This window comes from Podarcis erhardii, assembly GCF_964252035.2.
Source record: "Podarcis erhardii genome assembly, chromosome: 15".
NCBI lineage: Eukaryota > Metazoa > Chordata > Lepidosauria > Squamata > Lacertidae > Podarcis > Podarcis erhardii.
In genome coordinates, this window is record NC_138505.1 from 25,693,421 (window position 1) to 25,837,599 (window position 144,179).

General features: G+C 46.6%; 1 protein-coding gene and 1 long non-coding RNA gene across 2 annotated transcripts in view; one reads left to right on the forward strand and one right to left on the reverse strand.

The window, feature by feature from the left end:
• Positions 1–1,311: 1,311 nt before the first annotated feature.
• Positions 1,312–112,666, reverse strand: RTN4R (reticulon 4 receptor). Its single transcript, XM_081841949.1, has 2 exons — positions 111,973–112,666; positions 1,312–2,852 (listed from the first exon to the last, which is right to left on the reverse strand). Exons 1-2 carry the CDS (start codon positions 111,992–111,994, stop codon positions 1,420–1,422), a joined length of 1,455 nt encoding a protein of 484 aa, XP_081698075.1. The 5' UTR covers positions 111,995–112,666; the 3' UTR covers positions 1,312–1,419.
• A 25,124-nt stretch (positions 112,667–137,790) lies between these two features.
• LOC309330509 overlaps positions 137,791–144,179 on the forward strand; it is a 13,133-nt gene continuing 6,744 nt past the window's right edge. The window contains exons 1-2 of the long non-coding RNA XR_014151458.1: positions 137,791–138,588; positions 139,923–140,019. This is a non-coding gene — a long non-coding RNA (uncharacterized lncRNA). The remainder of the gene's footprint in view (positions 138,589–139,922; positions 140,020–144,179) is intronic.

Below are 144,179 nucleotides of genomic sequence, written 5' to 3' on the forward strand. Positions count from 1 at the left end.
TGAACACAAAAGCTCTCTCCTGTGGCTTCCAGAAACGGGCATTCAGAAGCGTCGCTGCCTCCAGTATATTCAGACTCCAAAGGTGATTAGCTCTTCTGCGAAAGCTGCAAATCCTAGCGCGTCAACTCTGCATATTTTGACACAAGAAAATCCCCCAGACCTGCCAAAAGACGTGACTCAGCTACACAACACATGCGTATATAAATATTCAGCAGATAGCACACTGAACACACACCTCTTCCCAATTTCCCCTTTTTTCCCAACAACTCCTGTCAATCCTCAAGGTTTCATTCTTATTTTCTGCTCTCCTCGCTTGGCTTGGGGCCTGGTTTATACATCCTTTTTCTATTCTGGGCTATCTGAAATATGTATGATGCTAGGAGAGACTGCGGGGAGCTTGTGAGAGGAGGGGAACCATACCATTAATGCAATGGGTTTCGTGCGATGAAATCCTTTGTTGCTGCCAATTAGAGATTGCATAATGGCAAGCTCCATGCCTTATTCATCACCTCCCTTCCAGCTGACAGCCCGCCTCAGGTGGTGACTGCAAGTGCTAAAATCCAAAAAAGGGAGAGCCCAGGATTGACATATGTGAGACATTTGTCTGTTTGCACATCTCTCTGTGTGCAGAGGACACCGTAAAGGGGGCAAAAAAAGAAAAGAAAACCTTTATTTCATATCTTTTTTGTCATTGTTGAACTTGTACACAAGTAAAATAAAATGCATATCTTTTATATATATATATATATATATATATAATTTATATATATAATGCAGTCTCGAGGGGATGAAAAGGGATGCATTCTTTAACAAATGCCCCTGTAAACATGGCGGAATAATGAAGGTGGAAAGATGGTTAAATTGCAGGAATCGGAAACGCAGGAGCGGCAATGAAATCATTGCGTCACCTCTTCAAATGGTAGGGGGGTATCGGTACTTGCAACATCATTCAAGGACTGTTTCAAATTACAAGTAACACTTTGGAAAACATTTTGAAAATGGCGTATTTGCATCTTTTATTTTTTTTCTTTTATTTTTCTTTTTTTCCATAGGTAAATCTTTCTCTCTCTTTTTTTTTCCTTTTTAACCATCAGCTGTGGCTATAGACTCTCGTGGGCAAGTGCAGTTCCAAGGACGAAATAATAATAATAATAATTAAAAATTAAAACACATAAATTTCAGGAGGAACAAATAAATTATGTACAACGTTTTGTTTTTTATAAAGGCATCCAGTTAACTCGTAGTGTAACCAAGTTTTGTTTTTGTATTTCCCCCCCTCTGGGCTTAACTTTCTTCTTGTTTGTGGAAGTGATTTTTTTTTTAAATGGTTTTATTTTTTTTAAGCAAAAGTCCTGGGATTAAAGTATCACTCCTCGAGGAAAGGGGTGGGAGGGCAACAAGAGACATGTTGCTGTCGTTTCAACAGGACCAGAATAGACTCCACATCAACAGAGAGATCGATAGGCTGGGGATTAGCCGTGAGGTGGTACTTTGCGTGGGCTGAGCCATGCGACACTGTGACCTGGATTTGTTCTTTTTCGAACACCCCTGTCTCTTTTTGGTTGGGACTGTCGAAGGTTCGATGGGGCCTAGGAACTCAGGTTTCAAATTGGTCAGTGGAGGGTCCACTGCACTGGGGAAGGTCCCAAAGGGGGAGTCGTTGATCTGTTTGTTGCTGCTGTTTTTTGAAGGGTCCGTCTCCGCCTGGGGCTTAGTTTTGGCGATGTTTTCCTTATCCTTGAGGGGGTTGTTGGAGGAGGCCCGGCTGCTGTGGGAAGACGGGCCTGCCTTGGCTTTGGCTTCATAAATAAAAGATTTATCCATCTCCGGCTGGCAGCATTTCCGCCCACCATCGTGGGGGCTTAGAGGAGGGTCGGCCGTTGGCAATTTGCCAGTCCTGGTCTTAGTGCTAAAGACGCTCGTTCTGATCTGGTTGAAAGAGTCGACGCATCCCTCCAGGTCGGCGCTCTGCAGCCGTTTGAGGTCCCTCCCTGCCAGGTGAGCGGGCAGGTGGCACTCGAGTTCCGAAGAAGACCCTTTGAACTGCTTGAACCAATCCCAGAGCGACCGGGCTTGGCAGTCGCAAACCCATTGGTTGCCGTTCAAGCGGAGATACTGGAGGGAGACCAAGGGAGCCATCGTCTCTCCCGTCAGCACCGTCAGGTTGTTATTAAAAAGGTACAAGGTCATCACTTTGCCCAGGTCGTGGAAAGCCCTGCGGTGGATCACACTGACCCGGTTCTGGTGCAAGAGGAGCCGGTCCAGGTTGATCAACCCCCGGAACACATTTTCCGACAAACTTTTTATTCGGTTCCCATGCAAAAACAGATAGGTGAGGTTAGCAAGATCCAGAAAGGTGTCGTCCAGGAGGTTCTGCAGGCTGTTGTCCTGAAGGTAGAGATACTGCAGAGAGAATAGCCCCCGGAAGAGCCCCGTGGAGAGCTCCAGGAGGCCACAACGGTCAAGGTGCAAGGTATGGAGGTGGACAAGGCCTTGGAAGGTGGAAGGGTTGATGGACCTCAGGTTGGTGTTGTCGCTGAGGTCCAGCTCCTCCAACTTGTCGAGCCCGTAGAAAGCCCCGGGTTCGATCAGGCTGATGTTGTTGGAATGGATCCAGAGGATGGACATGTTCCGGCAGGAGGTGAAGCTGGTGGAGCGGATCACGGTGATCTTGTTGCTGTGGAGGAAGATACGCTGAGTCTGGATGGGGATTTCGGTGGGGATGGCTCCAAGTCCTTGCTGTTGGCAGCTGATGGTGATCTTGGGTTCACTGTAGCATACGCAAGCCCCTGGACAGGATTCCGCTTCCGACGGGAAGTTCAAGCACAGCACCAAAATTAGCAGTTTGCTTCCTGGAGGGACAGCCATAGGGGAGGAGGGGGGGAAAGAAGAAGAGAGAATGATATGCAAATTAGATCATTAGCACCTTCTTTTCCAGCATCCCCTACATTAGCTCAAAATGCACCTTTGGAAAATTCATTAACTGCACAACCTTGGCGAACGTGCATGACCTTGATGAAAACATAGGCATTGCTTTTGTTCCACCAGCCTGAGAATCAGCTCAAGGAATGGAAGGAATAAGGCTTAGCAGAGGAGCTCATTGTACCCTGTCCCTTGCCCCCCAGTCCTAGCCTGATTTGGGTCAAAAGTAGATTTGGGGCAGCGGGGAGAAAGAACGATGAGAAAGAAAAGCAGTTCAGGTAGGCCGCATCCACACCATAGCAGTATCATACCGCTTTAAACAGTCATGGCTTCCAACAAGGAATCTTGGCAACTGTAGTTTGTTATGGGTGCTGAGAGAAATTAGGAGATCTCCATTTCCCCCCCACCAAGAAGTATAGTTCTCAGAGCTATTTAACCATCAATCTTTCTTCCCCGGGAACTCTGGAAACCGTAGTTTGGTAAGGTGAGATATAAGTTAACTAAAAGCAGCTTTTAAAAAAAAAAAAAAATATTTATTAAGATTTTGGAAATTACAAAAAGAAAAAAGAAAGGTGAAACATAGAAAAACAGAAACAGAAACAAAAACACTACATAAAGCATTAAATTAACAAAACAAAACAAAAACAGTTAAAAACACTTCCAATCTTTTCAAACTTAACTTTCATACCCTTTTTTCATTGACTTCCTCAACGCCTCCCTTTTCGTATTCCACTTCAATTAACTATTTCAGCAAGTCCTTTCCATCTTCATCTATTTTCTGTCTTATAATTAATTTTAACATATTGTAACCTAGTTTTTTTCCCCTTTTAATACATTAACCATCTATCTATACCTAGTTCCTTCTAACATTTCTGCCAAAGCCATATAACTTCATTCCACCCTTTTTCTAAAGCTCCTTAATTTTACAGTATTTCTGTAAGTAATCTTTAAATTTTTTCCAATCTTCCTCCACCGACTCTTCTCCCTGGTCTCGGATTCTGCCAGTCATTTCCGCCAGTTCCATATAGTCCATCAACTTCATCTGCCATTCTTCCCGGGTGGGTAAATCTTGTGTCTTCCAGTACCTCGCGATGAGTATTCTTGCTGCTGCCAACACGTTTAAAAATAGATTATAACACTAAGAAGTGGACACTCCTGGGAAACATCCCATGACACAACAAAAAGGTCTTCAATTGTTCCTGGAAAGTGCAGATAGTGGCCACCTGTTGTATCTCAACAGCAATGTTATTCTGTGAAATAGGGGCAGTCACACTGAAGGCCCTGCTTCTCTGAGTTACTGCAGAGGGGACTTCTGAGATCTTTGGAACTGACAGGAGGAACTCTCCCACAGACAGCAGTGATCTACTGGGTGCATAAGAGATAAGGTGGCATCTCAACATTAGATTAGTTTACCTGCGAGGTCACCTTACCTCTCACATGCCCACTCAGCCACTTCACACCAATACAGGATTCACATGGAAGAACTTGGTCTTTTAGTGTGGCAGTGTCCACACTCTGGAACTCCCTGCCTATTGATATCAGTCACCTTCGTTGTATTCTTTTCAGCACCTGCTAAAACCATTTTTGTTTAGACTAGCCTACCCAGAGAACTAGAATATCTCAAATGCTGATGTGTGTTTTAATCTTTTCTTTTTGTTTACAGCTGGGTTAATAATAATAATAATAATAATAATAATAATAATAATAATAATAATGTTTCAAATTGTTGTTAACTGTTTTATTGTTTTATTCTATTCACTTTGAGGTTTGTTTGTTTGTTTACAATCAAGCAGGGCATAAATTTTATGAAATAGATAGATCCCATTATATGTATTTTACTGGCAAATGCATTGAAAAGTGCGGGTTTACATATAATTATTTTTAAGTGCATATTTTATTTTATGTAGAACTGGCACTGTTGCAGGTGCCATGCTGTATCTATTCTGCATCTATAAGAAATTGATATTTTAGTGTGGCGTCATCCACACTTTGAAACACCCTGAGTCTTCACTGTACTCTTTTCAGCCCACGTTAAAAATGTTTTTGTTCAAACAAGCCTACTCAGATTCTAGAACGCTGGAGTGTTTTTAGTTTATTATTGCTTTTATTTTTATTTTATTTTTATTTAAAAAATGCTTCAGTTGTTTTTACTAATAACTTCATTGCTTCATTCTTTTTGTAAACTGCTTCAGTAAACTGCTGCAATCAGGTGGGATATGAATATTGCGAAACAAACAGACACATTGAATGCAAAAGGTGCTTGCAAAATGTGTACCAAAAGCCTATGGCAGGACGTAATGCAGGGTGCAACAAACTACTGACTGACAGTGAAATTGTAGGTGGGGCAAGGGCACAGCTCAACTCGTGCTCTCCTTTTTGGCAGACAGCTCTGCAGCAGGTGTCACTTTCACCTTGGCTTGGTGTGACCCATATCTCCAGATGCCTGTCCAATTTGTCCAGCACTCACTCTCTCTCTCTCTCTCTCTCTCTCTCTCTCTCTCTCTCTCTCTCGTTGCCTCAGCTGACCCAGCTCTCTCAACTCGGTGACTGAGCTGTGACTTTGCATTAAAGCATAATGAGGCATCAGAATGCATGAGCATCCTTCACAAAGGAGGATGACTCTTTTCCCGAAGACACACAAGCCAAGAAAGGGGTCCTGAGGCTTGGACTTCCCTAGATGATGGGATGGGTTGCTGGACAATTCCTCCAAATGGAGGGAGTGCAGGTCAAATCTGACAGGGATTCCTGGTGCCTCTTCAAAATGTGGATGGACCAGATTGGCAGAGATAATTCATAATGATGTGGGGTTTTTTTAATATATATATATTATTAAAGATTTCTTGGTTTATTTTCAAGCTACGTTTTTCTACAAATCAGTTTCATTTGCTGTGAGATATTAATGTTACATTAGGAAGAAAAGGGGGAAGGAGGTGGAGGGGGAATGGTGAGTGGGGTGGGGTGGGAATGCTTCTATTCTACTTAGTGTATGTGTGGGGTTTTGTGTCAGCGTCACTTGTGTGGGTTCTCTTTACTATTCACTTGTATTCCTTTAGCAGTGAAAGAGGTTGGGGTTGGTTTAGGGTGTGGTTGTTTGTTTGTGTTTGGCTGTAGTGAACTTTGTTTTCATGTGGGAGTGGTGTGTGTGTGTGTGTGTGTGTGTGTGTGTGTTTGGATCAGGTTAGCCAGATTGATTCGAATGCTGTCAGCGGGTTCTTGTTATTGTCTTGTTGGGCTGTATATGTGATAAAGAGGAACTATACCTGGGTGAAGGCGTCTTCTTCTATTTGTCCCCGTGTCAGTTTCAGTTTGTTGGTTAGTTTTTCTAATAAGGCTGTTTCCCAAACTATTTGATACCATTGGTCCATGCTAACTCCTTACAGGTCTCTCCAGTGTCTGGCTATGATGCTTCTGGCTGCTGAGAGTAGGTGGGCTATGAGCTCTTCGTGTTGTAAGTGGGCATTATTGTCTTGGAAGATGGTTAGTAGGGCCGGTTCTGGGGTAACTTCTAAAACTTGCTCAGTTATTTTGCATATTTCTTGTATGATTGATGTCCAGAAGAGTTGGAGTTGGATTTTAAGACATTCCCACCACATGTGGAGGTATGTGCCTGTGGAGGTGCATCCTCTCCAGCATTTTGGTGAAGTTCCTGGGCATATTAGTGTTAGTTTCCATGGTGTTAGGATGAGGGCAAATCTTTGTCTAAAATGGTTTGTTTTAATTATGCATTAGGTACTGTGTACTACAAGGGAGCTGTGGGTTAAACCACAGAGCCTAGGACTTGCTGATCAGAAGGTCGGCGGTTTGAATCCCTGCAGCAGGGTGAGCTCCCATTGCTCTGTCCCAGCTCCTGCCAACCTAGCAGTTCAAAAGCACGCCAAAGTGCAAGTAGATAAAGTAGATAAGTAGATAAGTAGATAAGTAGGTACCGCTCCGGTGGGAAGGTAAATAGCATTTCCGTGTGTTGCTCTAGTTCGCCAGAAGCGGCTTAGTCATGCTTGCCACCTGACCTGGAAGCTGTACGCCGGCTCCCTCAGCCAATAAAGTGAGATGAGCGCCGCAACCCCAGAGTCAGCCATGACTGGACCTAATGGTCAGGGGTCCCTTTACCTTTACTGTGTACTACAGTTTAGGGGAAGAGTTGAAGATTAGGAGAAGAACCATAGTTCAGTGATGGAGTGTCTACTTTGTCCCTGGTTCAATCCCCAGTAGCATGACCAGGTAGGGCTGGGAGTATCCCTGGCCTGAAACGTTGGAGAGCTGCTGCCCACCAGTGTAGACCAAGGATGCTGCTTGCCTCCAGCTCCGATCATCCCCAGCCAACAAGAGCAATTGCTATAGAAGATGAGAGCTGAGATCCACTTCTGAAGGGCCACAGGTTCTCTGCCCCTGGTGAAGGCAGTGCTGAGCTGGATCAACTCATTTTCCCCGGCACTACCTGTTGATTCCCCTGAGGTGTCCCTTTGCAGAGTAGGACAGACATCATTATCACCACCATCATTATGGACTTCTTGCATGAAAGAGAAAATGAACTTGTAATAGCTGGATTTGAAGTTTGAAGAAAAATACTGTTTTATAGAAGATAGAATGGCTGGATCTCTGCTGGACAGTGAGCCGGAAGTCATTTTATTCTTCTTTATCTTCCTCTAATCTCTCCCCCCCCCCCTGCGAAAAGCAATGACAAACCTAGACAGCATCTTAAAAAGCAGAGACATCACCTTGCCAACAAAGATCCATATAGTTAAAGCTATGGTTTTCCCAGTAGTGATGTATGGAAGTGAGAGCTGGACCATAAAGAAGGCTGATCGTCGAAGAATTGATGCTTTTGAATTATGGTGCTGGTGGAGACTCTTGAGAGTCCCATGGGCTGCAAGAAGATCAAACCTCTCCATTCTGAAGGAAATCAGCCCTGAGTGCTCACTGGAAGGACAGATCGTGAAGCTGAGGCTCCAATACTTTGGCCACCTCATGAGAAGAGAAGACTCCCTGGAAAAGACCCTGATGTTGGGAAAGATGGAGGGCACAAGGAGAAGGGGACGCCAGAGGACGAGATGGTTGGACAGTGTTCTCAAAGCTACCAGCATGAGTTTGACTAAACTGCGGGAGTCAGTGGAAGACAGGAGTGCCTGGCGTGCTCTGGTCCAGGGGGTCACAAAGAGTCAGACATGACTAAACGACTAAACAACAACAACAAAAATCTTCCACCCCCCTCACACAAACACACTCTTTCTCCTCTTCTCTTTATTTTCTTTCTCCTCTCCTCTCCGCCCCTCTCCTCTCCCTTTCTTTAGGTTTCCCTTTTTCTTGTCTTTACTCCTTCCTGCCTTTGTTCTAGACTAAGTAGCTGTTAGCATATTGTAAAAAGTCACTTTGCAAGGGACATGCATTTTTGTATATCTCTGAATAAGGATCAATCAATAAATTTCCAAAACAAAAAAGACGTCGCCAGTCATCATGATCATTGGCATTCTCATCATCCTCTGCTGCTTTGGTTCCTAGGTGATGATTTCCTCCTTGGTCCATCTTCGGGGATGGTTAAGTGGCTGCCAGGGCAAGCAGGCAGCAGAGCCTATAGCTTACATAGCCCCACAAACCCCATCCACAGGCCAGCTGGGCTGCAAGCATATTGTCTACCCATATATAGCAGGGCTGGGGAACAATTCTCAGCCTCAGGCCCACATCCCCTCCTGGGCCACCATCCAAGGGCAAGAAGCCATAGCCTCCAACATTCTTCTGATGAAAATTGGGACAGTGCAGCACCAAAAGACACAATGTTATCAATAATAATTTATTATTTATCCCCCACCCATCGGGCTGGGTTTCCCCAACCACTCTGGGCGGCTCCCAACAGAATATTAAAAACACAATCAAACATCAAACATTAAAAACTTCCCTAAATAGGGCTGCCTTCAGATGTCTTCTAAAAGTCTGATAGTTATTTATTTCTTTGACATCTGATGGGAGGGCGTTCCACAGGGCGGGTGCCACTACTGAGAAGGCCCTCTGCCTGATTCCCTGTAACCTCACTTCTCGCAGTGAGGGAACCGCCAGAAGGCCCTTGGAGTTGGACATCAGTTTCTGGGCTGAACAATGCGGGCTGAACAAGGCTCCTTCAGGTATACTGGGCCGAGGCCATTTAGGGCTTTCAAGGTCAGCACTAACACTTTGAATTGTGCTCGAAAATGTACTGGGAGCCAATGAGAGCACAGTACCACCAGAAGCACCAATGATGCCTACAAGCACCAACTCATCTTCCTATCTCATACCAATGCTTATGCACCCTGCATCAGAAGAAAGGAATAAAATTACGTAATGGTTTCATCCTATGTTGCCCATGTACCTGAGTAGGAGAGATGGTGACTAGCCCAAAGTCACCAGAGTCCACTTCAAGGCTCAACAAGGACTGTGCTTTCGTAATCTGTTCCTGACCCACCAAGCCCACTCCTCCATGTTGGATCTCAACCCCACTCACGCCAACTGTTGCGAGATGGAGTGTGCCAGAGAAATACTCTTGCATGCTATGGAGAGCAGGGCAGAAACCGGGCTATAAATCTCAATCAATAACTTATTATTGCTTGCTAGGTCGATACTATAGATATGGCTTGAATGTTTTATTGGGGGAATGAGAATGGTGCCAGGGGGGTGATAACCATGAAGAAGGGAGATTCTCTCTTTGGGGTAATCAAAAGCTGGAAACCTAAACCGGAACTGCAATCTTGTCATCATAACTCACTCGGTGCACTTAATAAAACTGCCAGAATCCGAAGCATCTATATGCTTCCATACACTTCCATATCAGATATCAGGGGAGAGCTGGCACCTGCCTGGAATGCATGCCTAATCTGTCCCAGATATTATTAGCTTCTGCACAGCCCCCATGAGGCTCTGGGTTAGGGATTTGCCTGGTGACATCTGCTGGCTGGCTCACCATCTTTTTTTGACACATCACCGCCCATCGAATGGGATAAAATAACACAAGGCGCATCAAGTCCCTGCTGGGAGTGTATCACACTGGGAGGCATCCCTGGGGAAATTAAAGCATTGCAGGCACCGCTCTCTGCCCAGCACTATTTCTTACTGGGTGAGAGAGGCAGCAGAAGGATATATATATATATATATATATATATATATATATATATATGGTGCAAAGGGGAGAACATTCTGGAGCTAGATGGCTGCTGATCATGTATCAAGTGGGTGAGGTGCAGTAGGGATTGGGAGGTGTTCCACACTTCCTCATGCTTCTGCGTTGTGAGGGCAGCAAGTCAGGGGCATAGCGTGGTGAGGGCCATAGCCCCGGGCACCGGTCCAGGGCTGGACTGAGGAGGAATGGTGGGGACTACCCCAACCTTCTCTTAAACCTTCCCAAGAACAGGAGGACAGTATAGATTTAGAACAGTGGTTTGCAGAAGGTCACAGTTCAGAGTCTGCAGAGGGCAGAAGCTGGGAAATATTGGAAGAGGAACAGCAGGAACAAGAAGCACCAGGGGAGAGGCAGCTGACAGACTCAGTGTCCTTAGAAAGCATTCCTGACCCACCCCCCTTCCCCAGGACCAGGCGTGCATTGAGAGTAGTAGAACAGAAAGCTCAGAGGCAGAAAGCACAGATCAGCCAACGCAGGGGTGACGTAGAATAGGAAAGACGGAGGGAATGAAACTTTACCCAGAGCAATGCCATTATCCTAGGTAGACTGCATTCCTTCATCTCTCTCTGTGCATAGTGAATAAATTCCTTGGTGAGAACTGCTTTTTGGTTTGTCTGCTTCTTGGCTGCCACCATGGAAGGGATCGGATTCCCTGAACTCTGACAGCATCATGCCCCCAGTCCCCTCACTGAATGGCCACCCAGACAGTGTTGGAGGGATGCGCCTGCCCAGGGCTGCATCGGCCAGCCTGGCTCCCCCCTGCATGGGTGGGCAGGCAATGCAGCAGGGCCCTGAGAACCTTCCACGCCCCCCACCCACACAGCAGTGGGGGTTGAGTGCGGCAGGTTTTGTTTACCCTCCACACCCCAGCCCCTGGTCCTGCCTGGTGTTTGAATACTTATGCCCCGGGTACCAGCAAAGGATGCAACACTACTGCACCAAGCTCCACCTGACACTGCCCATCTGTGGGGCTTCAGCTTGGCCAATTCTATCCATTCTATCTCAAACATGAAAATAAGATGGTCAAGGAAATGGAGAAACTCCCTTATGGAGGTTGCAGTATTTGCCCCTGCGGAGGTTGCAGCAATTGGGACTTTCTAGTTTAGAGAAAAGGCAGGTGAGAGGTGGCATGGTTGAAGTTTATGACCTTTAAAGCCCTTCATGGCCCAGAACCCTCGTACCTACGGGACTGCCTCTCCCGGTATGCCCCACAGAGAGCCTCAAGGTCCATAAATAGCAACACCCTAGTGGTCCCGGGCCCTAAGGAAGTGAGATTAGCTTCAACCAGAGCCAGGGCCTTTTCAACACTGGCCCCGGCCTGGTGGAACGCTCTGTCTCATGAGACCAGGGCCCTGCAGGATCTGATTTCTTTCCACAGGGCCTGTAAGACAGAGTTGTTCCGCCTGGCTTTGGCTTGGAGCCAATTTGATTCTCTCCCCATTTCTTTTTTTCCTTTCTTCTCCTGTGATGAGGCTGCATTTTAATGTTTCAATATTTTAATGTTGCATTTTAATCTTGTTTTTAAGTTGTATTCATTCAACTTGTTTTTTTTATTGCTTGTTAGCCGCCCTGAGGAGGGGAGGGTGGGGTATAAATAAAAATTATTATTATTATTATTATTATTATTATTATTATTATTATTATTTATGCATGGCATGGAGAAAGAAGAAAGAGAGAATTTTTCCACCTTCTTTCATGACACTAGGGGCATCCAATGAAGATTTACATAGATTCAGGCCAGAAAGTCCTTCTACATGCAGTACAGAGTTAAACTGTGGAACTCTGTCCCACAGGGTGCAATGATGGCCACCAAGTTGGATGGTTTTAAATGAGGATTTGACAAATTATTGAGGCCATTGATGGCTGTTGACCACAATGACTATAATCTGTGTCCATGGTTGGAGGCAGTGACGCTGCTGAATACCAGTTGCTGGAAGCCCTGGGAATGGTGTGAGTGTGTGTGTGCGCTCTTGTGCTCAGGTTCTGTCTGTGGGCTTCCCATTTCATAGAATCATAGAATAGTAGAGTTGGAAGAGACCCTGAGTGTCATCTGCTCCAAAGCCCTGCAATGCAGGAATTTGTCCAACATGGGGTTCAAACCCACGACCCTGAGATTAACAGTCTCACGCGCTACCAACTGAGCTATCCCTAAGGGACAAAACATTACGCCAACAAAGCTGGGGTATCTGTGCTTGAGTCCTGCTTGCTGGCTTTGGAGCTTCTGTTTCGCCACTCTGAGAACAGGATACTGGACTAGCAAGAATATTATTGGCCCAAAAATGGAAGCAAGAAGAATTACCGACGATTGAAGAATGGAGGATGAAGTTAATGGACTATGCAGAATTAGATAAACTAACAGGAAGAATTCGAAACCGGTGGGACCAGAAATTCACGGAAGACTGGAGTAAATTTACGGACTATTTGAAAAGTATTTGTGAAGATCAGACGATGTTTGTAGGCTTACAAGAAGTTCTGTGAGGAGTATTATTGGAAGTATTGCAAAAATAGATAGGGGAATTTGTTAAGAGACTTAAAGGCAATACAAAGTTAAGAAATGTATAAGAAGTAGATGCAACGGTGGATTATCAGAGGTGCTGATAGAAGTAAATAAAAAAAGATTGTATAAGTGATAAGTTTCGTGGTACATTTTATAATTGATATGTTAAAATGAATAAATTTATTTTTTTTTTTAAAAAAAGAGAGAGAACAGGATACTGGACTAGATGGACCATTGGCCTGAACCAGGAGTCTCTTCTTACTTTAGTTTGTTTTTACCAACTTTGCCCACGCACAACTCCAGAAAAAAATGTTTGCAGCGCCCTGCCCACTTCACCTCCTCCAAAAAGGCTCGTGAAATTGTCAAAAGGACTCAGCCCTGGCTACACAGACACGAATCCTAAAGAACCCAATCACAAGCCCTTTCAACATCTAACACACACCACCTTCATGCTGCTGAAACTCGACGTTCATTTTCCCCATGGCCTCCGAGGCAAAGTGGAGAGCAGCGGGCCGCAAGTGTTTCAAAGTAAACCGGATCGCCTTTTATCCCTCCCCGCAGAGACAAAGGCAAGAGAAGGCTGTTTGACTCAGCAAAAGTCTTTGAGCTGCCTATGAGCCCCTTTACGTCCAAGGCAGGAGAGAATTCTAATGATTATTGATCCGGCTCTGAAGGGAGGCTGCATTATCATATCCCCGAATCAATAGATTTGAGAGGCAAGCAGTTGTTGGGGGGGGGGGGAGCGAGGAGAAGGCCAGGCCTTGGCAAGCGGAAGAAAATTGCATTTTGCTTGGGCCTCTGAAAAGAAAAGAAGAAGAAGAAAAAAACGGAGCATCTATTAGTGGTCTCCAGAGTCTTTTCCTTCTAATTGCCGTGTCTGACAATGTGATCGCGCTGGGACCAGCGGAAAGGCAGATAATGGACCCGCTCTAATTGCTTCCCTGTTCTCTGAGTCATCCAACACTTTGGAGATGGCAAAAGGGTCGTGCCGACGTTTTTGACTGGAGGAGGAAACTAGCTTTTAAGAAGGCCACGGGAGAGGCAAACACCCGATTCAAAGCCCATCTCGGCAAGAGAACGGATGTTATCAGGATGGTCAAGTGCTTGTTTTTCTACAGAGGTGCTTTTGACCTGAGAGACACCCTGAACGTTTTGATCGTGGTTCTGCTGAGAGATGGCCCTTGTGTGAGGGGGGAAAGGGCTTTTAAAGATAAAGAGGAATGAGGAAGAGGGCAAAGGGGAGCTGATGGCTAGTCTATAGGAATGGAGAGGGGCGTCTGGCAGAGAATACTGAGCTATGTGGGTTAAACCACAGAGCCTAGGACTTGCCGATCAGAAGGTTGGCGGTTCGAATCCCCGCGACGGGGTGAGCTCCCGTTGCTCGGTCCCTGCTCCTGCCAACCTAGCAGTTTGAAAGCACATCAAAGTGCAAGTAGATAAATAGGTACCGCTCTGGCAGGAAGGTAAACGGCGTTTCCGTGCGCTGCTCTGGTTTGCCAGAAGCGGCTTAGTCATGCTGGCCACATGACTTGGAAGCTGTACGCTGGCTCCCTTGGCCAATAAAGCGAGATGAGCGCCGCAACCCCAGAGGCAGCCACAACTGGACCTAATGGTCAGGGGTCCCTTTACCTTTTTAAGGCCAGTAAGGCAGTGTCGAGTCAAAGTAATAGGGCTTTTTTTCAGCCGGAACGCACCAGAAATCAGTTCTGGCAGCATTCAGGTTGGCTCCATTGCCAGTACAGTCGTCCTTTGGAAGTCAAATGGAATCCGTTCTGGAAGTCCATTCGACTTCCAAAACATTCAGGAACCAAGGCGCGGCTTCCGATTGGCTGCATGAAACTCCTGCAGCCAAAGACGTTCAGGTTCCAAAGAACTTTCACAAACTGGAACACTCACTTCTGGGTTTGCAGCATTCAGGAGCTGAAATGTTTGACTCACAAGGCTTTTGACTTCCGAGGTATGACTGTACAGTGGTACCTCGGGTTACAGATGCTTCAGATTACAGACGCTTCAGGTTACAGACTCCGCTGACCCAGAAATAGTACCTTGGGTTAAGAACTTTGCTTCAGGATGAGAACAGAAATTGCACAGTGGCGGTGTGGTGGCAGCGGGAGGCCCCATTAGCTAAAGCTAAAGGTTAAGAACAGTTTCAGGTTAAGAATGGATCTCCAGAATGAATTAAGTTCTTAACCTGAGGTACCGCTGTATAAGAGAACAAGGGAGGCATTCATGTTGAGTTCCAGCACCTCTTTTTCTAGAAAAATGGCACCAGTAACTCTTACCTGACTTGCATTCAGAGTCATAGATTAGATCCAGTGAGTTAATAAGAACAAAGGAAGATCCTGCTGGAAGACAGTGGACCATCTGTTCCAGCATCCTGTTCTCACATTGGCCAACCAGAAGCCCCAATGGGAAGCCAGCATGCAGGACTCGGCACAAAAACACTCTCCCCTCCTTTGGCTTCCAGCAACTGGTATTCAGAAACATAGTCTCTGACTGTGGCGGCGGAGCATAGTCATCGTGGCTAATAGCCATCAATGGCCTTCTCTCCCCTCCAGGAATTTGTCTAATCCTCTTTTGAAGGCATCTGAGTTAGTGGCCCTCACTGCCTCTTGTGGGAGTGAGTTCCAGAGTTTAACTAGACACTGCATGAAGAAGTCCTTTCTTTGGTCTGTCCTGAATCTTCCGTGTGAACTTCAACTGGCTGAAGCAGTTGGCAAGGCTGCCATGGAATGATGCAGGAGGGAAGGCAAACTCAACCAAACTTATTGGACTAACAAGGAGGACGGGGGGGGGGGGAATTGAGATTAATTACATTTTTTGCATATGGATGTTGGAGAAACTGCCAAAATCTTGTCATGCCTGAAGCCTATAATCAAACTGGGGAAAAGGAGACGTCAAAAGAGAACACACTGACTGCCAAATTCATGGGGAAATGGCCACAGCTCAGTGACAGAACATCTGCTTTGCATGCAGAAGGTCTCAGGTCCAGTCTCCAGATAGGGCTGAGAATGGTAGTGAATGAATAAATGAACAAACGAACAAATGAACAAATGAGCAGGGCTGTGAGGATTGACTAGGGCACCTTAAAGGCTTCCATTTTTTGTGGAAGAATAAGCTTTAGTGAACTACAATCCATCAGATGCACAAAACATCGCCATCCTGAGCTACGCATGGTTGGAGCAGGAACAGAGGAAAATGCCTTTGTTGTTGTTGTTTAGTCGTTTAGTCGTGTCCGACTCCTTGTGACCCCCTGGACCAGAGCATGCCAGGCACTTCTGTCTTCCACTGCCTCCTGCAGTTTGGTCAGACTCATGTTGGTAGCTTCGAGAACACTGTCCAGCCATCTCATCCTCTGTCATCACCTTCTCCTTGTGCCCTCCATCTTCCCCAACATCAGGGTCTTTTCCAGGGAGTCTTTTCTTCTCATGAGGTGGCCAAAGTATTAGAGTCTCAGCTTCAGGATCTGTCCTTCCAATGAGCACTCAGGGCTGATTTCCTTAAGGATGGAGAGGTTTGATCTTCTTGCAGTCCATGGGACTCTCAAGAGTCTCCTCCAGCACCATAGTTCAAAAGCATCAATTCTTCAGCGATCAGCCTTCTTTATGGTCCAGCTTTCACTTCCATACATCACTACTGGGAAAACCATAGCTTTTACTATATGGACCTTTGTTGAAGATGCCTTATACTGAGTTAAACCCATGGTCCATCCAGCTCAGTATTGTCCACACGGACTGGCAGCGACTCTTCAATGCTTCAGGCATGGAGTCTCTCCCAGCCCTGCCTGGAGATGCCATTTTGGGACCTTCTGCATGCAAGACAGATGCTCTACTACCAGCTATGGTCCTTCACCGTTGGTCCACCTAGCTCAATATTGTTTACACTGTCAGTCGTTCTCCAAGGATTCAGGCAGGGGTCATAGCTGGAGGGTCTGTGAATTGAATAGAGGACCCTCTGAGCACAAAGCTCTAATCCTTGCACAGTGGCCTCCTCCTTCCCCTAAAAATAATGTAAGGTTCTAGTCTTCATTGTTCTGAGTCCTGTGAACTGCCCTGAGACGTACAGGTATACGGAGGTATATAAATTTAATAATAATAATAATAATAATAATAATAATAATAATAATGGACTAAAAAAAGATAGGAACAGGGGAATCTGCCCTGTGCTGAGTCAGCCAAACAGCCCACCTGCACTGACTGGCAGCAGCTCTCCAGGGGTTTGGGTGGAAATACTTTCCAAGCCCTATCTGCAGATGCCCAGGGCCGGATTTAGGTTTGATGAGGCCCTAAGCTACTGAAGGTAATGGGGCCCTTTATATGTCCAGCTGTCCTTTGTCAACAACCAATTGTCACTGTTTTTGTGTGTTGAATATACGCTATATGGTAATTTATGGACCTAATAGGTATCTAAAGCCATTTGCACATAACAAAATATGTATTTTATCAAAGTAATTGTTGAACTGAAATACATTCCATGCAGAATGTAAGCACCCCATATATAGAAATGAGGAAACCCGTGATATTTTAGGGAGCAGATGAGCAGGCGGGGCCTATTACTTACATCATAGGAGCCTACCCAACACAAAACACTCTTGCTGTATGTAGGTTTTATTTTATTTGTTTTATGGTCTTGTATTTTGGAAATGTACATCCAGGTTTTTTTCTTTTAAATTTTTTTGGGGGCCCCAAAAGAGTGGGCCCCAAGTAATAGCTTGTTTAGCTTATATGTAAATCTAGTACTGCAGATGCCAAAGATTGAACCCAAGGCCTTGTTCATGCAGGGGAGATGCTCTGTCACTGAGCTTTGTCCCTGCTTTGGGAACTGTGAGATCAGAAAGAAAAGAAAGAAACTGTGAGAAAAGAAAGAATCTGTGAGATCAGAAAGAGAAGAAAGGCAGAAAGGTATACAAACAACACACACATATTCTGCACGAGAAACCAAGGTTTGGCAGTCTGACTATATCACCACCAGTTATAATTCATTTACTTTACTCGTGCTATATAATGGTGCTGTATAAACCACCCCTAAGCATCTCCATTAACCCTTTGCCTTGCTAAGCAGGCATGGGACATGCACACACCGCAGGTTTAATCTGGGCTGCTCTTGCAACGCAGAGGAAAGTTATTTGACTGGATCATTGCCTTAATGAGGCTGAAGCAAGAGTTTGCTTAGCCTGATTGTTTAAATCTTTAACAAACCACCCAAATAGGATTATGGGCTTTGTTAATAACCCAGATCCATCATCCTCAAACATTCTGTTAGCAAAACAATAGAAACCAATGGAATGGATCTAGGCTGAAGTTTGAGCAAATATTTTTCCAAGTTGTTAAAGTGAAACGGGGGAGGGAAAAGGGAACAGAAAAACATAATTTTATAGGTGTAAGAGAACCTGGTTGAAAGAGAACAGAATGGACATCATGTGGTTCTGGGCAATTGGAGATTTCATCAAGGATTTAGCAACAGTTCTATTATCAATTTATTGCCTTTGCATCCCATGTTTTTCTCCAAGGTTGCATGCGTGGTCCTCTCCCTCTCCCAATTTAATCCCCACAACAACCCTGTGAGGTAGGTTAGGCTGAGAGGCAGTAACTGGCTCCAAAGTTCACCCCGTGAGCTTCATGGCCACATGAGGAATAGAACCTTGGTCTCCCAGGTCCTAGTCTGAGCGACTAACCATGACATCACGCTCTCTCTCAGGATCCTATGTAAGAAAGGCAGTGTGGCGTAGTGGTAAGAGTTCTGGACTAGGACCTGGGAGACACCAGGATTCAAATCTTCATGTGACACCAGGATTCAAATCTTCATGTGGTTGTGAAGCTCGCTGAGTGACCTTGGGTCAGTCACTCTCAGCCCAACCTACCTCACAGGGTTCTTGTGAGGACAAAAATGGGAGAAGGAGAACAATGCATGTCTCCTTGAGCTCCTTGGAAGAAAAGGTGTGATAGAAATTTTAAAAAGGCAATACATAAATAATAAAACTAACCACTACTCAGAGCAAATCCGCTAGAATTAATGGAACTAACTGCATCCATTTCATTTGTTTCAATGGGTGTACCCTACCAACGTTGCCTACAGCACTACGGGACACGGGTGGCACAGTGGTCTAAACTGAGCCTCTTGGGCTTGCTGGTTGGAAAGCCATAGTTCAAATCCACGCTACAGGTTGAGTTCCCATTGCTCTGTCCCAGTTCCTGGCAACCTAGCAGTTCAAAAGCACACCAGTGCAAATAGATAAATGGGTACCGCTCCAGCAGGAAGGTAAACAGCGTTTCCATGCAATCTGGTTTCCATCATGGAGACCTGTTGTGTCAGAAGCGGTTTAGTCATGCATGACCACATGACCCGGAAAGTTGTCTGTGGACAAATGCTGGCTCCCTTGGCCTGAAAGTGAGGTGAGCACCACAACCCCATAGTCGCCTTTGACTGGACTTAACTGTCCATGAGTCCTTTACCTTTACCTTTTACAGCAGTACATCTTCCTTTGAGAGTGCCCAGTGCCTGATTAACCATGAAATTAATGTGTGGGTTGGGGGATAAAGCAGGCCAGACAACCCCTTTTCCATTAATAACCCCCTGAGACCAACTTAATCAAATCCCAGTGTTTGCATGGAATCTGATTTCGTTCAATTTGATTTAGATAAATTACACCATTCTCGATTTGAATTCATGAAAGATGGCGAATTACTGGAGATGGTGGGTTGACAGCGATGAACATGCACCGCAGTGCAAATTTGTGTGTAATCAGAGATTAAATTATGCACAACCACCCCTGAGCTTTAACTCTGCTTGCTAACAGGGACCTCTTTCTGAAGGAAGGAATAATCTGAAGAAATAATGTCTCTGTCCCAAGAAGTAGGCAAAGTGCTACACCAGTGAAAACAGGCTGACCTTATCAGGCATTTACCCTGATCCACAGGAAAAAACACCAACAACTGGGAAGCAATGGCCTCCAAGCACTCCAGTTAGAGAACAGCCTTTACCAAAGGTGTCATGGGCTTTGAAGATGCTCAAACTCAGGACGTAAGGAAGAAACGAGCTAAGAAGAAGGCACACTTGGCTAATCTACACCATGATCAACTCCCACCCAGAAACCAATGTCCCCACTGTGGAAGGATGTGTGGATCCAGAACTGGCCTCCACAGTCACTTACAGACTTACTGTTAAAACCGTGTTTATGGAAGACACTCTTACTCAGCTACAAGTGATCGCCAAAGAAGAAGACACAGGAAGGGATGACTTGAGAAGAGGAACTCATGGAGAAGACTATTTAGGGCTACTGGCCATGATCACCATGTTCTGCCTCCATGGTCAGAGGCAGCAATGCTTCTGAATACCAACTGCTAGAAGCAACAGGACGTCCTGCTTAAGGGCTTCCCCAAAGAGGCATCTGATTGGCTCCTCTGAGGATGCTCATCCAGCGTCAGGGACACGCCCAGCAGAGAGGAAGATGAATTGGCTGCACCTGAGTCTCCACCTCCAGAGGAGGAGGAATTGGCTGTACCTGAGTCTCCAAGAAGCAGGAGGCAGAGCAAGCGATTAGAGGAGAGTCGGGCCAGCAGGAGGCGGGGGGAGGATGTAGCGTGTATCTGGCTTGGGAGGGGTCAGAAGCCAGTCGTCAACTGACCCTGATGGAGAAGGATGAGTTGTGGAAGCCTGGACTGCTGTAAGCCTGTTATTGTGAAATAAACCTCAGCTACTTAAACTGCCAGTGTTTCGTGTCTTGTGTGGGAGAAGCGCTAAACCTGACATCCAGCAAGGCTCTTCTTATGCTCAATATGGTATTTAAAGCATTTATGCTTTGAAATGCTGTGCCTTCCTGGAGCATTTGATTGGATGTGGTGCCGTGGTTGACACTGCTAGTTTTGCCCATTAAACCCAGCACCTCTTTGGAGAGCTGAATTTGTATGCCTAGCTGACAGCTCTGCTTTACGTGGGTCTATGCAGACTATTAATAAGTGACAGCCCACTGTGTAATTCCTTATCGATTAAAGCCCACATCAGATCCGACTCCCCCACGTCCCCGAGGGTCAATGGAAGCCTAAGCAGCTAGTCCCATCTCATCTAGACTGCTCAGAGCACTAGAACACAATGAAAGGGACCTGCGTACATTTTCAAAAGCGGCGTTTGTCGAGGTGTGAATCTTTTCTCTTTCTCTCTTTGTGCTTTCTGTGCATCTTGGTTTCTGAAGTTCAGTTCACCACATTCTGCGCAATCCTTAGTCCTTGATCTTTGACTGACTGGGTAAGAAGGAGAGCAGAAGGCTGCAAGGCAACCCCTGCTGGGCAAGAAAGATGGCTTGGCCACTGGTCTTTTTAAATACTCAGGTACAAGAGTGATGCAAAAACAAACTGTAGAAATTTACCAGCGTTCAATAAACTGCACTGCGCAACCTTAGCAACTGAATGAGAAAAACTCTTGCCCCATTTTCCTGCACACCCTATGCTCTCACTATGAAAGAGTCTTCTCTGAAGGAGCGTCTCCACCCCCATCGTTCAGCCCAGACACTGAGGTCCTGCTCTGAGGGTCTTCTGGCAGTTACCTGAAAGCAAGAAGTAAAGTTACAGGGAACCAGGCAGAGGGCCTTCTTGGCAGTGGTGCCCTCCCGGTGAAACACCCTCCCATCAGATGTCAAACAGATAAACAACTACAGTGGTACCTTGGTTTTCAAACATAATCTGTTCCAGAAGACCGTTCGAGTTCTGAAACGTTTGAAAACCAAAAACTCAAGGCCTCAGCGGAAGCCGTGTGGCATGTTCGACTTCCGAGACGTGTTCAAAAACCGAAGCATTTACTTCTGGGTTTACTGTGTTCAAAAACCAAAATGTTCATCAACGGAGACGTTAAAAAACTGAGGTACTACTGTATTTGACTTTTGGGAGACACCTAAAGGCAGCCCTGTTCAGGGAAGTTTTAAATAGTTGATGCTTTATTTTGTTTTTAATATTTTGTTGCAAGCTGCCCTGAGTGGCTGGGTCAACCCTGCCAGATGGGCATTATTATTATTATTACTACAGTGGAACCTCAATTTTTGAGTGTCTCAGAGGCCGAACATTTCAGAAGCCGAACGCCAAAAACCCAGAAGTAATCACTTCCATTTTCTACCACACCTCAGAAGTTGAACGGCTTCCACTGCGTGTTTTTCTTTTTTCTCAATGGATTTTGCTGACCACACATTGCTCCTCAGTTTTCGAACGTTTTGGAAGTCAAATGGTCTTCCGGAATGGATTTCGTTTGAAAACCGAGGCTTCACATTATTATTATTATTATACCATCAAGCTGCTTGAAGAGAAAAGGTGGAATATATAATAAAATAATAATAAACACCCACTGTAACATTGAAAGCTGTCCCTTTCCACTGACCTCTCTTTTCATTGGGGGGGGGTGGCTTACGTTGGGTTAGAAAGCAACCTATTTTCTCATGACTCCTGCCCGCCATGTTAACATTACTGCCTAAGTGCAAAGAGAACTCAGAAATGCTTTTAAACTTTTCCAATTTGGGACCAAGGAGTTCAAAGCAACGTCCACCCTTCCTTTGGTAATTCTGCAGAGCCTCCCACAGGCAAGATGATGGAACAGTCATGAACTGTCTGCCATACCTTGACAACAAAGCAAACCCTGAAATTAGCGCATCCATCTAGCGATGGACTGATGGCTTGAATTAACTCTGCATTTAGGACAGACTGATGTTTTCTCCCTCAAAGTTCACAGGAAGTGATAAGAATATTTAGAGGGAATATTTAGAGGGCTCTCTTTTCCCCACTCTGCTCTTGAAATGTTAGATCATGAATCGTGTGGGTCTTCGCTGAATCCCAAACATCTCGTCTTAGCATTTATTAGAGAGTTATGTAATGGTGTCCTGGTTTCCGTATCCTTTGTGATTTCCTGCGCCATACCTAGGGACAAATGAATCAGCCTATTTCCATTCTCTGTCAGTTTTTGCATGCAGTCCATCATAAGTCTGTTCTGCCCTGGGTTTTGTGAATTCATTAAAAGAAACGCATGGGGGAAAATGTACATTTAAACTGTTTTCATTTTCTACACATTTTGGGTGCATTCATCCCCTGAAATGTGCATTTTAATATGCTTCACAGTTACATTATTAGATGTAGTACTAGCAACAGCAATGTTTCAATTTATTTATATACCATTCTTCAGCCCAATGACCCCCCCCCCCTAAAGTGGTGAAAAGCATATCAAAGGAATGAAATATATACCGGAGTACAATAAAATGCCCTAAATCAATTTGCAAGCAAAAGCGTATGAGAGAATAAATTGACACACATAGGAAAGCTTCACAAGCTAGAGGGGTACTTTCACCAAATCTATATCCCACATTCTTAGGGACTAGAAACCTGAACAATGATAAATATCGAAAACAAAAACGCCTATCCCAGTTAGAAGAATGAAGGGTACTCTCACCAGCTCCATTTTAATGATCCAATGCACAATGCATTTTAACATCACACACACACATACGCAATTTCGGGACTCTGAATTGCAAAATTCAAAGGAGTGTGACTCTGGCTGCATTCTGATCCCACTCCACACAAATTTGGAGCTGGGTCTTCAGAGTAGGTGCCTCTGTCCACACTGTCTGCACTTTCCGTGAATACATTTTTTTAAAAATTGCATGGACTTTCCCAGCTGGATAAATGGGTATTCTTTTAAAAATTATCTGTTTTTATTCTCTGTGTTGCTTTTGAATGTTTCCACTGAATTTTGTACAAGCTGGTGCCAAACGTATTGTTCTGCTTTCCTTTGGACCACATCAGTGAGGCTGGGGGTCTTGTCATCTGGGCAGCCCAGGACCTCCATACACACCACCCAGGCTTGTGCCCTGGGGAGGTCACTTTGGTTCTGCTTGTTGTGATATTCCGTTCCACCTTAAGAACAGTCGTGTGGAATTGTTGTATGTCACATGTCTGTTGACACTGCAGCACAGCTTGCTGGGAACTTCGTTTGTGTATAGCTTTTGCTTTTAGCTGTCTTGCTTTGGACACAAAGGAGATCAGACATGTTTCCTTTTGTTCTGCTGTATGCTGAATAAGGGATGCGGGTAGCACTGTGGGTTAAACCACAGAGCCTAGGACTCGCCGATCAGAAGGTTGGCGGTTTGAATCCCCGTGACGGGGTGAGCTCCCATTGCTCGGTCCCTGCTCCTGCCAACCTAGCAGTTCGAAAGCACGTCAAAGTGCAAGTAGATAAACAGGTACCACTCCGGCAGGAAGGTAAACGGCGTTTCCGTGCACTGCTCTGGTTTGCCAGAAGTGGCTTAGTCATGCTGGCCACATGACCCGGAAGCTGTACGCCGGCTCCCTCTGCCAATAAAGAGAGATGAGCACCGCCACCCCAGAGTTGGTCACGACTGGACCTAATGGTCAGGGGTCACTTTACCTTTACCTATGCTGAATGAACTGCTTGTAAATATGCTCACTCAGCCTCTCCAACCACTTCTATTTCGTAGTGTTTACTCTGCTGAGTAGCGTGCCCTAGCTTCCGAAGCTCGGGTCGCAGATGCTGCACCAAGGACTGGAGATCACCCGGCACACCGGCTGGAGCCAGCTGGGAACCAGCCAATTGCCCCCATTTCCTTGGTTGCATGCCAACACTGCTAACCCAGCGGTTTGACTTCACCCCTGGAGGCACACTGCATTGTCTCTCAAAACAGACAGATGCCAACAACTACCTTGAGCCGTGTGTGTGGAAGGCGATTAATAAATAACAAGAATAGGTAAAGGTAAAGGGACCCCTGACCATTAGGTCCAGTCGTGACTGACTCTGGGGTTGCAGCGCTCATCTCACTTTATTGGCCAAGGGAGCCAGCGTACAGCTTCCAGGTCATGTGGCCAGCATGACTAAGCCACTTCTGGCAAACCAGAGCAGCACACGGAAACGCTGTTTACCTTCCTGCCAGAGCGGTACCTATTTATCTACTTGCACTTTGACGTTCTTTCGAACTGCTAGGTTGGCAGGAGCAGGGACCGAGCAACGGGAGCTCACCCCGTCGCAGGGACCACCGACCTTCTGATCGGCAAGCCCTAGGCTCTGTGGTTTAACCCACAGCGCCACCCGCGTCCAACAAGAATAATGTAAGTCATAACAATAAAAGAAGAGTCTGTCTGGATCAGGCCAATGGTCCATCTAGTCCAGCAGCCCGTTCTCACAGTGGCCAATGAGATGCCCCAATGGGAAACCTTAAACAGGACTGGTGCATGAAATCACTCTCCTCTCCTGTGGTTTCCAGCAACTGGTATTCAGAAGTATTACTGCCTCTGATTCTCTCGTCCAGGACTAGTAAATTGCATCAGTCAATTGCCAAACAACTTTGTCTTCCGTCCCAAGCTGCTTATGTAATGATGCTAAGTGTTGAAGGCGCCTGATGCGTCATCCAGCAACATTATTTTTGGCACTGGTTTGCTTTTGTGTGCTCTCCTGCCGATGGCACGGGATCACCAAGCCATCTTCCTTATGCAAGTCATCGCTGATGGGACTCAAGAATCCCACCGAGGAACTAATTACCCAACTTGCCATTCCAGGCACGGACAGAACTGGGAGGGCTGGGGCTGGATGTCTTCCCCACATTCTCCCAGAAGTCTGTTCTCCTGCTGCCATGCAGGGGGATCTGTTTTTAATGAGAGCTAATCAAGAGGCTTCTCCTCACAGAGCCCATCAAAAGCAAACCTGCTTTGCTGGCTGCTGATAAAATCATTAATGGCGCGGCATCATCAAAAGGATGGAATTGGACTCTCTCTGTGTGTGTGTGTGTGAATGTGAAGGATGTTTGTCATGAGCTCTCCTTCTCTAAGAAGTTGGCTGGCAAATACCTGCAGATATTTTGAGGATCCAGCAGTTGCGTGGCGAGTTCCCGCCTCCCACCAGAAGAAATAAAGACACGAGACACAAGAATTAAGGCTAATGGGGGAAAATTGGCCACAACTTTATTGGTTACAGGTGATGAGCGGTATTGGCTTAGGCATTGGTCATAATCAACTATCCGGCTTCAGACCGTCTGTCTGAGAGGCCGGGAAGGGTTAACACCAGCAGGGGGAGCCTTGCTGATGCACATCAACTAGGGGTCACCGCTCAGGGGCGTGCCTTGGGCCCTGGCCTCCATAGGCTTCAGACGTGGCCACACACCCCAGAGCCCTTTACCGGACTACTCTTCGCAACCGGGGGAGGTGATGGCACTCCTCCCCCCCCCCATTCATCTACATAACAATACCCCGACCAATGCCTAACTGCCAAACCATGGAAGTTGTGACGATTTGCTACGAGGTAGGCGAAAAAAACAAATGGCCGGTGCCAATTTGCCAAGTGGAAAAATTCCTACCAGGCCCCTTAACGGTGACCAACTGAAGTCCATAGCAAGGTCAAAGGAGAAACCTAAAGGGAGGGTGGGTGGGAAATTCCCCAACTGATCGGTGGCAAAGAGGAAGCTCCTCTGCCGCACTTGCCTTAAATGCAGCAAGCCACGCCCCCTGAGCCAGCCGATAGATTTCATCAATAATTTGTCAAAGGTTCTGATTATTATTTACTAATTGCATTGAAATCCCACTTTTTCTCCAAGAAGCTCAAGGTTGTGTACATAGTTCTCCCCCTCCTCACTTAATCCCCACAAGAACCCTGTGGGGTAGGTTACGCTGAGAAACATTGACTTGCCCCAAGGTCACACCCAGGGAGCTTCATGGCCGAGTGGGAATTTGAACCCTGGTCTCCCAGCTCTTACTGAAATGCTATATCCAGTGTGCTTTAGTCATTAAATTAAAGAGAATAAGAATATAAGAATTTGGCCACATCAGGCCAGTAGCCTAGCATCCCAACCAGGTGTTTTTATGAGAAGTCAGGAGGCAGAAACCTTTCAATCTGAATCAGAGGTTAGGCCTCAATGTTCAGGAATTTTTATCCTAGGCCTCTCCCTTCTTTCTGTCAGACATCAAATATGAAATCTCGTCAGCTGCCAAGGACTAAATGCCTTTGCGTAATCAGCTCTCAAGGACTGTCAAATATTAAAACACCATTAGATGTCAAACATAAAACACTGTCAAACATTAAAATCAAATATCAGAATGCTGGGTGGATATTTGCCGCTGCTCCAGGCATTCACAAATGACATGGGCAACATATGAAATCAACATTCCTGGAGGGGGGTCTCTAAGGGCATGTGTGGGTCATCTCTGCCATTTCCCAGTGAAATTGACTGCCAGCCAAAGTGGTTGGAACTGGCCCTTGGCACAGGGCTGGATGTATTTGCCATAAGAACATGTAAAAACACAGGAAAAGTCCAGCTGGATCAGGCCAAAGGCTCAACTGGTTTGATAAAGGTAAAGGTAAAGGACCCCTGAATGGTTAAGTCCAGTCAAAGGTGACTATGGGGTTGGGGCGCTAATCTCGCTTTCAGGCCAAGGGAGCCGGTGTTTGTCCACAGACAGCTTTCTAGGTCATGTGGCCAGCATGACTAAACCACTTCTGGCGCAAAAGGACACCATGACGGAAGCCAGAACGCATGGAAAGCCGTTAACCTTCCCGCCGCAGCGGTACCTATTTATCTATTTGCACTGGTGTGCTTTTGAACTGCTAGGTTGGCAGGAGCTGGGACAGAGCAACGGGAGCTCACTCCATTGGGGGATTTGAACTGCCGACCTTCCGATCGGCAAGCCCAAGAGGCTCAGTGGTTTAGACCACAGCGCCACCCGCATCCCACTGCTTCAGTATCCTGGTCTCACAGTGGCTCAGAAGATGCCCCCAAGGGAAGCCTAGAAGCAGATCGCAAGTGGCAGAGAAACTCTCCCATACCTTCCAATGCATAGGAACCAACTCCTAGGGGCTGTGGGGCATTTGCCCCCCCCATAAAATATTTGAGGGGGCTGCCCCCCTCCCAGTGGATGGGCATCGCCATTCAAATGTGATGCATACACCACATTGTGTGATCAATTGTGTAGGGCAGGGCTTACCTGCCCTCACAATATTTTATTTACGGTAAGTTGGCACCCCTGCCCCAACATTTTTGCAATGAAAATCAGGACACTCCATTCTACACCAGGAAGCATTTGATCTCCCACACCACACTGACATCATATGCGCATCCACATCGGTCACCTTGAGCCATTTACAACACCTAACCTACCTCGCAGGATTGTGGTAAAGGAAAAAATGTGTGAGGGAAGGGATCATGTACAACACCTTCAACAGATACATGGCATTAAATAAAATTTTAGCTGCAAGCTGCATTGAGTCAGGGGGAAAAGGCAGGCAATAATCATAATCATAATGGAAACAGAGAGAATGATTAGAAACATACCAGAGAGTCAATCCTATTGAACTCAGTGGGACTTAGTTCTGAGTAAAAAATGCTTAGGATTGCCGTGTAAGGCTGCACAGTCTAGTTACCTGAGAGTAAGCTCCATTGAATACAGTGGGAGAATATGCATGTGTGTAACTAATTCATAAAGAAAACATCAGACCTGCTCACAACAACTGTACGTAATACAGTACCAAACAATAAAAACCCTATAAAGAGGGTTAAAATCAGAACTCAGCTGACTATTGTGGAAAGATGTGTTCTTTATTGCCTGCATAAGCCTGGTGGAATAGAAAAGTTTTCAATGGGCATTTCCGAATGCATTTTGAGACAGAAGGTGCCTATTGGATCCATAATGGCAGAGTATTCACATGCCTGGGTTGATAACACTAAAGACTCAGGGAACGAGCAGCAACTCTCCTGCAGGTGATCTCAGTGATCTAGCTGGGATATAGGGGTTCAGGCAATCCCTGAAGTTCCCTAGCCCTAAGTAGTTCAGAGCTTTGTAAATTAATGCAAGGACCATGATCCCGGCTCAGTTGTAGATGTGTAGTCAGTGCAGCTGTTTTAACAAGGGTGTCGCACGTTTTCAGCCAGATGTCCCCATGAGTAATCTGGCCACTTCCGAACCAGGTCCGAGGGCAACCCCACATAAAGAGTACTTTAGATACTGTGGGGTTGGGGAACCTGCAGCCTCCCAGATGTTGCTGAACTGCAACTTCCATCATCTCTGACCATTGGTCTTTACTGACTAGAGCTGACAGGAGTTGTAGTTTGGCTGCATCTGGAGGGCCACAGAGCTCTGCTCTGACATCTTGCTTCAGGAAGTTCTCATTGGCTGGGTTTCCCTGAATGAACTTCTCCCTTGTCCCTCTGGTTAGATAACCTTGCGCTGCTAATGAATTTGAAGAGGGCACTTGTAGAAGCAGGGACATCAGGCCCATTACGATGAAGAGGATAAAACCTACTCTGCAGCCTGTTATATAACTTAGGCTAGTTCCTGGAAGTTTTCAACTCTTGTTTCCACATGCTCCAGTTGAAATTTGCTATAAAAATGGGGCAAGAAAGAGGACGAGATGATGCAAGAGAATGGAGAAGGATGGCAAAGGACAGGAGATCATTCCCCCCTCTTTTTTAAAAAAATCAAGTTTCAGAGTAGAGCTTTATACAGCTTTCACACATAAGACTTAAGAACAAATGAAGAGACTTGTTGGATCAGGCTAGTGACACGTCTAGTCCTGCCACCTATTCCCACAGTGGCCAACCAGATTGCTTAGGAATAATATAGGGGTTAAAAGATACCTGCTGTAATCACTGGCAAAGAAGGAGGGGAAACCTCCCCAGATCCGTTTGGCGTTCAGTGTTGGTGATATGCTGTTTGATGGCTGATTTGGCCTAATCAAAACCCATTCCTGAAGGACCGTCTCCACCCCCATCATTCAGCCCGGACACTGAGGTCCAGTGCCGAGGGCCTTCTGGCAGTTCCCTCGCTGCGAAAAGCCAAGTTACAGGGAACCAGGCAGAGGGCCTTGTCAGTAGTGGTGCCCGCCCTGTGGAACGCCCTCCCACCAGATGTCAAAGAGAAAAACAACTACCAGACTTTTAGAAGACATCTGAAGGCAGCCCTGTTTAGGGAAGCTTTTAATGTTTAATAGGTTATTGTATTTTAATATTCTGTTGGAAGCCACCCAGAGTGGCTGGGGAAATCCAGTCAGCTCTGCCAATGACTAGGGATGATGGGAGTTGTGGGAGAATGAGTTCTGGAGGGAAGGTTGACTACAGCTGTATTTTGTGATTTAATACGTGCATTGGCCGAAGCAGCCTTTGTTTAGCGCTCAGAAGACAAATATTGAAGAACCAGTGTAGTTGGACTAGGGACCTGGGAGGTAAAGGTAAAGGTAAAGGGACCCCTGACCATTAGGTCCAGTTGTGACCGACTCTGGGGTTGCAGCGCTCATCTTGCTTTATTGGATGAGGAAGCCGGTGTACAGCTTCTGGGTCATGTTTATAATGTTTATAATGTTGCACTGTTTTAGTGTTGTTAGCCGCCCTGAGCCCGGCTTCGGCTGGGGAGGGCGGGATATAAATAAAAATTATTATTATTATTATTATTATTATTATTATTATTATTATTATTATTAGGCCAGAATGACTAAGCCGCATCTGGCGAACCAGAGCAGCACACGGAAACGCCGTTTACCGTCCCGCCGGAGCGGTACCTATTTATCTACTTGCACTTTGACATGCTTTCGAACTGCTAGGTTGGTAGGAGCAGGGACCGAGCAATGGGAGCTCATGCCGTCGCAGAGATTCGAACCGCCGACCTTCTGATTGGCAAGTCCTAGGCTCTGTGGTTTAAGACCAGGGTTCAAATCCCCACTCAGCCATGAAGCTCAATGGGTGTGACCTTCTCAGTCTAACCGACTTCACAGGGTTGTTGTGAGGATAAAATGGGGGGGGGGGCGAGGTCTCTGTACACCTTGAGCTCCTTGGATGAAAGGTAGGATATAAATGTAAAAAAATGAACAAATTACATAAATAAAAAGAACTCACAGGCATCTTTTTTATTTTCTTTCAAAACTGGTGGTTCCCATCTGGAAGGAGAATTATTATTTGTGTTTTAGGGTCTTTTCCCAAAGCTAGGGGGTTGGATGGTGGTTTGGGGTCCAGTAGAGCCCCACATTTTAATGGCTAGAGTGTACCCTCTCTTCCAGTCTTGGTGAGCATACCCAATTTCATGGCCCAACAATATAATTTCGCCCCCTCTATGCTTGCGCACACATCACAATTATTCAGGAAATGCAAAAAGCACAGAGGAGGGTGCTTCTGAAATTAATTACTTTCCAACTCATTTGCTCAAGAGCTACACTGGGAGCCTGTGAAGAATTACAACCTTAATTAGGGAGTAAACGACCCCTAACTCATAACAATGGTCTCCTGGCTTGGGGAGCCATTTGCTAACAATAATGAAATGCATCCAGCTTTATTGCAAAACCCAACAATGGAAGGTGGAGGCTCACAGTACCTTGAAATTAGCTCCGGCATGGGGGTTACGGTGAGCAAAAGAGCTTTTCCCATATCTATCTTGGTTTAAGCCAGTCACTGGACAATACCCATCTGATCTCTGGATGCCCACAATTACAACCAACCTCAGAAGAAACTCGGGCAGCAAAAAATGACCCACTGAAGCTGCCTCTGGTCCATCCAGCTCAGTACTTCCTACACTGACTGACAGCAGCTCTCCAGAGTTTCTGGCAGGAAGTATTTCCCAGCCCTGCCTGGAGATGCTCCTTGGGGACTGGACCTGAGACCTGCATGCAAAACAGATTGTCAGGAACTGGCTGGATGAGGAGGAGAGATGGAAGCCGCCTGGCCAAGAGCCCCCCAGGGAAAGCACAGAGGGAGAGGATTTGGATCCTGGTGGTGGGAAACTGACTACATCCCAGGGGAGGGGAAGAGCTGGGAAGCTCTGGGAGCTTGGAGGGCGATGAAGAGGAGGAAACAGGCAGGTTCCCCAGCACAGGGCAGAGATGGGAATCAGACTTAGCAGCTCTACCACACAGCCACCCTGACAGCTTCTCTGCTGGTAGCCTGCAAGCCCCATTCCCCACTCTAATAATAATAATAATGTGTGTTCTCTGTTCTCCTTAATAAAGTAACTAACAGTAAGTTAGCTGGTGTTCACACTGTCTTTCTCTTATCTGTGTACAACCTGTTCTCCTTGTTGGTTCCCTGACAGAGATGCTCTGCCACTGAGCTACAGCCCTTCTGCAAGGTTTGTGACCAAAGCCAATGAAGCAAGCAGTTGTGACACAGGTGAAGCTTATATAAGCTTACTCAAGGATCTCTTGGGTGGCAATCTGTGTTGGAAGCTACACCACAAAACTATTCAGATGAATCAGTCCCTGCTATGGGGAACTGATGATTTTTAAAACTCGTCCTTGTCCCTTTGGAATGAATAGGGGACCCTTCTAATTCACCATAAGCAGTTAAGAAGAGGGTGCTGGATCAGGCCATCTAGTCCAGCATCCTGTTCTCACAGTGGCCAGCCAGATGCCCGTAGAACCCTGCCATCAGGACACAAGCACAAGACCATTTTCTCCTCCTGCGGTTTCCTGCAACTGGCATATTAAGTATTACTGCCTCTGACTATGTAGGCAAAGCTGGGGAGCCAACTTGAATAAAATATTGGGGGAGCACGTAAGCCCTACCCTGCATAATCACATGACTTGGCGCGCGCGCGCGCGCACACACACACACACACACACAATTTGAATGGGAATTCTCCTTAACTTTTTTTGAGGGTGGGGGCACCACCGTCTAATTGCCAGGCTTCGGGGAATCCCACGGTGGCAGTCAAGAAGCAGAGAAACGATAAAAGTTCTTACCATGCAATTTATTCAATAATTCACAGAAAGCAACGAAGGAATGCAGTCTTCCCTAAATAATGGTGTTGCTTCAAGTAAAGTCCCACCCCCCTATGCCTCCCCTATTCTACGTCACCCCTGCACTGGCTGATCTGTACTTTCTGCCTCTGAGCTCTCTGTTCTACTACTCTCAAGGCTCACCTGGTTCTGGGAAAGGGGGGGGGGTCAGGAATGCTTTCCAAGGACACTGTCAGCTGTCTCTCCCCTGGTGTGTCTTCTTCCTGCTGTTCCTCTCCCAATATTTCCCAGCTTCTCCCCTCTGCAGCCTCTGAACTATGCCCTTCTGCAAACCACTGCTCTAAATTTATACTGTCCTCCTGTTCTTGGGAAGGTTCAGGAGAAAGAGGGGCGGTCCCCACCATTCCTCCTCAGTCCAGATCCTGACACTAATATTTTTTAGGGCAGGGGGCTGAAGGGACCTCAGCCCCTAGGAGATGGCTCCTAAGAGGCAGAGCGAAGACATGGTGGGAGGTAGCATTCTCCTCCAAATTTATCCCATCCTCTTTTAACGCTATCCAAATTCATGGCCATCGTTCTCCTCCAAATTTATCCCATCCTCTTTTAACGCTATCCAAATTTGTAGCCATCGTTTCCTCCTGTGAGAATGGGTCCCATAGTTTTAACTATGAGCTACCACCTGCTGATGTGTCCCTAACAGGCCGATTCCTGGCCATGCTGACCTCTGACGAATGATAGTGCTCTGTGAAAAAAAGTTGGCCCCAGGCGCCTAGCAATAATGCAGCAAGCTGGTTCGAGCATCATGTACAGCAGGGATGCCCAACAGGTCAATCACAATCTACTGGTGAATCCCTGTGAGGTTTTGGTTGATCGTGGTCGATCGCTGGGCCCCTTGGCCCGGCCTGCCTTCCATTGTTGGAGAATGGAAGATGGAGTTTAAAAACCAAGGCCCCCCCCCCCCCAGCGATCCTTTGGCGAGTTGCTGTTTCTCCTTGACTCCAAAATAATGTAAAAATGTTGCACCCCCCCCCCAAAGCTAAGCAACTTATGCCTCCCAAAACGGGGCTTTTCCCCTTCTCCCAAAAAGCACAACAACTTTGACCTGAACCCCAATAAAATGGAGGTAGATGACTGCCAGTTTTTAATTCTGTGAGTAGATCACAATCTCTTGGAAGTTGGCAACCCCTGATGTACAGATATGCACATTTATGCATAGCATCCGCAATCCGAAGAGAGGGAGAACTGCAATTTTTAAACAGAGTGGAAGAGCTGCATTTCTTAAAACTACCACACCACACCGTTTCTGATGGAGAGAAACTACAGGCAAGCTTTTTCATTTCACAGTGGGATAAAAAAACAACAGGTCCCCCTTAGGGCAATTGAGATAGCTCTGAGGGCAGGCTGTGACACAGAGGCACTAATTGGCCTACCCTGCTTTATGGGACAGTCACCTGCCTTGGGTGATACTCACCCCTGCCTTACACTAGAGGAGCCCAGAACATCACCTTCCCAGGCTGCACCTCACTTTCACCCCAGCAGCCTATACAGCCTATTCATTCTTTATTGGGGGGATTAGGAAGGCGTTTGTGGTTTCTTTTATTTTTTTTATTTTGCAGAATTCTCAGCTCCTCTGAGTCTAATTTCCTGCCCTATAAATAATACAGCAGTGATAGCAGCAGGCAGCACTTCAAAGCAGAGGATTCTTTTGGTGCCCCTCACGTGGGGAAGCGGCGATGCCGAAGTTTTCCTCCAATAACGCCTCCATCCCCCCCTTTCTGATGCCACTGGGCTGTTTCTCACCATCATCTGATTAAACGGGCATGTTAGAAGGATGGAAATTGGAGAGGAAAGCATTGCTGAGGCAGGTGAGATTGCACCTTTTGATAACTGCGACTCAGGGGAGCCCAGGGGAATAAGGGCCATTGTCTCTCTCTCCCCCACCCACAATAAACGAAGCATTGCGTATAAAAACACTAGCCTCCAGCAAAATTATTAGATGAGCAAGACAGCATTCCCACGCCCCACAAATATAAAAGTTACTGTCTAGGGATATGTGTGATTCACTGTCTTCACTAGTGTGTTCTTGTATAATAATAATAATAATTTTATCTATATCCCGCCCTCCCCAGCCAAAGCCAGGCTCAGAGTGGCTAACAACAGTAAAATGATACGACATTCTAAAATCATTTCATTATAAAATCAGGTTAATGGCAACCATTGGGCTAGAGTTCAGTGAGGATTGGCAAAGGAGGGGATCAGGCTGTGCCTTGGCCAAAGGCCTGGTGGAACAGCTCTGTCTTGCAGGCCCTGCAGAAAGATGTCAAGTCCCGCAGGGCCCTAGTCTCCTGTGACAGAGTGTTCCACCAGATCGGAGCCACAGCCCAAAAAGACCTGGCTCTGGTTGAGGCCAGCCTAACCTCCCTGTGGCCTGGGACCTCCAAGATGTTTTTGTTTGAAGACCGTAAGGTCCTCCGTGGGATATACCAGGAGAGGCAGTCCCGTAGGTACGAGGGTTCTAGGCCATATAGGGCTTTAAAGGTTAAAACCAGCACCTTAAACCTGATCCTGTACTCCACCGGGAGCCAGTGCCGCTCTTTCCTCTTTCCTCTTTCCTGCAGTTCCTTAAATTTATTTTAAATATTTTCTGCATATACAAATTAACTGAACTTGATCATTTATACATCTACTTTAAATTAGGAAACTGCAGGTTATTGCAATAACCCTGCCAATGTTCTTATTGGTTCACAATTTGTTTGTAAATATTCAATAAACCATTTCCGTTCTTTTATAAAAAGGTTGTTATCTTGATTTCTTATTCTTCCGGTAAGTTTCATCATTTCTGCATATTCCATAAGTTTTTGTATCCATTCTTCTTTCGCTGAGACTTCTTCTTCTTTCCATTTTTGGGCTAGTAACATTCTTGCCACTGTAGTCGCATACGTGAATAAATGTCTGTACAGTTTGGGTAGTTCTGTCCATATAAGTCCCAAAAGGAACCACATTACTGCCCAGGCTTGTGCCCTGGGAAGGTCACTTTGGTCCTGCTAACCCAGCAGTTAGCAGGGCTCTCTATTGTATACATAAGGAATATTTAACTACAAATCTTCACACGAACACTGTCATCACCAGCTATTCAGTTCATGTAGACATCGCTACATTCACATTTCTAAACCAACTTTCTCCTGTACTGAGTGTCAGCCCAAGACTGAGCAGCCTAAATCTTATTTATTGCAGTTGTATCCTTCTTTTTTCTCCAGCAAGCTCACGGTGGTGCACATGGTTCTCGTCCTTTCTCATTTAATCCTCACAACAACCCTGTGAGGTAGATGAGGCTGAGAGGCAGTGATTGGCCCAGAGTCACACAGTGAGCTTCATGGCTGTTCCGCTCCACCTTCCCCGGCACTCAGTTATACTCACCTCCCTTCCAATAACGTTTGGGCAGATGTTTTCAAAAGACAACAACACTGCACAAAAATCTGCTTTGAAATGGTGCACATTTTGCATGCATTTTGTACAAACTTTTTAATTTATTAATTTATTTTTAGCAATTTAATACATATCCCACTTTTCTCTCCTTGTTTTTATTTGGATCTAAACCACTGCCTTGGATCTATCTGGGAACATGTCCATATGAAGGCGATCAAGATGATACAGGGTCTGGAAATGGAGTCTTAGGAGGAATGGTTGATGGAGCTGGGTATGTTGAGTATGAAGAAGCCTGAAAGGTGATATGAGAGCCATCTTCAAATTGGGGTCCATGCAACACTGGTGTTAGAAGTGGGATAGTGTTTCCTGGAAAAGAATGTGTGAACCCTTCCATCCTATGCTCAGGTTGTATCTATGTGCAAATGAAACCATATCTCATTAGGACACCCGAGTCTCTGCTGACCTTCATTCCAAGAAAACTGAACCCTGGGTAAGTGTGGGATCCCCTGAAGTCTCTTGCTCCATGGAGATTAGGGCGTGTGCAGCAGTATCATATATCATGCTCCAACTCCTTGGCTGCCAGATGATGTTCACTTCCAAATCTTGGTTGACAATCCTGAGTAGTGTTTGTTGTGTGTGTGTGTGTGTGTGTGTGTGTGTGTGTAGCTGAGATTGATTTTTGCATGTGTACATTGCTGCAGATTGATTCCATTGTTTGGCAGAAGATGATGGCGAAAGATTAGCAGGCAAGCTTCAAAGGCGGTTGGCACAGTGCATTCTGGGTAAGCGCATTCTAATTAGGCCTCCTCATTTGTCTGCGTCCTCATTGGTATGCGTTTACCCAGAGTGACCTTCAGGAAGCTCAAAGGGGGAAAATGTATACTGCTGATTATGAGTGGCAGGGTTAAGGAAGGCCCCATTATTCTCTGTCTCATTGCAGGAGACGGACATTAGCAGGCACCTTTAGAAAGACAAAATCCCTCATCAATCATGGATTAGATTTCGGCAGCCTCACTCGGAGTTCTTGCTTGCACTTCCTCTAAGTTTACCGCATTTGAACTCTTGACAAATAAGTACACATGAAGGGGGGCGAGTTTCATTTGGATTGCATAAATCATCAGTTTCGGGTTGCAAAGGCTGTTCTCTTTTTTTGCTAAATTGATTTCCATGCTTTTCATGCCCAAAATATTGCCGTACCAAAGGTCACCAAACTTTTAGGTGGACAGAGAACTCTTCTGCATGATACATTTAAAACAGTATCATGCTAAAATGTCATGGGGCATGGGGACTATTCTTCTGGGGTCCCAGTGAGTTCAAATAGAGCCACATTCACACCACATTTAAAGCACAACTGGAGGGGGTGGGGTCACTTGTTTGGCATCTGGGCTGCAGCCTCACTCTGCCTGGTACATGACCATCCAACCTCTGTTGGAGAGGTTGGAGGATTCTATGACCTCTGAAGGTGGTGGAATCTCATTCAAGGTTTTTTTAAACATTGAAATAAAAAAATTAAGGGCTTATATATATAATAAAAGGGACACGGGTGGCGCTGTGGGTTAAACCACAGAGCCAAGGACTTGCCGATCAGAAGGTCAGCGGTTCAAATCCCCGTGACAGGGTGAGCTCCAGTTGCTCGGTCCCTGCTCCTGCCAACCTAGCAGTTCGAAAGCACACCAGTGCAAGTAGATAAATAGGTACTGCTCCGGTGGGAGGGTAAACAGCATTTCCGTGCGCTGCTCTGGTTTGCCAGAAGCGGCTTAGTCATGCTGGCCACATGACCCGGAAGCTGTACGCCGGCTCCCTCGGCCAGTAAAACGAGATGAGCACCGCAACCCCAGAGTCGGCCATGACTGGACCTAATGGTCAGGGGTCCCTTTACCTTTACCTTTATATATAATAAATGTTCATAAATGTACCAATCTAGCATGTACATAGAAATGGGGATCACATGTCTGGAGCAGCACAGGAAGACTGCCCTGAAACCATTTTGACTCCCAGACTGGCCAAATGTTTTCTCTGCAAGGAGGGAGGGGGTGAGGGAACCTCCCCGTTTTCTCAGGAATTGGGTAATCACCATCTCAAAGGAATGGCCAGACTACCAGGAAAGGCAATCAGATAAGGCATTATCAGATAACCTGGCAGACAGGAAAAACAACAACATTCAAATTTCTGTTGTAGTCCACCCTTTCTGTGATGTAGGTATGATGTTTGTGGGGGGTGGTCTTGGGTTACATCCCTTCTGTGATGTAAGCATGATGTATGGAGTGGTGGTCCTGAGCTCCAGGGCAGGGAATTTAAAATGTCTATATAAGGGCAGGCACACCATGGTTCTGGGTCCTCCTCCTTTCCTGCTTGTGAGGGGAGCACCCAGTTGCAACAATTCAATAAAGATCAGGCTTACGAGCTGCTTTGCTTCTCAATATTCTCTGGTTGGCCTCTGTTCTTTTCTGCGACCGATGGAGAACCTACAGAGGACTCTATAAGAGCTCTTGTGTCCCCCATAAGGGAAAAGGGGCAGATTTCGTTTATTACAAGAGGTTGGTAATAATGATGAAGATGGTGTCTGTTGCTGGGTGCACAGGCCTGAGAGCTGTTTGACAGTGGAGCAGACTGCCACAAGGAGTGCTGGACTCCCCTTCATTGGAGGTTTTTAAGCAGATTTTGGGTGGCCTTCTCTCATGTATGATCTAGTTGACATTCCTGCATTGCAGGGGGTGGAAAAAATGACCCTTGGGGTCCTTTCCAACTTCATAGTCATTCTAACTATTGCATACCCTCCAACATTTCTCCAATGAAAATAGGGATGTCCCATTCAATAATGATAATTTTACTATTTATACCCACCACTTACTGACTTGCTGTAGCAACTTCCAACATACATAAATACAGTCGTAACATGGAAGTCGAATGGAATCCATTCCGGAAGTCCGTTCGACTTCCAAAACATTTGGAAACCAAAGCACAGCTTCTGATTGGCTACAGGAAAACGTGGAAGCCCCATCGGATGTTCAGCTTCCAAAAATAGTTCCCAAACTGGAACAGTCAATTCTGGGTTTGCAGCATTCAGGAGCCAAAATGTTTGAGAACTAAGCTGTTCAAAAACCAAGGTATGACTGTACATTAAAAAAAATTAAACATTTTTTTAAAAAAATCCCTATATAGGACTGCCTTCAGACAATTCAGGAGTCAGATAACTCCATATCCTCCAACATTTCTCCAATGAAAATACAGTGGTACCTCCAGTTGCGAACGAGATCCGTTCTGGAGGTCCAGCTGGATCCCAAGGTTTCCGCAACCCAAGGATCACTGTTCTGAGCATGTGCACAGCGGTAGGCCTCTTCTGCGCATGCGTGCGGGATGGTAGACTGCTTCTGCACTTGTGTGCACGGTGAAACCCAGTCCAATACTTCTAGGTTTAACGCTTTCGTAACGTGACGTTTATGTAACCAGAGGGTTATGTAAGCCGAGGTGCTACTGTAGCGACATCTTAAGGAAAAGTGGGACATTCCGGGATCAAATCAGAAACCAGGACGACTTTTCTAAATCGGGGACGTCCCTGGAAAACAGGGACGCTTGGAGGGTCTGCCATTGCAACCCTGTTTGAGATAGCAATAACGGGTTTTTTTCCACTCCCAGATCGGAAATGCAGGCCTGTGGATAACACCTCTAATGGAAATTCAATGTGGGAATCGGCTTTCAACAGAAGCACTCTGAACTACTCGCTGGTTCAAGTACAAAACCATGCTAGCCCCAGTGGTGTGTTTGCATTGCACAGGGTGTGTGTGTGTGTGTGTGACAGCTCTCCATTCAGCCTGTCAAGAACCTGCTCGCAATGAGGAATGCTAAGGCCTTCAAAGTCCACAGTGTTCCCGTAGCATGCGTGGGCGGTTGCTTTAAACTTTGGAAGGCTGATGTTTTATTTAAACACATAGGCCCAGAATTCCAGCTCGTTTCGGAAAAATAAAAAACGTCTCTGTGAAAAAGATGCCTGTATTCATATTTCTATATCTATCAATGCAGGTACAGAAACAGGCTCCATTTCAGACCCTCCAAGTATCCCCATTTTCCAGGGACACCCCCTGATTTAGAGAAGCGGTCCCAGTTTCTAATTTGATTCTGGAATGTCCTGCTTTTCCTTAGGATGTCCCTGTTTTCATTGGTGAAATATTGGCAGGTTTGGAATTATCAGACCCCCAAGCTTCTCTGAAGGCAATCCTGTATGGGCAAGGTGTGGTTTTTAAAAAAATGTTTAATGTTTTATTATGTTTTTATGTATCCTGGAAGCTATCCAGAGTGGCTGGGGCAACCCAGTCAGATGTTGGGGGTATAAATAATCAAATTACCATTATGGAACGGGACATCCCTATTTCCATCGGGGAAATGTTGGAGGGTATGCCACTTGCACTATACATTTAAAGTGCTCTTCAAACAGGCATGGCTTCCCGCCAAGAATTCAGGGGGCTGTAGTATGTCAAGGGGGCTGAGAATTGTTAGGAGTGCATTCCTTTTCCGAGAACTGCAATTCTCAAGAGGGCTTTAACAGTCAATTCCCCTTCAGTGAAATCAGGCCATTGTAACCAGGGCGGGCGTGCTGCCGAGGGGGGCGTGGCGTGGCGGGTGCCCTCCCAGGCACGGGATAGCTGCTTCAGTGGCGTAGCGTGGGTTGTCAGCACCCGGGGCAAGGCAAGTAATTTGCGCCCCCTAACCCGTGGATTTGCGCCCCCTAACCCTCACCCTAACCCCCAGATGTTGCGCCCGGTGCGGCCGGCCCCCCCCTGCACCCCCCACGCTACGCCACTGAGCTGCTTGGGTCCCAGAGTGGCACACACACCCTGCAGCCGAGAGCAAAGCAAACCGCCCACGGCGGACATTTGGCATGCCACCTGTCCGTGACTCCCAAGCCTCCCGAAAGCTGTCAAAATTAGGGGGGGAGGGGGAATGCTGCCAGCAAAGCAGCGCAGCTCCCCCCCCCCCCCATTACCCCGACGGCTCAGGGTAGGCTTGGGAGTCGCGGGCGGACAGCGTGCCGAATGTCACCCCCCTCAGTGAGGGCACCTGGGGCGGTCAGCCCCCCTTCCTACACCCCTGCCTCTATGAGGGAAATAAAGGGTCTCCTAACCATTCTCGGGACGCAGGTGGCACTGTGGGTTAAACCACAGAGCCTAGGACTTGCCGATCAGAAGGTCGGCGGTTCGAATCCCTGAGACGGGGTGAGCTCCCATTGCTCGGTCCCTGCTCCTGCCCACCTAGCAGTTGGAAAGCACGTCAGAGTGCAAATAGATTAATAGGTACCACTCCGGCGGAAAGGTAAACGGCGTTTCTGTACGCTGCTCTGGTTCACCAGAAGCGACTTAGTCATGCTGGCCACATGACCCGGAAGCTGTACGCTGTCTGTGGACAAACGCTGGCTCCCTCAGCCAATAAAGTAAGATGAGCGCCGCAACCCCAGAGTCGGCCACGACTGGACCTAATGGTCAGGGGTCCCTTTACCTTTACCTTTTAACCATTCTCAGCACCTTCAACAGATAAATGGAATGAAAAAATTTTTTTGCTGTAAGCTGCCTTGAATCCCTGTCAGGGACAAAAGCGGGTAGTATTAGTAATAGTAATAGTAATAGTAATAGTAATAGTAATAGTAATAGTAATAGTAATAGTAATAGTAATAGTAATAGTAATAGTAATAGTAATAGAAGTAACTGTGAGAATGTTCAGGAACACACCAGAGAGTAAATCCTATTGAACTCAGTGGGACTTACTTCTGAGTAAAAATGCTTCGGGTGTCAGGGTAATGCTGCCCAGTCTTTACCCAGTTACCTGGGAGTAAGCTCCGTTGAATACAGTGTGTAAAGGCTTGTAGTGTACAGCTCAGTTTACAATAAAGGAATAAACACTCCACGTGTTTCCTTTCAAAAAATAATAATTGCTGGTTGCTGAAGCATTGCAATTAAAGAATTTAAAGTGGGTTGGTTACGTTTTCATTTAAAATTATAGGAAAGGCTTTGTATGTCAGCTTCACCGTTTCCTTCATTTGGCACAGGTATTTTATTTTCAGTATAAACAGGACTCCTTTTTTGCACCTACACACACACACACACACACACACACAAACCAAAGGCTTCTGTTTCCAAAAAGGACTGAAAGGGGAGGTGTCATATCTCTGCACCACTTTTAATTCTTCTCCAAGATGTGGAGGGGAGGTGAAAGGACAACCGGGACATTCTGGGATCAAATCAGAAACTGGGATGGCTTCTGTAATTCCAGGACTGTCCCTCAAAAATCAGGACACTTGGAGGGTATGTTCCAGGCATGGTGCTGGGCTGGGCAGAGAGGGTTTCAACCTTTCCACCCAGTCCAGTGCTACAATCAAGCTGAAAATTATGTAGATATAGATAAATATATATTACACAAATTCACCTCCTTTTATGTCCCCTCACCACCCACCGCCGGTGATTCTATTAATTCCATCTCCAGTGTGTTTTATCTGCAGAAGTGCCGTGAAATCCTCCAGTGCAAACACAGGCTTTTTAATTTCATTTTGGGATCGCGGATGGAAACAAATTTATTAACTAAAGTCAAGTAAACAACGATCCAACCTCTCCTTTGTTATTAATATTCTCTGTTTCTTTGTGTTCCTCTCCTGGGAGCCTGAACAGAAGGGCCGCAGGAGGGGGAGGGCGGGTAGCAGTTTGTACTTGGGTAGAAAGATGCGCCATTCAAGGATGCTTTGAGGAGCCAAGTGGGACTCTTTCATGACAGGTACAAAGATTTTGTTTTTTAAAAGGCATCTGCAGTCATCAGTTACCGAAAAAGGATAGAAACAATATTTGCAGTCCAGAGTATGTGTTATTAAGAACATAAGGGATGGCTGGATCAGGCCAATAAACCCTGCGTCCTGTTCTCACAGTGGCCAACCAGGTGCCCATGGGAAATACTCCAGTGTCAAATATGGGAGTTCCAGTGGCTCACCGATAAGAATTAATGAGCATTTAGTAGATTTATAGTCTTTACAGTGGTACCTTGGGTTACATATGCTTCAGGTTACATACGCTTCAGGTTACAGACTCCGCTAACCCAGAAATAGTGCTTCAGGTTAAGAACTTTGCTTCAGGATGAGTACAGAAATTGTTCTCCGGTGGCAGCAGGAGGCCCCATTAGCTAAAGTGGTGCTTCAGGTTAAGAACAGTTTCAGGTTAAGTACGGACCTCCGGAACAAATTAAGTACTTAACCCAAGGTACCACTGTACAGAATTCTGTTATAAGCACAAACAGGCAACTCTCTGCAAGGATCTTAGTTGCCTACTCTAATTCCTCCTTGCAATTTCCACAGCAAGGAGCATGCCAAACAGAAGTCCACCCCCCACATTTTCTTTGTTCTCTGACATGCTCAGACCTCCAAGTTCAGGGGGAGGGAGGGGATTCCCCCCCCACACACACACACTTGACTGATGTATTGCCCAGCTGCTCACTCCCTTCTGGTTGCTTAGCTACTATCTCAAAGCTGGGCAGCTCCTCTCTCAACTGTGTAGCTTCTGTGTCCCCCTGCTTCTGCAGACGCTGGAAGCAAAGGGGAAGGTGAATATTCCCCCTCTTCTTCTGTTAGGATCTGATCTTCCAGTGATTGCATTCCCCAATCGTCCAATTCAGACCAGCCCCGACATCCAGCAGGATTTGAGTGTGAGAACCACCTTCCGCACTCCCGCAGTTTCCAGAAACTGCTATTCAGAAACATCGCTGCCTCAGCTACACAGAGCAGAGCAGAACCCAAATCACGGGTCAAAACTGACTAACTAAAAATAACAATCAAAACCTGTTTTTTGAAGTGCAAATGTACAATGCAAGTCTTGTGGCCTGTGCATAGCTCTAATGTAGGCCTTTGACCTCAACTGTGAAGGGCCCTCACTCCTTTGCCCTTGAATGCCCAGGATATGGGCCTGCCAGCTTATCTACCAGCCTGAGCGACTTCGTTCTCCAAATCCCCCTGTGCCCAGCTGATGGGTCGTGCCTTCAAATGGCATCGCAGCCTTGGACCATCTCAAGGAGAACTGCTGGTCAGCAAAAGCCTGGCATGGTGAGGAGACCAGCTTCATTCCCAGACCAGAGAAAAGGGGACTGCGTTGCTAACCTCTATTAATAATGCAGTTCCTCAACCCATCACCCACTGCCCAGCAGAGCACCAAGAAAATGCTGATTTGTCACTTGGACATATTTTATTTTTCTTTGCAGTGCAATGGAATATTTCTGCAAAACTTTGAATACACACACACACGAGCAAATGGTTGAGTCAGCAGGACGGGGATTTCCTCCAGAAGAATGGAAGAGATGGAATTTGAAGAAGCAAATAGAGGACAAATCCAGCCCCAAAGACACTCAGGTGGTTCTTCCCCATTGCCATCTAGCCTGCATAAATGTCAATGAATTAACATGTGTAAATCAATAATAGTTCCTGCCCCACCCCTTCCCAGCTGGGAAGGGGGCCAGTCACTCTCCCGTTTTCTAATTATTGCAATGGCAGACTTTTTAAAGCATTAAAAATGTAAGCACATAAGAAGAGCCCAGCTGGTTCTAGTCTAGCATCCTGTTTTTACAGTGGGCAGTAAAGAGACAGGATGAGGCAAACTTATCTAGCATGGATTAGTGCTGTGCCAGAATATGTCCTCCATTTTCTTGAAGTTGCCTTCCTCTGTGAAAGGGGTTTCTGCTTTTCCAGACCCAGGGTACTAAAGAAATCCTTTAGGCTATCAGTTGGTGAAAGGTTTCAAGCTTATCTTATCACTGAAAGAGGTAGCTGAGAGTGATGTGTGTTTCCTTCCTTCCTTCCTTCCTTCCTTCCTTCCTTCCTTCCTTCCTTCCTTTCTTCCACACTTCTCCAGAGTTCTGCATCCTGCCCAACTACCCATGCTTCCGAATGAAAAAAAGCCCCCTGGAGGAGTTAAATCACAATGGGGGTTAATTGAAGTATGGGCACCCAGGGAGGCTGCAGAGAACACTGTTTGTATGATTTGTAGAAAAAAAGGGCACTCAGAAACACCCATTGGCAAGACCATAGAAGAAGAAAATCCCAATGTCTTTTCCTGGGGGTTAACTGAAATGTGGGCAACTGGGGAGGCTGCAAAGAGGTGCTTTGTTTACACCTCCACCCTTACCGGTGGCAGGACAGCCGCAGCAGCCAGGACGACTGCAGATTAGGTAAAACTTTTGCCACCAGCTCCCTACTCTGCTTCTGACGCTGCTCTCCCTGAAAGAAGAGGAGAGGTGCCAATCCATCCCTGGAGGACCCTGGCCCCACCCATTCCTGATTGACAGTTGCTGGCCTTGACATCAGAATTCTGGGTGGGGTGGGAAGATTAAATCAGCATCAGCTGCATCAATCAGAATCTCTAGGTTGATGCCAATGATTTTGGGGCTAGGGAGGAGGGTCAGTGTTGAGTTTTTATTGTTATCTGTTAGTTAGTGGGTGGGAGCATTAGGATCATAGAATTGCAGAGTCGGAAGGAACCATGAGCGCAATGTAGTCCAACCCCCTGCAATGCTGGAATCTTTTGCCCAATAAGGGGCTGGAACCTTTGACTTGAAGATTAAGAGTCTCATGCTCCACCGACTGAGCTATACGCAGACAAATACAAAATCTTTCCAGGGGGCACCTGTATTACTTTCTCAATGAATTGTTTGCTTACCACTACTTTTTATTATTGTTATGGGGGGGCTGGTGGGGTGTTTTTTTTCATTTCCCCAATATGTTGCACAAATACCAATGTGATCTCTCCCCACTGCCCTTCAATGTTATACTGCTATATTCAATCGAAGTTGCTTGGAGAGCCTTTCGGTGGCAGGTGACAGGTAAGTTTAACAAATGAATAAACAATAGACTTGTAGACTTGGAAGGAACCCCCAAAGGTCATCCAGTCCAACCTTTTGCAATACAGGAATCACAACTGAAAGAATTCCTGGCAGGTGGCCATCCAACCACTGTTTGAAAGCCTCTGATGAAGCAAAGTCCACCACTGCCAGGAGTGGGTGTCAGGTCAACAATAATTCACATAGCGTCAGTGAAGTTAACCCTTTAGTCAAGGGAACAAGGTTGACTCAGGAGGCCAGGCCTAGTGAGCACAGCAACTTGTCCCAGTAGATCTTTTCCCCCATGGTGCCTCCCACCACTCCTCTGTGTCTAGCCAGACCATGACAACCACCTTCTAAGGGAGTCCATTCCCCTGCTGGACAGTCTTACTGTCAGAAAGTTCTTCCTAAAATTGAGTCAGAATCTCCTATCTTGCAAATACAGTGGTACCTTGGTTCTCAAACTTAATTTGTTCCGGAAGTCCGTTCGACTCCCGAAACATTCAGAAACCAAGGCCTGGCTTCCAGCTGGCTGCAGGAGCTTCCTGCAGCCAAGCTGAAGCTGCATTGTTCGGCTTCCGAAAAAACATTAAAAAACTGGAACACTTACTTCCGGGTTTTTGGTGTTCGGGACCCAATTTGTTCATCAACTAAGCCATTCAAGAACCAAGGTTCCACTATAAAAGGACACCCAGAAGTACCCCTTGGCCACCTCAGATGTAAAGCAGGAACAACAAGAAATGAAAATTTCTGCCTTTCAATCAATTCCTTTTTGTCGGTAATTGACAGAGAATGGTTGGCTCGGGTGAGGAACAACTGATTTTTTTAAATTTTTGGCAAAGCACTAGTGTAGATGGTTGTGGTTTCTTTTAAAAAAGAAGACCCCATGGACATGCCCATCAAGAACAATTAATCATTCATGCTAGCTGAATGAAACAGCCATATTTCTAATGATGTACAGGAAGTGGACAGGGAAATGTTATTCTCCCTATCTCATAACACTGGACCTCATGGATATTCAGCCCTGGAAACCACAGGGCAGGGGGCTTATACCCTGGGTTTGTACCCAGCTCCTTGGGGGCATCTTATGCTAGGCTAGATGGCCACTGGGCTAATCAAGTTCTTATGTCCTTATGGCAGGTTTACTATGGGGGCAAAGAGCAGGAACTGGCTATTGCTCTGGTGCCCTGCAAACTTCCCTTGCAATCTTCAAAGGCATCCAGCTGACCACTGAGGAAACAGGTTGCCTGACAGGACATTGGTACAATCTAAGAAAGGAATTCTTATTCTAAAAGATTGTAATCTTATGCATGAGTCTCCAAGTCGTCTTGAGCTACTGTCAAATCCTCCATTTTCAACATTCTGTTTACACTTCACTTCTTGCAAATAACAAGGCACATTTTTTCCCCCAATGCAATGCCAGTGTTTGCCATTCTGCAGCTCCCCTAGCAATAGCCAGCAAGAGAGAAAGCAGGGGCTGACGCCTGTCCTGTGATGCTCAGCACAAATCATTTCGCAATGCAATCACTCAGCAAGCTCAGGGACAGCCGAGACAGATCAAGGGCTCGGTGCTGATGAACTGGGCTGGCATTGCACATGCCTGACAAGCTCAGCTTCTGGTGTGGCCGGTGCTTACTCTAAAATGAACAAACGATGGCAAGGAAATAGGCTGCTGAAATGACCTGAAGATTGAAATTGATCTCCCTTGCCCTGTCCGTTGAATAGAAAGAATCAATAGCGCTGGGATGGAGAGCTGACTAGTTTGTTGTTGATGCTTGAAGCATCGGTAGATCCGACCTCCGTACTCACAAAGGTAGAAAGAACATAAGAAGAGCTTGCTGGATCAGGCCAGTGGCCCATCTAGTCTAGCCTCCCGTTCTCCCAGAGGCCTGTGGAAAACCTACAAGCAGGATCCAAGCACAAGTGCCCTCTCCCCTCCTGTGGCTTCCAGCAACTGGTATTCAGAAGCATTATAACTGTGGAGGCAAAACATTGCCACCATGGTTGGTAACCATCAATAGAGCTTCCTCCTCCACAAATTTGTCTATCCTCTTTTAAAGCCAAGTCTGCAGCCATCACAGCCTCCCATTGGAGTGAGTTCCATAGCTGAAGTGGCTGTCATCCATGCTTCCATTCTTCAGGTGTGCATCTAAAACTGTAAAGCATGAATGAGGACATCCCCTGCTGATAAACACCTGACTCCTAAGTTTATCAGTGTTGATGGGAGTAGATGAGGCTCCCTTCAGATTGCTCATTTGGTTGGCATTTGGAAAGGTGCAGAAGGGGCTAGTTTTTTTACAGGCTCTTGAGGTGGGTTAGAATAATCTTACACAAAAAGGAACCGTCATCTGGTTGGCCCGTGGCTGTGCGGGGGTGGGATCCATATTAGAGCAACATTTTCTTTAGGGCAACCAAATGTCACAAATGATTCTCTTGCCGCTCAGGGCTGTAGCTCAGGGGTAGAACTTCTCCTTATTTCCCAAAGGAAGAATTTCCCTACTTGAAACCCTGGAGAGCTGCTGTCAGTCAGTGTAAACAATACAGTGCAGGCAGACCAATGGTCTAACTCAGCAGAAGGCTGTCTCCTACGTTCCTAGTTGGAAGGATTAAGAGAGGACTGGTTAAAGGTATCCTCTGGTTGAAGGTCCAAAGATCAGGCACCCTACAAAGATGCCAATCAACTCTTAGTACCTGGACTGCAGACCTGAGCAGGTACCACAGAGTCAGCTGGCCATAACCCTCCCCACTATGGTGACCTGCTTTGTATTCCTGTTTCAATAAAGGCTGGGGAACTCTGCAGCCTTCCAGATGTTGCAGACTGACAATTTCCATCGTTCCTGAATGTTGGTCATGATAAAAAAAAGAAAGTGCTGGATCGCTCAGTTGGCAGAACAAGAGATTCTAAACCTCAGGGCTGTGGGTTCAAGCTCCACGTTAGGCAAAAGATTCCTGCATTGCAGTGGCTTGGACAAGATGACCATTGTGGTCCCTTCCAAATACATAATTATATGACCCTACGATAAGAGTCACAGCCCATCCCGGATTTAAATTGTGGTGTTTCTTTCTACACTGGCATTTATGCATGTGCAATTTTTATACAGTTGTACCTCAGGTTAAGTACTTAATTCGTTCCAGAGGTCTGTACTTAACCTGAAACTGTTCTTAACCTGAAGCACCACTTTAGCTAGTGGGGCCTCCTGCTGTTGCTGCGCCGCCGGAGCCCGATTTCTGTTCTCATCCTGAAGCAAAGTTCTTAACCCAAGGTAATATTTCTGGGTTAGCAGAGTGTAACCTGAAGCGTATGTAACCTGAAGCGTATGTAACCTTAGGTACCACTGTACTGATCTCCACTATCTCTTCATAATAATAAAGAAGCAACCTTGGCTGATGTCCTATCTCTAGAAACCAAAAAATGGTTGTTGACAGTCTCTATCCTTTGGCAAAAGGCACTGCCTTGGTACATTGAAAACAGGACTAAACAGAAACCGGGCAGTTTTCTGTATCAGCAATGGTGCCAATTAATTTTAGGTGGCATGCCAGGTAAAAATAAAAATAATAATTACAAGGTTAATACACCTATAGCAGAAGGAAATATGATTGGGGGCAGGGGCAAAAGTCTGTCAGCTAACTCTGAAGGGTGTAAAATTAGAAGGGATAACTTTTCTCTCCTCTTTGATGATGATTTTCAAAGGCAATTCCTTTTCTCATTAATTGATGGGAAGCAGCTGAACTGCAAGCTATTAAATCACCAGAGCAGGGACTTGTCTATCTGTCATAACACTGGCACTCATGGACAGTCAGTGCAGCTGAATGTTGGAAGACTCAGGACAGGTAAAAGAAAGGAATTCTCAGTGCCGGAACTTGGGGTCTCAAATTCCAGGGGTAGCCTGTGCAACGTCAAAATTTGGCGCTCCTCCACCTCTCATGCTGCATTGTAAATCATGGTTGTGGCACCCCCAGTGGCACACCGAGGCTCTGCACCCAGTGCAACCAAGCTGGTTGCGCTCCCCTAAATCTGCCTGTGGACTTCTTCACCCAGTGCATAGTTAAACTATGGAACTTTCTCCCAGAGGGAGCAGCAGTGACTACCAGCTTGGATGGCTTTAAAAGGGGATTGGACAAATTCATGGAGGAGAGGGTTATCGATGGCTGCTACAGATGGAAGCGGTAATCTTTCTGAATGCCAGTTGCTAAAAAGCAAAGGTGGTGTCAGGAACGTGGTTCACCAGAGCGCAGGGGAAGAGTCAGACTCAGAAATTGAGCTAAGTACATGTGAGAGAGATACTCTGCAGATGAGAGCTGGCTGACAGAGCTGAAGAGGGGCAGTTCGACCCCCCCCTTCCCGAAGAATACACTGTTAGCTCTCAAGAAGCGGGAGAGTTGGGAGGCAGCCAGAGCATTGCTAGGCAATCAGCAGATAAGCAGACTGTGTCAAGTGAAAGGGGGGAGGGAGAGGCCAGCCTCTCAGTCCCCGTTCTAGGAGACTGGATAAGATCAGAGGACAGGGGAAGGGCAAGAGGGGAAGGGTAGGAATTTGGCATCCTTCCTTCTGTGAAAGGGTTGGAAATTCAGACTGACCAACTATTGTCAATGCGAGCAGGTGAGAAGCCATGTTCTGGATGTGTGTGTGTGTGGTGTTGTTGTTTTGTAAATAAACATACATAAAATTGCGGGAGAGTCATTACTTCTTTTCGGGGCTTGCTTGCCTGCCTCAGATCATTACAGATGGGAACTGCTCTTGTGCTCAGATCCTGCTTGTGGACTTCTCATGGGCATCTTTTTGGCCACTGCGAGAACAGGATGCTGGGCAAGAGGAGCCATTGGCCTGATCCAGCAGGATCTCCTTGTGTTCCTTTATTTAAGAGGCTCTGCAGTTCGATGCACATTGATGGCAGTGTAAGCAAATGAATAAGAAGCATGACATGGTTTTAGCATCCCAGGAGGGTCATGCCCACATCTTCAGCGATCCTAATAAAAATGAGCCAAGGTCATTCTGCGGTAAGGTTGCTGAGGAGGGAGGCTGAAGAGTACTTGGTCCATCAGTTTTAACAGGGTGGGGGAGAGGTACATTTTCCATTTCATGAACCACCAGCTCTCATTTCTCCAGCCCCCATCCCTTTGCTGCCTGAGCAGGTTTCACACCAGTAATCGCTTATTAGAAAATGTGATGTCCAGCAAAGCAACACGGCTGAGTCACCATCGTCTGGCTGAGCAATGGCAATGAGCCAGTTAGCGTTAAACTCCCTCCTAACACTCCTGAGCCCGCAGTGTGACATGAAGTGGGTGATGGTCATTTCACGCCAAGGCCGGTGGTTCGCATCCAAGCTGCAACATCCTCTTCGCGCTGGCTAAGCGGCTGGAATGTGGCACTTAGGATTTTTCTGTTCCTGAATAGGGACGTCAGGGACTTCTGGTGGAAATGGGAACAGAAATGGCCGAGATCAGCTTGTTCATCTCATATTTGGAACAGAAATTAATCCAGCAAGTACGCTGTTTCCAGGAACTCTTCTCGTTGTGAGGCTTTTGTGGGTGAGCTGAGAGTTTGTGTGAAGCCTGGGTGAGAACCACAAGTGGCGGGTTGCACCTGACATTGGGGGGGGGGCTGACATCACACCCATGAGGCATGTGACATCACATATGTTGTACATTGTGCAGCCTAAAATTGATTTTTATATACAGTGGTACCTCAGTTTTCGCATGTCTCGGAAGCCAAACGTTTCGATTTTTGAACGCCTAAAACCCGGAAGTAAATGCTTCTGTTTTCGAATGTGTCTCGGAAGTTGGATGGCTTCCACTGAGGGTTTTTTGTGGGGTTTTTTGCAATTTTCTCCATTGACTTTGCAGACCGCCCTTTGCGCCTCAGTTGTCAAATGTTTCGGAAGTCAAACGGTCTTCTGGAACGGATTATGTTCGACAACCGAGGTACTACTGTATTAGTAACTTTGTATTGATATTACATTTTTATATGTACAGTAACTGTGTATTTTTGTAATATTTCAAGTTGTTCTCTATTGCTTCCAATTTTTTTGTACTCTGCTACAAGACATTTGTAATATATTAAGCTGTACAGTGGTACCTCAGGTTACAGACACTTCAGGTTACAGATGCTTCAGGTTACAGACTCCGCTAACCTGGAAGTAGTACCTCGGGTTAAGAACTTTGCTTCAGGATGAGAACAGAAATTGTGCGGTGGCAGCACGGTGGCAGCAGGAGGCCCCATTAACTAAAGTGGTATCTCAGGTTAAGAATAGTTTCAGGTTAAGAACGGACCTCCGGAACGAATTACGTTCTTAACCCAAGGTACCACTGTATAGGATTTAAATATAATCAATCAAACAACAATCACTCAAACTGGGGAGGCATCTTCTTGCAAAGGAGCTAAGGAAACTGCTTCATACATTGATCCATAGGAGCCAACTCCTAGGGGCTGAGGTTCCTTCGACTGCCCCCCAATAAAATATTTAAGGGTTTCGGGGCCCCCAAAGCTGATTGTCATTGCCATTCAAACGGGGGGGGGGTGCACTGCATCATGTGACTGATTATGAGGGCCAGGGTCTAATTGCTCCCCCCAATATTTTATTCCAGTTGGCACCCCTGCATTGATCCATCTAGCTACAGATTGTCTACACTAGGAATGGAGAAGCTTTAGACCATGGGTAGGCAAACTAAGTCCCGGGGGCCAAATCCGGCCCAATTGCCTTCTAAATCCGGCCCGCGGACAGTCCGGGAATCAGCATGTTTTTACATGAGTAGAATGTGTCCTTTTATTCAAAATGCATCTCTGGGTTATTTGTGTAGGAATTCGTTCATTTCCCTCCCCCCCCAAAAAAACCTGTATAGTCAGGCCCCCCACAAGGTCTGAGGGACAGTGGACCAGCCCCCTGCTGAAAAAGTTTGCTGACCCCTGCTTTAGACAAATTCATGAACGAGAAGGCTATTTATTGCTACTAATCCCACTGGCTGTGTTCTGCCTCCCAAGTCAGAGGCAGCAATGCTTCTGAATACCAGTTGCTGTCTAACCCAAGTATGGGGAAGCTTTAGACAAATTCATGGAGGAGAAAGCTATCAATTGCTACTAGCCATGAACTCTCTGTTTCACATCCACCGTCAGAGGCAGTGATGCTTCTGAATACCAGTTGCTGGAAGCCACAGGAGGGGAGAGTGCTGTTCTGCTTGGGTCCTACTTGAGGGTTTGCCACAGGCATCTGGTTGGCCACCATGAAAACAGGATGCAGGACTAGATGGGCCTCCTTTGCCCTGACCCAGTAGGCTCTATTTGTGTGTGTGTTTTTTGACCCTCTGGATGTTGCTGAACTCCAACTCCCATCAGCCCAAGCAAGTGTAGCCAATGACCAGGGATGATGCAAGCTGTAGGTCACCAACATCTGGAGAACCAAAGGTTCCATACAACTGATCTATGCTGGTTGACAGTGGCTCTGCAGAGTTTCAGGCAGGGGGCCTCCCCTGTCAGCCCTCCCTGGACTGAACCTGGGACCTTCTACATGCAAATAGATCCCAGACCATGGAGACCCTGAACATAAGGAATTTGGAAGATACTCCAAAGCTATTTCAGATGAGGTCATGCCACTATATAGCTTCAAAATAATAGAATCTCAGCCTGCAGAATAGCTTTCTACAGTTACCCTTGAACTTCGTGAGAGCAAGATGCCCGGGCTATAAATGGGCCATTGGCCTGATCCAGCCACAGGGGCTCTCCTTGCATGCTTCAATACTTGCTGCCTGCTGTAGAAAACAGCATCCTGCTCCACCCTGCCAGGCCAGCTCCCTCCCAAGCTCGCTGACGGCGCGCATCTGCCTGCCGCAATGAATTTGGAGCTCTTAATTATTGATCAGTTAGCATGCAAAGGGAGGATCTCGTGGTGAGCCGGAGGAAGGTGGGAGGCAGCCGTGCCCGTGCGGATCTTTCCTTGGGAGGGAATAAATAAATAAATAAATAAATAAATAAATAAATAAATAAATAAATAATATTTGGATGGGTGGCCGAACGGCATGAATTTTTGAAGAGACCTTCTTGCGACTGCTCAGGCTATCCTTATGCTAAGCTGCCCGCTTGCCCTGACCCCCTGCCTTCCCTTCTTTGCAGCTATTTCGGGGGGTGGGTTGTCGCTCCAGGGTGAGAAGGGGGAAATTCTCTCAGCGAAAAAGAAAAGGGGACACACAAACACACACAAACACGCCATTGGTTGCAAGCTTCTGCCAGCCCGAGCCGCTACACCGCCCGAATCCGCTTGCCGGTTTTCTCAGAGAGCTGGTATGAATATTCACGAGGGAATTTGAATTTCACAGCTTAGCACGGAGCAAGTAGCCAAAGGAGCATTTCGTTTTTATCAGCGTTTTGCTCTCAGGTTCATTATTTTATTGTTGGAAGCGGATGGGGGTGGGAGTTGTAGCAAAGGCTACTAGATGAGCAGGGGTGCCAACTTGAATAAAATATGGGGGGGCAGGTAAGCCCTGCCCCACATAATCAATCACATGACACGGTGCATGCACACTCTTTGAATGGCAGTGCCCATCAACCTGGGGGGGGGCTGCTGGCCCCCTCATATATTTTATTGGGGAGGCTGAAGCCCCCATGGCCCTTAGGATTTGGCTCCTATGGAGATTCTGTGCCCCCTGAAAATTCTCACTGTTTTACCAGGGGGCTGATTTTGTCTTTCTTTGCTCCCATTCATGGGGCCAGACGTCTTTTTTCAGGGGGAATTTCATGGAACTCAGTTCTGGCACCTCTCAGATGGACGCCATTGCCATTCTAAGAGAAAGAGGGAGGCTTTCATGGTGAGCTCCAGCACCTCTTTTTCTGGGAAAATAGCACTGCACGGGACCCAAAACTCATTGCTTTGCCATAAGAAGGAAGGATTTTATTTTATTTTATTTTATTTTATTTTATTTTATTTTATTTTATTGATTTATTTATATCCCACCTCTCCTCCAAGGAACTCACACACTTCTCCTTCCCCCTTCGTATTATCCTCACAACAACCTTGTGAGGTAGGTTAGGCTGTGAGGCAGGGACTGGCCAGTGGGCCTCATATGGCTGGATGGGGATTTGTATCCTTGTCTCCAAGGTCCTAGTCCAGCACTCTAACCACTACACCACACTGGCTATCAATACAGTCAGGTAAAGGAGGAGTGGAGAAACTATGGTCTTCCAGCTGAATATTTGTACTTTTGTCCATTTAGTATTTATTTTTCCTGATTTGAACTATAAAATGGTGCTTTTCTTGTGTCAAAATGAAAAGTACCCCTAAACCTTTTTTTAAAGAAAAAAAGCACTGTGTGTGTGTGTGTGTGTGTGTGTGTGTGTGTGTACACACACACACACACACACACACACAAACATACACACAGACAAATATTATTATGAAGGCTGTGCATTTACTTTATTGGACAGGAGAATGGACTACCTCAGAAGTTGGTGGATTATCTTGCCAATTTTTATTAATTTTAGAAGGTGGTAGATACTCATTTATTGGAGGCTTTTATACAGAGGTTGGGTGACCGGCCATCAGGGAAGTTTTAATATGATTCCTGACTTGCAAGGGGGTTGGACTAGAAGACTCTAGTTCCACATTTCTATGATTCCCTGCTCTTTGCATCTTAAAATAAACCATCACTAAAATGGGGGGGGGGTTTCTGTGAGAAATCTAATGAAGTTGCAGGGGTGAAGCAAGGCTGGGGCACCATCACTCTGCCCTGGTTTCGGCTGTCTGCCCCTTGTAAAAAGTGACATATGGCTCCACCGATCCATATACACTGCAAAAAGGAATTTATTTCACTGTAAAAAAGAAATGTTCCAGGAGAATCGGTAAACGGCGTTCCTGGGAACAGCCAGCCTGCAGCCATATAGAGTCGTTTGCACAAACAATTGCTTTCTCCTTTCCCCCCTCCCCAGAAGGCTTCCATTCATCTCTGTTCACCTCCGTGGTCATCCTGGACTCAGAAGAGAGAATCAGAGCTTGAAAAGCTCACCAAATAAGGCTGGAAAAGTGTCAGTGCCCTCTGCCAGTCAAGCGGGTCCAAACAGGTTAGATGACCAGACTCACGAGCCAACAGAAGAACACAAGAAGCTGCTATGTTTGTTAAATTTATACCCCTTTCTTCCAGGGGCGGCCTCAGGTATTTTGGCACCTGAGGCAACACACCCTGTTGCTACTACCACAATGGGGGCACAGACTTTGAAGGAGCCGCCCTGCCAGGCAGGGAGGAGATCCTTCCTGGGTCTCCCACCCTCCCACCGTACTACAGGACTTTCCATCACCACCTCCCTTCAGGAGAAGGCAGTGCAAAGCCCCCCCCCCACACACACACACCTACCTCCAGGCAGTGGGAGATCCCCACCCAGCCAGCAGCAAAGCTGGGTGGCAGAACACCTCCCCTCTCACTGGGCAGCAGGGGAGCCATTCTGCAGAGCTTTGCCACCAGTACCTCTCTGTCAAGAGTCCAGGTTCCCAGCTTGATAATACAGTGAGTGTAGGTCATTAAGAAGGAGGATTTATTACAAAAACAAACAGATAGCTCTGGACGGCTCTGACAAAGCCTCCAGCATCATTAGTCAAGATGACCCTTCTGAAGACTCCTTCCGTCGTTGACAGAAGATATGGAACTTATGACTCTTACGTCTCTTGTTTTGCTTCCTATCTAGCAGCCCTCCCATTCGCCAGCTCTTTGGTCTTAGTGGATCAGCTCCAACCTCTTCCTGTTCTGAGAGGCTGAGTCTATTCGTGCTTAAGAAAATGCAGGGCAAAAGGTAAGTGTGGATAAGCCCTTAGTCTACACTGACTGGGGATGGATCGCTCCCATTCCTACCTGGAGATGCTGGTGGTTGAACTGGGACCCTTCTGCAAGCACAGCAGATGTCCTTCCACCAGCCTACAGGCCTTCCCTGAAAAATAAGTTCAGATTCTAGTCCTAAAAAGAGAGAGCTGAGTTAAGCAGCTAGCTGCCTTATATGGAGTTAGACCTACTGAGGTCTATCTAGCTCAGTACTGTTGACATGACTGTCAGTGGCTTTCCGGGGGTTCAAAGAGGAGCCTCTCCAGCCCTATCTGCAAATACAAGGGATTGAATTTGGGACTTTTTTCAGGCAATCTGAACTACAGCTCTCCTTAACTCGTCTCATACAAAGTCAGAACATTGTTTCATCTAGCTAAATATTGTCTACACTAACTTGCAGCAGCTCTCCAGGGTTTGGGATAGGGGTCTCTCCTGCCTGGAACTGGTGGGTATTAAACCCAGGATATTCTACACAAAAAGAAGGTGCTCTGTCACTGAGCTACCTTCCCAAAAGAGCCAAGGTGTACGAGAGAAGATGAGTCAAGCGGGACTCTCTCCCACCCCCTCCACTTTAAATATGACAAAAAACCTCCTTTGTGAGTGAGTGATAAGCCGGGTGTAAGATTGATGTTCTGGTGGGCCCAATGGAGAGGGAGAGAATCTCATTTGCTGGCAAGAAGTCAGAATAAGTGGAGATAAAATAGAGTTTGGATTGTTCAGGCCCATAAATTGCTTTTTCTGATTTTGCACGGAGTGATTCTGGGAACATTCTGCTGTTACTGCATCAGCTACAGTGTGCCGGGTGCTTCATAGTAGAGTAAATGCAAATCTCCTTTCCTCTAGGGCTGATTGAGCTAGGAAGTTACTCATACAGCTGGAACAGATTTGCTCCAGAAATTCCTCTTTTAAAAAAAGTCACCCTCTCTAAATTTTGGACACAGATATCCTCCAAATATTATCTGGAGAGATGGTAATTTGGAGCCTGGATTTTAGACATTGAGATTCAGACTGCAAAATGTTAACGACGTGTTGAGAAATCTCATCCTGGATTGAGTCTGTAGCTAAAACACTTTTTTGTAAATGACCTGTCAGGGTTATCACCTTGCTATCATCATTCTGGGATACAAACCCAGTAACCATTACACATGTGTCTGACCAAGTGAACATGAGTCCATGAAAGCTTGTGCTGCAGAAAATCTATTCATTATCGTCAGCAGCTTAGTGGCAAATTCAGAAGTACAGTTTCCCTTCATAACAGTCAGAGCCATGCCCCTTCACAGTTGCACCCCTTTGAAGATTATACAACACTCTGAGACTATAATATAATCTCAGAGTGTTGTATAATCTTCAAAGGGGTGCAACTGTGAGGGGGCATGGCTTTTTACAAATAAAATTATTATACAAACTTAATAATTAGGGATGCATTGCAAGGATCAGTGTAGATCTCAGGTTTTTCTTTTCAGCTGGATCTACCATTTTCTGTGCACCTAAGTAGGCAAATGATTCGGGGTGCTTTTATACCTTCTTTTGGAGTGACTGAGACTATGTTTTCCATGAAGTGCCTTGAAATTGCACACCATTCTCTTGAAATGGAAGCACCTTGCTTTTTCAGGGTTCTTAAATGCTTAGATTTGGAGCATTGTTGTTGTTTAGTCGTTTAGTCGTGTCCGACTCTTCGTGACCCCATGGACCAGAGCACGCCAGGCACTCCTGCCTCCCGCAGTTTTGTCAAACTCATGCTGGTCGCTTCAATAACACTGTCCAGCCATCTCCTCCTCTGTCGTCCCCTTCTTCTTGTGCCCTCCATCTTTCCCAACATCAGGGTCTTTTCCAGGGAGTCTTCTCTTCTCATGAGATGGCCAAAGTATTGGAGCCTCAGCTTCACGATCTGTCCTTCCAGTGAGCACTGAGGGCTGATTTCCTTCAGAATGGAGAGGCTTGATCTTCTTGCAGTCCATGGGACTCTCAAGAGTCTCCTCCAGCACCATAATTCAAAAGCATCAATTCTTCGACAATCAGCCTTCTTTATGGTCCAGCTCTCACTTCCATACATCACTACTGGGAAAACCATGGCTTTAACTTTACGGACCTTGGTTGGCAAGGTGATGTCTCTGCTTCTTGTTGGAGCATATAGTACAACAATTCCTTAATGTTATTATCCCCATGTGCCTTCTCCGGAGTGACCCTAGGAGCCAATCCTCAGTGGTTAACTCACCACCATTCACTCTGACTGGTTCCAGTCAGCACAGAGGGCAAGAAGATTTCTTCTCTGTGGTTAAAAAGCACCCTTTTCATGTTGGTTGGCCAGCTCTAGGATGCTGGAGACAGATCCTGCTGCAGAAATAGGAATGAGTCTCTGCCCCTACCAGGGCCGCATCTAGGTTTGATGAGGCTCTAAGCTACTGAAGGTAATGGGGGCCTTTATATGTCCAGTTGTCCTTCGTCAACAATAAATTGTCACTGGTTTTTTTGTGTGTTGACTATACGCTATATGGTAATTTATGGACCTAATAGGTATCTAAAGCCCTTTGTACATGTTGCCATGCAACCAGTCCATGCAGAATGTAAAAAGGTAAAGGTACCCCTGATCATTAGGTCCAGTCATGACCAACTCTGGGGTTGTGCGCTCATCTCACTCTATAGGCCGAGGGAGCTGGCGTTTCTCCGCAGACAGCTTCCGGGTCATGTGGCCAGCATGACAAAGCCGCTTCTGGCAAACCAGAGTAGCGCATGGAAACGCCGTTTACCTTCCCGTCGGAGCGGTACCTATTTATCTACTTTCACTTTGACGTGCTTTCGAACTGCTAGGTTGGCAGGAGCAGGGACCGAGCAACGGGAGCTCACCCCATTGCGGGGATTCAAACCGCCGACCTTCTGATCGGCAAGTCCTAGGCTCTGTGGTTTAACCCACAGCGCCACCTGCGTCCATGCAGAATGTGGGCACCCTATATATAGAAATGAGCAAACCAGTGATATTTTAGGGAGCAGACTAGCAGGTGGGTCCCATTACTTACATCATAGGGGCCTACACAACACAAAACACTGTTGCCATATGTAGCTTTAATTTTATTTGTTTTTTATCTTATACTTTGGAAATGTACATCCAGTTTTTCCCCCTTTATTTTTTGGGGGGCCCCAAGAGAGTGGGGCCCTAAGCTATAGCTTGTTTAGCTTATATGTGAATCCGGCACTGGTCCTTGGCGCCGTGACCCAGGACCACTACAGCACCAGTTGTCTCCACAATGCCGCCAGACACTCTTGTGCTTTTGACATGTTCTAAGTGCTTTAAAAAGCATTTTTTTCCAACCACCCTGAGATCCTAACTGATGTGAAGTGGCTTAAAAAGTCAAATAAATATATAAATCAATACACACTTTCCCTTTGCAGTTTAATCCTGGATATATCCAAGAGCTGGTCTTGGTGCATTGCTGGGAAGCTTTCTTCTGCTCCCTCCCCCCAAACCCCTCCCCCAGTGGCGTAGCGTGGGGGGTGCAGGGGGGGCCGGCCGCACCGGGCGCAACATCTGGGGTTAGGGCAAATCCACGGGTTAGGGGGCGCAAATCCACGGGTTGGGGGCGCAAATCCATGGGTTAGGGGGCGCAAATTACTTGCCTTGCCCCGGGTGCTGACAACCCACGCTACGCCACTGCCCTCCCCCCTTATATATCAAAATCTGCAACGGCGGCGCTTTGTGTGCTGAGAGCAATAGATTCACAAACATGCTTTGCTTGCCCCTGCCAGCATTGTGTCTTCATTATACATTTCTGATAAACACTGAATGGTGAAAACGAAGAAGAAAATGGGGTCTGAGACAACTGTCTGAGCCTTGGGCTGCAGGTACCTCATGAAACAGTCTCCTGCTGCCAGGGATTAAGGGACTCGTTGAGCATGAAGCTACATTCCCAAGCCCACTTGGAAAAGAGCAGGTTCAATTCTCTATGTATCTGCCTGGAGCTTTTAAAAAAATAAATTGATATATTTGGCACCCAGACTCACGCAAGCATCATGTGAAGAAAACAACTTTATGCACTACGGAAAGAATAGAACGCCTCTCTGCAGGTCTGCTAGGCAAACTTTCACACAGAAATAAGAAGATAAGGAGAAATTTGCGCTGAAATGTTGACATGTTTTTATGAGGACATGGGGGGGGTTAAAAATGAGGAAATGTGGCAAATTGAATTTAAGACTGGGAAAAGGAGAGAGAATGAAAGCAACAGGTTCATTCATCCCTGATCCAGATGGGCTGCCCATTGAAAGGGAAACAGAGAATGGAACAGCAGCTGCCTTCTGAGAGGCATGTGGATGGGCAGATGTAGGCATTGTTGCTCTGCACGGCATTCTGTTCAACGGGGTGCACATTGAATTAGATAAGGAAGCATCAGTCCAGTTGCCACAGCAACAGAGAAGGTTCCCCTCTTCCTCCTCACCTCCCCACCCCGTCATCCCAAGCTGATTGGGGTGAAGAAAACCATGAACACACACAACGGATCAAACAGTGAAAAGTAAGAGTTTTTCATTAACATTTCCACACTCCGCAAATGACAATTTTCAGCAAAGAAGAAGACGTATCTGACGAATCTGTGGCTCATGCTTGTTCACCCAGATAGTCATTTTTACTGAAGGTGTTTGTATAGAAGAGAAAGTTAAACTGGGTTGGGGGGGGGGGTGTTGGAGAAAGTGGGGAGGGAGGGAGCATGTGAACATAGCATGAAACATAGGGCATCGTCTTTGGAGTGAAAAACAAAGCATTACAACTATACAAGTTGTCCTTATCAGTTGCCTCAACAACATAAGGTATTTTAAAAAATAAAATAAAAAAGTTAAAATATTTAGGGTTCTGTTTGACGGAGTCATACTCAAAGTAGACCCAGTGAAAACAAGTTGACAAGTTAAACAGACAACCAGACTGAAGTCATGCAACTAAGAATGATTCAACTTTGCTTCTTTAAGTTCATTGATTGCAAAGGGTATGGATTAAATGGATGCAGCTTTTTCATCACATTGCACAAATCAAAATGGCATGCAAAGGACTTCCCAAGTGACCTCTCATCCAGGCACTGAACAGAGCCGGACCTGCTTAGCTTCAGCAATCTGGCTAATAACAATAATGTTATTGTTTATATGTTGCTCATCTGACTGGGTTGGCCCAGCCACTCTGGTCCTCTCCCAACAAAATGTTGAAAACAAAACCGAACATCAACCATTAAGAGCTTCCCAATACAGGGCTGCCTTCAGGTGTCTTCTAAAAGTCATATAGTTGTTTATCTGTTTGACATCTGATGGGAGGTTGTTCCACAGGGAGGGTGCCATTACGAAAAAGGCCCTCTGCCTAGTTCCCCTGTAACTTCACTTCTCACAGTGAGGGAACCACCAGAAAGCCCTCAGAGCTGGATCTCAGTGTTGGGACAATGGGGGTGGAGAAGCTCCTTTAGGTATACAGGGCTGAAGCTGTATAGGGCTTTGAAGGTCAGCACCAACACTTTGAATTGTGCTCAAAGTCAATGTAGATCCCCTCACATCATGCTCTGGGACCAGTTGCCTTGAGAACACACTACAGTGGGCCATGACCAGGCACCTTGTCTTCTAAGGCATTCCGTTAAAGTGCTGCCCTTCACCAAAGCAAAACTCAAAGCAAATTCTGAGGTGCTGTTTCAGGAAGCCTTCCCCAACCTTTCTGCTGTTTCGGATTGAAATTCCCAACAGCACCATCCAGCAAGGCCATTTTGGGCTACAGCCCTTATCACACCTAGCCAACATGCCGACATGTTGGAGCTGAAGTCCAAAACAGCTGCAAGTCCCCAAGTAGGAGGTCTGTGGCATTTCACGTGGTGCCACGAGACTACCAGTAAGATCAATGGGACTGGGACCAACCACAAGAACATCTAAGCATCACTTGCTTGCCCAAAGTGAGGCACATGTTCCTCTGCTTTCTTCCAGCCTCTTCTCCTTTTTGCCATTCTCACCACCTGAGCCACATAGCTCAACAGAGAGCCAGCCAACGATGCTGGGCATTTTTCGGGATGGGGCTGTCCTCCCATGCATTTTGCTATGGCAAGTTAAGAAGGTGATGCATTAAGAAGCTTTAAGAGCATTAGCATCAATCAGCAGCATTAGCCATGTGGTCAAACCACTAAGATGTTGGTTTGCTGGAGTGAAAAGATAAGCCGACTCTCCACCATGGATCTTTCTCTTATCTGGACTTAAACCATAATCTACTTAAGTCCATTGATCTCAGGAGGTGTATAGCAGGGAGATTCAAGTCTGGGTCCTCACTAGCCAAAGTGCAAAATGTACCCTTAAATCCAGGTGGGAAAGGCTGCTGTCTCCCTGAGACAACTTTGGAAGAGCTTTGCTGAAAAGTGCATGATTAAGCAGGAGCCAAAAAACACTGTCAGTGGTGCTGAAGAACAGCTCCTTTCCTTGGCAACTACCCAGAACTCCTTGTGAAACTCTGATTCTGTTTCCCAAAGCCCTCCCTTGCCCTTCCTCTCTGCTGCCTTCATTTATCCTCAGTGATATTGTCACAGTTCATGGTGATACCATCAGGCTACCAAATCTGATAAAGTGTGTTGCATCTTGTGTCTGTATTTAGAATAATAGAATCATAGCTGGAAGGGTCATCTGGTCCAACCCCCTGCAATGCAGGAATCACAGCTAAAAAATCCCTGACAGATGGCCACCCTGTCAGGTCCTCGTCCTACACTCGAGTAGGACCCTGGCAGAGACACATGCCCGACTGGCAAGTTCTCTCCCTCCTGGTCATTTGTTCAGGAGCTTCAAAAGCTTTCTTCAGCCCGAACATCACAGCGACCAATGCTAACAGACATCGGCACACTTAGGGATCCACAGAGTTTGGTCAGTTGTGTAGCAGACCTCAGCAACTCAGCATTTTGGCTAATCTACTTTATTTACATATAAATACACATGGAGCACTGCAACACGGCTCCCTCTCTCTCTAGCATCAGAAAGCAAAAAAGCAAAAGGACAACAGTCCCACTTCAGGGAACACAGTAACACAAATATCCTGTCTCCATCACGTCCCACTCTGTGGAGTCAAAACATATACCATCATGTGATAGACAAAAATCGCCTGACTGCAATCATGGAGCAGGAATTCTAACACATCCAGCCTCTCTTTAGAAACTTCCAATGAAGGAAGGTCTATCACTTTCCAAGGGAGGCTAGTCCACTGTTGAACTGCTCTACAAGTCTATGATTTTATTGATTGCAGGGGTGGCCACGTTCTAAGGGAAGAGCCTTTTGGACTGACCCCACCCACCTAGGCTAACCGTTGCATCCTATTGGCCAGGGAGGAATATATAAAGCGCTTCCTGTATTATGATGTACCAGTAACACAGCTGTTCCAAGATGCTGTGGAAGAAAGACGGACTCTCCCTTCCTTCTATAGTCAAAAGCTTTTAACCAAAGCTTTTGCACTAACTGTCTTAAAAGAAGATATAAATGACACATACAAAGAGCGGGGGGAGCCCTCCTAAACCCTGATCTTCAAAATGAACCAGACCACTATGCTGGAAATTACACCAAAGAGGATTTAATTTGCTTTTTGATCTGCTGCCTGAAAGGCTCGCTCTATCAGAGGAAGTCTCTTCATAATTTATTCACAAGTAAGCGCATTTAAAAGTCTGTCTGAAGTCCTCACAGTAGTGCAGGGTGGGAGAATTATTTTTATTTAAAAGGGGTGGGTGGGTGGAGGAAGAGACCATAAAGAGTTTCATGGTTCAATTTCCCAAAGAATCGGAGATCCACTTAAACCACTGCAGAGATGGCTTTAAGAAATACTTTCCAATTGTTTCTCATTGGAAACAGATCCCTTTGAGAAGAATCTCTCTTCCCAAAGGGAGCAGCTATTATAGTTAGCTATGGTTTGTCCTCTGTCAATATCGGTCCCACTGAGTTCAATGATACTCCCAGACAAACAGGGTTAGGATTGCAGCTTCTAGGATGCGCAATCCTAACCAGGTCTACTCTCAAGTAAATACTAGATGTGTCTTTGGCTTGATTTAGGAGGGCTCTTCCTATGATCACAGAAACCCATGAGATTTCACCAAATTCTCTCTCTCCCCTTTGATCATTTTTGAATGCAATTTATTTTCTGATTAACTGATGGTGAATTGTTTAAAAGAAAATGCAGGATAACATTTTCAACACAGCACAGCATTACTTTTTAACCAGAGACACCATGGATTTAAACACAGGACATTATGGATGCAAACCATACTGTTATAGGTTTGCGGGGGTCAGTTTGGATGATACACATGGATCCCTTTCCAAGCCTATGATCTTGTTTCTGTGAGCTTAGAATCTAATAAGGGGAGAACTGCTGAACCAGACAAGCCAATTCCTTTGTTAAGGTAATAGCCTTGGCTGGCCAGTTAAATACCACAATTTGCATATCTAAGAAGGTTGCCATGGAGACAAATGGGTGGGCCCTTTCCCACCTCACCTGGCTGGATGCCACATCATCCTAGAAAGGACAAAATAGTTCCAGTTAAACAACTCCTAACCCACAATAATACTACAACCAGACTCAACACGGACACTGGCACCAGAGCCTGCAATAAACCCAGATGCCAACTTTGCTGCCACATACACCCGGACAACACCATTACTGGCCCCAACAACATCACACATACCATATCGGGACTATTTAATTGCTCATCGTCTAACATTGTGTATGCCATCAAATGCCAACAGTGTCCTTCAGCTCTCTATATTGGACAAACAGGACAAACCTTACGCCAAAGGATAAACGGACATAAATCTGACATCAGGAATCACAAGACAGAGAAACCAGTAGGAGAACACTTCAATCTCCCAGGACATTCTATACAAGATCTCAAAGTAGCTGTTCTATTACAAAGGAATTTCAGAAATAGACTGGAAAGAGAAGCTGCAGAACTGCAACTTATTACCAAACTTAAAACCATGGAGAGACCTGGTCTGAACAAAGACATTGGATTCTTATCTCATTATACATGACAAAGCCATTTTTCACCTTCTCACCCCTTGCTTTTTCCTGTAAGACCTATTGCAGTCGTTAAGAGTCGTCAACAGGCTCATCACAGCTATCTGCCTATCACCCATTCCCACCACCCTTCTGAGTAATACCCCTCCCCACCTTCTCACTATATAGAAGGGTCTGGTGACCTCTGTTTCAGTGTACCTGAAGAAGTGTGCATGCACACGAAAGCTCATACCTAGAACTAACTTAGTTGGTCTTTAAGGTGCTACTGGAAGGAATTTTTTGTTAAGACAAAATAGGTCATGGGAGGCTGTGTGTGAGATGGAGTTTTGGCTGATGCATTCCCTCTAACATGTCCAGGAGAAAAACTGGGGAGCACATTTCCCGGGCCGCACTCCTGGGTGAGTCAGGTGACCTGTTTGAGAATATTGAGCCTCAAAATAGACATTTTGAGTCTCCATGTTCTTGCACAAGATCACGATCTTGCACGTTTTTGGGCTCCATGCTCCCATAGGACTGTTCAGGTTTTATTGAGGCAATTGAGTATGTAGATGCTGGAAGCTGGAGACACAGAAACATGTCTTGCTCTGTGCTAGACCCAAAGCTCTTGCTTAGGGATCTCCCTTGAAACCTAATGAAGAGGTGATATCTGTTGGAATGGTAATGCGGTGAGCCTCTCCATTCTCTGCCCAGGATGTATATGTGCGGCAATAAAACCACAAATCCTAAAGACACCACAGTCTCCATTAACCTTCATTCCAATGAAACCAAACCCTGGTTAAGCCCTGAAGACTCTTGCAGCACAAATATCAGGGTACATGTAACCATTTGCTCTAATGCTAAGATATGGTCTCACACAAGATGGGGATGGGGTGAGGCACGAAGTTCAACACCCTGCCTCACCTTGTGGTAATTCCTGACGCCCCAAAGGAATTCAAGAGCTTAGGGGACACCCGCCCACACACACACACATGCTCAAAACCAGTGCCATAAGGGAGCCTTCTGTCAGGGAACTGCCATCGGAGCCCAGGATGGTGGCAAGGCTCCCAGACGCTGGAGAGGGAACCAGCAGGGAGAGAGGGAGAGCTTCCGCTGGGGAAGGAGAGGAGGAGGGGGCGTCGGAGGGAAGGCTCAGGGACGCTTCCAGCGAGACCAGTGGAGAGAGCTCAGGACCTCCACTTGGGACGCCCACTCTGCGCAGAAAGCTGTTGTGCAGGGCATCTAGGCGGAGACTCACTGTCAAGGAGCTTTTATGTTGGAAGAAATTCAGGAAACGCCCACTGACGGATTCTGCCAGTGATTAAGGCAGCCACGAAGTAAGGGCTGTCCGGTCAGGGAAAGTTTTAGCCAACTACTCAGCTTGGAGCGGTTCGGCGTTTACGCACAAGCAACCCCTTATCCCATTACACCTTCCAAATAAAAATGACCCTTCACCCTTTAAGCAGCCTCCAGAACTCTCTCCAAGTCACATGCTCCCTTCATCTTACTGGTCCTGCTTTGGAACATGTGTATTGGTCTGGCTGGAATATTGTTCTTGAACCTGGTCAATATTCTAGCCAGTTTACTTGGGTGCAGGAAGGTACATCAAGCTTACTGTACAAAGGTAACCTTTACATTTATTGTTCCACTCAGTTTAGTCTCTCGTGGTGCCACTCATGGGCATGTTGCCAGCAGAAGCTTGCCAAGAAGGGAACATGACCCTTGGGCAGAGAAAGAGACCCACCATCTCTCCTTAGCACATCCATCCTACCCTATCTTGAAGCCCAACTGCTGGAGAAAAATTCCTGCAGCATCATCCACCCACACTCATTTACATGTCGCGCACTTGGCACAGAAACAGAATCAAACTCTCTGGAAATGCTGTCCCCTAGGCTCACCTCAACATCTCTTTGCCCCTTGGCTCACCCTCTGCTGCCGCCACCTCCACCCCCGCAAGCTATTGCTCTGGCAAAAGCAACCTTTGCAAGCAGATTGATCAAGCCAAGTGATCCTCTAAGCAGGCGCTCTGCCTTGAAGAAGGAACGCAAGCCGGCAACGGGACATTTAAGGTTCCTTGTAGCCGAGCACTTCATCTAGTTTATATTTACAGCGTAATGGCTTTTCAGCCTCACTAACTTCCATTTCCAACAAAGAGACTTCTACTGTACTGCCCTCAGCTTAAGTGCTAACTACAGCTTCACGTTAATAAATATTTTAGACCTGGGGAACTTTAAACTGCGGCGGCTCCATGCCAGCTGTCTGCAGCCCCCGATGAGAGGGAGGGAGGGAGGGAGGGAAAGGGTTTGAATGTGCAAGAACAGAAGAACATCAAAAGAGTCCTTCATAAGAACAATGGACCATCGGGTCCAGCATCCCATCCTCACAGCGGCAAATGGGGCTGGGGGATACAGTGGTGCCTCGCAAGACGAAAAGAATCCGTTCTGCGAGTCTCTTCGTCTAGCGGTTTTTTCGTCTTGCGAAGCATCCCTATTAGTGGCTTAGCGGATTAGCGCTATTAGCGGCTTAGCGGCTTAGCGGCTATTAGCGGCTTAGCGGTTTAGCGGCTAAGTGGCTATTAGCGGCTTAGCGGCTTAGAAAAAGGAGGGGGAAGCGGAAAAAATCGCAAGACTCGCAATACGTTTTCGTCTTGCGAAGCAAGCCCATAAGGAAATTCGTCTTGCGAAGCGCCTCAAAAATGGAAAACCCTTTCGTCTAGCGGGTTTTTCATCTTGCGAGGCATTCGTCTTGCGGGGCACCACTGTATATCGATACATCGTCCCAAACTGGTTTGAAGTCAATAGTGTGATATCGGTTTTGTAATTTTTTACCTGGCAATATATTGTGAATCATGGTATGTGTGTGTGTGTGTGTGTGTGTTATCACAATCAGTGGCGTAGCGTGGGGGGTGCAGGGGGGGCCGGCCACACCGGGCGCAACATCTGGGGGTTAGGGTTAGGGGGCGCAAATCCACGGGTTAGGGGGCGCAAATTACTTGCCTTGCCCCGGGTGCTGACAACCCACGCTACGCCACTGATCACAATGTGGGGGAAACCGTGAAGCCAGCTAAGGCAGTCCCTGTTAAATCTGCCAGGTCACCTCTCCCCTGCATACTGGAGAGGACATAACCATGAAGCCAGCCAATGCCTCTACATAGTTCCATCTTTATTTCAGACATTGTGATATATCAGTATATCTGGTTACACGTATATCTGTCAGGGACTGGGCAGAGGAGGAATGATGGAGGCTGGCTCCCAGCCTGACCATTCCAGAGATGAAGGAGACAGTTCAGAATTACAACAAGGGTTTGAGGGAGGTCACAGCTCAGAGGAAGATGAGGGGGAAACCTGGGAAATAATGGGAGAGGAGGAGGAGGCAGAGCTGGAGCAGCTGGCTGACACGTTATCACTAGAAAGCATTCCAGACCCACCATCTCCCAGAACCCGGCGAGCCTTAAAAATAGGAGAGCAAAGAGCTCGGAGACAGATGGCCCTACTGTTGATGAATGAGGAAGTGGGAGAGAAGAGGGAATGGAGATTTACTCGGGACAAGGCCATTATTCCAAAAGGCTGCATTCCCAAGCCTCTCTGTGTAAATATTGAATAAAAAGTAGATGATAAGGACTTTTCCTTGTCTTATCCATTCCTGGCAACCTGCCGTGGGGGTTAGAACCTCTACAGCCTGACAATATCACAGTGTTGAAAACCAGATACAATGGTACCTTGGTTCTCAAACGCCTTGGTACTCAAACAACTTGGAACCCAAACACTGCAAACCAAGGTGTAAGTGTTCCAGTTTGCAAACTTTTTTTGGAAGCCGAAAGTGATTCATTTTGAGTGTTACACTCCCGTTTTGAGCGCTACACTTCAGTTTTGAGGGTTACTCTGAGGTCTGTCTGTTTTTGCTATTTATTTTGCGTTTTTGTTTGTGACTGTGTGGAATCCAGTTTAGCTACTCATTGTTTGATTGTGTGACTACAGTACATGGTTTATTGCTTTCATTTTATGGATCAATGGTCTTGTTAGATAGTAAAATTCATGTTAAATTGCTGTTTTGGGGGTTGTTTTTAAAAGTATGGAACAGGTTAATCCATTTTGAATTACTTTCTATGGGAAAATGTGCCTTGGTTTTGGAATGCTTTGGTTTTGGAACGGACTTCTGGAATGGATTAAGTTTGAGAACCAAGGTACCACTGTATTGCCCTGTCCTAATGGCCAACCAGAGGCCTGTGGGGGAAGTTCCAGTAGGCTTTGAGCCTTCTCCCATCCTATGGTTTTCAGCAACGTAGTCACTGATAGCCCATCCAGTTTGTTGGCCATCACTGGCTGCTGGGGGAGTGAGTTTTGTACATCAACTATGCGTTGCATGAAGAAGGACTTTCTTTTATCCATCCTTCATCTTACAATCGTCCAAATGAATGGTTAGGCTACCATGCTGTGTGTGTCAGGTGAAGAGCTGGGGAAGAATATTTGCATTCATTGACAGCATCAGGCCAAGGACTTCTTCCCTTGCAATACACAAGAGCAGAATGAATATATCCACATCGAAGGAGGAGGAAGCCACAAATCCATCAGAGAAGTGGGTTAGCTCCACTTGCCATTGTCTGCCTGGTCTGTGTTGTGGGAAGAATGGGCCTCTCTAAAAGAATATGCTGCCAATGGCATTGTATGGAGAAATTTAAAAAGCCTTGTTTGTAGGGAAATTGTGCGGGGGGGGGAATGGGGGGAGAGATCCACTTGACTTGAAGAATCGCAAGACAAAAAAACCACCCTCCACTCTCTCAAATAAGTGTCCCCTTCTGTTGCACGTGACATTACCTTGCAAAAGGGATATGCAGAAGAACAGGCTTTGATTTCCTCGCAAACTGCAAACCCTATTCATTAAGAGGGAAGTTTGGCATTCATTAGAAGGTGCATTAAAAAGCCTTTGTGATCTTGCTAGCCTCAAGAATTAGACCTCAGAGGGCAATAAAAAAAGAAGAGAGAGAATGTTTTTATTGAATATCCTAATAGATACACATGGGTTTCATTTTTTTTATACAAAATATATTATTTGCCTCCAAATAATTTGCCTCCAAAGAGGCACAGCGGGGGCGGGGAGATAAAAATGGGTCACTCCTTTCCACAAGCTGTGTGAGCAAGGAGGGTTTAAACCTTGGAAATTACTACAGTACAGCTGGCCAATGGAAAGAATAACAGAATCATTGAATTGTAGAGTTGGAAGGGGCCACAAGGGTCATCTAGTCCAAACCCCTTCAATGCAGGAATCTTTAACGCATCGTAGGGCTCAAACCCATGACCCTGAGATTAAAAGTCTCATGCTGTAGCAACTGTGCTATTTGTCCAGATAAGAGTGAAAGGTGAGCCTAGGGAGAGGCATCGAGAACAGTGAAAGCTGGGAGCATCATTGACTTCCCCTTCTTTGCTTAACCCAAAGGTGGGGAACCTGTGGCCCACCACCTCTTGCTAGACCAGAATCTTTATCATCCATAACCATTGGCCATGCTATCTGGGACCGATGGGATTTGGAGTCAAACAGCATGTGGAGAGCTACAGGTTCTTCATCTATTGTCCTAGGTGAATATTGCACATTTAATATGTGATCCCTGATTGGTTGGGACAGGAGTCTAGGACAGGGCCGGAGAACCAGAGCCCCTCAGATGTTGAGGGACTACCGCTCCCATCATCCTGAAACATTGTCCAATCTCAATGGGTCAGTCTGGAAGACCATAGAATCCCCACTCATGCCTTAACCTGTTCAGGAAAAGCAGAAGGTCAAATGGCCTCACAGGTGCCCCTTCCCCACCCCAGAGCTTTTTCCCTAGAGATTTTTCATGAAGTCATAAGAAGAGCCTCATTTCATCGACTCCAACACCATTTGCTCTTGTGTTCCTTGTCTTCTTCCCTACCAGCCCCAATGGACAGCAGCTATCACTGGGATAGGATGAAGACGTTAGTGCAGGGTGCTGCAGCACAATTGCTTGTGGGAGTGAGGCCCTGTCAGCATACAACACTGGTGCTCAGAGATATGCACTGGTTCCCGATTTGCTACCAGGCCAAGTTCAAGATGTTACTATTCATATTAGGGAGAGGGAAGGTGGTGCTGTGGTCTAAACCACTGAGCCTCTTGGGCTTGCCGATCGGAAGGTCGGCAATTCAAATCCCCCGACGGGGTGAGCTCCCATTGCTCTGTCCCAGCTCCTGCCAACCTAGCAGTTAGAAAGCACACCAGTGCAAGTAGATAAATAGGTACCATTGTGGCGTGAAGATAAACAGCATTTCCGTGCATTCTGGCTTCTGTCACAGTGTCCCGTTGCACCAGAAGCGGTTTAGTTATGCTGGCCACATGACCCAGAAAGCTGTCTGTGGAAAAACGCCGGCTCCCTCAACCTGAAAGCCGCCACCCCATAGTCGCCTTTGACTAGATTTAACTATCCAGGGGTCCTTTACCTTTACCTATTACAGTGGTACCTCAGGTTACATACACTTCAGGTTACATATGCTTCAGGTTACAGACTCCGCTAACCCAGAAATAGTACCTCGGGTTAAGAACTTTGCTTCAGGATGAGAACAGAAATCTTGCTCCAGCGGTGCGGCAGCAGCAGGAGGCCCCATTAGCTAAAGTGGTGCATCAGGTTAAGAACAGTTTCAGGTTAAGAATGGACCTCCGGAATGAATTAAGTACTTAACCCAAGGCACCACTGTATTAGTACATAAAGGCCTTAACAGCTTGGAACCAGTTTGCCTACAAGATCGCCTTACCCCATATAAACATCCATACAACTTCTTCAGTCACTGGAACTGGCACCTCTACAGGTTCCACATAGTACCCATTTTGCATTTGTAACTACTCCATCTTTGAGTGTGGCAGCAACTACACTTCGGAACCCCTTGCCTCTTGATACCCGGCAGGATCCTTCGCTGTGGTCTTTTGGCACCCGCTAAAAACAGTTTAGAAAGTTGGTGTTTTAATCAGTTTTTAAGTTTTCAAATGCCTTAAATTAATGTTGTTAATTTTTTTCTTATTGATAATTTTATCATTTCAGCAAACCACTCTGAGGGGGGCTTTTTTTAAATAGCCAAGTGGCATATAGATTGTACGAAATAAAATGAATGAATGAATGAATGAAGAGGCACAGAGCCCTGATATCTCCGTGGAAATTCTAGCCAACGCTCTTCTTCATCTTGATTTCCTTCCCTACCAATGAGAGGGAGATTGATCTGCTTGCAAAATTACCCTCATTCTAAGTTCTTGTGCACAATCACACACACACACCCCACAAAAAAAATGATGAAAGGAGACTGCAGAGCTGAGAGAGACCCAGAATGGTATTTTGGGGAGATGGGATTCACGGGAAATTGCGGCACGCCAAAGGTTTAGTGATGAATCAGGAGACATGCAGACAGGAATGGAGATAAAGTTTAAGTTGTGAAGCCCATTTGATTGCCGGGCTTCAAACAGGCAGCAGCTGGCTTCAGAAATGTCTCACCTGGACCAGCGCTTAACAGGGAAATCTTGAGCATGCCGGTTTTACAAATGGGGCATTCAAAGGGTAATTGGACCTCTGTGCTTTTTTTTGAGCCAGCATCCGGATGGAGCAGAAGGAGGATACATCAGGAATAACAAGGAGGCTGATCACTGGGAGATCCACTTTGAGACAGCAATCGAGCAAAAGGCAACTTAATGGCAAGACAAGCCCAGCCATCAGCAGAACAAGAGGAAATCAGATACGGCTGCAGCAGGGCAGGTTTGGCTTTGTGAGACATATTCAGACCAATGGTGTGGATAGACGTTCTGCTCCTGGCACATTGAGGAGAAACCAGATCATCCCCCTCCAAAAAAAAAAGTGGACAGGACTTCCGGGATGGCGCGAACGGGTAATGGCGGATTCCCTCCGAGCTCTGGAGGGAATCGGCTCCGCTAAGGACGGGTCTTGCCGTGCCGGCGACACGGGGACCCTTAGAAACCGCAGGCGCTGAAGCCTGCGGACATGGAGACTCGGTGGGCACCTTAAGCGCCCTCCCCGACCCGCGAAGAGCCTTTTTAAAGGCTACGGAGGGGACCGGAGAGTGGCGTGGAGCTGAGAGTCGATCGCTGCCTTGGCGGAGCGAAGCCGCGAGCCATGACCGGAGAGCGCTATCTTTCTTCCTGAAATTTGGACTGAAAAAACAACTCGTGAGTAGAAGGAAATTTTGGCACTAAAAGTTTTATCATTGAATTTGAGTACGAGCGGGGGATGTGTTAAAAAGGAAGTCCACACTCCCCCCCCCACCAAAAGACTTAAAGCAAGGAGAGGAGCACTAAGTCGGAAAGACTCTGGTGTTGAAAGGAGAAAGAACACTTTCATAAATTGGTTGAAAAAGTTACTTGTGCTGGAGTGAAGAGAGGGGAATCCCAGAGGTTTTGCTTTTGGCGGACCCCCCCCCCCGAACCCGGGCAGTGCCCTGCTTGGGAACCCGAGAGAAAAAACAAGGTGTTTGACAGCTGTCAAAAGAGCTGTCAAACGGACGTCAGCTTGGAAATTGAGTTAAAACTGTGTTATAACTATATTGTTGGGACTAAAAGTGTTACATTAAATTGACTGGAAACAAACTAATTCTGAATAACAAAGTAACGAACTGTTGGAAAAGAACTATGATGGAAATCCCCCTGGAGGGAACTAAAGACATTGCAATGGCTGCGGAAGGAAAACTACTGGCAGAGATAAAAAAAATGTTTTCCCTGGTGGGAGCTCTGCAAGAGCAGAGCTTAGCCATGAGAGATCAACTGATGACCTTCAATCTTAAACTAAACAAATCTGTTGGTGGAGCTAACCGGATGGAAAAAGAATCTGCAGCTGCAGAAAAAGAGACAACTTCAGAACTGGGGGAAAAAGAAGAAAAAGAAGAAGGAGTTCAGGAGGAAGAGAGCAATCAAATATCTGTAACTTTTGGGAGGAAAAGAAGTGAAAAAGACAACCAATGGATCACAAATCTGCAAAGAGAGAGAAAGATGGAAGTCCCTGGAACAACTGAAACATTAAGCTACGAAAGAACGAATAAGTATGATGGAGACTTCTTCTTTAAGCTGCAACATGGGAGATCTGTTGATCCTGGACAAAGACTGTTTTTGTTTAAAAAATATGAGGAACTGGTGACAGAATTCCTTCGAGAAGAGAAGATCAATAAAAAGGACTATAAACAAAATTGCTGGAGAGTGATTAACGGGGGCCTAAGGGCCTCTGATGTGAGAAATCCGGGTTAAATCTGTTTTTTTTTTTCTTTGGGATATTAATGTGGGAAGGGGCAAATACCGGGACAGAGGGGGAGGGAAGTGTTGAGTGGTAAAAGTCTGGGGTTTAGAATAGAAATATTATTGTTTTTTGATTTAATATAAAGAGCAAGGAATTTGTGGGAGAGAAATTAGGCCGACCTTAGAGAAACAACTTAATATGTATAATGGGATTTAAAGTAAAAATGGATAAAGGATAAATTATAAGAAAAGATATGAATAATATTTAAGAGATTTGAACAAATAACTTGCTGAGATGTTTAATGAAATGGGAAGGTGGCTGGGGGGGGGTGGGGGGAAGTCACTGAAAGAGGGTAATGATTGTAAGGGTATGAAACTACAGATATTCTGTTTTGTGTTTTGTGTTTATGATATATGTTTGTGTTTGTTTAAAAAAAATTTTGAAAATCCAATAAAAATATTTAAAAAAACAAAAAAACAAAAAAAAAAGTGGACATTTGTGAAATAATCCAAGCTCCAAATTGGTTCACCCCTACCCGCTCCCTTCAGCCTTGCCTATTTGTGATTAGAAAATCCCAGGAGTTGTCACTCATGTCCTTCTCACCACAGCCACCAGCAGGCTTGAGCTGACATAAATTGGAGCAAGACCAAAGGAAATGAGAAGTGGTTAAGACGAGGCATGTTTCAACAACCGTCCAAAGTGTCACATTTTCAGGGGAAGCTGAACAAGAAGCAGCTCATAATGCATCTGTGACTCACCCACCCAGCGAGGGCTTCATGAATGCCAGATCTTCACCTGAAGTAAACATCTTCCTTGGTTGAGAATGATTGTTGTTTAGTCGTTTAGTCGTGTCCAGCTCTTTGTGACCCCATGGACCAGAGCACGCCAGGCACTCCTGTCTTTCACTGCCTCCCGCAGTTTGGTCAAAATCATGCTGGTAGCTTCGAGAACACTGTCCAACCATCTCGTCCTCTGTCGTCCCCTTCTCCTTGTGCCCTCCATCTTTCCCAACATCAGGGTCTTTTCCAGGGAGTCTTCTCTTCTCATGAGGTGGCCAAAGTATTGGAGCCTCAGCTTCAGGATCTGTCCTTCCATTGAGCACTCAGGGCTGATTTCCTTCAGAATGGATAGGTTTGATCTTCTTGCAGTCCATGGGACTCTCAAGAGTCTTCTCCAGCTCTATACAATCTGGGGTGCTCTGGGGAAAGAGCCCCGGCTCGCTATTGGCAATGGGTGGCCTGTGGCTATCCGGGTTCAAGGCTGTTGCTTTAATTCACATAGCCCTAAACAACATGGGCACAAAGTAACGATGGGTATGCTCTGACTCCACAATTGAAGGCAGTGATGTTTCGTGCTCAGATGTTACCTGATGTTTTCCCACAGGCCTTTGGTTGGCTGCTGTGAGAGCAGGATGCTGGACGAGACGGGCCATTGGCCTCATCCAGCAGCCTCTTCTTAACATTCTTATACTATATGCTTCTTCTAGGAAGCCAACAAGCAAGACCTAAGTGCAACTGTCCGCAAAACTGGCATTCAGAGGCAATACTGCCTCCAGCAGTGAAGGCAGAGCACAGCCATCATAGCCAGTAGCCACTGATAGCCTTCTCCTTCATGAATCTGTCTAATCCTCTCATAAAGCCATCCAAGTTGATGGCCATTGCTGCCTTTTGTGGGAGCGAGTTCCAACCAGATGCCTCTTCTGGGAAGTCCTGCAAGCAAGATCTGAGTTATAATAATACAGCCGTATCTCAGAAGTCAAACGGAATCCATTCCAGAAGTCCGTCCGACTTCCAAAATGTTCAGAAATGTGCCTTCCGATTGGCTGCAAGGAAGCTCCTGCAGCCAATCAGAAGCTGAGGAAGCCTCATTGGACATTCAGGTTCCAAAGAATGTTTGCAAACCGGAACACTCATTTCCATGTATGCGGCGTTCAGGAGCCAAAACATTCGACTCGCAAGGCGTTCGACTTCCGAGATATGACTGTAATAATATTTTTTAAAAATTTATATCCCACCCATCTTGCTGGGTTCCCCCAGCCACTCTGGGCAGCTGACAACATATATAAAAACACAACAAAGCACCAAACATTTAAAAAACAAGATATTCTATACAAACAACAAACAAACCAATACATCAATAGAAACCAATAATTACAACAACAACAGCCAGTTTACAGTTATACCCAAATTAAAATAACCGCCAACCCCAACTAAACATTTAACCAACATCAACAGGACTTTCCCCCTTCTGATTCCCGGCAACCAACTCAATGTTCACATTTCTTTAGATGCTGATATGAGCTGCTAGTGAACTGATCGTCATCTAAATAGAATCAGGTGGGAAAGGATTTATTAACCCTTTCCCTCCTGCTGCTTCTCTCCCCCGAAACTGCTATTTGCATTTGGGGAAAAACAAGAGCTTCTCTCCCAAAGCTTCAGAAGAAGCATGACTCTTAAGGCTGCAATGAGGCGAGGAAAAAATGAAGTAAGTTCCCTTTTTGTACCTTCCATTTTCCCCAATAATCACCATCCCTTCCAGGGGTATAGTACTTGCACTTAAAAATAAACAAACAAACAAATCTCATTTGGCTCTGAGTCCACATCACACAGGCAGCATAGCAAATGGAAGAAAAATCCCATTCATGAGGCACGAGCTCATTTGCCGCTGACAAATGGGTGTGTGTCCCTGAGAAACTGGGTCACCAATGACAGGCGACAGGCCTGCCTTTCGTACCTGAGATGCATGACTCCCCCTGGGGTTTATTTTCGTCCACCCTGCAGTTTCCGTCCAGGAGAGCAGGGAGTTTCGCTGAAGATTATGACCAGTTAAGCAGGGGGAGAGCCTTTGGGTCTGCTTAAGTCACCTCAACATCTGCTAGATTAGCTAGCAAGGCCTTGGGTCTCTTCGATAACCCTCATAATATCACCATAGCTGCGCTATATTCAGGGCAAGGCTGTCTGGGAAATGGAGGGATTAAGAGAAGAATTCATCAGCAGTGACTTCTCTGTTTCTCGTTTTTTTATTCTAAAGTCCAAGTCATCCCATTCCTGCATTTAGTTTGCACCTTAATATAATAATTAAAAAATCCACACGATAATTCATATGTGATCAACTCCCGCCTGGAAACCAACGTCCCCACTGTGGAAGGACGTGTGGATCCAGAATTGGTCTCCACAGTCACTTACGGACTCACTGTTAAAACCGTGTTTATGGAAGACAATCTTACTTGGCTACGAGTGATCGCCAAAGGTACATTTTTGCACATTGCTTTCACAGATGTTGCTCACTTTTGTGCACATTCCCCCCGTTTACATATTTTGGGGCTGGTGCATCACAAAATTCAGAGAAGTGTGACTCTTGAAGGACAGTGGTCTTCCTTTTCTTTTCTTTTCTTTTCTTTTCTTTTCTTTTCTTTTCTTTTCTTTTCTTTTCTTCCCTTCCCTTTTCCCTTTTCCCTTTTCTTTTCTTTTCTTTTCTTTTCTTTTAAGAGGAAGAGTTTGGATTTGATATCCCGCTTTATCACTACTACCCAAAGTAGTCTCAAAGCAGCTAACATTCTCCTTTCCCTTCCTCCCCCACAACAAACACTCTGTGAGGTGAGTGAGGCTGAGAGACTTCAGAGAAGTGTGACTAGCCCAAGGTCACCCAGCAGCTGCATGTGGAGGAGCGGAGAAGTGAACCCAGTTCACCAGATTACGAGTCTACCGCTCTTAACCACTACACCACACTGGCTCTCAGTGGCCTTGCTTTTTGGTAGCCAGAATGGTGAATTAGATGGATCCTCTTTAAAATGCAAATGGAAACAATTCCTAGGAGGTGGAATTGGGGTGTGAGAGTGAAAGAAGATGGAGGGCACAAGGAGAAGGGGACAACAGAGGACGAGATGGTTGGATAGTGTTCTCAAAGCTACCAGCATGACCAAACTGCGGGAGGCAGTGGAAGACAGAAGTGCCTGGCGTGCTCTGGTCCATGGGGTCAGGAAGAGTCGGACACGACTAAACAACTAAACAACAACAACACCCCATCCATCTGGCTGGGTTTCCCCAGCCACTCTTGGCGTCTTCCAACAAAGATTAAAAATACATCAAAATGTCACACATTAAAAACTTCCCTCTCCTGCCACCCTGAACATTTTCACAGAATATAACCGATATGTAGAAAGGACTCTATGAACTGAGACACTTTATGTACTTTCACAGCCCAAGAAAATATGTAATAAAAACAATACAACAACAACAACTCCATGTGTCTTTAGGTGAAGAGGTAATCTGTACCCTGCATTTGAGAAAGTGCAAGGTCACCACACCCACTTTGGGTCACACCCAACAGCAGCATGGTGGTTGACCAAGAATGAATTTGTCCCTTGGGCTGAAATGATTCGGGTTGTCCACACCCGTTGTACTCCCTGCTCCACAACCAAAGGAAGAACAGAATTCTGAGAACCTCCGCCAAGAGATAAGATGCTGCTGAAGCCTGACTTCTTCCCCATCCTCCTGCTGCCCTGACAGAGCATGTACCTGTCATGGAAGAAGAAGTTTTGGCTCTAGCAAATCCACCATACTGATCAAAACGCCCTGGGAATTATGCAGAAAGTAACCTTTTAGTTTATTGCTCCTGTTTCCATTTCGGAAATGTCCTTCAAAATGCCAGGCAGTGATTGGATTGCACCCTCCCCTCCTAAAGATGTGTTTTGTGGGTTGTTTTTTAAGGTAGATATAAACTGCAGTCTGAAAGCACACTCCTTTCCAACATCATTTTCTTGGTATTTTTAAAATTATAGCAAATCATTATCATTCATCTGATGCAAGGTTCTGTTTCCTTCTCTGTGTGTGGACATACCCTGCTTTCTATACTGTTTATATTTCTCTCACACACACATACCACCCTTAGAACAAAGTTTTCAGGGTGACTTACAGCGGGGAAGAAAAAAATGAATTAATATTCAGTGAAGCTCTCTGAATTCTGGAGATTGTCCCGCACACTCTGCAATGGCCCAGATCACAGTCTTCTTATTTCCCCAACTATTTCAGTCGGGCTGGTATAGACATATTAACCTCCCACAATTTTAAAAATAAACTATTTATGATTTTCAATTTTATGCATTTCAATAATTTTACAATCATTTTAACATTCCAAAACTTGACTTCCTTCCCCCTCTTTCTGCAGTTCCTTAAATTTAGTTTTTTTATGTAAGTTCTGCATTTTCCAAATTAACTTCACCTAATCATTTATTCATCTACATTAAATGTATACTCTTATAAAACTGCAGGTTATTACAATAACCCTGCCAAAGTTCTTACCCGTTTGCAGCTTGTTTGTAAATATTCAACAAACCATTTCCATTCTTTTGTAGACAGTTAGTTACCTTGATTTTTTATTTTTCCAGTAAGTTTTGCCATTTCTGCATATTCCATAAGTTTTTGTATCCATTTCTCTTCCATTGGGACTTCCCCACTTTTCTTTGCCAGTGGGTTGTGTCCCATGTTAACCGGTGCCAGGGGAGGGTGCAATTTTGCTTTTCCAATTTGGGCAACGAATTGTGTTGGGGGTTGGATGCAGCAGACATAGGGAGCTGCTTTGTATTGAGCCAGACCATTGGGTCCACCTGGGTCAGTGTTTTCCACACCTGGGGTAACCAAGGTGATGCCCTCCAGATTTTATTTTATTTTTGCTGTATTAATAATAGTAATAATAATAAATATTTATTTATACCCCACCCTCCCAGGCCAGAGCCGGGCTTAGGACGGCTAACACCAGTGAAATTACAATTTAAAGGTAAAGGTAAAGGGACCCCTGACCATTAGGTCCAGTCATGGCCGACTCTGGGGTTGAGGCGCTCATCTCGCTTTATTGGCCGAGGGAGCTGGCATACAGCTTCCGGGTCATGTGGCCGCATGACTAAGCTGCTTCTGGTGAACTAGAGCAGCGCACGGAAACACCGTTTACCTTCCCGCCGGAGTGGTACCTATTTATCTACTTGCACTTTGAGGTGCTTTCGAACTGCTAGGTTGGCAGGAGCAGGGACCGAGCAACTGGAGCTCACCCCGTCACGGGGATTTGAACTGCCGACCTTCTGATCAGCAAGCCCTAGGCTCTGTAGTTTAACCCACACCACCACCCGCGTCCCTATACCACATTGGCTACCCATGGTCTAAAGTGATGGAACATCCCCAGCACCTACCAGAAGGTGCCAGGGTTTGAACACTTCTGCATGCAAAGCTCATACCTGTCAGGGACCGTGCGGAGGAGGGCTGCACTGAGGAGGGAGGGTGGGAGCCGCCCCGCCCCCTGCTCCTAATCAGGATCTTGAATCTTCCCAGGAGCAGGAGGACAGTATAAATTTGGAACAATGGTTTGCAGAGGGGCATAGTTCAGAAGGCAGAAGCTGGGAACTACAGTGGTACCTCGGGTTAAAAACTTAATTCGTTTCAGAGGTCCGTTCTTAACCTGAAACTTTTCTTAACCTGAGATACCACTTTAGCTAATGGGGCCTCCTGCTGCCGCCGCCGCACTACCGCCACACGATTTCTGTTCTCATCCTGAAGCAAAGTTCTTAACCCGAGGTACTGTTTCTGGGTTAGCAGAGTCTGTAACCTGAAGCGTCTGTAACCTGAAGCGTCTGTAACCCAAGGTACCATTGTACTGCATGGGGAACAGCTAGCAGAAGAAACACTAGAATAGAGAGGGTTAACAGATTCCTAGTCTCTGAACAGCATTCTCCCCCCCCCATCCCTAAGGACAGGGAGAGCTCAGAGAGTGTTAGAACAGAAAGCGCAGAAGGTACAAGCTCAGATTACAAGGCGCAGGAGTGTCGTACATTCATAGGGATAGAGGAGGGTAAACCTTAATTGGGAGCACTGCCATTCTAGGGATACGCTTTCTTTTGTCTCTTGCTGTGTTTATTAAAGAAACTAACGGTAAGACCTTCCTTTGATTTGAACTGCTTATTGACTGACACAGAGAAGGAAGTCGATTCCTGAAGCCTGACAATACCCTCCAACATTTCTCCAATGAAAATAGGGACGTCCCATTCCATCATGATAATTTTACTATTTATACCCCCACACATCTGACTGGGGGTAGCTTCCAACATATATAAAAACATAATAAAACATTAAACATTTTTAAAAACTTCCCTATACAGGATTGCCATCAGATGGCTCAGGGCTCAGATAACTCCATACCCTCCAACATTTCTTTGATGAAAATAGGGACATTTTAAGGAAAAGGGATGCGGGTGGCGCTGTGGGTTAAACCACAGAACTTGCCGATCAGAAGGTCAGTGGTTCGAATCCCCGTGACGGGGTGAGCTCCCATTGCTCAGTCCCTGCTCCTGCCAACCTAGGAGTTCAAAAGCACGTCAAAGTGCAAGTAGATAAATAGGTACCGCTCTGGCGGGAAGGTAAACAGCGTTTCCGTGTGCTGCTCTGGTTCACCAGAAGCGGCTTAGTCCTGCTGGCCACATGACCCGGAAGCTGTACACCATCTCCCTCAGCCAATAAAGTGAGATGAGCGCCACAACCCCAGAGTCGTCCGCAACTGGACCTAATGGTCAAGGGTCCCTTTACCTTTAAGGAAAAGTGGGACATTCCGGGATCAAATCAGAAACAAGGATGGCTTCTCTAAATCAGGGGCATCCCTGTAAAATAGGGACATCTGGAGGGTCTAAAAAGCTGGTGCTGTACCACTGAAGCATGGTCCTCTGCTTATGGGCCTAGGAAGGTGCCTTATGATCAGCTCAATCACCTTTCTATTTCACTATTTTCTATACTGGTTTGTAGTTTCTCTCCACTTTCAGACTGGGGACATTCCCAGTCCTACCTGGAGCTATGACCTTCTACATGCAAAGCAGATGCTCCACCGCTGGGCTATGGGTCCTGAGCGTTCTGCACCGCTTTGAACTGCAGCGCCTGCTCCCAGGGGGTGTGGAAAGGGCAAGCTGCAAGAGCTCTTCGCAGGACGTCATCGTTCCCATCGGAGGCCAATTAGGAGACCGCTTAAGACCTCCTTAATCTCTTGCCACTCCCTCATAACTGCAGATAAAACCTATTATAAGCCCATCACAAACCACAGTAGCAATCACCTTAATTAATTAGCACTCAGGGCTGATCTATGCTAGCATCTGACTGCTGCGTGATATAAGGGGGGGGGGGAGAGAGAGAGAGAGAGAAGCAGCCAGGTGGCTTATATTATTTTGAAGCCCGGGCAAATCTTAGAGCTGCCAACTGTGCCACTCTAAGCCACAGACACAGACGTGAAAACCAGTCTGATTCCAGGGCTCACTCATTTTATCCCATTTCCATCTTAATTTCTGTGATTTGAATTTAAGTAGATATTTCCCCTCAAAATACATTTTTTAATATATATATATATATTACATTTATATCCCAACGTTTTTCTCCAAAAAGCTCAATGACGTGTCTTGGTTCATTCTCCTCCTCCTCAATTAATTCTCACAACAACCCTGTGAGGTAGGTTAGGCTGAGAGGCAATGACTGGCCCAAAGTCACCCAGTGAGCTTCATGGCTGAGTGGGGATTTGAACCCTGGTCTCTCGGGTTCTAGCCCAACACTCTAACCACTACACCACACTGGCTCTTATTGCCCTACTTTTTGGGGAACCAAGGACCACTTCAGGATGCTTTCCTAAGAAGGAAAGGGGGCATCACCCCTCTCAGAATCTACAGAACTTCAACTCCACAATCATTTCTGAGTGAAGATGGGTGAATCTGTTAACTAGGGTTTCTTTCGGTTGTTCCATTCACACCTGCAATCCTAAACTCAGGAAGAAGAAATACTGAACCACAAGTTTCATTGGAAAAATTGTAGCAATGCCCATGTGCTTTTATTGACTTCTCCTTATTGCTGTTCAAATACAGGTTGTAGTCCACTAAATTCTCTGGTAGCTCAGTTGGTAGAGCATGAGCCCCTTAATCTCAGGGTTGTGGGTTCGAGCCCCACATTGGGCAAAAGATTCCCGCATTGCAGGGGGTTGGACTAGATGATCCTCATGGTCCCTTCCAACTCTATAATTCTATGAAATTCTACTTATAGACACATACCTAATTTAGCCATTCCCATTCATTTCAGTGGGTCAACACTTGACTAGCTTATCACGAACATTCAATGAGGCTGAATGTTGGAAGATTTGGGACAGACAAAGGAAGCACTTCACAGAGAGCCTAGTTAACCTGTGGAACTCACCCCCACTGGGCACCAACTAGGATGGCTTTAAAAGAGGATTGGATCAACTTCAAGCTATTGATGGCTTCTAGCTATGATCTGCATCCCTGATCAGAGGCTATGTGCTTTGTGAAGACAAATCTCTTTTTTTGGGGGGGGGTTCAATTCAGTGTGGATTTAAATTCAAAAAAAGTGGGACCCAGCAATTAGGCATTTGGCAAACAGTAGGCTAAGGTGGATAACATTCTCCACACAACACAGCAGGGAATGCCGGCAAGTCAAACGCAGCAGCAGGAGCCAGGAAGGGGGGAACCAAGGCAATTTCTGCAGCAAATAACGTTTGCTAAGCTGAGCTAATGATATGGGTATATCTCAACTTCTCCTGAGTCTCTGGGTAAGCTGATCACCTGCTTGCCTAGCAGCAAGGGGGAAATAGCTCTGTGCAAAGGCGAGTTGCTCTGGCTGTGGAAGGAAAGGGCTTCAAGAGGCAGAATGCTGATGTCGAAGGCTACAGCCAACAGGAATGGGAAGGATTTAAATCTGCATTCAGGAGGAGGAGGAAGAGAAGAAGAAGAAGAAGAAGAAGAAGAAGAAGAAGAAGAAGAGGAGGAGGAGGAGGAGGAGGAGGAGGAGGTGGAGGAATTTGGATTTGATATCCCGCTTTATCACTACCCGAAGGAGTCTCAAAGTGGCTAACAATCTCCTTTCACTTCCTCCCCCACAACAAACACTATGCGAGGTGAGTGGGGCTGAGAGACTTCACAGAAGTGTGACTAGCCCAAGGTCACTCGGCAGCTGCATGTGGAGGAGCGGAGACGCGAACCCGGTTCACCAGATTACGAGTCTACCGCTCTTAACCACTACACCACACTGGCTCAAGAAGAAGAAGAACTTCAAAACATTTTGCAGTTGGGCATCCAAGTTCAATGGCAGATTTTAATGCATAAAGTCGTGTGCATCGTTCCATGGACAAATCCACCCACAGCAGATGTCAGACACGGCCTAGCCATCACCTAATGCAAAACATCTGAAGAATTGCCTTTTGTTTCAGATGGAACATTAAGTCAGCTTTGTGGAATAACAATGTCAAGAATGTCAATCAGGAATTCATCCCAGCTTCATTAGGGTGATTTTCGTTTGGGTCTAACAATGATAGAAGAGGTGTCAAAAGGTTGGAAAGGACCAGAGCAAAGTCAAGGATATAACAAAACAAATTCCTTCCAGTAGCACCTTAAAGACCAACTAAGTCAGTTCTTGGTATGAGCTTTCGTGTGCATGCACACTTCTTCAGATACACTGAAACAGAAGTTTCCAGACCCTTCTATATAGTGAGAAGGTGGGGAGGGGTATTACTCAGAAGGGTGGTGGGAATGGGTGATTGGCAGATAGCTGTGATGAGCCTGTTGACTCTTAACGACTGCAATAGGTCTTGCAGGAAAAAGCAAGGGGTGAAAAGGTGAAAAATGGCTTTGTCATGTATAATGAGATAAGAATCCAAGGTCTTTGTTCAGACCAGGTTTCTCCATTGTTTTGAGTTTGGTGATAAGTTGTAATTCAGCAGCTTCTCTTTCCAGTCTATTTCTGAAATTCCTTTGTAGTAAAACAGCTACTTTGAGATCTTGTATAGAATGTCCTGGGAGATTGAAATGTTCTCCTACTGGTTTCTCTGTCTTGTGATTCCTGATGTCCGATTTATGTCCGTTTATTCTTTGGCGTAAGGTCTGACCTGTTTGTCCGATATAGAGAGCTGAAGGACACTGTTGGCATATAAAACAGCCTTCTCCAACTGGGTGCCCTCTGGAAGGTTTGGTCCATTTCCCCACTCTTTTTGCCACCGCTGCCAGAATCAAGTGGGGTCTTGGAGCACCAGGAAAACAATTGCTTGTGGGCCAGAACAGGCCCTTTATATTTGTGTTTGGTGCCCTTACAGCAAATGAGTCCATTGCTGTATCCTCTGTCTTATGTCACAGCCATGACGGCTGTGCTCTGCCTCCACTGCTGGATGTGGCAATACTTCTGATTGTGGAGTAAGAGAGCTGGAAAAAATGTCAATATATTTCACATCTGGCAACCAATGCACCCCTTTGGTTTCAGATAGTACCTGACAGGTAAAGGGACCCCTGACCATTAGGTCCAGTTGTGACCGACTCTGGGGTTGCGGCGCTCATCTTGCTTTATTGGCTGAGGGAGCCGGCGTACAGCTTCCGGGTCGTGTGGCCAGCAGGACTAAGCCACTTCTGGCGAACCTGAGCAGTGCACAGAAACGCCGTTTACCTTCCCGCCGGAGCGGTACCTATTTATCTACTTGCACTTTGACGTGCTTTCGAACTGCTAGGTTGGCAGGAGCAGGGACTGAGCAACGGGAGCTCACCCAGTCACGGGGATTCGAACCGCCAACCTTCTGATCGGCAAGTCCTAGCCTCTGTGGTTTAACCCACAGCACCACCCGCAAAGCCCAGGACACAATTTTCACGGCCCTCTAGCAGCTATGGTAGCTCATTTACCAGAAGTAATTAGCGTTAACTCTGGAAAGGTATACTTGCTTCTGACCAAACTAATAATAATAATAACAACAACAACAACAACAACAACAACAACAACAATAATTTTATTTGTACCCCACCCTCCCTGGCCAGAGCCGGGCTCAGAGCGGCTAACATCACATAAATAACACAGTATACATAAAAACAGGCATCAATTAATTAAAATACATCTTAAAGACGCACCTTTTATCATATGTGGTGGACATGTACTGTAAGGTAGTAAAAGAATTATGGGAGATGATATATAATGAACTGAGAAAAAAATCTTCAAAATAACCTTTTCTTTAAAAAAAAAAAAAACCAAAGCTTTTCTTTTTAGAATTCTAGGTGCCAAAATTCCAATGGATCAGAAAAGACTATTTATGTATGTGACCACTGCTGCTCGGATGTTACTAGCCCAGAAATGTAAAGAGCACAGAGTCTCTACCAGAGAAGAATGTCAGGCCAGAAGAATCAGAAATCAGGAAGACCAAAATGTTAATAAGAAATGGGGGAAATATATAATTTACCTTAAAAACCATTGTAGGATTGGAATGACACATGTAGTTTAATGTTGAATTTTGGGTACAATGAAGATCTAAAAGATTTGGATTAACAGACAAGATATAGGAGGGAAAGGTTAAGATAAGGACCCACAATGGTTGTTTGATAATTGTTTGTAAATTTTTTAAAATCTGAAAAACTCAAGAATTTTGTTTAAAGAAAATGGCACAATCTTGACCTAAATTTGCACTGACCATGATGGTGCTTCTCCACCAGAGATGGATTCAACTGGGTGTGTGACGGTGGCAGAACAATGGTGACAGGAGCAGGTAGGTGGTGGCAGAAGTGGCAGGAGTAGCAGGACAAAGCTGTCCTTCCCATTTTGCCTCAAGTGGCAAAAAGGGATGAGCTGCTCCTGACTGCAAACATGCAGAATTCTCCAATACAGTGGTGCCTCGCAAGACGAAATTAATTCATTCCGCGAGTTGCTTCGTCTTGCGATTTTTTCGTCTTGCGGAGCGCAGATTCCCCGGGTATTAACGGTTTTACGAAAAAGGAAGCAAACTCGCAAGACGTTTTCGTCTTGCGAAGCAAGCCCATAGGGAAATTCGTCTTGCGAAGCACCTCGAAAAACGGAAAATCCTTTCGTCTAGCGAGTTTTTCGTCTTGCGAGGCATTCGTCTTGCGGGGCACCACTGTATCCCCAATTTGGCCATGCAGATGTTGAATGCTGAAAGTCAACAGTGTGTGGCTTTGGCGCTGCTGTTCCTTCCCACCTCTCAAAATGATCCTCCGGCATGCTTTAGACTTGTTTGCATCATATGGTGGCTTGTTTGTTTTTATCAGGCAGCGAGCGTCATCTCTCAAATGTCAAATGCTGCCATGTGTTAAATATTGCATGTCCTTGATGCAACGCCATCAAGGGACTAAATGCATGATGCGCCAGCCCTCCATTGCGGGCAAATATGAAATGCCGTTGCACGTCAGCAACCCCTGCCAAGTATAAATGCCATGAAATCTACTCTGCTACAACCAACTCCGTTAAATCTTGCTCTGCTTCTCCAGAACATCTGAATCAGGAGAGGTAGTGAAAGCTCTGGATTGGTGTCTGAATGCAGTGAAGCTCTAGATGTGGGCCAATAAACTGTGCTTGGATCCTGCAAAGATGGAGGCTCTTTGGGTGGGTGATTCCCATGTTTGGGAGACGGGAAAGTTACCTGTTCTGGATGGGGTACCTGAAGGAGCGTCTCCACCCCCATCGTTCAGCCTGGACACTGAGATCCAGCTCCAAGGGCCTTCTGGCGGTTCCCTCATTGTGAGAAGTGAGGTTACAGGGAACCAGGCAGAGGGCCTTCTCGGTAGTGGCGCCCGCCCTGTGGAACGTCCTCCTATCAGATGTGAAGGAAATAAGCAGCTATCTTATCTTTAAAAGACATCTGAAGGCAGCCCAGTATAGGGAAGTTTTTTTTAATATTTAATGCTTTATTGTTTTTAACATTCTATTGGGATGTTGTTGTTGTTGTTGTTGTTGGGTTGCACTGCCTCTGAAGGAGCAAGGGCATAGGTTGGCGCAGTGGCGTAGCGTGGGGGGTGCAGGGTTGGCCGGCCGCACCGGGCACAACATCGGGGGGGGGGCGCTCGCCGCCTCCGGAGTTGCCGAAGAGCCTCGGACGCAGGCTGTAGCAGAGCCCCATGTCTCGTGGAACTGACGAGCTGTGCGCGCGTCCGGGCTGAAGGCGTCCGGCAGGCAGCGGCTCTCAGTGCTCAACGCGGTCCCCGCGCGTCAGGGCCGTGGAGGGCGCACCAGACAGTCCCTCCTCACAGCCCCGCCTCCACCGCTGCTGCTGCTGCTGCTGCTGCAGCTGCTGGGCCATGTTGCATTTTCCTCGCCTCTCTGCCCTCCTCCTCCTCTGGGCAAGCGGTGTCGTTTGGGCGGCAGTGCCAGCGGCAACTCGCCTCAGATCACCTGACACGGACCCGCCGCCACCACCGTGGCTACCTTACCGTAAATACCCCAGCCCAGGCAGCAGCAAGAAGAAGCTGGCAGCGGCGGCAGGTTAGGGGCGCAAATTACTTGCCTTGCCCCGGGTTAGGGGGCGCAAATTACTTGCCTTGCCCCGGGTGCTGACAACCCACGCTACGCCTCTGGGTTGGCGCGTTCTCCTGCCTTTTACCACCTTCACCTCATTTTCTAGCTACAGCCGTTCCTGCACTAAGATAGCCTGACCACTGTAGCCCATTTATTGTTAACCTCGAGGATGGGTTACTGCAATGCGCTCTATGTGGGGCTGCCCTTGGGCCTGATTTGGAAGCTCCAGCTGGTGCAGAATGTGGCAACCAGAAATTTGATGGGGGCATCTTGCTGAGAATCCAGGATACCATTATTAAAACAGCTGCACTGGCTCCCCACCTACTGCTCAGCCAGGTTCAAGTTCCTTGTGTTAATTTACAAACCCCCACATTTATATCCCAGCTTGATCACTGAGATCACCTGCAGAAGCACCATTTGTCATTCCAGAGTTGGTGAGGCTCACTTAACAGCAACAAGAGAGCTTTCGTGTCATCAAGCCCAATATTACGGACTACTTTGTGTCAATAGATATTCAGCAGGAACCTTCTGTTTTGATTTTTAAATGCCTGCCGAAAACATTTCTATTCTGCCAAGCCTGTGCAGGCAATTAAGAGTACAGTGGTACCTCGGGTTACATACACTTCAGGTTACACACTCCGCTAACCCAGAAATAGTGCTTCAGGTTAAGAAATTTGCTTCAGGATAAGAACAGAAATCGTGCTCCAGGGGCGCAGTGGCAGCAGGAGGCCCCATTAGCTAAAGTGGTGCTTCAGGTTAAGAACTGTTTCAGGTAAAGTACAGACCTCCGGAATGAATTAAGTACTTAACCCGAGGTACCACTGTACATCCTTCCACAATGGTGCATGGGTGCCTGTTTTTAACTTTTTTAAATAAGATTTTTATTGTACTGTTTTTTCTTGTTGTAAACTGACTGTGTATGTATGTGTTTATGACATAGCAGTAACTAATACAGTCATACCTTGGATCCCAAACGCCTTGGTACTCAGATGTTTTGGCTCCTGAATGCCGCAAACCTGGAAGTTTAGTGTTCCGGTTTGCGAACGTTCTTTGGAACCCAAAAGTCCGACGAGGCTTCCACGGCTTCCGATTGGCTGCAGAAGCTTTCTGCAGCCAACCGGAAGCCACGCTTTGGTTTCTGAACATTTTGAAGTCGACCGGACTTCCAGAATGGATTCCATTCGACTTCCAAGGTACGACTGTATGCTATTTATTTTCCTTTCTGGTTCTAACCACAGAACCATTCCACACACAAACCTGGTTCGTGGATTTTGAAACCATGAAACCACACCATGGTCCTAACGTGAGCAGGGTTATCTGCTTGCAATTTTTGAAAAGGCCTCGGATGGGGTGTGGAATAGGCGCATGGATGGAGACAGGGTTAGGTGCTAGCAGCTCAGAGGTTGGAACCCAGTGGATAAGATGTGCACACAATGGGGGGAGGAAATTAACCCTCTCCTGGGCTCAGAAGAGAGCTTGCATGGTGTAGAGGTTAGAGCAGCTAGGGGAAACCTGGGCCCAGCCTGGTTTTGAACTCCCAGAAGCTCCAGCCAGAAACATCAATGGTCAGGGGTGATGAGAGTTGTAGTCCCAACATCTGGAGGCCAAATATTTCTCCCCACTCCTAGATAAGAAAACCAGATTTAAAGCCCTGCACAATCCTGAACTAAGGACTGCTTGGTTAGTGTTGCCTCATGACAGGGCCCTTTCAGTGGTGGCTCTCAATTTGTTGAATGTGCCCCCTGGTGGACACATTCCTGGCCTGTCTCCATCTTTATTCAGGAGGCATTCGGAAGCATTCCTGTTTCCCCAGATGCATTTGGCGACTGAGGAATACTGCTCCCGACAAGCTTGAGATGGGAGGGTGTTTCTAATTCCAATTGCTTTTGGAATGTTTCAAGCCTGCTTTGGAATGTTACTTTTTCTTTGGTTTTAGATCATTGCTGCCTTGGGCTCCTTGGAAGGAAGAAAGGGAGGGAGGGATATAAACCCGATAAAGAAAATAACTAAAAGGAAGCTCCTCCCTGAATAACAAGCCATCATTGCTGAATAGAGCCCACCTTGAAGGGCTGTTGTGAAAATCCCAAAGGGGAAAGGAGTTCTGGGATTCTACCTGGAGCTCCTTATGGGAGAGCCAGAATATAAATGTAACCAATAAAAAAGCTGGTTTATTTAGTGAAATACTGAAAAAAAGATCAAATATCCCATTGGCTGACAAACAATACTCTTGGCTAGCTCCTTCTCCCTCAGCCCTCCTAAAAGGCCATGCTAGGCCTGGGCCCCGGGGCCATTATTATTATTATTATTATTATTATTATTATTATTATTATTATTATTATTCTGCTTAAAGCACACTAGCAAAGGGTCTCCCTGCATGGCCTTTTGCCGAGGGAGAAGGAGAGAGAGAGAGAAAGCGAAGAGAAGCTTCTCTAGTGAGCAGGAGGGGCCGTTCTGGGTCTAAACCACAGTTACAGGGCTAATGGAGATTTTACAAGGACGCAGAATCAGGGAGTGATGAATTATTGAGGTTGCAGCAGACGGCATCCTCCACAGGGCTTTCCATTAATGTGAGGGGAGGGGATGTCACTTGGACCACAGCAGAGAGGCTGCTTTGCTGGGGCTAGAGAGTTGAGAATCCTGGGCTTTAGAGGGCATGCATAGTGAGCAAAGGGGTGTGTGTGATGAGCACCTTCTTTCTGAATTGGAAGGTGCCCACCCCTTGACTGGATTAAGATCCAGCCTGCCTGACCCCTTCTCCAGATTGAGCACAGCCAGGCCTGACAGCTAAGTGGGGTAATCATGGCGAGAGATGCCCTCCTCTCCCCACATCAGCTGGGCCTTGTCAGGGGTGATGGATGGAGCCAGCCACTAATAAGCCCTCTCCATATTTGTTTCCTCATTTGCAAGCAGCGCCTTGCCGTGGTTTCCCACAATCCATCATTCTTTGCGTGGCCGGGCGCTGTAATAACAATTATTTATGCTCCCACTATTGTCAGAGAGATTAGCGATGAAGGCAGAGAGAGAGAGAGAGAGAGAGAGAGAGAGCGCAGCAGGAGAGGGGAAGTGGCTGCGTTTGATCAGTTGATGTGACCCAACCCTCCTCCGCCTCTTCTGCCTCCATCACCAGCAGCCCATGCACAAATTAATACCCAAAAAGATTCAGGATGAAAGCACATTCTGGATGCTGTGTACAATACAGGGAACTGGCATGGCGTTGCACTACAACTCCCATCAGCCTCAGCCACTTCCCAGAATTCTTTGCAGGAAACCATGACTGTTTAAATTGGTATTATTCAACTGAATAAAAACCTCCAGGGAAGGAGAGTCCACAACCTCCTGAGGGAGACCGTTCCACTGTCGGACAGCTCTGATGTTTAGCCAGAATCTCCTTCCTTGTAACTTGAAATTGTTGGTTCAAATCCTACCTTGCAGAGCAGGAGAAAACAATCTTGCTTCATCTTCCATGAGACAGCCCTTGAGATAGTTGAAGATGGCTATCACATCTCCTCTCAGTCTCCTCTTTTCCAGACTAAACACACCCAACTCCTTCAACCATTCCTCATAAGGCTTGGTTTCCAGGTCCTTGATCATCTTGGTTGCCCTCTTCTGCACATGTTCCAGCTTTTCAACATCCTTCCCAGAACTGGACACAGACCAGGCCTCACCAAGGCATATATATGCATATACAGTGGACGCTTGGGTTGCGAATGTGATCCGTGCGGGATTCGCACCCCACAGCGTTCGCAACCTGCGTCTGCATGTCTGCGCACGCGTGGGTTGTGATTCGGTGCTTCTGCCGAAACCCGGAAGTAACCCGTTCCGGTACTTCCAGGTTTCGGTGGTCAGCAACCCAAAAAATCACAACCTGAAGCAGCTGTAACCCGAGGTATGACTCTGTGTGTGTGTGTGTGTGTGTGTGTTTCTCCACTCAAGTCTCTGGTTTGAAATGTTTCCAGACTTTGACCCTTCCTTGCCTCGGAAAGAATGGAGAGACAATAGTGTATGTGTTTGTGTTTTTCCCTCCCGTTCATTTTCTCTCTTTCAATAAACCCAAGCAAAGGTCTCAGCAGCATTCAATACAAACATCTTCAATGCGATAAACAGCACCAGGAAGGGGAGGGGGGGAACCATACAAAAAAACACAGATGTTTGTATGCAGTGCAAATAGTCTCGTTGAGCGGTAAATAAAAGCTCGTGGAGCAACTCCCATCTGACAAGGCGGACGGGGCCGCTCTTGAACAGTTTGGAGGCAGGAGCGACAGGAGTGTTCAGCGCAGATGGGCTAATGTGTCTCCTCTGAAGTGAAAGGGACAGACAGCCCTCTAGTGTAAAGACAGAGGCAGGAGTGTTTTGCCTTGGCTTGGAAAGTGCTGTCACTCAGCAGCAGCAAGGAGGAAGGACAGAAGGCGTAGGGAGGCATCTCTGCAACCAAGCACAGCTATGCCAGACTTGGCTGAGAGATCAATGGCATGCGGCTTCCTTTACAGTTCCTAATTAATGAGTTACAATTAGGATACTCTCACTCTCTCCCACACACATCTATGTATGTGTCCCAGGGGATGAGGAGGGCTGATACCCAGAAAAGCAAGAGATGCCCTTCCTAGCAAAAAGGGATGTGGGTGGCGCTGTGGACTAAACCACTGAGCCTCTTGGGTTTGCCAATCAGAAGGTTGGCGGTTCGAATCCCCACGATGGAATGAGCTCCAGTTGCTCTGTCCCAGATTCTGCCAACCTAGCAGTTTGAAAGCACGCCAGTGCAAGTAGATAAATAGGTACCACTGCAGCAGGAAGGTAAGTGGTGCTTCCGTGCGCTCTGGTTTCTGTCACAGTGTCCTGTTGCGCCAAAAGTGGTTTAGTCATGCTGGCCACATGACCCAGAAAACTGTGTCTGGACAAACGCCCTCGGCCTGAAAGCGAGATGAGCGCGCAATCCCATAGTCACCTTTGACTGGACTTAACCATCCAGGGGTCCTTGACCTGACCTTCCTAGCCCTTCTAGAGCCCTATATGCACTGCACATTGAAAGCAGCATATGGACTTTCAAGGAAGCTGAATGTCAGTAGACTCATAGAACTCGTAGTTAAGCTATGTACCTCACTCCCACAAGCAGCAGAAATGGCCACAAGCTTGGATGGTTTCAGGACTAGACAAACGGACCGAAGACAAGAGTCTCAATGGCTACTAGCCACAAGGGCTATATTTGCCGGTTGCTGGGACTCGCAAGTAGGAATAGTGCTCTCACACTTTGTGGTGTGGCATTGGTTACTGCCAGGTGGGGTGAGGCACCAGGCCAGATGCCAACAGAGCAACCCCAACCCCACAATGTGGGGCCATGCTGAGCCACCTGCCCGGCCATGTGAGGGGAGCCCAGCTGCGCGACATACCCTTGGCGGGCAGAGAGGAGCACCAGACCAGACCCTGCTGGGTGTGGGAATGTTCAGGGAGGCAGGAGAGGATATATTGTTTAGTTAGCAAGTCCCTTTACTTGTGGTTAGCCTGTTGCAAGCTTGTTTAAGCTTCTCAATACAGTGGTACCTCTGGTTGCGAATGGGATCTGTTCTGGAGGCCCTTTCACAACATGAAAAGAATGCAACCCGCAGCGGCACAGGTTTAATCTCACTGTAAACAAGTGGTACAGTGACAATGAAGTATTTCTTCTATTTCTTCTTCTATTCTTGCAGGTCTCCCACTGGTTGGCCCCTCTGCAGACACAATACTGGCCTTATGGGTCAGGATCTTCATATGTCCTTATTTTTTTATGTATGCAAACAGTGATAGACAGCAGCGGGTGGCAATAAACAGGGAGCATACGCTCGCTCATCTGCTTGCAAAGCCACATTTGCTAATTCAGTGGGGCACACAGGAATTTCATGATAAAAGACATGTGTATCCATCCATATCTCAGAAGCATATACCTGTGTGTAAGTATCTCACCTTGCTGAACCAGGGTGATGGTTCACACACACACACGGACCAAACTCTCATTGATTTAACCGTACCATTTATTATACACTGCCTTCTCTCACTCACAATTACAAAAAACACAGAAAGCTAAAGACAAACAAAAGGTAACAGTGAAAAGTAGAATTGGAAGCAACCCTGAATTTAAACAATATAAAAACTCAAGTATATTAAAATACCAATAATAAACACAGCATCACAATATTAAAAGCCCTTTCCTTAAAGAGCAGCCAGTTCCCAAAGGCCTGTTGGAATCAAACAGTCTTTACTGGCTGGCATAAGGACAACGAGGAGAGAGCCGGTCTATCTGCTCTAGGAAGGGAGTTCCAAAGCCTGGGAGCAGCCACCAAGAAGGCCCTGTTCCACATCCCCACCAAGCATGCCTGTGAGGGTGGTGGGACCGAGAGAAGGGCCTCCCTTGAAGACCTCAGAGCCTGGGCAGGTTTGTATGGGAGGATATGGTCCTTCAGATAGCCTGGGCCTAAGCTGTGTAGGACTTGCAGCCAGGAGCCAGTGGAGCTGTTGTAACAAGGGAGTTGGATGTGCCCTATAACCAGCCCTAGTCAACAGTCTGGCTCTTAGGCCAGTTGAAGTTTCTGAACAATCAAACGTTGCCCCATGTAGAGCATGTTAAAGGTAAAGGTAAAGGACTTCTGACTGTTAAGACCAGTCGCGAACAACTCTGGGGTTGCGGTGCTCATCTCGCTTTACAGGCCAAGGGAGCCAACGTTTGTCCACTTCCACAGACAGTTTTTCCGGGTCATGTGGCCAGCATGACTAAGCCGCTTCTGGCGAAACCAGAGCAGCGCACGGAAATGCCATTTACCTTTCCGCCGGAGCAGTACCTATTAATCTACTTGCACTTTGATGTGCTTTCAAACCGCTAGGTTGGCAGGAGTTGGGACCAAGCAATGGGAGCTCACCCCGTTGCGGGGATTCGAACCGCCGACCTTCCAATCGGCAAGACCTAGGCTCAGTGGTTTAGAACACAGTGGCACCCACACGTTAGATAAATGTAACTAAGGCATGTGTCACTGTGGCCAGTGCAGACATCTCCAAGAATAGAGTTAGTTGGCACACTAGCTTTGCCTTCGTACCCTCCAGCATTTCTCTGATGAAAATAGGGACATCCTATTCAATAATAGTAATAGTAATTGTTGTTGTTTTATTTATACCTCGCCCATCTGACTGGGTTGCCCCAGCCACCATGGGTGGCTTCCAACATATATAAAAACGTAATAAAATATTAAACATTAAATAACTTCCCCATACAGGGCTGCCTTCAGATGTCTTCTAAAGGTTGCATAGTTACTAATCTCCTTGGCTCAGGGGGTCGCATAACTCCGTACCCTCCAACATTTCTCTGATGAAAATAGAGACGTCCTAAGGAAAAGTGGGACATTCTGGGATAAAATCAGAAACTGGGACGGCTTCTGTAAATCCGGGACTGTCCCTGGAAAATAGGGACCCTTTGAGGGTCTGTACCTGTGCAAATGCACTGCTGGCGAGCACAGAAACCTGGGCATCCATGCTCAGGGCTGAATCCAGGAGCATAGCCACAGTCTGAACTCTTGGAAAAGCACACAAAGCAATATCAATTTGGAGTGTTTCAAAGCAACATACAAATTTAACAGCCCCCCCGAAATCAGCCGCCACATAAATGCACAGGGCAGCGTGTCACAGACCTTAAATATCTGACGGGAAATGTGCCGAGTTTAAATGCTTCCCTGCAAATCTGGCTTGCAAAGAAAAACCCTGCTGCTTTGATGTGGGGAAAGCACCTCGCCTCAGACGAATCCATCATATTTACTCACTGTTTTAGTGCTAAGTACACAGCTGAACTCCCGGCAAACGTGAAATGGCTCCTGCAAGAGAGCTCAGTCTCCATATGGTTCCGCTGTTGCTCTTCAAAGCAACTTCATTATTTCCAATGCAGAACAACCCCCAAGGCGGGGGAGGCATTGTGTCTCAACTCCTGGACCTAGAGATGCTTGAGCACCTGCCCCCAAAGGGCCTTAAACCTTGACAAGTATGCCAAGCGAGCGCACATTCAGAGTAGCTGTTCTTCACATTCTCCAAGCGAGCATGTCTGTGATGGCCTGGGATTCAGACTCGGAAGCTGAACCTGAGGAATCCCAGCCTGCATAGGAGTCCCTGCCTCCAGAACCAGCTGAGCCGGGGCTGGGGCTTGAGCCTGAAGGGTCCTCACCTATGCTGGATCCTCAGGTGCAGGCACCAGCCGAGACTGCTCTGGCTCCTGAGGTGATGGAGGACCCATTGCCTGCAGGTGTTCCACTCTCAACCCCGTCGGGGGGAGCTGAGGTTGCCTCTGGGTCCGGTAACCCTCCAGCCTCTCCTGAGCTGCAGAGGCTCAGGGCAGAGAGGCGGAGGGAACTAAGCTCCCGCAGGAGGAGTGCTCGCCTCCAGGCCAGGAGAGGCGAGTCACCTGTGGACCGGGGCCACCCTATGCCTCGGGGCAGATAAAAACCAGCCAGCCCCAGTCCCAGATTGCGGGAACAACATTGTTGGTAGCCTGTTCCTGCCTGCACCCTGCCCTGCTCTTCTGCCAGAGTTCCTGACCTCACCCGACTCCCTGCCTTGGACCCAGCTTCAGCTCTGACGGACTGCCTCCATACTGCACCCTCGACCTCAGACTGGACTCAGACCTTGCTGCACGGTTAACCCTCGGGACCAGCACAATGTCCAAATTACTGGCCAGATCAGAAGGTAGAGTGAGGTGATCACCTCAGAAGAGCCTGCTGGATCAGGTCAGTGGCCCATCTAGTCCAGCATCCTGTTCCCACAGCGGTCAAAGTGATGCCTCAATGGGAAACTGTGGGATGTGATCCGTGAGAGGCAGTCAAGTACAACATTCCTTGTAATGCTAGAGAAGACATGCGAGAGAATGTTTGGCCCAACCAGTCAAAACATCTTCCTGGCTGGAGCATCCTTCCTTTTGCATGTAACAGAAGGTGGGTGTGACCCAACCTGTCCAGAAAACAAAAAGGACGAGTCACACAGCAACCTTCCTCTTTGTGACTGCCTTCTTTGTTTGACCAGTTTTTAGCTAGGACTGCTCTGCTAGCTCTCAGCTAGCAGAAGCACTGGGATTATTCCCCCATATGGGGTAGATTCACTTGTACATATTTGTAACTAAGTCTGCTTTCAGGAATCCAACTGTGAACTGATGTAAGTAAACTTCTTTTATTGACTTTGAATAAGATTGTGGCATCTTTACTCTTTTAAAAGGGGTGCAAGGGAACTTACCAGGAATGTACAATTCAATCTGAGACAATTCAACCTTGCCATGTACTGAATCAGACCATCAGTCCACCTAGCTCAGTACTGTCTGCACTGAATGGCAGTAGCGGCTTTCCAGACAGGGTTGCAGGCAGGGGACCTTCCCAGCTTTACCTGGTCAAGCTGGGGCTTTCTGAGCAGTGTTTAAAATGAGCCAGGTGCCAGGCGCATTTTGCACCTGGCTTTCGACCACTTGCAACCAAGTGAAGATGCCTGGGTACCAGGATGGTACCTGACATCTCCACCATCTGGGGATCCTTTGATCTGGATCAGTTGTTGTTGTTGTTGTTACACCACCCATCTGGCTAGGTTTCCCCAGCCACTCTGGGCAGCTCCCAACAGAATATTAAAAACACAATAAAACAACATTAGAAACTTCCCTAAACAGGGCTGCCTTCAGATGTCTTCTAAAAGTCAGATAGTTGTTTATTTCCTTGACATCTGATGGGAGGGCTTTCCACAGTGTGGGTGCCACTACCGAAAAGGCCCTCTGCCTGGTTCCCTATAACCTCACTTCTCACAGTGAGGTGGACCTCAGTGTCCGGGCAGAACAATGGGGGTGGAGACACTCTTTCAGGTATACTGGGCCAAGGCTATTTAGGACTTTAAAGGTCAGCACCAACACTTTGAATTGTGCTCGGAAACATACTCAGAAATGTATTATTATTATTATTATTATTATTATTATTATTATTATTATTATTATTATTAGTGGACCATCCCAGGATCAAGTGACTTTTCTTCAAGTTCTCAAAGCTCTTAACCTAGTTCAAGAGTGCCATCTGAAATAACCAGATGTTTAACTGAGAATCAATCAGTTGAAAAGAGCTGTCTGGCCCCCCAAAAGCAACTAGACATTCCGTTTTGGTGACTGCAACTTTGGTTTAAAGAGCCTTTTGGTGCCTACCTTATTTATCTGCATTTCTAACACTGCTTCTGAGCTGAGCAGCTCTTCCTTGCAACAACTTTTTTCAGGCTGGGGGTGAGCGGAGCCATTGCACCAAATTTGCATGACCTGAAGGGAGACAGAGTTGCATAGCCTCACTGCAACCCTTTAAACCAGCCTTGTAGGCAGTTTTCTTGTTGTTTTTTAAGCGCGGGGGGGGGGGAGCTGTTAAAACCAGATTATGCACCTTAAGGAGAAAATTGGAGATTTGATCTTGTTAAGGGAGAGACAAGTATGCAGGGTTAGCAATATCTCTGTTACAAGAGGCTGCAAGGACAATGCAAATATATGGGGGTGGTGTTTTTCCCCCCTTCCCCTTTCCTCTTCTTTTTCAGCTGCACCTCAGAATCAGCAGAAGACAGGAGCTGACTTAATTAGGTGTACTCTCTCCTTTCCCCCTGGACTTGAAATGCTTTCTCTTGCCATCACCTTCATTAAGATCTTCCTCTGGCAGCCAAGCTCTCCCCTTTGATGCTTCTGGCGAAGGGAGGGGGGTATTTATCTAGGAGGTAGGAAGGAACATCAACAGCTCTTGCCTTGGGCCAAAGGAGCTGCCTGGCTGTGGCCGAGGCAGGCGCTGGAGGGCGCATAGAAATATGTTCTCCGAGATGTTCACAGAGCCATTCCCAAGACCACCTCGGGCACTTTGAAGGCTGCAGCCGCCTACGCACCATACACTTAAAGCACATGGCTTCCCCCAGAAAATCCTGGGGGCTGTAGTTTGTTAAGGAGTGCTGGGAATCCCAGCTCCACATGGGGTGAACTACAGTTCCCAGAATTCTTTGAGGGACACCTTGCCATTATCAACTTTCAGGAAGAATGTGAAAGCATTCCTCTTTTGCAGGCAAGAATAGTGAAGAATGCTGCTCCTGGGTTTTTTAAAAACTGTAACTGATTTTAGATGTTTTTAATTGCAATTGGGTTTTTTAAAAAATCTTTTAATCTGTTTACTGTTCTGGGCTCCTTGCGGAGTAAGGGCAGGACATTAATTCTGATAATGATAATGGTAATGATAATGATCAGTGCTTTTTTTCTTTAAAAATGTTTAGGGGTACTCTCATTTTTACTCAAGAAAAACCACCATTTTATAGTTCAAATTGGGGGAATTAGATACAGTAAATGGACAAAAATACAAATATTTACAAAATGTTTAGGAGTATGCGTACCCCTGCATCCCCCCAGAAAAAAAGCACGGAAGAAGGAGGAGGAGGAGGAGGAGGAGGAGGCATATATTATGGGGAGATAAAAGGAGGTGGTATTGTTTGTTTGTTTGTTTATTGCCTTTAGCTCCCATCTGTTTAAGGAGATCAAGGTGGCATGAACAGTCTCTCCCCCCCCCCACACACACCTATTTAATTGCCACAACAACACTGTAAAGTAAATTAGCCTGAAAAGGGCCATGACTGGCCCCCAAATTCACACCCAATGAGCTTCATGGCTGGGTGGGAATTTGATTCCTGGTCTTCCAGGTCCTAAAAGGTAAAGGGACCCCGACCGTTAGGTCCAGTCGTGACCGACTCTGGGGTTGCAGCACTCATCTCGCTTTATTGGCCGAGAGAGCCGGCGTACAGCTTCCAGGTCATGTGGCCAGCATGACTAAGCCACTTCTGGCAAACCAGAGCAGCACACGGAAATGCCGTTTACCTTCCCGCCAGAGCGGTACCTATTTATCTACTTGCACTTTGACGTGCTTTCGAACTGCTAGGTTGGCAGGAGCAGGGACCGAACAACGGGAGCTCACCCTGTTGCAGGGATTCAAACCGCCGACCTTCTGATCGGCAAGTCCTAGGCTCTGTGGTTTAACCCACAGTGCCCAGACAACAACCCTGCAGGGAAGGTCAGGATGAGAGGCGGCAGCTGAGCCAAGGTCACACCCAAGTCAGCTGAGAATGGATTTGAACCCTGGTTTCTCCCAGGTCCCTGTCAGACACTCTAAACACTACACCACCACTGGCTCTCGTGACCATTTCACATGACCATCTAATGAATTTACATAGAATTAATATGCAGGCAGAGTCACTCACTTCATTTTAAAATCGGGATTAGGTATATTTACATAGGGCCACTCTACCAGCAGTAACTGGTCATGATAGGTAATAAAGCTTTCATGTACAAGAGCAGTATACCTCTGAATTTCAGGTGCAAGGGAACAAACAACAGGGGCAGGCCAGCACTTGCATGCTTTTCTTCTGGGGCTCCCAAATCCAACTGCATTGGGAACAGAACACTGAACTAGACTGGGCAATGGACTATTCCAGTAGGACATTTTTTTCTGTTCAAAGATGAGAAACAAATCCCTCTGGAATGGGAGCATTCAAAAGGAGCTGTCCATGGTCAGGTTTTTTACAGCAGGCTTGATCAGAGATGGAGAAATTTGTTTCGGTTCAACATTTGAAACCAAAGAACACAGGACCCAAAATCCTTCAAAATGTGCCCTGATCCAAATTTTGAAATGCGGTCCTCTAAGCCACCAATGTTTGCACATACAAAAATAATGCATACGGTATGTTGAGTGAAAGTGGACATAAAAATGAAGCTATTTGTGAAAATAACATACAAAAATGCATTGTGTTAGGAGAAATTGCTTGCAAAACTGGGGGCATTAGTCAAAAGGGCATGCAAAAATATATATGGAGAAATCCCCATTAAAAAACTGAGGATTTTCTTTAAAAAGAAAATGTGCAATTGCTTTACTTATTTTATTTTATGTATATATTTATTTATTTATTTATTGAATTTATATACCGCCCTATACCCGGAGGTCTCAGGGCGGTTCACAGAAAAGATCACTATATCAGAAATGTGGAGAACCAAATTTAAGACTGGCAAAATAAGAGCCTGAGATAAATGAAATAAATAGGACCTTCCACTCCTAGGCTTGACTGATCTCCCTTGTTTCATTTGGCTTTGGTACTAGAACTTTGACATCCATCAGCCAAAATTTGATGCAAAATGATGGTGCTGAGGGTGCTGAGAGCTTCTGTGCCCTCAGAATGAAGAGGCAGATTGCCCTGGAGGCCAGATAAATGTTTCTCAGCTCTGATCCCACACAAATCCACTCATGATTCTCCCGCAATCTTTCTTCATTCTGATAACCTAGTTTAGCAGAGGGAGGAAGCAGGCCATTTGTTGTAGTATACAGGTTGTCAGCCTTGTCGAGAGCCAGTGTGGTGTAGTGGTTAAGAGCAGTGGTCTCAGAATCTGGGGAAGCGGGTTCGTGTCTCCGCTCCTCCACATGCAGCTGCTGGGTGACCTTGGGCCAGTCACACTTCTCGGAAGTCTCTCAGCCCCACTCACCTCACAGAGTGTTTGTTGTGGGGGAGGAAGGGAAAGGAGAATGTGAGCTGCTTTGAGACTCCTTCGGGCAGTGATAAAGTGGGATATCAAATCCAAACTCTTCTTCTTCTTCTTGAGGCTAGATTACTGCAATGTGCTTTTTGTGGGGCTGCCCTTGGGCTTGGTTCAGAAGCTCCAGCTGGTGCAGAATGTGGCAGCCAGACTGCTGATGGGAACATGTGATGCCATTGATAAAAGAGACAGGTTCAAGGTCCTTGTAATAATTAAGCCCTGAGCGACTTAGGTCCAAGGTACCTCAGGAATCACCTGAGCCCTTACATCCCAGCTCAGCCACTGAGATCATCTGCAGGAGCATTGCTGGTCATTCTCAGAGTTTGTGAGGCTCCTTTGATAACAACAAGAGACCAAGTGTTTAGTGTCATGTGGAACTCTCTGCCACTGGAGACTAAGCAGGCACCTTCTGTGCCAACTTTTACATGCCTGCTAAAAATTCTTCTCTTCCACCAGGCAAGGCATACACAGGCAATTAAGAACACACCCTTCCAAAGTGGTTAATTGATGTCTGTTTTTAACTCTTTTTTGTGGTTTTTAATGTTTTATTGTGTTTTTACAGTGGTACCTCGGAAGTTGAATGGAATCTGTTCCAGAAGTCCGTTCAACTTCCAAAACGTTCGGAAACCAAGGCGCAACTTCCGATTGGCTGCAGGGAGCTCCTGCAACCAATCAGAAGCCACAGAATCCACTTCAGACGTTCGGGTTCCAAATAATGTTCACAAACCAGAACACTCACTTCCAGGTTTGGGGCGTTCAGGAGCCAAAATGTTTGACTTGCAAGGCATTTGTGAACCAAGGTATGACTGTATACTTACACCACAGTATACAAATATTTTCATAAATAAATGCCACTCGAAGTCAAAAACCCTTGCTGATCTATTGCAAACCATGTGTCAACCTACTAGATCTGTAATCCATTGTTTTATTTTCAACATCTGCATGCGTCTCTATAACAGGGACGTTCAAATGTGCAGCAAACCCTGGACAGCTGCTGCTTGTCATTCCAAAGCCTATCAACCTTACCTTAATCCCCAAATGCTGCTTGTTATAGCAGCCATCCCAGACTCAGTGCCCTCCAGATGTTTTGGAGCATGGCATGAATCAGCCCCAGTCAGCATGGCCAGTGCTCAGGGATGTTGGGAGTTGTAGTCCAAAACCTGGAGGCTGCCAGGTTTAGGAAGGCTAGGCTCATTCCAGAAGTCCCTGTGTGGTTTCCCCAAGTTACTGCAAACTACAGCGTTCCCAAGCTACAGCATTCCCTCGCCACAAAGCAAAAACAACTTAAAAATCCTGCTTGCCCTTGCATCTAGTCCAACTGATGCAGGAATCATGTCCCTGAAAGATGGCTGTAAGATTGTTATGGGAATAGAAAGGGGACCTTGAGAACCATGTACACTGCCTCAAGCTCTTGGGAAGAAAGCTGGGATATAAATGTAATGAAATCAGTAAGTAAAATGCACCATGTAGAGTGGTACCTCTGGATACAAACGGGATCCATTCTGGAGCCCCGTTTGCATCCTGAAGCAAACGCAACCCGCATCTGCACATCTGCGCATATGCAGGTCGCGATTTGTGCTTCCGTGCATGCGCGTGATGTCATTTTGAGTGCGCATGCGCGAGTGGCGAAACCCGGAAGTAACGCACTCCATTACTTCCAGGTCACCACGGAGTGTAACCTGAAAACGTTCAACCTGAAGCACATTTAACCCGAGGTATGACGAATAGGTGTGCCAGGCTTGTATAAGCCTCTAAAGTAAGTTTCCTGGTAATTCCCTTTTTATTCCCTCACAAAAAGATAGACACTACACAGTCTTGCATAAAAGTATAAAAGAGTTTACTCACACACATTCTGTTCACAAATTGATCCCAGAAGGCAGACTTAAGTTACAAAGTATATGCATGTGGAATCTATCCCATAAGGAGATAATTCCTTTGTCCTCTCTTGGCTGGAAGCATCTCAGACTAAGCAGATGTTGCTTCTTCGAGGAACGGAGTCAGAGAGAGATATATGGCTGCCTCTTCTGTGCTATTTTGTTACCTGCACAGGTGAGGCCATGTCCACCTTTGGTCATATGCAGAGGAAGTTTGTCCCAGACCAAGAGGAAGCAGGAAGTTCTGACTGGCTGGTCCAGACATCACCTTTTTACGTCCACTCTAGGAATGTTATATTTGACTGCTCTGTATTTCACATCCCACACATATGACCTTTGGTCAGCCACTACATCTGGCTGACAGCCACTGGGTCCAAGAGGGTGGATCAGGCCAAGTGTCCAAACGCCACTCCTCCAGCAACAAACACAGTCAGTTAAAGCACTTCTGTTCTCCGTTTCAGTCCACAGAGGACGCTCAAGGTGGTTTCACAATGCATAAAACATGAAATGCAACAAAACGCACAGCACCACTCAGGATAATCAGCAATTCTTAAGAGAAAAAGCCAACAGAGGGATCCAACAAAGGATCAACTTCAGTGTTGGCTGCACTGACCGGCAGTGACACTCCAGGGTTTCAGAGACGAAGTCTCTCCCATCCTGACCTGCATGCAAGGCTGATGCTTCTAACAGTAAGCTATGATCCTTCATGGCTTGGTCAGGTGTGGCACAGTGTTAGAAACTCAGATATAGGTAAAAAGGGTAAAGGACCCCTGGACGGATAAGTCCAGTCAAAGGCAACCATGGGGTTGCAGCACTCATCTCACTTTCAGGCCAAGGGAGCCGGCGTTTGTCCACAGACAGCTTTCCGGGTCATGTGGCCAGCAGGACTAAACCGCTTCTGGTACAACGGAACACTGTGACAGAAACCAGAGTGCATGGAAATGCTGTTTACCTTCCTGCCGGAGTGGTACCTATTTATCTACTTGCACTGGCATGCTTTTAAACAGCTAGGTTGGCAGGAGCAGGGACTAAGCAACAGGAGCTCACCCCGTCGTGGGGATTTGAACCGCTGACCTTCTGATTGGCAAGCCCAAGAAGCTCAGTCATTTAGACCACAGCGCTACCCGCTAATCACCAAAATGCACCTGAAACCTGGGCTTTGGTCGCTACAATGGAATGTCTAGGTGTCATTTTTCCACCAACAAGGTTTATTATGTTTATTATTATTATTATTAATTCCATTTCTACACCGCTTTATATTTTAAAGAAAAAATCTCAAAGTGGTTTACAACACATTAACACGTCGAATAAAACAATCCAGAATAAAACAAATTCAAGCTTAAAGGAAAATATTTCAGATCCTTCTCCTTTTGCTTTCCCCATATTTATTTACCTACTTATATAGCTGCCCCTTGGCAGAAATACTCTAGGAAAGCAGCGTGGTGTAGTGGTTACAGTGTTGGACTAGGACCTGAGAGATCAGGGTTCAAAACCCCACTCAGTCATGAAGCTCACTGGGTGACCTTGGGCCAATCACAACCCCACAGGGCCATTGTAGGGATTAACTGAGGAGTGGGGGAGGGGGGAAGGTTGAACTATGTAGTCTTTGAAGCAAAAGGTGGGATATAAGTGCAATAAATAAGCTCTTCTGCTTGCCTGCATAAGAAAACTTGAGGGGCCAGCCAGGTGAGATGTCAATCACCAGTGTGGCCTCCAGAGATCTCAACATGGTCACAATTGGACCCATGCCAGTCACAAACCGTGCCTGGCGCCTGGCTAATTTCTAACACTGGTGGGGGAAAGGGCAACTAGCAAAGGGTTTTAATATTTGTATCATTCTGCAAATTCACTTTGAGTCACTCTTTGTGGAAAAGTTACTGATCATAAGTAATAATACTAATACTATACTGCTAATAATACTCTAGCAACAATAAAACTCTAGCAATACTAATACAGTACTGTACTGCTAATAATACTCTAGCTATAATCTAACAGGCCACAGGTTCCCCATCCTTGGCCTGTAGGTTTTTTTTCCAGTTCCAAATCCCACCAGAGGGGATCTGTAGAAGAATATATTCCTTTGGGAGAAGCCAGAGAGTGAACAGATGTTCTGTTTGACAGAGCCTCACATCTGGGGTGTGATACCATCTTGCAGAATGCATGGCTTGCTGAATGTCAGAAAACCTCTGTAGGCTCCCATCTGAAACTGTAGCTCAGCAACCAACCTTTTCTCCCCAGTGTTTTTTCTTTCTTGCTTGCTACCGTATATTTAAAAAACAAAGCAACAGCAGCCAATAGAGACTGGACACAAGCCCACACTCTCCAGAGCAGCAGAACATCTGGGCAGGTTGATGGTGCAACCATTCACGAGAACTACCTTTTCTCTCCAAAGAAGTCAGTCTGTCCCCCTAAAAAGAATTTCACTTGCCTCACTTGCAGGAGAAGGGAGGAGGTAGTTGGAATGAAATAGTCGGGCTTCACCACAGCAGTTATAGCTGATGACCTGAGACAGTAGTTCTCAAACTTTTTGGGTCACCCTTAGTCCCATGAACTTATGCCCAGTGCCCCCTACTTCACCCCATAAAAACCATTACAGTGGTACCTTGGTTCTCAAACTTAATCCGTTCCGGAAGTCTGTTCCAAAACCAAAGCGTTCCAAAACCAAGGCATGCTTTCCCATAGAAAGTAATGCAAAACAGATTAATCTGTTCCAGACTTTTAAAAACGACCCCTAAAACAACAATTTAACATGAATTTTACTATCTAACGAGACCACTGATCCATAAAATGAAAGCAATAAACAATGTACTGCAGTCACACAATCAATCAGTCAGTAGCTGAATTGGGTTCCACGCAGTCACAAAAACAAAACAAAAAAGCCGCAAAAACAAAAATGCAAAATAAATAGCAAAAACGGACAGACCTCAGCATAAAACTCAAAGCAGAAATGTGGCACTCAAAACGGAGCACGTTCGGCTTCCCAAAAAAGTTCGCAAACCCGAACACTTACTTCCGGGCCGGGTTTGCAGTGTTTGGGTTCCAAGTTGTTTGAGTACCAAGGCATTTGAGAACCAAGGTACCACTGTATTCAGAATAGCAGTTTGCACAACCCGCTAAGGGAGATAATAACACAGTAAAATTCAAAACAGTAACAATTAATTGCACATTTAATCAAAATCCAATTAAAATGACTTCTTCAACAAAGCCAACAAAATTTATGAATTTGATCCAGCGGTAACAGCTTTTCAGAGTCTGATAGTCGTTTACATCTCCAGCATCCCCCGGCTACCCATTTTCCTCTTAGCACCCCCTAATCCATCACCTCCAGGCGGAAGTAGCCCCCACTTTGGGAACCACTGATCTAAGACGCAGGGGTCTGTTTCAAACCTTGATCATCTTTCCCCTTTGTATTCTCTCTCTCTCTCTCTCTCTTCTTTCTTTCTCTCCTATTTATTTCCATGGCCCCTTTCCATTAAAATGTTAATTTTGCCTCTGCAAAAGTTAGAGGCAGTGAGAGCACAACAGCAGCATCAAAACCAGTTTCAGGAAGCAACAACAGATCAAGTACAGTAGCAAAGGGCCTTCAAGTGCTTATATATAAGTCACCTCCCCAAAATAGCCCATTCCCCACCTGAAAAACGCATGCTGTGTCATAAATCTAAACATCCAAACGAAGGCGCTTCACACGCAAACACAGAAAAAGAAATCAAATCTGGAGAAGGGGGAAAGGAAAGTACTCTAGTATTGAAACAAATCATTCACACTGGATGACCACAAACAGGAGAAAGGCCTGATTCTGCTGGCAGGAATCAATCAGAAGAGTTCAAGGTGTATTTCCCTAAGGAGGGAGTCCCAAAAAGGCAGTGTGATGTAGTGGTTAGAGTGTCGGACTAAGACCTTGGAGACCACAGTTCGAATCCCCATGCAGCCAGTAAGCTCACTAGGTGTGATCTTGGGCAAGTCACTGCCCCTCTCAGCCTAACCTACCTCGAAGGGTTGTTGTGCGGATTAAAAAAGAGAGAGAGACAGCCATCTACGCTGCCTCCTTGCACAAAAAGTTAGGAGATAAATGCAATAAATGCTTTTGCACCAGCTATTGAGACAACTGTGAACCTTTTTGCCCCCCATTAAAGTGCATTTTTATTTAACTGCTGTGGTTAATACCACACATTGCTACAGTACACCTGAAATAAAGGCATGGCACAGGAGAAAGCACACCTGCAGTAAAACAAAACTTATTTCGTATAATAATTGATTCTGTACTTTTTACTACTTTGTAAATTTTTGTTCTGCTACTAATTGGAGGAAGGCAACAAGGTTCCACCTGGAACTGCTCCCACACAAGGATGTTGTAGCTCCTGCAAGGAGCAGAGGAGCAGAAACCTCTTCGTGCATTTTATTAAACGAATCCTCAGGAGGATGAATTCTGTGCTCTTCTTTCAAGCTCTACTGGAATATAGGTGTCAGCACAGCCCTGTTTGCGTCTCTGGTTCTCCTTCAGGGGCGATTTAACAAGAGTGCCAACAAGGGCCTTTTAATCCTGTAAAATGAGCCAGTCAGGACACCCCCCCCATTGAATCAACACATATCAAGTACTGTTGGTGGGAACATACAGAAGGGCCTGTGGAACTCTCTGCTTGAAGTTAACCCTCTGGCTCCCCCTGTGGTGACTTTTCATCACTGCTTCAAAAACTTTTTGATGTATTCTTTTCGGGGGGGGGGGGAGATCATTTATATGAGAATTGAATATAACAACAACAATGACCACATTTTCCTGTTCCATTATATATGGAGAGAGGGAGTTTAGTCCAGGGGTTCAAATCCTTGTTCAGCTATGAAACTCACTGGAAGGCCCTGGGTCAGTCCCTGTCTTTCAGCCCAACCAACTTCACAAAGTTGTTGTAGGGATAAAATGAAGAGGAAGAGGACCACCTTGAGCTCCTCGGAGGAATGGTGAGATATAAATGTGATCGGTAAATAAATAGTGTCACAGTTCTTTCTTGGCTTCTGAGCACTGCGAGATCCATCAAAACAAAACTCCTGGGCTGCTTGGTAGCTCATGTTCATTTCAGTGTAGCTCGTCTAGGCAAACGTGCCACAAATGCTGCCTTGTGGTCCCCATTATGCCACCATTCCAGGCATCCAAAACCTGCCCCCTGTGGCCAGCCGCCGCCTCTCCTCTGGGTCCCGGGCAGTGCTGCCTCTGCAGCCATCTGATCCCCACGGAGCACAGGTATTTGAGCAGACCTGGAACAAGACCTCATCTCCCTGCAACTGGCAACCCCCTGCACACACAGTTCCCTGCCGAAAGCCAGATGCCTTCCACGCCGATTACATCGGGGGGGGGGCATCATTACCCAGTGGAACGAAAGCGATGCCTAACCTACAGAACATGATTTCCTCACTTTGCATGTAATTTCACACACAAAGCCTTAATCCAGTTTAGCGCCTTGATTCCCCCCCCCCTTTTAAAAATGAAGCTGAGCAAAGGAGCAATTAGCTAGTGGTGCTTTGGGCCAGCCCTGCTCATTAGTGACAGTGACACCCCACTCCCTTTTTCCTTCCTCACCCCACCATTTTTCCCAGGACCATCACTGTGGAGATCAGATCTGCAGGGGCTGGAGGAGGATGAGATGCCACAATCCCCTCTTTTTCCCCCATTCATCCTTTTCCTCCTAACAAAGAGCTTTGGTGCCTTTTGAGGGTGGAGAACATTCCCCACCAACCCCCCAAGAAAAGAATACTTCATGCCACCTGGAAGGTATTGTACATAGGAATCTGCCTTATCCTGAATCAGGTCATTGGTCCAGCTAGCAGTGTCCACCCAGGATTTCAGACAGGGGATAATCTCAGACCCAACCTGGAGATGCCTTGGGGCCAACTGAACCTTCCATATGCGTAAGAGGCACTCCCACCACTGAGCTACAAACATAGAAAGCCGCCTTAAACAGAGCTAGGCCATCTAGCTCAGTATTCCCAACACTGACTGGCAGCAGCTCTCCGGGGTTTCAAGCAGGGGACGTTCCTAGCCCTATCTGGAGATGGTGGATATTGGACCTGGGACCTCCTGGGTGCAAAACAGGCAATTCCACCACCAAACACAGAAAACTACCTTAAACAGAATCAGATCATAGATCCATCTGTGTACACGGACTGGCAGTGGCTCTCCGGGGTTTCAGGCAGGGGGCATTCATTCCCAGTCCTGAGGATTGAACCCAAAACCTGTATACAAAGCAGGTGTTCCAAGGACCAAATATATATTGTTTTAGTTACGAGATATCCCGGAGGTGACACACACAACCCATTATAAATGCACACTCCCATTAACAGCTCTGTCTAATCAGGTTGCTCTTGCCTAGATGGAATGTCACGTTATCCCTGCGGTGTTCAGACAAGCTCTGGGAAACTTTGGCCAACTCCATGGAGCTTGCAGCGCAGCTTTCTCCTGCCAGGGAAGGAAATGCTGCTAAAATACTTGATGCTCTGGGTGGCGGTGGCAATACTCCTAAAATGGCCATGGGGTCTTTTCCACTAACACCTCCCATCATAAAGTTCCCCCTTTTCGACACAGGAAAGGAGCGAAAGATTGCCTCCCGCATCCACACGCCGAGGAAATGCACCGCGGGGGAGGCACACGGAGGGACCACTGCCCGCCCCGGTCTTTCCACGCTGGCCAGGCAAGAGCGCCTCTGCAGACACCTGCTGGAGCCGCAGACCGTAAGGGCCTCTGGGGGGCGCTCTTGAGAAGCCCATGAAAGATACGGGGCCCGACCTAAAGCAAGCCCCTTCAAGCGGGAGAAGGAGGTGGGATCTGAACTGGCATGACAGGAACACGGAACTTCTGCATCTCCAAAGCTATTTTTGAGGGGGGTAAAATGCTAACCCTTTCCTCTCTCTCCACCTGGGGGAGATGTTGTTTCTCTGACAGCCAAGCTGCCCCAAACTGGCGACTAGCAAAAAGAGCTATTTTGGACACACACGCTAAACAGCATTTCCTTTCATTGGAGGCCTTTGACTGCACCCCATGCCATCTATTCCACGTCTCCTCAACCTGCTTTGGGGTCCGAGTTGAAAATGATTGAGATGGAGTTCTTTCTCCCCGACAGACACATTTTCCCCGGCAGACACTCCCCCCTGCAATAGCACAAAAGCCTGGCATGGAGGAGGGAAGACAGAAAGACGATGATAATAATCCCCCGCTCCGCGCGCTCAAATCCAGGCACAACGCGCCGTCCGGTCTACATTCCTTGTAAACGCGCCAACGTCGAACTAGATTCTCCTCTACACACAAACACACGTCCAGGGAGGAATTCTGCGCCAAGCGGGGCGGAGGAAGGGGGGGAAGAAGCGAAGGTCCTTCAAGGGCGGGGTAGGTCCCGCGAGCACCCCCCCCCCAAAGAAAAGACACAAACAGACCGTCTATCCTCTCCGGACTTTCAGCAGGCGATGGCAAGTCTCCGTAGCCTGCCTCTTTGAAAAGGGCGTAGTTGGCAAACGCTTCCCCCCGACGCCCCTCGCCTTAAGTTAGACGGCGCCCCCCTCCCTCGAAGTTGGCCCCCGCCGTCCCCCCTCCTTCCCAGAGCTTCCACGGCCTGCAACAGACAAAGTTGCCTCCTCGGAACTTCTCCCCGCGCCGCGCGCAAAGGAAACCCCGACGGCCACACTCTTTCATCTCCCCTCTCCAGCCCATATTTGTGTGTGTCCCCACCTAAAAAAAAAATTTCCCCTTTGTGTCTCTTCCTCCGTGCCGTCACTTACCTTCAGCGATCGCCCTCTTCATTTTAGGGGCTCGGGAAAGGCACGGCTCGGAGGGCAACGGGGGGGACGCAGCGGCAAATCCTTCCCAAAAGAAACGCAGCGGAGCCTCATGCAAACTTCCACCCGGGCGCGGGCACGACGACAGGGATGCTGCTGCTGCCTTTACCGGCGACAAGCCCGATGCCCGCCTGGCTCATCGGGCTAGCGAGGCGGAGCGCTCCTGCGGCCGGAGGAGACAGCATCCAGGCAGAAGGGACTGAGGGAGGAGACGCCCCGCGCGCTGTGGCTCACACCAACGCGCCGGCGGCTGCGACGCAGGAAAAAAGAGGCAGGCGCTGGTTCCACCGAGCGCGTCCGCCCTGCTTTGCCTCGGCTCCGCTTCTGCTGGTCTTGCCCTCCCGGCGTCAGGGTGGGGAGGAGCGGGTAGTTGTTTTTTGTATGGCGAGGCTTTCCCAGCTGGGAAAGGGCGCGCGATCCGGGGCTCGGGGAAGGAGGGACGGCGGCGCTGGCGAGGCTGGTTTCGGCTGCTCCGGCTGGGGGACTGAAAGGTGATGAATGTTTTATGGGATCATGTGGTTTGACGTGAGAGGAATCGGCCTAGATCGGATTTACTGGCTGGAGGAGGTAGAGGGAGAGGGAGGAGGGAGGGGCCGCCGCCGCCGCGCGCTCCGGCGAGGGGGGCGCACGCGGAGCGCGTTTGGGAGTCCTGCAGAAAAACGGGGAGCGCTTGGCCGGAGCGGGCTTTGCTGTGGCTAGACGTCGCTCTCCACCACCACCAGGGGCTTGCCTGCGGGGAGACGAGGGGGACAGCGGCACCTGGCCCCCACCCACCCACAATACGCGCGCGAGATGTATGGGTCCCGGGAGCCTCTCTCCAAAGAGAAATGACTTCGGACTTGTTCGGAGGCGTGTTTGAAGATAGGAGAGTGCGAGGAAGACCCTTCAGGACTATGGCAGGGCCCCGTTCGGGCTGGAAAAGGGTTCGGAACTGATGGGAGGTGTGGAGGGGGGGGGTGACAGAAAAGAAGACTGCAGCAGCGATGTTTCTCCCGGCCGGGTCTGTCCGCGGCAGCACGCTGGCCTAGGCGACGAGGCTGGCAGCTCATTCCTGGAGGGACGGTGCCACCTATAGGACGCCGAGGAGAGAATCCGGACTGACTGTGCAGGGGGGCGGGGGCGCGTCGGAGTGCGGGCGCATCTCTCCCTTCTGCTTCAGAGAATAGACATCTCATTCTTGCCTTTGAAGCGAGACTCCGTCCTGGGAGGCATCGAGCACACTCCACGCCCACCCGAAGACATTCCCACACCCGCATTTCCCAATGCTTCCTACCCTGGATATCTGACTCTCTCGAATATCGGTTCCTCACCCTTCTGGGACAGGGTGAGGCATCCCTCATCACCCCCCTCAGCGCTTGACACGCGTGAGACCCATTTTGAGAAGGGGTGGGGTAAACAGAAAGAAATTGGTTGTGTCCTCAGACACACAAACACATACACAGTCCCCCCTCGCGTGCCTTATGCTTGATATGCAAGCTCTAATCCATATTAGTGATTTGTTGGGACAACAAAACCAGCAGCTTGAAATGGGAGTTAATCTAGATTAATCTTCTCTGAAAGGGGAAGGGGACTTTCGCTCTTAACTCTCTGTGTCTTAATGTCCTCTTATCGCACCACACTGATTTGAAAGACTACACAGCGAGTTTTTGTTGTTGTTGTTTTTTTTCACCTGCTCTAATTCACCTCTTGGGAATACAGGAGCTTGAGGCAAAAAGTCCCGACTTCAAAGGGGACCTTCCTCTGATACGATGGTGGCTGGTGCCCATTGGTTGTGGTAGGGCAGAAGACAAGGAGCCCAACATTAGAGGGAGCCAGAGAGCATAAGAGACGGGACGAACAAAGGTGGGGCCAGTGTCAATAATAGGTGGGGGCAACTATTTCTAATTTTGTCCCCATCCTCCCCACTGCTGAGTTCGACAAGGGCCACACTGAGACTGAGGAGGAGGAGGAGGAGGAAGTTGATGGGCAGTTCTTCCACTCCCCCAAGACTGTAGGCAGCTAAGAAGCAGCACTGTAGTGCTGCAGAGTCATGGGAAGTCAAAGCCCTGTGATTATTTTTGCAGCAGGATCCCCGTATCCTTTGAGGAAAAGGTTCGCTATAAATGCAGTCAATCAGTTATAAGATATCAATGTGCATAGGGTCACCTCCTGAAGCTTGCATACTCCTGCCCCACAGGGTAAACTTTGGATCACACAAACACCCATGACACCCACCCCCTTTCAGATGCTTTGGCATGCTGCCCAGTCTAAAGGATCCTTTCCATGCAAGCCACTCTCAAGATCGATGCCCCCATGCCACTGACTGCCAAGACCTGCAAATAAGAAGGTGGGGCCTTTGAAGCCTCCTGCTGCTGGTAGGGATGCCTGGGGTGAGGTGGCTTGGATCACAGCATCAACACTCCAACAGATCTTGCTTCTTCCATTCATCACAGCTTTCATTCTATCACGGAGCAAACATGTCTCTGTGTCTCCAGCTTCCAGCCTGATTCCAGCTCAGCTCAGCTCAGCTCACACACACACTGATGGCTATTGTTCTCCAAGAGAGCTAGACGATTGGGGTGGTGGGAAGGCTCACCTATTAGCCCAAAGGGCACCATTACATAGCTGCAGCTCTTGTAACCTGGCTGCTTCTTTGGGGATGCTGATGAGGACACCTTAGTGGCCAGCTAAGGTCACTGCGTTACAAGGAACCTTGTCTATTTCAGCAAGCTGCTCTTGATTCTCAAGCTCACTGGGTATCCAAAGAACTGGAAGACTGACACACACACCCCCAACCCACAACAATAGCACAAACATAACATGCATTCAAATCCAAGACAGATGCCAGCTGGGATGAATATTTCAGAAGGCTTGTTGAAAGAGGAACGTCTTGAGCAGTTACTGAAATGCCAATAGAAGGAATGCCCACCCCCCAATATGCAGTGGGAGGATGTTTCAGAAAGCAGTTACCACCTTACTAAAAGACTGATTCCAACATCATACAGAGCAGACTTCCTGAGAGGATGATCTCTGCGAGATACTGTCTCCTGCAGAATACAGTGTTCAATTGGGCATATAAGGGATGGGGTGAAATTTAGGTATCCTGGACAATATTGGGCTTTGTACAGCAAACACAACACCTTGAACTTTACCTGGTATCTATTTGGCAGTCAAGGCAATTGCTATAGTGGCTCCGTATGTGTTGGCCATTTTCTGCCCCAGCTGCAGCATCTAGGCAGCCCCCCCCCCCACTGAATACCAGAAGAGCGTGCTGGATCAGGCCAATGACCATCTAGTTCAGCATCCTGTTCTCATAATGGCCACCCAGATCCCTGCAGGAAATCCAGAAGCAGGATCCAAGCACAAGAGCACTCTCCCTGTCATTTTCAACTGTGGAGGCAGAGGCTTGACATCTTGGCTAGTAGTCATTGATAGTCCTCCAGGAATTTGTCTAATCATCTTGTAAAGCCATCTAGGTTGGTGGCTATTACTGCCTCCTGCAGAGGCAATTTCCATAGCAATTTCTATGCCCTGTATAATAAATAATTATATATTTTGTAGAAGTCCTTCCTTTAAACTGTCCTGAATCTTCCAGCCTTCAGCTTCATTGAAGGTCCAAGTGGGAGATAAACTTAGAGCATAAAGCTCATTATTCTCCACTAAACTAATACATCATTAAAAAGCTCAAATTTTCAATGAACTGATTGTCTTTCTTCCCCAACTCATGCTACGTTATCAAAATAAATTGGTCGCGTAAGCAGTGTGTCCCAAACTCTCAGAAGCCACTCATCGATGGAGGGCAGATTAATCTTTTTCCCATCTAAAACTCCAAACCATACAAGCCACAATCAATAAACGAACCATTGTTTCTCAGTCTTCAAGCAAAGCCATACGTCTGACATCGTGAAATAAAAGGACTCTTGGATCTAGCGGCTGTGTATGCCCTGAAATGCTTTTGATTTCATTTACAACAGAAACACTGTTGCTTGTGAGTTGAGAACATGACCGAAATATGTGATATATATATTTGCTCTAAGGGAACGAACATCTCCAGCAATCATCCTTCACCGCGTGCGGATTCTGTTCCACCTGAACGATGCTAAATATCAACTGAGCAGAATTTTCACGGAGGAAAAGGCTATAAATGGCTACTAGCCCTGATGGCTGTGCTCTGCCTCCATGGCCAGAGGCAGGAAGGCTCCTGAATCCCAATTGTTAGAAGCCACAGGAGGAGAGATGGCTGGTGCTCATGCACCACTTCTGTGTTTCCCAGAAGAGCCATTTGATTGGCCACTGTGAGATCTCAGGATGCTAGACCAGATGGACCACTGGCCTGATCCTGCAGGACGCTTCATATGTTCTCCATTTTAGAAGGGAAAGAAGCTTTCCTAAAAACTCATACACAGGCTGTTCCATGTACGGATGCACATTTTGATATCAAGTACATTCACCTCCTCCTCCATTTAAATCAATTCCCTGATTATCCTGGTGTGCATTTTTGACCATCTCCATGCCATCAAATATTTAATATATCCAGATCAAAACGTATTTGCTTGATCATACAAACAGAAATGGTACTGGGAACAAAATTTTGATGTTAATAACCCCATGCCAAACTTTTAAATGCTGAAATGTTGTGAGGGATGGTGTGGCCTCGTTCATTTCATTTCATTTCTGAGTCGCTTCCGTGAGGATTGGGGACCAGGAAGCAACTCCAGTCTTTTGTGTTTGACCCAGGCTGTGGAGCCTGGAAGGTCTCAGATAACATCAGGTTGGTGCAGCCTGAGAATGACAGACTGATGAATGGCAGATCACCAATTCCACAGAGCTCTTTTTCAGTTTGAAAGAGAGCAAACTTCTCTCTGATCCTGATGAGCTTTGGTGCCGTAATTATAGGCTCATCCCTCCCTAATTCTTAATTATAGTATGGCACAGCCTTCTGCTTAGAATCAAGAGTCTTGATTGAAGGCTACGTAGCTGCTCTCTTTGGGTAGCACTGTGATGGAGAAAGGTCTCAGAGAGAGGAACAGAAAGGAAGGTTGTGCTCCTGCCCAACACATCGAGAGGGAGGTGCTTACTTGAAAGTAGGAAAGAGACCTTTATTTAAGCTGGCTGTTGGTGGCAAGAACATGAGAGGAACCTTCTGGCCCAGACACCCTCAAAATCCCCCCAATGAGCCTCCCCCCACTGCCATACCTGCCAACTGCTGCTGCTCCTCTGCTTCACTACTGCTGCCACCTGCCTCTTTTCCAATGGTGACAAATTTCCTCCTTTTGGAGGGAATAGACATGTTAAACAGCCACCTGCGTCCAGTGATTTGAAACTAGCTCTCTTTTCCTGGCGTGTGGGGGATGTCATCTCTCTTGACCTGGAAAAAACACCACCAGCTCAGGACCTTGTTGTCCTGGAAAAAACACCACCAGTTCAGGCATTGAACTGGGCTTCCAGAGCCCGACATCACCAGCTGGAGCCCTTTATGTGCTGCATCTCATGTCTGCAGTGTGATGGCACATCCGGCGCTCAACCCAGCACCACCTCTTATTTGGATCCAGATAAGATTGTGTTTGATGACAACGCTTTGCCATTAGCTTCCTCCAGCAGATGCACAAGCTGTTCCTGTCAACATGGCAAGAGGGAGGGTTCCGTTTCTCTTTTGGAAGATGGACAAGCTAGCCAAACTGCAGACCCAGACCCAGGGCAAGAAAGGCAAGTGCTGGTGGTGCTGTCAAACCTGTTGGCTGCTATGGTGAAGACATGGAGACCCAAAGACCTTGGTTTCCCAGGAAGGTAAAGGTAAAGGACCCTGGACAGTAAAGTCCAGTCAAAGGTGACTGTGGGATTGCAGCACTCATCTGAAGGAGTGTCTCCACCCCCATCGTTCTACCTGGACACTGAGGTCCAGCACAAAGGGCCTTCTGGCGGTTCCCTCACTGCGAGAAGCCAAGTTACAGGGAACCAGGCAGAGGGCCTTCTCAGTGGTGGCGCCCTCCCTGTGGAACGCCCTCCCACCAGATGTCAAAGAGAACAACAACTACCAGATTTTTAGAAGACATCTGAAGGCAGCCCTGTTTAGGGAAGCTTTTAATGTTAGATGCATTACTGTGTTTTAATATTTTGTTGGAAGCTGCCCAGAGTTGTTGTTGTTGTTGTTGTTGTTGTTGTTGTTGTTGTTGTTGTTGTTGTTGTTATGCTTTCAGGCCGAGGGAGCTGGTGTTGGTCCACAGACAGCTTTCTGGATCATGTGGCCAGCATGACTAAACTGCTTCTGGCACAACGGGACACCATGATGGAAATCAGAGCATACGGAAATGCCGTTTACCTTCTTGCCACAGCAGTACCTATTTATCTATTGGCACTGGTGTGCTTTCGAACTGCTAGTTTGGCAGGAGCTGGAACAGAGCAACGGGAGCTCACTCTGTTGCGGAGATTCGAACTGCTGACCTTCTGATCAGCCAGGCCAAGAGGCTCAGTGGTTTAGACCACAATCATGAGAGTAATGCTGCCAGATGGTTAGCCAAGCTATCAATGGTGATTAGCTAGGATTGCTGTGTTCTGGTTCCACAACTGTAGACAGCAATGCATCTGAATCCCAGTTGCTGGAAACCACAGGAGAGGAGAGCGCTCTTGTGTTCCACTCCTGCCTGTGAGTTTCCCATTGAGGCATCTGGTTGGCCCCTGTGAGGATGCTGGACTAGATGTTTGGAAGCTGTGGCTGAATGGTTACGACGGTCACCTCCAGACTGGATTATTGTAACTCGCTCTACGTGGGGCTGCCCTTGAGACTGACCCAGAAACTCCAGCGGGTGCAGAATGCTGCAGCGAGACTCCTTACGGGGTCTTCGCTGCGAGATCACATTCACCCGGTGCTATACCAGCTGCACTGGATCCCGGTGGAGTACAGGATCGGGTTTAAGGTGCTGGTTTTAACCTTTAAAGCCCTATACGGCCTAGGACACTTGTACCTACGGGACCGCCTCTCCTGGTATGCCCCACAGAGAAACTTACGGTCTTCAAATAAAAACATCTTGAAGGTCCCAGGCCACAGAGAAGTTAGGCTGGCCTCAACTAGAGCTGTGGCTCCGATCTGGTGGAACACTCTGTCACAAGAGACTAGGGCCCTGCGGGACTTGACATCTTTCCGCAGGGCCTGCAAGACAGAGCTGTTCCACCAGGCCTTTGGCCAGGGCACAGCCTGACTCCCTCCCTCGGCAATCTTCGTGGAGCTCTGGCCCAATGGTTGCCAGTGGCTTGATCCGAATTAATTTTATAATGAATGGTTTTAGAGTGATGTTTGTGCTGTACTTTTGTACTGTTTTATTGTTGTTAGCTGCCCTGAGCCCGGCTTCGGCTGGGGAGGGCGGGATATAAATAATTTATTATTATTATTATTATTATTATTATTAGTCATTGGCCTGATCCAGCAGGGATCTTATGAGCAGGAAAGGAGACCACTAACAGGCTGGCAAGGTGGTGAAGGGAATAGATCAGCCTTTCCCAACCTGGCACCCTCCAGGCAGGGGCACCATCTAGGGAGACCATCCTCAAAGTTCTGTGACATCTGGATGGGCAGCTAGGACCCCAACGTCAGTGTGGAAGTGCAGCCACAGTGGCTCATAGCAGCTCCTTTTCAACCTCCTGCCATGGAGGGGAAGCAGTCTCTGGCCCATGGCAGCAGCAGGAGGAAGAGGAGGAGGAGGAGGTGGTGGTGGCACAGCTGGCCATGGAATTGAGCTGCTGTGTGATGATGTCATGAGAGCCAGTGTGGTGTAGCGGTTAAGAGTGGTAGACTCGTAATCTGGTGAACCTGGTTCACTTCTCCGCTCCTCCACATGCAGCTGCTGGGTGACCTTGGGCCAGTCACACTTCTCTGAAGTCTCTCAGCCTCACTCACCTCACAGAGTGTTTGATGTGGGGGAGGAAGGGAAAGGAGAATGTTAGCCGCCTTGAGACTCCTTCAGGGAGTGATAAAGCAGGATATCAAATCCAAACTCTTCATCAGGCACACTGTTGTGACATCACATGCAACATCAGCCTCCTCAATCTCCTACATGTTAGGCAGCAAAGGAATCAACCCCCACAGCAGGTTGCCAGGAATGGATAAGATTGGAATGGAGAGTCTTTACCATTTGCTTTTATTCAATATTTACGGAGACAGGCTCAGGAATGCAGACTCTTAGAATAATGGCATTGTCCCGAGTAAATCTCCACCCCCCTTCTCTCCCAGTTCCTCATTCGTCATCTCTTCTACGGGTGGCGCTGAGGGCCCTTTGCTTCTGAGCCCTTTGCTCTCCTACTTTTAAGACTCGCCAGGTTCTGGGAGAAGGTGGGTCTGGAAAGCTTTCTAGTGATAACAACCAGTCATAGAATCATAGAATTGGAAGGGACCCTGAGGATCATCTAGTCCAATCCCCTGCAATGCAGGAATACGCAGATGTCCCATACAGGGATCGAACCTGCAACCTTGGCATTATCAGCACCACATTCTAACCAACTGAGCCATCCTGTCAGGGGGAGCCATCCTGTCAGCCAGCTGCTCCAGCTCTGCTTCCTCCTCCTCTCCCATTATTTCCCAGGTTTTCCCCTCATCTTCCTCTGAGCTGTGATCTCCCTCAACCCCCTGATGTAATTCTGAACTGTCTTCTTCTTCTCTGGAAGGGTCAGGCTGGGGTGGTGGTCTCCACCATTCCTCCTCTGCCCAGTCCCTGACAGGCAGGAGGAGGAGGAGGAGGAAGAGAGGGGTGCTGGCACAGCAGGCCATGGAAATCGAGCTGCTGTGTGATGCCCAGATATGGCATCATGACATCAGACACGTTATTGTGATGTCACATGCAACATTGGCCTCCTCAATCTCCTACCCGGGTCGGCATGCCTGCCTCCAGGTGTTCTGGACCAGCTGTGCTGCCTGGGTCTGATGTTGGGATGGGCAAATCTGTCAATTTCAGCCTCTCTCTGTTTCTCATTATTCCTATCTTAAGTTCAGTTCTCCACATATCCATAGCAGTTTGGCATTGTTCTTTAAAAAGAAAAGAGCCCCATGAAAAACCATAGGCATTTTAGTGGGCCTCTGCATATTTTTGCAAAGTAATTCCACAAAGCAATATGCAGCATTGCCTAATAGACACATTTTATTTATTTATTTTGCAATTTTCCTAAATATAATGCATTCGTCTGCGTTATCTTCACATGTTTTTATGCACCGTTTTCTCTCAAAAATGCATTTTTGGACACATTGGTTGGCTTTAAATGCAATCGGAATCTAGACATCTGGAACATGGGACGTCTTAAATTTTTATTTTTTTATTTACAATTGGAATACTGTATATAATTGGTGTATTGCTATTATGGTAATTTGGATTGATTTGATTTGATTTGTCATTAATTGGAAGATTGTTATTGAAAATGAATAAAATTTTAACAAACAAAAAAATGCAATCAGAATCAAACTTGTATTAAGTAAAGATAATGTACAAAAATGCATCCTATCGAGGGGGGGGGATAATTTTGCAAAGAAATGTGTCCATTAGGCAGTATTGCATATAAACTTGTGTATATATTTTTTAAATACATTTTTATTAATTTTAACATACAAATTATAAAACATACCACACAAATTATTACAAATACACTTTTTTTGGACTTCCATCAGCACCTCCGATGATCTTCCGTCTTAACCTCTTTTTATGCATTACTTAATTTTATATTGTCTTTACCTCTCTTAACTTATCATCTCCCCTTTTCTATTTTTACAATATTTCCAACAATACTCCTCACAGAACTTCTTGCAAACCTACAAATGTTGTCTGATCATCACAAATACTTTTCAAATAGTTCCTAAATTTACTCCAGTCTTCGGTAAATTTCTGGTCCTGCCGGTTTCGGATCCTTCCTGTTAATTTGTCTAATTCTGCATAGTCCATCAACTTCATCCTCCATTCTTCAATCATTGGCAATTCTTCTTGCTTCCATTTCTGGGCTAATAGTATTCTAGCTGCTGTTACTGCATATAAAAAAAGCTTACATTCTTTTCTATTTATATCACTTCCAACCATTCCCAATAGAAATGCTTCTGGTTTCTTTGTAAATGTATATTTCAACATTTTTTTCAACTCGTTATATATCATCTCCCAAAAACATTTCACCTTTTTACATTCCCACCACATATGATAGAATGTTCCCTCTTTTTCTTTACATTTCCAAGATTTATCGCTAGATTTATACATTTTCGCTAGCTTAACAGGAGTGATATACCATCTATACATCATTTTCATCACATTTTCTTTTAATGCATTACATGCAGTAAACTTTAAACCTTCTTTCCATAATTTCCCCCAGTCACTCAGTTGTATATTATATCCAAAATCTTTAGCCCAATGAATCATATTAGGTGACATCATCTGATGAATGCTTATGAGGACTTTTAAAAAACCACAAACCTTTGCCAAAATGTGGTGAATTAAACTTTAGGGTGGAGATATGAGAAGCTCAGAGAAACTGAAATTCACTGAGGCCATATCCATATCAGACATTTAAGGTACAGTGGTACCTCAGGTTACAGACGCTTCAGGTTACAGACTCCACTAATCCAGAAATAGTACCTCGGGTTAAGAACTTTGCTTCAGGATGAGAACAGAAATCGTGCGGTGGCAGCAGGAGGCCCCATTAGCTAAAGTGGTGCTTCAGGTTAAGAACAGTTTCAGGTTAAGAACAGACCTACAGAACGAATTAAGTTCTTAACCTGAGTTACCACTGTATTATTGCAGCAGTTTAAACTGGCAGGGCTTCCCCCAAAGAATTCTGGGAACTGTAGTATGTTAAGGAGTTGTTAAAAGACCCTCCTTTTCCGCTCCCAGTTACAATTCCCAGTGTTTTTGTTGTTTATATCCACCTTTTCCAATACCGGAACTCAAGGCGGCTTACCCAAATGAAACCAGCATGAAAAGAAAAAATGATGCTGCCGACATCGGATGCCATACGTCCAGATTTCTCTGACATTTTTTTGCCAATTTTCTCCTGGACACTGCTTTCGGATGCAATATTCTGGATATGTCCAGGAAATTCCGGACATATGGCAGCCCTAAACTAGATGACGCTCAGGGTCCCTTTCAACTCTATGATTCTATGAGTCTCTATGAGTCTCTCTGCTGCTGAACCAGGGCCCTCCCCTGGTTAAGTGTCCTTTGCCAGATTTGAGAGGCCTAGCAAATACCCAACCGTCCCACTTTCTGGAGCCAGCCCTGCTGTGAGTTAACCCACAAAAACGTCAAGGTTTCCCAGAGATTAAACATAGCTAATCTGGTATGGCGCATCACAGCTTTTGCCTGGGAAGAGAGAATGGGCCTAACCATAAGCAGCACCTAGCTGGGGAGACGACGACAGCCAGCCCCGAGATATGAATAAGTGCTAATTGAATTCTGAGATCTGGGCAGAGGAGGGGGGGCAGGACCTGCACGCAGACCGGGGGGCTTCTCTACTCTGAGGCTCAGCCAATGACGGCATCCACCAGAAAGATGCAGATTTTTAATATTATTATTTTTAAAAAAGCTAGCTTTGGAAGGCAAACAGATTTTTTGGTTGGGAGGTGAAAAGATGTGAGGGCCCAGAAATAGAAGAAAGGGGTAGGCGGAGTGTTGGGTGCCTGCTGTCATCAAAGGAAAGTATAGGGCACTTTTTGTGGGGGGGGGGAGAGGGTGGCCAACCTTGCATGCAGATGCGACACAAAGCCCAGCCTGGTGGGACAATCAGAGCATGCTCCTTTGGCCCCAGAAGAGAGGGAGGAGGGAAGACACACCGCTGAACACATCACTGAAGAAAAGGCATTGTGATTGATATATATATATATATATATATATATATATATATATATATATATTCTGAGCAGAGAGGCACAGGATGTGACTGGATCTACAAAGGAGGGACATGAAAGCTGCAGAGAAGGTACCAAACTGGACTGTGCAAAGCGGGTCTTATAGACAGGCCAGGGTTGAGTTGGAAATGCAGGTATGAAATGCTAAGAGGAAGCCAGGCTTGGGTTTTGCTTAAACTGCACTGTGGTTGTACAGTGGTACCTCGGGTTAAGAACTTTGCTTCAGGATGAGAACAGAAATCACGCGGCGGCAGCAGGAGGCCCCATTAGCTAAAGTGGTGCTTCAGGTTAAGAACAGTTTCAGGTTTAGAATGGACCTCCAGAACGAATTAAGTACGTAACCAGAGGCACCACTGTATGTGATGCGTTCCCTCACCCCCACCCCCACCCCCGTGCACCTGCCAGTTCAGCCTGGGCTGTTAGGCAGAATGGGGCAATAGCTTGACAATCTCAGCCAGCCCCTCCTGTAGGGATGTGTATAGATGCTAGGAGGGAGTATATCTAACCTTCTTCATGTTTGTGACTTCAGCAAAGTGCATCCCTTTGCAGCTTAAAAGGGAAGCTTAGATAGACTGGTTTTAGTCTTTTCATTTAAGTAGTCCAGGATGCTCTACGGCAGACTGGATTCTCCTGGTATTTCCCCCTTTTCTCCCCCATAAAACAACAATCACACAGACAATCTTGCAAAAAGGTAAAAACTGCATTTACTCCCTTGGAATACTCATTGAAGATGAACAGATACAGCAGCTTTGTTCAGGCAGTCTTAAAATAGTAATTCAGTTACAAAGACATACTTAAGTCAAGCTTAAAATGGAGTCTGAGTTGCAGCTCAGGCTTAGCCATTTGTTTCTTCTCAACAAATTTCTTGGTGATGAGATGAAGCGGTCAGAGTGAGGAGAGGCAAAAAAAGAGGATGTATCCAGGCAGGTAAGAGAATATATATATAGCTATGCCCTCCCCCTGTCAGAGCATAGTTGGAGTGACTCTCAGAGCTCTCTCTAGCAAAGTTACAGGGAAACTCTGTGAGTTTCAGCTCCCATCATGTGCCTATCTAGCAAACATGCTGCTGCTTCTTCTTTGGCAATCACTCGTAGCCGAGTGAGATTGTCTTCCATAAACACAGTTTTAAAAGTGAGTCTGCAAGTGACTGTGGAGGCCAATTCTGGATCCACACGTCCTTCCACAGTGGGGACATAGGTTTCCGGGTGGGAGTTGATCACAGTGTGGATTTGCCAAGTGTGCCTTCCTCTTAGCACATTTCTCCCTTGTGTCTCTTGAATTCGAGTCTTCAAAGCCCATGACACCTTTGGTAAAGGCTGTTCTCCAATTGGAGCGCTCGCAGGCCAGTGTTTCCCAGATGTCAGTGTTTATACTACATTTATTAAGATTTGACTTGAGAGAGTCTTTGAACCTCTTTTGTTGATCACCAGCATTACGCTTTCCATTTTTAAGTTCGGAACAGAGAAGTTGTGCTGGAAGACGATAATCAGGCATCTGCACAACATGACCAGTCCAACGAAGTTGATGTTGAAGAATCATTGCTTCAACACTGGTGATCTTTGCTTCTTCCAGTACACTGGTATTTGTTGGTTTGACTGCACTGTCAATATCCCACACCTCCACCTGACTGCCTTCTTGCTTACAGCCAGGGGACAGTGTTGCTGCACTCAGCTCCCATTGGGGCATCCAGTTCCCTGCCGTGAGGACAGGATAACGAACTAAATGGGCCATTGATGTGGTCCTGCATGTTCTTCTGGTGTTCTTAATGCTTCTGGAAAACACAGGTGGGGAAAGTGCTCCTGTGTTCGAGTCCTGCTTGCTGGCTTCCCATTGGTGCATCTGGGTGGCCACTGGGAGAACAGGATGCTGGACTAGGTGAGCCACTGGCCTGATCATGCATGCTCTTCTTATGTTCCTAGATCCTTCCATCCCTACTCACCAACACCAGCAAATCTGCCCCTGGAAGGCAAAATAGGCACAGCTCCCACCAACAGAGCCAGCCATTCCAGAAATCCCACTTCCTACTGGAAAAAAATAATAACTTACATTTGCCTAATGCTTTGTCAAACTGCCCAGGATCTCAGATTGACGCTATCAGGTTTATAAAATGGCATCAGCTTCAGACGGTGAGATATTGACGTGTTGCCTGTATTCATAGCTCCATAAAACTATTTTACAGTGATATAATAACCCTAAATATGGCCTGTATTGGCAAGTGTGGATTTGCAACTGGGGGTGCTTTATCCATGATGAAATACATACCACCACCACCCCATTCCTACCCACCCCCCCAGACATCGATACAGGATTCTTGATGGAGTCAAGTAAACAGCCACTTTCCTTCAATATTCCTCTCTCTGCTGTGGGTCGCAAACACATCAATATAGATCCATTGCCGTCTCTCTAGAATGAGGCATAAATCAGGGGGGGCAGTTTTCCCTTGAGAAAGAGTGTTTTCTTATTAGAACAGTGGAAAGCAAGATCTGGGGTGTTTGCTAACAAGTTTCATAATCTGCAAGGCTAATGACAGCTTCACGCCTCCCCCAGAAACCTTTGCAGGGATGATTTGCATCTCTGGGCAAGAAAGGGGGGCTGGAGAAAGGAGAGGGCAATGGTTTTTGTTGTTGCTTATCCTGATCCCGTAGATGTAGTGGAAGGAGGGGCACACCTAGCATATGCTTCAGGGTTGACAGAGGTTCTTAAGAAGAGAGTTACTGGGGTTTGCAAGAGGGAAGTGTGACTTTCTGCTGGGCTCCCTGGTGGATTGGCAGAGCAAAGAAATTCATCTGCCCTTGCTTTGCTGCTCATCAGGGCTAAAAGCCAGGTCTAGCATCAGCAGCTGATGATGACCTGCCTAGTCTACACCCTCTAAAATATTGGTGCTTACCTAGTCTCTCTCCCCCCCCCCCCATCTATAAATTCATGCTCCTGCTGTTTGGAGGTTAAGAACATAGGAAGAGTCTGATGGGTCAGGCCAAACAGATGCCCCAAAAAGAAGCTCACGAACAGGATCTGGGTGCAACAGCAATGCTCTCCCCATTTGTGATAATAATAATAATAATAATAATAATAATAATAATAATAATAATAATTTATATATACCCTGTCCATGTGGCTGTGTTTCCCCAGCCATTCTGGGCAGCTTCCAACAAAATATTAAAATACAGTGGTCTGTTAAACATTAAAAGCTTCCCTAAACAGGGCTGCCTTCAGATGTCATCTAAAAGTCTGGTAGTTGTTCTTCTCTTTGACATCTGGTGGGAGGGCATTCCACAGGGTGGGTGCCACTACCGAGAAGGCCCTCTGCCTGGTTCCCTGTAACCTCACTTCTCGCAGTGAGGGAACCGCCAGAAGAACCTCGGCGCTGGACCTCAGTGTCTAGGCTGAGTGATGGGGGTGGAGACACTCCTCCAGGTATACTGGGCTGAGGCCATTTAGGGCTTCAAAGGTCAGCACCAGCACTTTGAATTGTGCTCGGAAATGTACTGGGAGCCAATGTACTCAGTGGCATTTTCTGCCTCTTAATAGTGGGGGTAGATCATAGTCATCATAGTTAGTAACCATTGATGCAGTCCAGCATCCTCTCCCCTTTTTAAAAAAGGACTAGGCAAATTCATGAAGGACAAAGCTACCAGTGACTACTAGCCAGGATAGCTCTGCGCTGCTTCCACCGTGCTACAATTTCTGGAGCTCCCCAGAGAGAGTGTTTGATTGTTAAGCCACCCTGATAATTGTAGCTCTGTCAGGGGAAATGGGGTGGGCGGGCAATCTCTTAACAACTCTCAGCACCCTCAACAAACTACAGCTCCCAGGAAAGCTGTGACAGTTTAAAGGGATGCGGGTGGCACTGTGGTCTAAACCACTGAGCCTCTTGGGCTTGCTGATCAGAAGGTTGGCAGTTCGAATCCTCACTATGGGGTGAACTCCCGTTGCTCTGTCCCAGCTCTTGTCAACCTAGCAGTTTGAAAGCATGCCAGTGCAAGTAGGTGCCGTTGTGGTGGGAAGGTAAACAGCATTTCCATGCGCCCCGGTTTCCGTCGCAGTGTCCCATTGCACCAGAAGCGGTTTAATCATGCTGGCCACATGACCCAGAAAACTGTCTGTGGACAAACACCAGCTCCCTTTGACTGGACTTAACAATCCAGGGGTCCTTTACCTTTTTACCTATGACAGTTTAAAGTGGTATAAAACTGCTTTAAATGTACAGTGGTACCTCAAGTTAAGAACTTAATTCGGAGGTCCGTTCTGAACCTGAAACTGTTCTTAACCTGAAGCACCACTTTACCTAATGGGGCCTCCTGCTGCTGCCGCGCCACTGGAGCACGATTTCTGTTCTCATCCTGAAGCAAAGTTCTTAACCCGAGGTATTGTTTATGGGTTAGCAGAGTCCGTAACCTGAAGCGTCTGTAACCTGAGGTACCACTGTATAATAGATGGGACCTACGGATTTTGGAAATTTGAATGAGGGAATTTCGTATTAAACCCCATTTTGCATTAAATTGCTCACTGGATTGAATTTTACTGCTTGTTTGTTGCATTTATATCCCACCTTTTTCTTCACAGAGCTCAAGGTGGCATACATGGTTCCCCCCTCCTCATTTTATCTCCACAAAAGTCCTCTGAGGTAGGTTGGTCAGAGAGTGAGTGTCCGGCCCAAGGTCACCCAGTGAGCTTCTTGCCTGTGTGGAGATTTGAACCCTGGTCTCCCAGATCGCACTCTAAACACTACATCCCAGTGACTTTCCTGCAGGGGTGCCAACTTGAATAAAGGATTGGGGGGGAGGAAAGCAACCACCCCACGTAATCAATCACATGACACGACACACACGCACCATTTGAATGGCAATGCCCATCAACATTTTGGGGGGGGGGCACTCCCTCCTCTGCTTTTCCACATCCGTACTATAGCTTCAAGATTCCTACTCGAGACTATCTTTCCAGCATGGCTGTAAGCTGTGTTGGCTAAAAAATCTTTGTGACGATAAGGCTCGTTTTTCAGGCATGATGGATTCCTGTAAGCTTTGTTGAGTCAACAATAGCGAGAGCTGAAGCCTTTGGAAAAAAGATTGATACCTGGCAAATAGAAGCTGGAGTGCATTTAATTCTGTTTAGCTATAAGCCTTCATGCACACACATGACCGCGGATCCTCTTTGCAAAGGTCACTGTGATATAGAATGGCCATCATCTGTAACAAAGCTGCTTAACCATTGAAAACTTGTTGCATCCAAAGCAAATGTTTGAAAGAAGAGGAAAGCAGAAAGTGGCATATATGCGTTGGGAGTGGGGTGTGGGGCATGCTCAGATCATGGGATCAGATCCAGCATCCTCTACTTGCTAGCAGTAAGAGCCCTTGTACTAGGGAGTGTCAGAGCTGAAAGGTTGAGCAACAAAGGAATCCAGCGCAACAGTTGTACAACAGCTGATTTATTTGGAGCCTATTGTTATGCAGAGTGTGCAAACTGTGCTTTGTGCATTTGGTTAGAGAGCAGACTTTACCTGTTGCAATCACACACAGAGAGGGATGCATGTAGAATAAGAAAATAACAACATTGTTTATTATAGGAAGTAATGTAACTTGGATGGAAAATGTGTTTGGTTCAAAGCCAACTAACTAATCCAGAGAAGAGAAAAAGCATTATGTACGCTACAGCAGCAGCAAGAATACTCATTGCAAAGCATTGGAAGACACAAGACCTACCCACCTTGGAAGAATGGCAGATGCAAGTAATGGACTATATGGAATGAAATGAAGTGGTTCTAGTAATAAGGTAAAACAAGAATATGCAAGAGTGGATTGATATTAGATGAAAATTTGAAGTTATAATATGTGAGGTTAAATAATTAAGGGTAAATTAAGAGGGTATGAATTTGCTGAACAAATTTTTAAATGGAATACAAAAAAGGGAGGTGTGAGGAAGTCATGAAAACGAGTAAATGAGTGGTAAGATATCAGAAAGAGGGATTTTTAATTTTAATTTTTATGCTTAATTTTGGTTTTTATATTTTTTATTGTATCTTTTTTTACTGTTTTGTAACCCTTTTCTTGTTAAAAATTTAATAAATATTATTATAAAAAAAGAGAAAAGCAGCAATGCTTGCTCAGTTGTTCTCAGAGGTTAGAGGCAAGCAGTGGCATAGCATGGAGGGGACAGGGGCAGTTGCCCCAGGCGCAACATTCTTAGGGGTACAAAATTTCAACACCTGGTGCTGCTTCAATACAGCTGCACACTTTTGTTGCTGGGCTTTGTTGAAAATGGCTTCTTCATGTGAACCAGGAAGAGACATCTCCAGACAACGGAACGACTCTCCTTTTCTTATCTCAGCAGCTACGATCTCCCAGGTGACACACACACTGTTAGGAAGTTGAATGCGCATGAATACTCCGTCCGTTTCCCTCCCTCCGCACGGCCTCGGGTGCTGGCAACCCACGCTATGCCACTAGAGCCAAGGCAACCTCTCATCTTGAGGTCCGAGAGAGAAGTGTGAGGAGGAGGAAGTTGTAAGCAGGATGCAACCTAAGGCATATCAGTCTAAACTCTGAAGGAGAGGGAGGTCACATAGAGGTCCGTTGAATAAAAATCTTCGGTAAAGGACTTGTGTTTTCTCCTGTGCAACAAGGTTCCACCAGGGCAGAAAGTCTGCCATGAAGTAAGAGCTTTGTGGCTCATTGGGTATCTGAACCCTGGACTCCCAGCTGCTTGCCCAATTCCCTAACCATTATGGCTACCAGCTCCCATCAGCCCCAACCAGCACAGCTTTGTGGGACAAAGATTTCTGCCTGGAATCCAGAAGAACCACTGCCTATTAGTGAAGATGATGCTAGAGAAGATGGACCAAGGGGCTGGGCTAAGGAGTAACTCAAGGTGAGTGCCTATGCCTTGCATGCAGAAAGTATCAGGTTCAATCCCCAGCCACTCTGTGGCTCAAACCCTAGAGAGGTGCTGCCAATCAGTGTGGACAGGACTGAGTTAGATGATCCAGTGGTCTGACTCAGTTATAAGGAAGCTTTCTATGATAGGGCAAGGGATGCAACTCAGTAGTAGAGCATCTGCTTTGTATGTAGAAAGTTGCAGGTTCAATCCCCAATGGCACTCCAGGGATGGTTGAGAGCCCTGCTTAAAACCTGCCAAGCCACTGCCAGTCAGTGTGGACAATATTTAGATGGACCAATGGTTTGACCCAGTATAATGCAGCTTCCCATGTTCCTAATATACTCAACTCTTCCAGCTATTCATTTGAATACTTTGTCTCCAGATCTCTCATCATTCTGGTCGCATTTCTCTGGGCACGATCCTGCGACGTCCTCCTTTAAATGTGGTGCTCAGAGCTGGCTGAAACAGAGAGAGCAGAGTTTGGCCGCTCCAAAAGCAGGTGGGAGAGTGAGGGATAAACAGGTGGAATGACTCTACTCCAGCCAGATCCATGGCAATTCATCTTCATTCCCGCTATTAAGCGGAATGTCACTTCCAATCCACCAGAGCTTACAGCTCAGGTGTCAAAGTCTTTGGAGACATCCAGGTGACACTCCAGAAATTGAGGCACTGCTGTTCCTTCTATCTTCTCAGAGCAGCCGTTTAGTTAGATCAATTTGCAGCTGATATTTGCAAAACATCTCTCCCTCTCCACCCCCCACCCCCGCTCTCTCACTCACATACTTGTTTTCCTAGGAGAAAATAGTGTCTCCTTCTATGAGAGAAGCAGAAGAACTTTTCTGATCAAAGAAAAGACTGATCATTTTGAGGAGGCTTTGCTCCAAACAGGCTCCCTGGCTGGCAAAAATAATAATAACTCGTCGTGCGTCAACTTTTGCAAGATCTTTCAGTATGGAAGCTTCAGTAGTGGAGAGACATCCTTCTCAGGCTGGAATCAGAACCATGGGGAAGTTCCACTGGTATTCAAAGACCCCTTTCTGGATCATAGATCATAAAATTGTAGAGTTGGAAGGGACCCTGAGGAACATCTAGTCCAACCCCCTGCAATGCAGGAATATGGAGCTATCCCATACAATGCAACTTGCCATTATCAGCACTGTGTTCTAACCAACTGAGAAGTTTCTAGTGGTTTTATTTACCTCTAAAAAGGAAGCCTCTCGCTCTTTGTCTTATGGAAATTGTGTCAGCATCGTCAGAGCATCTGAAGAGCCTGGCTGGATCAGGTCTGTGGCCCCTCTAGTCCAGCATCCTGTTCTCACAGTGGCCAATCAGATGCCCCAATGGGAAGCCCTACAAGCAGGACCCAAGCACAAGAGCACTCTTCCCTCCTGAGCTTTCCAGCAACTGGTATTCAGAAGCATCACTGCCTCCAACTACATGGACCATTAGCTTGATCCGACAGGCTCTTCAAAAGGTTCTGATGCTTAGGCTTGCCAAAAAGCCTCACTTTGCCTCCCGTGGGAAGCTTTCTTCAGGTATCATTGTGACGCCAGTAGGTGGGTGGGAAGGAAGTATTTTCAGAAGCTGTTTTTAGATGCCACTGAGATGCCCACAAGTGCAGCATAATGGCCACAACCTCCTTTTGTCATCTGCCTCCAGCATTTGATATTCTGCCTCTGAAGGCAGGAAGTGCCATTTATCAATTGAGTCGGTGCTCATAGCTGTCATTTCTGCCCTCCTCCGCCGTGCATTGGTCTAACTCTGCTTGGAAAGTCATCTCAACCAGATGGCCATGGCAGAAGCAGAGAAGTCCATGTGTAAATTGTGGTGGGGAGAGAGGTCTTCTGTTCTTCCAATTGACTGAACTGAGTCACAGGTAGGTGCCTTTTGCTGAGTCAGACTATTTGGTTCATCTAGCTCAGCTGGTTAGAGCGTGGTGCTGAAAATGCCAAGGTTGTGGGTTCAATCCCCATATGAGCCAGCTGCATATTCTTGCATTGCAGAGGATTGGATTAGATGACCCTTGGGATCCCTTCAAACTATAGAATTCTATGATTCTCCCTCCAAAGGCTGTCAGCATCCCATTCAACCCGTATCCTGGAGAGTCCACACTCCACATGCAGTTTGATGCTTGGCATATCTGGGTAGGGCTGGGAGAGACTCCCTGCCTGAAAACCTGCTGCCAGCCAGTGTAGCCAACACTGAGTTAGATGACCTGGCACAGTATAAGGCAGATTCCTGTGTTCCAAACTTGTGGATCCCCAGTGGATCCTGGAGAGATGTCAGCTCTGGCCTCCATGAAAGCCTAGCTATTTCCCCCTTACATTTACAAAATGCCACTTTGATATAAAGACTCGAGCCATTAACCAAATCGATCGAGCTAATTTATAACCACAGAATCTCTGTGCCCGTTCCATGAGATGGCAGTAAATTTAAGGTTTGGGGCTTGGCAATCAATAACCAGGAGAGAAGCGGACCAAAGTTTTGCACCACACCCAAAGGAGAATCAAAGACGCTGCCTTCTTTGGACTGGTGTTAATGCACAGCTGCCAAGCCAAAAATACATCCCCACCCCACCCCACCAAAAAAGCACAATGTAAGGCAAATTGAGGGGGAAGATCTGGTCCCTCTGGGCTGCTTGATCAATCGTGACAAAATGAGGTGATGGGATGGACTGGACCAATTCATGCAGCAGGTATGAGAATCCATTTAGCTGTGCTGAAGCAGAGCGTGATAGAAATTGTAGATCTCAGCACAGCACACCAGGGAAAGAGATGGTGGGAAGTCCAGTTGCGTCCATGGAAGCCCTTCTGGTCATGTAATTATTTTGCTGGATACTGCCAAGCTTGTTAGCCCACATCTGGCTCATCATAAACTCCAGACAACCATTCACCAAGCTGATGCTCTCCAGATGTTTTGGACTATAACATACCCTCCAACATTTCCCCGATGAAAATAGAGGTGTCCTAAGGAAAAGCAGGAAATTCTGAGATCAAATCAAAATCCAGGGCTGCCCCTGGAAAACAGGGGCACTTGGAGAGTCTGCTATAATTCCCATCAGCCCCAGTGTCATATACATGATTGCTGACAGGAGTGGCCATATAACACCTTTGCTGAATAAAGTGGTACCTCGGGTTACATATGCTTCAGGTTACATACGCTTCAGGTTACAGACTCCACTAACCCAGAAATAGTACCTCGGGTTAAGAACTTTGCTTCAGGCTGAGAACAGAAATCATGCTCTGGCAGCGTGGCGGCAGCAGGAGGCCCCATTAGCTAAAGTGGTGCTTCAGGTTAAGAACAGTTTCAGGTTAAGAACAGACCTCCAGAACAAATTAAGTTCTTAACCCGAGGTACCACTGTACTTGCTATTTGCTACCAGGCCAAGTTCAAGCTGTTACTATTAGTGTAAAGGTAAAGGTAAAGGTACCCCTGCCGGACAGGGCCAGTCGTGACCGACTCTAAGGTTGCGCGCTCATCTCGCTCAAGAGTCCAGGAGCCAGCGCTGCCCGAAGACACTTCCGGGTCACATGGCCAGTGTGACGAAGCTGCATCTGGCGAGCCAGCACCAACGCAGCACACAGAAATGCCTTTTACCTTCCCGCTATAAAGCGGTACCTATTTATCTACTTGCACTTAGGGGTGCTTTCGAACTGCTAGGTTGGCAGGAGCTGGGACCGAACAATGGGAGCTCACCCCGCTGTGGGGATTCGAACCACCAACCTTACGATCAACAAGTCCTAGGCACTGAGGTTTTACCCACAGAGCCACCCGCGTCCCTTTACTATTAGTGTACACAACCCTTAATAATTTGGAAGCAGTTTACCTGTGAAATTGCCTTACCCACTCAATCACTTTGACCGGTGGAAGTGGCACTCTTACAGGTGCCACCTATTACTCCTGCAGTTGTAAGAAACTGGTATTTTAGAGCGATAGCACCCAAACGTTGGAACTCCCTGCCTATTGACATCAGATGGGAGACTTTGCTGCATTCTGGGGATTCGAACCCGAGTCTCTCCCAGGCCCTAGTATGAATAAGAAGGAAGCCATATTTGGATGGTTCTGGTGTGTGTACTGAACAGGTCTGGACATCGCTGCCATCCTTCCCCAGCATGAACCTCATGCCCAGCTGAGAGCAATACCCCAGTTCTGAGAATGATGCTTTGCCAGCCTGCTGGTTCTTCCACTGCTGGCCAGAATCCCAAGCAGGCATCTCGGCTCAGCTCCTCTTTGCCAGGAAAGAGCCTGACAAGTCATCTGTACTTGTTAGAACAGTGCCAGGGAGAGACTTTTTTTAATGGCACTTTCCAGGGGAGAGGCGTAATGAATATATTACCCCAGATGCCAGTTTTATTTCCAGTAGTTAACTGAGCCAGGAGTGAATTATGCCCGCCCAAATACCATTCAAAAGCCATAAAATTGCAGGAAATAACCTTTGTGTTGGAGGCTAATTGAACTAATATTAATTGAAACGGGCTTCCTGATGGGAGCCCCCTGCTCCTCCGCAACTGCACTTTGGGGATTTGCCTGACCCAGAAGGAAGCGGCTAACAGGGCAGGGTTAGCAGGGTCAGAGGAGGAGACCAGAGATGGACAAAGAGCTTCCTCTCCCTCTTCTCAGAATGCCGAGCAACTCTGGAGAGCACAGGAAGCATAAGCTTAGCTAATTCATGGCTCAGAAGGAGAGCTACCATTAGACAGAGAGGCACGGCACAGAGTTAACCTGTGGAACGTGCATCTGCAGGATATGGTGTTGGCCACTGACTTGGAGGAGTTTGAAACAAGATTGGAGAAATTCATGGAGGGCGAAGGCTATCAGTGGCTACTGGCTGCTAGGGCTTTGTTCCACCTCCACTGTCAGAGGCTTCTGAATACCGGTTGCTGGAAACTGCAGGAGGGAAGAGGGCTCCAGGGCCTGGGTCCTGCTTGAAGGTTTCCCACAGGCATCTGGTTGGCCCCTGTGAGAACAGGATTCTGGGCTGGATGGGCCATTAGGCTCTCCTTAGCTTCTGAATGCTTCTGAATACCAGTTGCTGGAAATGGGACAAAGGGAGAGTGCTCTTGGGCTCAGGTCCCACTGGCAGGCTTCCCATAGGGACATCTGGCTGGGCAGCAAGAGAAAGGGTGTTAGGTGATAGATTAGATTAGAAAAGGGTGTTAGATTAGATAGATAGATAGAAAGATAGATGATAGATAGATGATGATAGATGATAGATAGATAGATAGATAGATAGATAGATAGATGATAGATTAGATAGATAGATAGATAGATAGATAGATAGATAGATAGATAGATAGATAGAGATAGATAGATGATAGATAGATGATAGACAGATGATAGATAGATATAGATAGATAGATAGATAGATAGATAGATAGATCTGATAGATAGATAGATGATGATAGATAGATAGATAGATAGATAGATAGATAGATAGATGATAGATAGATATAGATGATAGATAGATATAGATGATATAGATAGATAGATAGATAGATAGATAGATAGATAGATAGATAGATAGATGATAGATAGATATAGATAGATGATAGATGGATGATAGATAGATAGATGATAGATACATAGATGATAGATAGATAGATAGATAGATAGATAGATAGATAGATAGATAGAGATAGATAGATAGATAGATAGATAGATAGATAGATAGATAGAGATAGATAGATGATAGATAGATGATAGATGATAGATCAAGTGATCAGGCTTTGAAAGTGATAGAACAGAAAGCACAGAGGCAACAAGCTCAGATTACCCAACCTAGGAGTGACATGGATTAATGGGGACACAGGGGGTGAACCTTAACTGGGAGCAACGCCATTTTTAGAGAGGCATGCATTCCTTTGTCTCTCGCTGTGATTATTAAAGAACTTATCTGGTAAGAATGCTCCTTTTGTTTGATCTGCTTATTTACTGCCCCCGGGGGAGGGATCCGATTCCCCAAAGCCTGGCAACAAGTCATTCAAGGACGCATCTCAGCTGGGAAAATCATCGAAGGAGCATATTTAGCAAGGCCAGTAAAGGATGTGGTGTGGCTAGAAAGGGGATGTCCTGGAAAGAATCCTGAGACATGGAGAAGTGTAGACAGACAATTGGCTCCTGGGCCTGAACTTCCTCCACCTGCCAAATTGTCTTTACCCCATATACATTCACTTGACCACTTCGATCTGAGGAACTGGCACTATTCAATGTGCCACACAGTACTCATCCCACATTTGTAAGAAATCAATTGCTTCATGCGGCAGCACCTACACTTTGGAACTCCCTACCTATTGATATCTGGGCAGGCATCTTCACTGTGCTCTTTTTGGCACCTGCTAAAAACATGTTTGCTTAGACAAGCCTACCTTGATATGTAGAATTCTGACATGTGTTTTAATCTGTTTTTAGTTTATTACTGATTTAAATTATTATTATTATTATTAATAATAATAATAATAATAATAATAACTGTTTTTAACAGTGTTCACAGATAATCTTATTGTCCTGTTCTTTTTGCAATCTGCTTTGAGGGTTTTGGTTTTTTAAAAAAAACAATTAAGTGGTCACTACAGTGGTACCTCTGGTTACAGACGCTTCAGGTTACAGACTCCACTAACCCAGAAATAGTACCTCAGGTTAAGAACTTTGCTTCAGGATGAGAACAGAAATCGTGTGGCAGCAGAAGGAGGCCCCATTAACTAAAGTGGTACTTCAGGTTAGGAACAGTTACAGGTTAAGAATGGACCTCCAGAACGAATTAAGTTCTTAACCCGAGGTACCACTGTATATTGTACAATCTATAAACTGATCTATAAACAAACCTTGAAATAGCAGACAGACAGACAGAACCAGGAGCCAGGCTTAAAACCAAAGTGCTGCATTTAAAATTTTACATCGCAGGCAATTTGCACAGTTTAGGGGAACCTAACCAGGAGCAGGAGAGAGGGAGGGAGGGAGGGAGGGAGGGAGGGAGGGAGAGAAGCCTTTTGTGGCTTTGCTCAGAGAACTTGAAAGGGAGGCTGACAAGCCGATGAAATAATGAACTTTATTTGATTTTATTTTCACATTTTGGACTTGGAAGGGAAAAAAAGAAAAAGCCCAGCGAGACAATGCGGACTTAGAATCAAAGCCAGCTGACCTTCGCTTGATGACCCTGCAGGGGGAAAAATGAGCTCAAAATATAAGATGGAGAGAAAGCAGAACCGTCTCCTGGCTTATTGTATTCGTTTCATATTTCCCAGGGGCATCAGCTGAAGCTGTTAACAAGTGGCTCACAAATGAATCCATTCCCCTTTCATCTTTTTTTTTTGTCTCTTTGCCTCTCCCTCCAACCTCAGCGTTAATATAGATTTCCCTGCTGCTAGATCCCCTGCTAGCTCCTCTCTGAGTCAGCCTTTCTGCAAGGACTGTGTCATTTATTTCCTCATTTCCTAGCACTTCTCTCTCTTTTTTTTCCCTTGCTCTTCCACCACAGCTCCCAGGAGCACTACATTTCCTGAATCTGCACACTCATTTCTGAAACACTCTGCTTTCCTTTCCCTTAGCCTAAACTGAATCTCCCCACCAGTTTGTTGGGGGCTCCTTCCTAAAGAGATGAGAATCTGTCCATGGGGGGGGGGGATGGAGCCAGATTCCCGCTAGGCCTTTTCTATTCATCCCCTCCTCGACTCTTGGCTTCCCCCTGTTGGGAGCATAAGACTCAGGACACAGACTGCATTTGCAGGCCACCACCGGTGCCAAGGCAATTCTCGGAAGGACACGGCAATAAAGAGGAAGAAAGGAAAATATCTCATTTGCTCCAGAGTTCCTTTGAAGCTGGGCTCCTGCGCACCTCATTTGGCAAGGTGAGAATCTCCCAAATCCTCTTCTGGTCTTTGCTAGCAGCAAAGAATAAAAGTGTGGGGCTTTGCTTTAATAGAGTTTCGTGTTTATGGGATGAGATCAGCCAGGAGCTGTGCCCGGGAATAAATAAGTCCCCAAGACACAAAAGTCAGCAGCAAGGAAGAAAAATCTGCTCTGGGTGGGGAAGGAGGGAGGGAGAGGCGATTCTGTGATAACCTGAAAGTTATCTGCTGAGAAGGAGGCCAACTGTGCTTAAGGGGTTCCAGAACCTACATAGGTTTTCAGGGAATAAACGCACAGAGCAATCATTTCAGTGGATTTTCAGAGACGTAAAATGGAGCCATCTCCCATTATTGATGCTAAAACAGGGGTGAAGATTCAGAGGCCTGAGGGCCCTTGAGAAGCTTCCCAGGCTATCCCTTCTCACCAGCCAGCCATCCCTCCCCTTCACCCTCTCCTTGAGTGTTTAGTCCTGGGTAGAAAGTGCTTGCCCGGTTGGAGGAGAGAGAGGGGTTTGTGAGTGTAAAATTGTACAAAAGTAAAATCTATATCTAATACTCTACCCCCAGAGGTTTCCAAATGTCAGGGACTGGGCAGAGCAGGAATGGTGGAGACCGCCTCCCTAGCCCAACCCTTCCAGAGAAGAAGGAGACAGTTCAGAATTACAACAGGAGTTTGAGGGAGGTCACAGCTCAGAGGCAGTTAAGGGGGAAAGCTGGGAAATAATGGGAGAGGAGGAGGAGGAAGAAGCAGCAGAAGGGAGACAGCTGACGGACACAGTGTCTTTAGAAAGCATTCCAGACACGCCCCCTCCCAGAACCCAGCGAGCCTTGAAAGTAGTAGAGCAAAGGTCTCAGAAGCAAAGGGCCCTCAGCACCACCCGTAGGGGACAAGGTGACGAATGAGGAAGTGGGAGAAAAAGGGGTGAAGAGTCACTCAGGACAATGCCGTTATTCCAAGAAGCTGCATTCCCAAGCCTCTCTCTATGAATATTGAATAAAAAGCATATGGTAAGGACTTTTCCTTGTCATATCCATTCCTGGAAACCTGCCATGGGGGTTAATTTCTCTGCTGCCTGACAGCAAACTTATTTGGCCTACCCCTCCCTTTGAGGAGGGGGCACTCAGCACACACACCCCCCCCAGGAAATCTACCTTCTTTAAGCGAACAAACCAAAAGATGCAGTGACAAATTTGCATTTTTTTATGTACCTATATTTCTACCTACATCCTACAACATGGTAAAGAAAATGTGGTTGTAAATATGACACCTTGGAGCTTGAAATTGTAAAATTATTTATTGAAGTAAACCACAGTCACATTCACATTACACACAGGGTTTGCCCAAACACAGGAAAACAACCTCGCCTCCAGCATGACTGCCAGATCGCAGGAAGACATTGTCGCTGTCCCGCAACAGCACCCAACCTGCTGGTAAGCATCCTTACACAACAGATGAAACATGTATGAATGTTTTTTTGAATTTTTCTCCTCTTCTTTCTTTATGCTTCCATTGCCCCCTTGTTGTTGTTGTTTAGTCGTTTCCGACTCTTCGTGACCCCATGGACCAGAGCACGCCAGGCACTTCTGCCTTCCACTGCCTCCCGCAGTTTGGTCAAACTCATGCTGGTAGCTTCGAGAACACTATCCAACCATCTTGTCCTCTGTCATCCCATTCTCCTTGTGCCCTTCTCTTTCCCAACATCAGGGTCTTTTCCAGGGAGTCTTCTCTTCTCAAGAGATAGCCAAAGTATTGGAGCCTCAGCTTCAGGATCTGTCCTTCCAGGGAGCAATCAGGGCTGATTTCCTTCAGAATGGATAGGTTTGATCTTCTTGCAGTCCATGGGACTCTCAAGAGTCCCCTCCAGCAAGAGTCTCCTCCACTGCCCCCTTATTTTTATTCAATGCCCTTCAATTGCACCTGAGGCTACCACTGCCCTCCTGGATCGTTCCAGCACCTCCCAGGGGGTGGTATTGCTCACTTTGGGAAACACCGCTCTACCCACTCTTTTCCAATGATGGCATGTGGCCCCTGTAATGTTGCTCAGAAGGGAAGGCAGCTACTGTACTGAGTTCAAGACATACTCCACTCAACCCTCCTTGGATAATGAGCCCAAAGCTGCAGAGGTTATAAATTCAAGGCTTATTTAAGTACCACAGACAGCTCTCTCCAGAGGGCAGAGCCTACAGCACAACAGGTCTTACCTGCTCAGACATCTCCAGCTCTCTACTACAGCAACATCTTCCCTGTGTTGTCTAAGAAGGAACCAGCCAGGCCTGAATGGGGAGCTCTCCAAGGTGCTGATCTGATTTCCTGAAACTATGAGTCTGGGGTGGGAAACCTGTGGCCCTCCAGATGTTACTGTACTACTACAACTCTGACCACTGGCCGCAATGACTAGGCTGGAGCCCACCAACATCTGGACAACCACAGGTTCAAGCTATAGTGTGGTGGACAGGCTGCTTGGACGAGTGAAACCAACCACCTGTCTCCTGGATCCTTGCCCATCCTGGCTTATAAAAGCTAGCCGGGAAGGACTGGGCGATGGGCTTCGTGGGGTGGTGAATGCTTCCCTCCGTGAGGGAGCCTTCCCAGAGCCGCTGAAAGAGGCGGTTATTAAACCGCTTCTTAAAAAACCATCTTTAGATGCAGCCACGATGGCCAATTATCGCCCAGTCTCAAATCTTCCATTCTTGGGCAAGGTGATTGAGCGAGGGGTTGTTGAACAACTCCAGGCACGCCTGGAAGAAGCGGACCATTTGGATCCCTTCCACTTGGGATTCAGGCCTCATCATGGGACTGAAACTGCCTTGGTCGCACTGGTTGATGATCTCCGGCGGGCTAGGGACAAAGGGGAGAGCTGTTTCCTAGTTCTGCTGGATCTCTCAGCGGCGTTTGATACCATCGACCATAACATCCTTCTGGACCGTCTTGAGGGGCTGGGAGCTGGGGGCACTGTCATACAGTGGTTCCGCTCCTTCCTCCTGGGCCGTGTTCAGAAAGTGGTGGTGGGGGATGAGTGTTCAGACCCCTGGGCTCTCACTTGTGGGGTGCCTCGGGGTTCTGTCCTCTCCCCCATGCTTTTCAACATTTACATGCAGCCACTGGGAGAGATCATCAGGAGGTTTGGGCTGAGTGTTCATCAGTATGCGGATGATACCCAGCTCTACCTCTCTTTTAAATCAGAACCAGTGAAGGTGGTGAAGGTCCTGTGTGAGTGTCTGGAAGCGGTTGGAGGATGGATGGCAGCTAACAGATTGAGGTTGAATCCTGACAAGACAGAAGTACTGTTTTGGGGGGACAGGAGGTGTGGAGGATTCCCTGGTCCTGAATGGGGTAACTGTGCCCCTGAAGGACCAGGTGCGCAGCCTGGGAGTCATTTTGGACTCACAGCTGTCCATGGAGCCACAGGTCAAATCTGTATCCGGGGCAGCTGTTTACCAGCTCCATCTGGTACGTAGGCTGAGACCCTATCTGCCTGCAGACTGTCTCGCCAGAGTGGTACATGCTCTGGTTATCTCCCGCTTGGACTACTGCTATGCGCTCTACGTGGGGCTACCTTTGAAGGTGACCCGGAAACCAGAACTAATCCAGAATGCGGCAGCTAGACTGGTGACTGGGAGCGGCCGCCGAGACCATATAACACCGGTCTTGAAAGACCTACATTGGCTCCCAGTATGTTTCCGAGCACAATTCAAAGTGTTGGTGCTGACCTTTAAAGCCCTAAACGGCCTCGGTCCAGTATATCTGAAGGAGCGTCTCCTCCCCCATCGTTTTGCCCGGACACTGAGGTCCAGCTCCGAGGGCCTTCTGGCGGTTCCCTCACTGCGAGAGGCCAAGTTACAGGGAACCAGGCAGAGGGCCTTCTCGGTAGTGGCGCCCGCCCTGTGGAACGCCCTCCCATCAGATGTCAAAGTGATAAACATCTACCTGACATTCAGAAGACATCTGAAGGCAGCCCTGTTCAGGGAAGTTTTTAATATGTGACATTTTAGTGTATCTTTCATCTTTGTTGGAAGCCGCCCAAAGTGGCTGGGGAAACGCAGCCAGATGGGCGGGGTACAAATAATAAATTATTATTATTATTATTATTATTATTATTATTATTATTATTATTATGGTGATACATGACCTGGAAATACCTAGAGACCCCTTCTAGCTTCCAGCTGCTCCTAAGGAAAGTCCTGGGCACTTCGTGAAATATTTTTGAACTTTGTCCTTTTTTGGTGTCTATGCTGCATGGGAGAGGCTTTTATGGGGTCCCCAAAGTAGCTCAAAGCAGTATGGAACAAAATCAATAAAAAGTTTGAAAACAAATGATTTACTTTAAAAAGAGAAAGGGCAGGTACCATAAGAGCAAAAGAGAGAAGAGCCTGATCCATCAGGCCAATGGCCCATCTAACCCAGCTTCCTGCTCTCACAGTGACCACCCAGATCACTCAGACCTTCAAGCAGGACCCAAGCCGAAGACCTCTCTCCCCTGCAGTTTCCAGCAACTGGTATTCAGAAGAATTACTGTCTTCGACCGTGGAGGCAGAGCATAGCCACTCTGGCTAGTAGCCATCAATAGCCCTCTCTTCCATGAATTTGTCTATTCCTTATTTGAAAGCCATCTCTGCCTCCTGTGGGAGGGAGTTCCATAGTTTAACTACAGTGATACCTCAGAATGCGGACGCTTCAGGTTACAGATGCTTCAGGTTACAGCCTCCACTAACCCAGAAATAGTACCTCAGGTTAAGAACTTTGCTTCAGGATGAGAACAGAAATTGTGCTCCGGCAGCATGGCGGCAGCAGGAGGCCCCATTAGCTAAAGTGGTACCTCAGGTTAAGAACAGTTTCAGGTTAAGAATGGACCTCCGGAACGAATTAAGTTCTTAACCTGAGGCACCACTATATGTGCTGCTTACTTCCTTTTATCTTGCCCAAATCTTCCTACATTCAGCGTCATTGGCTGACCATGAGCTCTAGTGTTACCAGAGAGGGACACAAACATTTATCGATCCACAGGCACCAGGTGGGGTGGCTACATCAGATCCCCTCTGAAGCTCTAGAAGGGCATCAGATGCAACTACAGTGGTACCTTGGGTTGCATACGCTTCAGATTACAGACTCCGCTAACCCAGAAATATTACCTCAGGTTAAGAACTTTGCTTCAGGATGAGAACAGAAATCGTGCAGCGGCGGCGCAGCAGCAGCAGGAGGCCCCATTAGCTAAAGTGGTGCTTCAGGTTAAGAACAGTTTCAGGTTAAGAACAGACCTCCGGAATGAATTAAGTGCTTAACCCGAGGTACCACTGTATCTGGGAATTGCCGTCAAATCTGCCACCCCATCATTTTATTCCTCTCCTTAAGGAGGAACCTTCATCAAGTCAGCCCTGGTGCCAAGGGAGGCATAAATAGGATCGCTCTCTCCCCCTCATTCATAAAAGACTGGAATCCCTGCCTGTTAACAAGTGCTGTGTAATGAAGGGCAAGCAATGGTGACCTCTTGGAGACTAAATGAGGCCCACTTAGCATCCGCATCACTCCCTGGACGTCCATTCGGATTCTTTATTACCGAACTGACGAGGCCTGACACAGGCTCCTCCATTCT

What these genes read in the sequence shown, in the direction of transcription:
- RTN4R (XM_081841949.1), bottom strand. Translation starts at nt 111,994, where the DNA reads ATGAAGAGGGCGATCGCTGAAG. An exon ending in GAAGAGGGCGATCGCTGAAG is followed by an intron (nt 2,853 to 111,972) that starts GTAAGTGACGGC and finishes CTGTCCCTCCAG; the next exon opens with GAAGCAAACTGCTAATTTTG.